This window comes from Myxocyprinus asiaticus, chromosome 4 (genome assembly GCF_019703515.2).
Source record: "Myxocyprinus asiaticus isolate MX2 ecotype Aquarium Trade chromosome 4, UBuf_Myxa_2, whole genome shotgun sequence".
NCBI classification, from domain to species: Eukaryota; Metazoa; Chordata; class Actinopteri; order Cypriniformes; family Catostomidae; genus Myxocyprinus; species Myxocyprinus asiaticus.
In genome coordinates, this window is record NC_059347.1 from 37973891 (window position 1) to 38111450 (window position 137560).

Sequence of the window (137560 nt, forward strand, 5' to 3'; positions counted from 1 at the left end):
ATTAACCCCGCGCACGAAAGCGCCAACCAGCGACAATCCCTCTAAACTCAAAAGGTCCATGAACACCCACGAGCCCCCACGACAACTTTGCTATCGGATTGCTCAATTTTGCCTCACAAATTTGTGAGGCAAAATTACATAACAGAAAATACTTTGTAAAATAAACCCAGTCAATAGGAAGAATGAACACAAAGAATGTGTAGATTCATTCACAGAACTGTCTCAAAGGTGTGATTTTCCACAAAACAAATTCCAGCTGATATAAAACCGTTCAGATTCATCGGACAGACAAACAAATATTCAGTGAGCTGGCTGTTATGAGTTCAACGGATGACGTAATCATTCCAATGTCCCGTAAAAAAACTCAACAAAACAAACAACAGACAGCAGGAGGAATAAGCACAAAGAACGAACAGATTAATCCACAGCTGTTCCAAAGGAGTGTTATTCAATAGAACAAGCTCCAGCCGCTAGGCAGAACCAATACAAAAAGAAACAAAACCGGCATCCCGGTTCCCCGGATGGTCGAGTCAATTCACTCAGAGGCCGCATAAAGGTATATACCATGACTTACACAGTCCGTCAACTTTATAAAAGACATCCTTTGTGTGAGCATGTAGATATTTTGCAGTCATCTGTAGTGTCCATTCTCAAACTGGCCGAGAAATTAATGCAAAAGTAATCTTTCATCAATGCAAAAGTTTCTTTAAGGAAACATGTTATTCACAAAACAAGCTCCAGCTGCACGGCGGAGTCAATACAAAAAACCCAAAATGTCGCCCAGCTTCCTCAAGAGTACGTACTGCGAGTTGACCCACTCACATGAGAAACACCCAATGGTTTACTCACCCATTGATTCTATAAAAGACATTGCCTGATTGGGACATGTAAATACTTTGTGACCGACCTTTGTTTCTATTCTCAGTTTGGCTGGAAACATCAGAGCAAACAAGATCTTTCGCCGATGTAAGAGTTTCTTACATTCCTTGCACCGATCACGTTTCTCTCTTGTCGAGTACGCAAAGTCCGGCAACAAGAAAATATTATGGTTCTTCCAAGAAAGCTGCCCTTTGCTTCTCACCTGGCGCAACACAAGATCTTTATCAGATGATCTCAGAAATCTGGCCAGAATCGGTCGGGGCCTGTCTCCCTCAGCAAATCTGTGAGCTGGGACTCTGTGAGCTCACTCGATTTCCAGCTTGTGGCCTGTAATGTCGAGCAGACTCGGGAAAAGCTTGTCTAGGAATTTCACCATATCTCTGCCCTCCTCATGCTCAGGAATTCCAACAATTCTAACGTTATTCCTGTGGCTTCTATTCTCAAGATCTTCAAGCTTTTCAAGGAGATGTTCCAAATCAACTTTGGTAAAAAAGTAGACTGGCCACTTTATCGGAATTAGGGGTTAAGTAGGCAATGCAAAATGGTTACAGTCATGTAAAGGCATGTCTGCTACAACAATGACATTTTTGTTGGAACTGCATTGCTGCTATGAACGACTGACTTGCCTCTCGAACCCCTTGCTGCTGTTGACTGAAACATATTGACGCCACCTGTGGCAGGACCAACTTTTCATCCTGCTCAATGTGGAGGGAGAGTGGAAAAAGACAGGAAGGGAAGAACATAATAAAGAAAAGAAAGGTAACACAGGTATATTACTGACCCCAACCATACTTTATACATTTTTTTTAACAATTATAATAATTGAGGTAGTTTAACAAATGGACAGTTTAATCTAGTTAAAAAGGAAATCATTTTAACGTACACTTAAGACTTTGTTAACACACCATGTGGCTAATTTCTCCATGAACTCAGGAAAAGTGACTGTCAGCATGGGTTATAGTGATAGTCAATTCCCACCCCGTCTGTTTGGCAGTATGCCCTCACATAATGCATCAGCTTGCCATGGCATAAATAGAAATGCTATGAAAGAAGCACAGGTCAGCTTGTCATGAATTTAACTCAATATGTTTTTGTTTTATGCAAGATATGTCTGTTATGAAAAACAGGAGAATCATAACGAGTATAAGCATACATGTCCTTATTACATTGTATTGTTGTTCAAGTTCCATCTGAAAATGAAAACTTATTCCTGAAACATACAATCCATGGTATTCCTTTATCAATACGCTATAAGAACAATATATATTCAAATGATCCACTGATTATGATTCTATCTGATATATTTAAAACAATTTCTTTACTGCTTTTTCTGGAACTGGTTTCTCATAAGGATGTTATATCCATTCTTGGGATGGACATTCTGTGGAAGGACAGCTTCTATATACAGTAATTTAAACTCTAATGCCTCTCCATATTTAGTACCTGCTTAGTGTGCACGTTTATCTTGATATAAGAGTGGTGGAGGACATGATCAGCCCTATAGGAGACTGGAGTTCCAACTGGTGGTAAGTTGATTTGCAGTGGATGTTGGCAGACACTTAGATCGTTGTTAACCACTTCAAACCTACAGGGGAAGCAAAACAGGATAACTGATCATACAACTAGGTTCCAGTTTAGATTGTAATGAAGCAGTATCAATAAAAAATGCTCTGTGTTCATAAAATTCATCATTTGGATAATCATGGATGTTTAACTCTAATGGAATTATTTTGCAGGGCTGAAAACATTTCATCTGGTCTCAAGAAGAGGGAAGGTAGGCGGATATCCCTATTAATGTAATGAGTGTTGAATAAGTTGGTGTATAGACATCTCTGTGTGTGTGTGTTTATGTAGCTTATTCTATTTTCAGTGAGTCTTTCTTTTTGATCACACGCATGGAGAAATAAAACTATATTTGTGATATGTATATAATTTCTTACATTTGTGGGGCATTAGATATACAAAGATAGAACATCTTGATGTTAGAGTTAATCAGACATTTATCATTACCATCAGACTTTTTTTTTTTTTTTTCCCAGTAAGCCGCCACCATGAGTACGGACGCGGAGATGGCCGTTTATGGCAAGGCTGCCATTTACCTCCGTAAGCCTGAGAAGGAGAGAATTGAGGCTCAGAACAAGCCCTTTGATGCCAAGACTGCTTGCTATGTGGTTGATGCTAAAGAGCTGTACGTCAAAGGAACAATCAAGAGCAGAGATGGTGGCAAAGTCACCGTTATTGTGCTTGACACTAAGGAGGTGAATTTTCCATATTCCTAGTAAACTAAATGCTCAATACATTACTCATTGCATATATTCTCTGGTCTTATATTCTGGATGACTTTTATAGGAGAGAGTTGCTAAGGAGGATGATGTCCACCCAATGAATCCTCCCAAGTTTGACAAGATTGAGGACATGGCCATGATGACCCATCTCAATGAACCCTCTGTGTTGTATAACCTCAAAGAGCGTTATGCAGCATGGATGATTTACGTAAGTTAAGAAGCAAAGAAAAACAGCATTCAAATTGGCTTTGACTGTGCTGCTGTAATCTGACCACTTCTCTGCTCATTTCAGACCTACTCTGGACTGTTCTGTGCTACTGTGAACCCCTACAAGTGGCTCCCAGTGTATGATGCAGAAGTGGTGGCTGCCTACAGAGGCAAAAAGCGTATGGAGGCCCCACCCCACATCTTCTCTGTCTCTGACAATGCCTATCAGTTCATGCTTACTGGTAAGATCTAGATTTAAACAAGGTGGAATTATGGATTTTAGTTTCTATTAAACAATTACTTAAACATTATTACCTTTGAATTTACAGACAGAGAGAACCAGTCTGTCCTGATTACGTATGTATCAATTGTTATGAGATGTTAAGAACAGTTATATTTTCTTCTTATAGAACTTGCACATGTCTGATCATTTTCTGTCTAATTATCTCTCATAAACCAGTGGAGAATCTGGTGCTGGAAAGACTGTGAACACAAAACGTGTCATCCAGTACTTTGCCACAGTTGCAGTGCAGGGTGAGAAGAAGAAAGAGCAAACTCCTGGCAAAATGCAGGTATTAAACTATGTTCATACCTAAGTATGTAAAAAAAATATATATTTTTAATTAGTCTTATATAACATATAATTATTATATTCAACTTTGACAGTTGATTAGTAAAAACCTGATTTGTAAAAAAAAGCTTCCTGACAATGTTTAGACATGAACATTAAATAAATGAAAACCCTTCACACAACACAGGGATCTCTTGAGGACCAGATCATTGCTGCTAACCCTCTGCTAGAGGCTTATGGTAATGCCAAGACTGTGAGAAATGACAACTCTTCTCGTTTTGTAAGTGCATCAGTTTATATTTATACAGTACACTTGGTAAATTGTGCTGGATTATTCTCTTGTGCAGTAACAACACTGTTATTTTGTTTTAAACAGGGTAAATTCATCAGAATTCACTTCGGCACAACTGGAAAACTGGCTAGTGCTGATATTGAGACCTGTAGGTGGACATGCTTTAATTCATCAATCTGCATATTTTTCTATCACTCTTCAGAACATGAATTCATTGCATTCTCTCAACAGATCTGCTGGAGAAGTCTAGAGTGTCTTTTCAGCTTCCAGATGAGAGAGGCTACCACATCTTCTACCAGATGATGACCAATCATAAGCCTGAGCTGATTGGTAGGTGGACACATTTTATTCAAAGGTCTTTTTAAAAGCAAAATAATATTGTAAAATACTCTATCATAAATGCTCTGCGTATTTTACAGAAATGACGCTCATCACCACCAACCCCTATGACTTCCCCATGTGCAGTCAGGGTCAGATCACAGTGGCAAGCATTGATGATAAAGAAGAGCTGGTTGCTACTGACGTGAGTCATTGTTGTTTGATCATTGACATATTCCATGTAAATATGGCAGATGCTGTTGCTCATTTTTATTTTATTTGTAATTTCCAGACTGCTATTGACATTCTGGGCTTCAGTGCTGAGGAGAAGATGGGCATCTACAAGTTCACTGGAGCTGTGCTGCATCATGGTAACATGAAGTTCAAGCAGAAGCAGCGTGAGGAGCAGGCTGAGCCTGATGGCACTGAGGGTGAGATTAAATAGTGTTAATGTGTTATCACATTTAAGAATGTTTTGATCGAGAGATCCCTTTCTATTTGTCAAGAAGAAAGAGTTTTCCCATATTTCAGGGCAAGAAACATTTATTTTTGAATTTTTAACTAAACATTGCAGAGGCTGACAAAGTCGCTTACCTTTTGGGCTTGAACTCTGCTGATATGCTGAAAGCTTTATGCTACCCCAGAGTCAAGGTCGGAAATGAATTTGTGACCAAAGGTCAAACCGTGCCACAGGTATGTAGTAACATACAGTATGTCCCGCTATGTAAATGTTAAACCTAAAAATTATGAGTGAATCTGACTATTATTGCAAAAGCAGTGGAATAAAAATTACAGTGTATTTTATACACAGGTGTACAACTCTGTTAGTGCTTTGGCCAAGTCTATATATGAGAGGATGTTCTTGTGGATGGTCATTCGTATCAACCAGATGTTGGACACAAAACAAGCCAGACAGTTCTTCATTGGTGTGCTGGATATTGCTGGCTTTGAGATCTTTGATGTAAGAGTTATTCTTTTATTTAATCTGAATGCAAGTTGACATAAATTCAGTGTTCAGTGAATGTTTTATTCTCTCCAGTTCAACAGCATGGAGCAGTTGTGCATCAACTTCACGAATGAGAAACTGCAACAGTTCTTCAACCACCACATGTTTGTGCTGGAACAAGAGGAGTACAAGAAGGAGGGCATTGTTTGGGAGTTCATTGACTTCGGCATGGACTTGGCTGCTTGCATTGAGCTCATTGAGAAGGTTTTTACTGGTTTATAAACTTCTTAATTTTCCTTATTTTCCACACATAAAATCTGTGATTTTAAGTAATACTCTTTATTTATTTACAAATAGCCCATGGGTATCTTCTCCATCCTTGAGGAGGAGTGCATGTTCCCCAAGGCTACAGACACTTCCTTCAAGAACAAACTGTATGATCAGCACCTTGGCAAGTGTGCTGCTTTCCAGAAACCAAAGCCTGCCAAAGGCAAAGCTGAGGCCCACTTCTCCCTGGTTCACTATGCTGGGACTGTGGACTATAACATCATTGGCTGGCTGGACAAGAACAAGGATCCACTGAATGAGTCTGTTGTGCAGCTGTACCAGAAATCTTCTGTCAAACTTCTGGCTACTCTCTACCCACCTGTTGTTGAGGGTAAGTGTATTCATTAAAAGTGCATATTTAAAATACCGAAGGATTGAATTAGCTAATTTGAAATGGCAATTTGACTAATTATTTCAATGATTTTGAAGAAACCGGTGGTGGCAAAAAGGGAGGCAAGAAGAAGGGTGGCTCCATGCAGACTGTATCCTCCCAGTTCAGGGTATGTACAGAGGATGTTGAAATTGATACGACAACAATCACTAAGTTTGAAAAAAAAAAAAAGTCAGAACCACTTTTTTTTTTTTTTTTTTCTGCCCCACAGGAGAACTTGGGCAAGCTTATGACCAACTTGAGGAGCACTCATCCTCACTTTGTGCGTTGTCTGATTCCCAATGAGTCCAAGACTCCAGGTAAAGTAATGAAAGACTTACAGATATTCTGACATTATCAAAATAAATGATAATGGGCATGTAAAATGTTCATGTATTGAGCTCAAGATGTTAATTGTTCTTTATAGGTCTCATGGAGAACTTCCTGGTTATTCACCAGCTGAGGTGTAATGGTGTACTGGAGGGCATCAGAATCTGCAGAAAGGGCTTCCCCAGCAGAATCCTCTATGGTGACTTCAAACAGAGGTAAATATGACTAAAATACCATTTCCTCTGAGGCTTCTCTTAAGATATGAAAAGATATGAAGCATTTTGATAATTATTTTCACAGATACAAGGTGTTGAATGCCAGTGTTATCCCTGAGGGACAGTTTATGGACAACAAGAAAGCTTGTGAGAAACTTCTGGGATCCATCGATGTTGATCATGACCAGTATAGATTTGGGCACACAAAGGTTTACACTCTGCATTACAACAATTCAAAAATTCAATAACCATGCTGTGGGTTTTCAGCTATGATTTAAACAAACTCTGCATTATTGTGCATGAATTCAGGTGTTCTTTAAAGCTGGTCTTCTGGGTACTCTTGAGGAGATGCGAGATGAGAAACTGGCTTCTCTGGTTACAATGACTCAGGCTCTCTGCCGTGGTTACCTGATGAGGAGGGAGTTTGTGAAGATGATGGAAAGGAGGTGAGTTATGTAAGGGATAATGTACAGTCAGTCAGTCGTTATCACAAAATAAACAGAGACAGGGTGATAAGGACCCTGATGCAAAGACTTGCATCACCCTGAAGGGGTTTATTATTACATACGATAACTACAGGCTGAATGTACATTATCCCGCTTATTACATGGCTTCCTACCAAATAAATAAATTAACCTTTTCACACGTGAGTTTCTCCTGTACGGACGGACCTCCAGCGTGACTTCTTTAATGCACGCTGTAATTAAAACAAATCTTACCTTACACTTCACAGCGGGTGCACTGAAGGTAAGATTATAAATTATCAAACATATATTGTGGTTTTTAGATGTTTGTAATGATTGATTATGATAGATAAGATGCGATCGCGCTTGCCGGTTATGTGCACCACCATATCTTTTTTGCAATGCAAGATGGGATTCGGAGTTCATCTCGTCACATAAGCATACAAAAGGAGGAGCAAAGAAGGTTCTAAAAACCTAGGCCTTCCATTTTCCCATCCCCGGAAGTAGATGTGACGGACGGAATGGGAAAAGGCTCGAGCAGACTGACTAGTTTATATATTCTTGTATATATTTGTAACATATAAAAATAAAGATACAAATATTTTGATGTTGAAAACACTATTTGAGCGGCTGGTTCATTATGACAACCGCTTCTGTCCCTCTTTTGCTTGTAAACAGCAGCACTGATGCAGATTGCACCATTCATACGTGTCTGAGCCAGCCTAGTGAAATCACACTGGTTTGATTGTACATGCAAAATGGTTAATGGGCATAAAATATTGATTTGAATTGAAACTGTTTTGTGAGAAGAAATAAATTGCAGAGTCTCTGGAAACAGCTTAGTTCCACCTCTGTTTTCCATTGGAGTTCTGTTGGAGTTTATTTTGCAAATATGATAGCAGATTATACCATTTATTACAAGACTAGTTGCCAAATAAATAAATGGACATGAAACATTGATTTAAGTTGAAATTATTTTATTAGCTTACTTGTAGAGATTTTAGAGTGATACGAGATGTAGGAAATATAACTGGCAATACCTGGATGACCGATCACATAATCCCCAGATGTGCGGTCATTATTGAGAAATATCAGACCACTAGATGGCACCATTGACCTATCAGAATAGAGTATTCCAGAGAGCAGTGTTATAAATTATGATATTTATGACATTTAATGACCAATTATTCACAGGGAGTCCATTTACACAATCCAATACAACATTCGCTCATTCATGAATGTCAAACACTGGCCATGGATGAAGGTTTACTACAAGATTAAGCCTCTGCTGAAGAGTGCTGAGACTGAGAAGGAGCTGGCAACCATGAAAGAGGACTTTGCAAAATGCAAAGAAGATCTTGTCAAGGCTGAAGCCAAAAAGAAGGAGCTTGAGGAAAAGATGGTAGCACTGCTGCAAGAGAAGAATGATCTGCAGCTTCAAGTAGCCTCTGTGAGTGTACATTGATGAATTTACTGAAATTTGGTTCCATTTAAAAATGATACATCATTTTAACAATAATATATAAAATCCTTTTCCTATCAGGAAGCTGAGAATCTCTCAGATGCGGAGGAGAGGTGTGAGGGTCTGATCAAGAGCAAAATCCAGCTTGAAGCTAAACTCAAAGAGACAACTGAGAGACTGGAGGATGAGGAAGAAATCAATGCTGAACTCACAGCCAAGAAGAGGAAACTGGAGGATGAGTGCTCTGAGCTGAAGAAAGACATTGATGACCTCGAGCTCACATTGGCTAAAGTAGAAAAGGAGAAACATGCCACTGAAAATAAGGTTTGAGACTGAGTTGGTTTAACATTCAATTGTATTTATGCCTTTTATATGTTCATGTAGAATAAAAATGGAAAAATATAAGATAATTTGGTACCAAAAATCACACAGGTCAAGAACCTGACTGAGGAAATGGCAGCACAGGATGAGAGCATTGCTAAACTTACAAAGGAGAAAAAAGCCCTCCAAGAGGCACATCAGCAGACTCTGGATGATCTCCAGGCAGAGGAGGACAAAGTCAACACCCTGACCAAAGCCAAGACAAAGCTTGAGCAACAAGTTGATGATGTGAGTTACTATTTCAATATGTCTTTAATTCACTAAATGTACATTTTTGCTTTGAACATTTATATATTGTTTTCTCATAGCTTGAGGGTTCACTTGAACAAGAGAAAAAGCTCCGCATGGACCTTGAGAGAGCCAAGAGAAAGCTTGAAGGAGACCTCAAATTGGCCCAGGAGTCTATTATGGACCTAGAGAATGACAAGCAGCAATCAGAGGAGAAACTGAAGAAGTAATTAAAAACATCAAATCTTTAGAACTTCTGTTGTTATGTTTGTGTTATGTTGTTATCTATGTTATTGTTTTACAAACAAGTTATTGTTGAACACCCACAGGAAAGACTTTGAAACAAGCCAGCTTCTCAGCAAGATTGAAGATGAACAATCTCTTGGAGCTCAACTCCAGAAGAAGATCAAGGAGCTTCAGGTATTTGTTAGACTCTTATTTTACATTGTTAATTGTATTTAAAAATCAAGATCAGAAGTTCATTAATTACTTGTCCCTGTAGGCTCGCATTGAGGAACTGGAGGAAGAGATCGAGGCTGAGCGTGCTGCTCGTGCAAAGGTGGAGAAGCAGAGAGCTGATCTCTCCAGGGAACTTGAGGAGATCAGTGAGAGGCTTGAGGAGGCTGGAGGAGCAACTGCTGCTCAGATCGAGATGAATAAGAAGCGTGAGGCTGAATTCCAAAAGCTGCGTCGTGATCTTGAAGAGGCCACCCTCCAGCATGAAGCCACTGCTGCTGCCCTCCGCAAGAAGCAGGCTGACAGTGTGGCTGAGCTGGGAGAGCAAATTGACAACCTCCAGCGCGTCAAGCAGAAGCTTGAGAAGGAGAAGAGCGAATACAAAATGGAGATTGATGATCTATCCAGCAACATGGAGGCCGTTGCCAAAGCAAAGGTTGAGAATTGTATTTCCAAAGAAATATATCCAATGATTGTGTAAGTTGTTTTAAATATCTAACGACTTTGTATTTGCAGGGCAATCTTGAAAAGATGTGCCGCACACTTGAGGACCAACTTAGTGAAATAAAGTCCAAGAATGATGAGAATGTTCGTCAGATAAATGACATCAGTGCTCAAAGAGCAAGACTTCAAACTGAAAATGGTAACAGATTACAATTATTAACATATTAATAGTATGTTGAGAATTATTGAATATAGTATACTAAGATAATTCTGCATTTATTTTCTGACTCTAACAAAGGCTTATTAGAAGAAGCAAACATACTGATTACTAAAAACTTGCCTCCATAGAGTTTGTTAAAAATTAACCGATACAGATTGACTGATATAGATCTGACACAGTGAATCTAAATCTGAAAAGGTGAATTTGGCCGTCAGCTGGAGGAAAAGGAAGCTCTAATTTCTCAGCTCACAAGAGGCAAACAAGCTTTCACTCAACAAATTGAGGAGCTTAAGAGGCAGATTGAAGAGGAAGTGAAGGTAATACAGCATAATCATTGTGACCACATATTTGCCACAGTAGAGTAAAGCTCATAGCATGACTTTGCATCCTAGGCCAAGAATGCTCTGGCCCATGCAGTGCAGTCAGCCCGTCATGACTGTGACCTGCTCCGCGAGCAGTTTGAGGAAGAGCAGGAGGCAAAGGCTGAGCTGCAGCGGGGAATGTCTAAGGCAAACAGTGAGGTTGCTCAGTGGAGGACCAAATATGAAACTGATGCCATCCAGCGCACAGAGGAACTTGAAGAAGCCAAGTATGGACACTCGATCAGAAATACTCTTTATTCTCACAACAGTTATGTTCCAATGAGCGTAAGATAATGTGTGCTCCTTAACAGGAAGAAGCTGGCTCAACGTCTGCAAGAGGCAGAGGAACAAATTGAGGCAGTGAACTCCAAATGTGCCTCTCTGGAGAAGACCAAACAGAGACTCCAGGGTGAAGTGGAGGACCTCATGATTGATGTGGAAAGAGCCAATGCTTTGGCTGCCAACCTTGACAAGAAGCAGAGGAACTTTGACAAGGTTAACAATTTGACTCATTCTGTGTCATGATCATTTCTCTTACAAGCTAAATTGAGTCATAATAGTTTAACATGACCCTGAAATGTCTCTACCCAAGGTTCTGGCAGAATGGAAGCAGAAGTATGAGGAAGGTCAGGCAGAGCTGGAAGGTGCCCAGAAAGAGGCTCGCTCACTCAGCACTGAGCTGTTCAAGATGAAGAACTCTTATGAGGAGACTCTGGATCAGCTGGAGACACTCAAGAGAGAAAACAAGAATCTGCAGCGTAAGCAGGAAATTGTTGAATTAGAAGAACTTCAGTGTTTTATGTTGCTAAATTTTCTAATTCTAATTTAGGAATTATAGAAGTAAACATTTAGCAAGTTTCCATTAAATACTGTATATTGATTTAGTAAATATACATGACTGATGATTTAATGAATGTTCATAATGATACAGATATCATTTCTTTCTTCTGTAGAGGAGATTTCAGATCTGACAGAGCAGTTAGGTGAGACTGGTAAGAGCATTCATGAGCTTGAAAAGGCTAAGAAATCAGTGGAAACAGAGAAGGCTGAGATTCAGACCGCACTGGAGGAGGCTGAGGTAAATGTTAGGAGATCAGTATTATTTGTGGTTATTCTCAATAAAAACCCTTTACTGCAGTGCAGGGCTGCACAATATATCGCATTTATTAAAATATCACAAATGTACATTTCGCCATATACATGACTGCAGGGGTTTGCGATAACTGAATTATTTTAATACTTAAAAAAGTTATGTTAACGCAGACACAGTGAACAGAGAATAGACTTGGTGTGCAATTGTCACTGCGTGCATTATGCATAGATGCCGGTCCCATGAGTGCTCCAGGGTTCGAGCACCTGCGGAAAAGCATGTGATATTCACCATTTATTTTCTCCATTGTCATTTCAGTATTAACATATTGGGTGATTACATGAGAGATGACACATTTTTGGAAGTTGTACTATATTTTTCAATATCACAGTCATGTTTTTTCATGCTATAAGTCCGATTGAATTGTGCCTTGATCCCATGAATGGGCAGCTACCGTGATTTGTAACACACATTAAACAGCATCAAAATAACATTTATTGTTTCAGTTTCATGATGAAATTGACATAAATCGAAAGCTGAGACTAAAACATGTTTTTTTTTAAACTACTTCCGACTCAAATGATGGAGCGTGTGACATTTGTTGATATGTAGCTAATGGTAAAACCGTTTAATTTATACGCAATCTATATGCAGTTTGGGGGAAAAAAAACAATTATGTTTGTTATCTCTGGGACAGACAGTCCTTTTTTCTTTTTTTTTTCAAATAAACTTCTGTGTATTTGGGCGATGGGGATTCCAATCATTATATGATTATCACATTGCATATCACATCATCCAACAATATATCACATATTACATTTTTTCTCCATGTTGTGCAGCTCTACTGCAGTGTCAATTAATTATCTTTTTTTCCCCCAAAATATTGTTTTATATCATCTTCTATAGGGCACCCTGGAACATGAGGAGTCCAAGATTCTTCGTGTCCAGCTTGAGCTAAACCAGGTCAAGGGTGAGATCGACAGGAAGCTTGCAGAGAAGGATGAGGAGATGGAGCAGATCAAGAGAAACAGCCAGAGAGTCATTGAGTCCATGCAGAGCACTCTGGACTCTGAGGTCAGGAGCAGGAATGATGCCCTGAGAATCAAGAAGAAGATGGAGGGAGATCTTAATGAGATGGAGATTCAGCTGAGCCATGCCAATCGCCAGGCTGCTGAATCCCAGAAACAGCTAAGGAATGTTCAGGGACAACTCAAGGTATGTGACCTCTCTCTGTCTTTTAGTCAGGGCCGGATTAAGACTCTGAGTGTCCCTGGACATGAATTATGTAGTCACTCACCTTCATTCAAACTCCATATGACTAATGTGATGCATTACATTTTTTCTAAATTCAAATGGTAGTTTTGTGTGAGGAAATGTTCGAAATTACAAATGTTGTCAGCCACTGAGGGTGTCCTACAAAACACAAATTGTAATTCCTGCAGAGGGTGCTTGACAGCTCAGAAAGCTGAATCCTTCATTCATCTGCATTTAAATCTCAGCACGTTTTATTTCTCATTGGAGAAAATTTTACAATGGATAGTAATTTTTTTTAATAAAAATTGATAATTGCAAGGATCCATACCTGTGAATGTAAATCCGCTTCAGCAGTATCTATAAAAGTTTTAATAATATCCTCACCAGTAATAATAAATGGCTGTGATTAGCCTATTCTATCCACTGAGGAAAGGAACATGTACCACGTGGCAAGTCTATGCTCTATTTTGGTTGTGGTCTGGGCCTCTGGATAATAATTTACACCTGATTAATGATACTGAAAAACTTTATTAACCATTGAAATCAAAACATACCTAAGACAAAAATGCCGTAGAGTGGTGCCCCCCTAGTTGTTGTGCCCCTGGGCACATGCCCAATTGCCCATATGATTAATCCGGCCTTGCTTTCAGTTGTACAAGTATGTAAATAAATGAGAATGCAGAGCAAAATTTTAAGCAAAAAACTAATCAGGGAGCTCTCAAAAAATTGTTGTTTACAGGATGCCCAACTGCACCTTGATGATGCCCTGAGAGGACAGGAAGACATGAAAGAGCAGGTGGCCATGGTGGAGCGCAGAAACACTCTGATGCAGGCTGAGATTGAGGAGCTGAGAGCTGCTCTGGAGCAGACAGAGAGAGGCCGCAAAGTGGCTGAACAAGAGCTGGTGGACGCCAGTGAGCGTGTTGGACTTCTGCACTCTCAAGTAAGAGAATAATGTTGTTGTTTTGTTGTACAATGAAATTAAGGTCATTGGGCCTCATTCATGAAACACGAGCAGAATTAATTTGTCTTCATTGTTCATAAAGCCGGTCTGACGCAATTTTTCGGATTCGAGAAAGTTTTCGGATTTTCAAAATGTTAGTCAGTACGAACAAAATTTACACCTGCTCCCGACCATGTGTAAATTGTGCGCAAGACATCTGAACGTGTTGTGTTCTTTCAGACAAACTGCCATGACTACATTTTGATAGAAGTAAAATTGTAATGAAAAGTAATGAATAAATGTACTAATACTTAAATGAGTGAAATTAAAGAATTAGTTCAACCAAAAATGAAAATTCTCTAATGATTTACTTACCTTTAAGCCAGAAGTGAGGAACGTCAAGCCTCAGTGTCATATAAGGTCCGCGAGACCATTTTACCCGGGCCGCGAGGCCATTTGAGAAAGAAGCTGAAAAGCAAAAAAAGGTTCCCCACCCCTGCTTTAAGCCATCCCATATGTGTATGACTTTCCTTCTTCAGTAGAACTGAAATGAAGAATTTTATTAGCCCATTTCAGCTTTGTTTGTCCATACAATGTAAGTAAGCGACTGCAGGCTGTTTGACCATCCAAAAGGCATATTTAGGCAGCATAAAAGTAATCCACACCACAGTCCATCAATTAATGTCTTCTGAAGCAAATTGATAGGTTTGTGTAAGAAACAAATTGATAATTAAATTTTTTTTAACTTTAAATCGTTGTTTCCGGCCAACGCTGGATTGCTGTTTGAAATTACCTAACTCTCGGGCGATGTTCATTCCTCTGTTCCAACCAAAGCGTATGTTTACGTTTTGTTGCGTGAATGCGCCATTGCGCTTACATCAGGCGACAGTAACGTCATGCGTCGATTGCAGGCAGGAAGTGATATTTTAAAAGTTTATAAAGTTTTAATTATCAATTTAATTTTACACAAACATATCGATTCGGTTCAGAAGACATTAATTGATCAACTGGAGTCATGTGGATTACTTTTATGCTGCCTAAATATGCCTTTTGGACCATAGAGGTACTTGACATGGAGTGTAAGGTTCATGGAAAGATGCAGTTTGCATTTGATTTTCTCAAAAAATAAATAAATAAATAAATAAAGCCCTCTAACATTACTGGCTGGATTTTTTTAATAACCCTTGTCAATTTGATATGAGCTCTATACTTTAGGTTTCATAATTTAGTATAGGAATCGGTAAATCGTGTTCAATTGATAATGTATGGTCAATGATAGCCTAATGCTTGTAAATCCATAAATAAACACATCGCAGGCAGGTGCATACACAATACAACAGAGGGAAAAAAGAGCAAGCCCGCACACTGTTGATAGCTTTACATCTGTAATATCTTACAAAGTTTCGATCAAAGACCTTCTTCAGGCATTCTATCGATATCACTGTTACAATAACCAATGACGCTGATGATGTGCTCAACTGAACCAGAGAAGGTTAATGGTGGTGGACATCCGAACTGAAATTTTTTACACTAAAGCTTCATGTCAAACCATTTTTATTGTCCTCTCGGACTGTTTAATTCACAAAAGAACCTCCGATGACAGCAAAAGCATGCAATGATTGTAAGTTCCTCACTTTTTAGAACAAACATGCAAGTGTTTGCTAAATCAATATTTTATGATGTGAAAGCACTCCATAAAAAATAAAACAACTTTTATTACTGTTCACATAGATGTTAAAACCTTCTTATTCTCATTTACTAGCGAGTCTGAAGCCTTCTTTTTATGGCGTTCTCAGGGGCGTGGATTATGATAATTGTGAATGAAGATGCACGCGTGCTCCATTTAGGGATGTTTGGAATTCACTAACATACACACGTTTTACTAACAAATCTGGGCTCCATTTTATGCATATATTACTCCCAATTTTTTTCATATATTTACATGAATGAGGCCAATTGAGAGCATTTTTCAAAAAAGAAAATCACTGATCTTGTCCATTTTGTAGAACACAAGTCTTCTGAATACCAAAAAGAAGCTTGAGGCTGACCTTGTTCAGATCCAGGGTGAAGTTGATGATATTGTCCAGGAAGCCAGAAATGCAGAGGATAAGGCCAAGAAGGCCATCACTGATGTGAGTAATTGACAACTCAAGAAGCGTCTAAAGAATCTGCACACTTAAATATTTAGACCTAATGCCAATTTATGGAATTTGTGAATTGCAAAAGGCTGCAATGATGGCGGAAGAGCTAAAGAAGGAGCAGGACACCAGTGCTCACCTTGAGAGGATGAAGAAGAACCTGGAAGTCACAGTGAAGGACCTGCAGCACCGTCTTGATGAGGCTGAGAATCTGGCCATGAAGGGAGGAAAGAAACAACTCCAGAAACTGGAGTCCAGAGTGAGTTTGCCTTTATTCGAAGTGTATGTCATACTGTAATACTGACTTTTTATGTTAGACAATGTAAGCCTGTTTTCTTTGAGTGAAATAAGTTTAAATTATATCTATCATTTAGGTCCGTGAGCTTGAGACTGAAGTTGAGGCGGAACAGAGACGTGGATCTGATGCTGTTAAAGGTGTCCGCAAATATGAGAGGAGAGTGAAGGAGCTCACCTACCAGGTAAAGAAATTGGTGTAAAATTTAGAAGAAAAAAATTCTGATTATATTCTAGTCTAATGTATGTGCATTACCTGCAGACTGAGGAGGATAAGAAGAACATCAACAGACTGCAGGATCTGGTTGACAAGCTTCAGCTGAAGGTCAAGGCTTACAAGAGGCAGGCTGAAGAAGCTGTGAGTACCTCATTTGTGAACTATAAACACCTAATTTTAGATACTGTTGTTTTTGCAGTGTATACCTATATATTTGATGTTGCAGGAGGAACAAGCCAACACTCACCTTTCTAAGTTGAGGAAGGCGCAGCATGAGCTGGAGGAGGCTGAGGAGCGTGCTGACATCGCCGAGTCTCAGGTCAACAAGCTAAGAGCCAAGAGCCGTGATGCTGGAAAGGTAATTTATATGAAAATATCAATTCTGATTCTTACTGAAAGGTTTACTTTCTGAGGTACTTCATGTATTTAAAACATACTTGCCACAGCTTTAAAGCTTTAGTTTAATACCTACTCAATTTTAACGTTAATTTTGTCCTAATAATATATTTGTTCTTCTTTTTCCAGAGCAAAGAGTCAGCTGAGTGAAAACCTTTCAAACAAGTCTTTGAAAATGTCAAACTTACATTAAATAAAACTTTAATACAGCAACTTCTTTTGAGCTTCAGTTTCTCTTGACTGATTTGTAGCTGAACACATTACACAATTCCTTCTAATACACATAATATGGACTTTTTTATGACATGAACAGAGGTCTTAATAGGTTACTAGACACTATTAATGCAGGTTTATATTTTTCACTTTAAAAAGTGGTGGCAGCTTGACCAAAGACCCACATTTCCAGTCATACTCCAAGATAGTAGAGAGAGTGCATAGTTTGAGAGGTTATTGTGTTTTGTTGGGGCAGGAAATTCCAAAATGCATCCCATGTTTGCCAGCGATGACGAAGGTCATCATTAAGTACAACGTCTGTGTTGCTTGTGAATGACTGCAGGTAAAGATATTTCCAGATAACTTCTGAAATGTAATCCGGTACTGATTACAAATTGCACAACTTAAATTGTAATCAGTAACAAAATCTTTTAGATTAAACTTTTAGGTCAGATCAGATCTAATCTGATTATTCTTTGATTGCTTTTGGATTACTCATTGCATATTTTGATGAAAATCTTTTAAGTAATTTAAATGTATTAAGTACCAATTAACACCCTTTCATTAAACATTTGTAAGCATAAAATCAAACAGCAATAGCAAAACACAGGTGCTTAAAGAATCATAAAAAAATATGTTCCCCAAGATGAATTGTATCTTGTAATTAAGAACAGAAATATATGTAATTAAGAACATTAACATTTTTCCAAACATTCAGCAGTTGCACATTTATTGCAACTCTCCTCTAATATGTAAAGCAACTAAACGATTTATCCGACAGCCCACCACCTGAAAACGCCAACATGCAATTATACAATGTTGAGCTGCAATTTATAACAAATTAATGTAAATGTACAGTCAGGGTTGGAGAGTAAGAGAATACATGTGACAGGATTAGATATTTAATATATAAAATATTAGTAAATGTATACCACTACGGGAAGCAGACTGTTATTCTATGAACCCTTGCACCATCTCCGTATTTATATAAGCATCTCCCGCTTAATGCGTTTACATGTGCTCTTCCTGCAAACTTTGATGGGAGAATGGACCTAATTCACAGTAATGTAATGTCTTGAATTTTTTTTTTATGAGAATGACACAGAGGCTGTGAGTGATAGACTTAAGGCCAAAGTGAGATAATAAATAGTGATATTTTGGTCTACTCACCGAAAACTGATTGGATCGCTTCAGAAAGCATGGATTAAACTACTGGAGTCAAGTGGCTGACTCATAGAAAAAACTAAATCATCAAGTTTCGTGGTTAACATAATTCAAATGAAAACATTCTGTACTCCTGTGTTCCATGCCACTAAATCCATAATGTTATTTTATAGAAAAATATGTGATATTCAAACACTGAGAAAATGCAATAATCTTAGAAAACATTATAGAGCACTTTTAAGAAAATCATCAGTCTGATGACAGAGACATGTGATCACACTGATAGATGACACTGCAACACCGCACAAACGTAAAAAATTTTTGAAGGTGATTTTTCATATTTTGTAAGTGTGTAATGTTTTCTATGCTTGTTAGCTAAATGATACATTTAGTTAGGTTTATTTTGAAAGAGGACACATTCTAATTGCCTTTGTAGTACAGATATTTACATCCCAGATCACTTGTTGGAGTATGTAAAAACTCAAGCGGGTGCTGGGATTTGTCTTATGTTTGCTGACTAACAAATGAAGTATCAACTAGTCCTACACCAAATTTGTTTATTTGGTGGTAATATGGTTAGCATGGTTCAGCCAAAATTATGTAAAAGTTAACATGCATACTTGGTTTTATAAAGTTGATGGATTGTGTAAGTCATGGTATATACTTTTACGCGGCCTCCGAGTGAATTGACTAGACCATCCGGGGAACCAGAATGCCGGTTTTGTTTCTTTTTGTATTGGTTCCGCCTAGCGGCTGGAACTTGTTCTATTGAATAACACTCCTTTGGAACAGCTGTGGATTAATCTGTTCATTCTTTGTGCTTATTCCTGCTGCTGACTGTAGTTTGTTTTGTTGAGTATTTTTACGGGACATTGGAATGCTTATGTCATCCGCTGAACTCATAACAGCCGGCTCACTGAACATATCTGAACAGTTTTATATCAGCTGGAATTTGTTTTGTGGAAGATCACACCTTTGAGACAGTTCTGTGGATGAATCTACACATTCTTTGTGTTCATTCTTCCAATTTGCTGGGGTTTATTTTACAAAGTATTTTCTGTTATGTAATTTTGTTTGAGGCAAAATTGAGTAATCCGGTGGCAAATTTGTCTTGGGGGCTCGTGGGTGTTCATGGACCTTTTGAGTTTAGAGGGATTGTCGCCGGTTGCTGCTTTCATGTGCGGGGTTAATGCGCATGTTTATCTTTTTTCTGTTTGTTTTGTTTGGGGGGAAGTTCGGGGTTTGATTGTTTCACTAAAGGGAAATGTGGTCTGTATAATTTTGTTTTTGACACACAATTTATTTTTTCTATTATATAAAAATGTCAAATGTTAATATGAGTGGATTGTCTCTCTCCACATGGAATGTAAATGGGTTGGGGCACCCCATAAAAAGAAGGAAGGTTATTACTTTTCTTAAACGTAAGAAACATGATATAGTGTTTCTTCAAGAAACACATCTCTCCCCGCAGGAAGCGGAAAAATTTGGGAAGATACGGGGTGGACATGTTTTTTTTAGTGCTGGCTCAAGTAAGAGCAAGGGAGTCATTATATTGATTAATAAACATCTACAATTCAAATGTCTCAAACACACTAAAGATAAATTAGGGAGAGTCATTATTGTTTTAGCTGAAATTCAAGGGTAAAGGTTGATTTTGTTTAATATTTACGCACCTAACGCTGATGATCAGGGCTTTTTTATAGATCTTGAAGGGATGTTGCAAACCGCTGGCACCCCTCATGGTATAATATTGGGAGGAGACTTTAATCTTTTGATGGACTCAGTCCTTGATCATAGTGAAGCAAAAGTGTGTAAACCCCCTAGAGCAACACTGACGCTTCACAGGATGTGCAAAAATCTTGGTCTTACGGATATTTGGAGACTTTTAAACCTATCTGGTAGGGACTATACATTTTTTTCATCAGTCCATAAGATTTATTCTAGAATAGATTTTTTCTTTTGATATCCAAATCCCTCATTTCATCTTTTGTTGATTGCTCAATTGGAAATATCTTAGTCTCAGATCATGCCCTTGTGAGTTTGGAGGTGTTGCCATATACAGAGAAAAATAAATCATATAGTTGGCGCCGTAATGTGTCCCTTTTGCAAAATCCTGATTTCCAACAAACGTTAAAGACTGAAATCAATGTTTATATGGAGACCAACTGGTCCTCAGTATCCTCTGTGGGCGTGACTTGGAAGGCACTTAAGGCGGTTCTTAGGGGTCGGATCATACAGTATGCCTCATTCATCAAAAAATCCAAAGCACAAGAACTTGTGGAGTTGGAAGGAAATATTAAAAGTGCAGAGGCAGAGCTGAAGCGCTGTATGTCAGCTGATGGCCTCAGAGAATTGACCCGATTGAAATATAGATATAATACTATTTTAGAGTCTCTTTCTATCATTCCCTCAGTGAAATCTGCTGGTGGTGAAATTTTTACCTCAGCCATTGATATTAATAATGCCTTTAAAGAGTTCTATCTTGATCTTTATAGCTCCACGTCTTCATCTACTGATAAAGATATTAGAAACTTTGTGGAACCATTAAATCTTCCTAAACTGACAATTGAGCAAAAAACTTTCTTGATTCTGAGATAAACTTGGAGGAGCTTGACGAGGTAATTAAGTCCCTACCTACTGGCAAGGCTCCGGGGCCAGATGGTTTTGCCGCAGAATTTTTTAGATCTTATGCTACAGAACTAGCTCCACTTTTGTTAGAAGTTTATACTGAATCATTAAAGAATGGAAAGCTTCCTCCAACCATAACACAAGCCCAGATCAGTCTGATTCTTAAAAAGGACAAAGATCCAAGCAAGTGTAAAAGTTACCGTCCAATCTCCCTGATCCAACTAGATGTAAAAATATTGTCAAAAATTTTGGCTAACCAATTAAGTAAGGTTATGACATCTCTTATACATATAGATCAGGTGGAGTTTATTCGGGGCCGTAGCTCTTCTGATAACATCAGGCATCTCATCAATATCATCTGGTCAGTAGCGAATGATCAGTCTCCGGTCGCTGCCATCTCACTTGACGCCGAAAAGGCGTTTGATATGGTAGAATGGTATTATCTTTTTAAGATTTTGGAAATGTATGGGTTCGGGAGTACATTTATTGGTTGGATTAAGTTACTTAATAGACACCCTGTAGCAGCGGTACAAACAAATGGATTAATTTTAGATTATTTTACTCTGGATAGGGCACTCAGCAGGGTTGCCCTCTTTCCCCTTTATTGTTCTGGGGTTGTTCTCTCAGCAGGGTTGCCCTGAACAATTAGCAGCCGCGATAAGGGGGGAGGATGATTTTCCAGGGGTGGTGGCGGGAGGTAAAGCTTCTGCTTTATGCAGATGATATTTTATTATTTGTCTCTGAACCTACTAGATCTATGCTTTGCCTCCACAGAATTATTAATTCCTTTTCCAAGTTCTCAGGATACAAAGTTAATTGGTCTAAATCCGAAGCTTTGGCTCTGACAGCGTACTGTCCAGTAATGGCTTTCCAGCCGGGCGCCTTCCAATGGCCCAAACAGGGAATTAAGTATTTGGGGATTTTATTCCCAGCAAATCTGTCTGATTTAGTTAGTCAATTTTGACCCTTTAATAAAAAGATTTTCGAATGATGTGGGCAGGTGGGCTTCATTACATTTATCGGTGATTGGGAAGGTTAATGTTATTAAAATTAATTGTATTCCAAAATTTAACTACCTGCTACAATCTCTCCCTGTAGATGTCCCCCTCTCTTATTTCAAGCAATTTGATAGCATAGCGAAGTCCTTCATTTGGAATGGTAAACGTCCCAGATTGCGTTTTAATAAGTTACATAGGCCGATTGACAAAGGAGGGCTAGGCCTACCCAAGATTTTGTTTTATTACTATGCGTTCAGTCTCAGACATTTGGCTCATTGGTCACTTCCACCTGAGAGAGCCCCTCCCTGGTTTGTTATTGAACAGGCAGTTCTTGCCCCTATTTTGCCATTACAAAGCATCTCTATCAAACTAATCGGAAAAGTAAAGTTACACCCCGTTATTTCGCATTACACTCGGTATGGACTAAAGTGTCCAGATTGTTTAAATTGGACACTTATATAATGTTGCCTCGAGCATATGGCAGAACCCAAGATTATGTATTGGCAAGTCCCCTTTCTGCTGGCCAGAGTGGATTGTGAGGGGGGTTGCTACATTCTGTGACCTATATGAAAGTGGAGTGTTGAGATCGTTTGAAAACTTGGTCCAACATTTTGGGATCCCCAGACCTCAGTTTTATAGGTATTTACAATTGCGCCACCTACTTTGTACTATTTTTGGGAGTAGCACACAACCTCCTAAGGAGGCAGATGCTTTGGAAGAGGTGATTGCGACTTTTGGAAAAGGTCATGAGGCATCAGTGTACTACTCCCTGTTAATTCAGAGTATGGTGGATGGAGTTTTAACTTCTATTAAGAGATTATGGGAGAAAGATTTGAATTTGGTATTGGAGGATGGAGTGTGGACTAAGATTCTGAAAAATGTCAAGTCTGCATCTAGAGATGCAAGGGTTCGCCTTATGAAATTTATGATTTTACAAAGATTTTATTGGACCCCCTCTAGATTATATAGGCTTGGTCTTAAAGATACTCCCACCTGCTGGCGATGCCAATCAGAAGTTGGAGACACAATCCATGTTTTTTGGGGATGCATTAAGATCCAAAATTTTTGGTTAAAGATTCAGAATTATTTGCGTGACATTTTGGGCACTCAAATTTTACTTTGCCCAAGACTTTGCATATTGGGTGATGGGGAAGTTATAAATTCAGGCGACAAATATATAAAAAATTGGGTTCTGACTGGCGTGATGATGGGTAGACAAATTATTTTAAGGGGATGGAAGTCAGACGGAGCGCCACCATTTCCGGAGTGGTGTGCGGAGGTGGGGAGGGTAGCGGCTTATGAGAAGATGATAGATAGAAGGCTGGGGCTGGAGGACTTATTTTTCAGGAAGTGGGGTAGGTATTTGGCAGTTTTGGAGGACTCTAGGGGAAGGGATGAGGAGGGAGATGTTTCGATTAATTATGCGTGTGGTCACATAAAATAATACACACATAAACAATAAAATAAAATTAAAATAAATAAAAAATAAAATATATAATAAACATGCATAATTAATCTAAACATCTCCCTCCTCATCCCTTCCCCTAGAGTTTGGTGTTTGGGGAGGGATGTTAATGAGGGTTAAAAGTTAAACGTTGATTCAGTGTGTATATGTTGTGTTTTTCTCTGTTGTGTTTTATCTTTGAATCAATAAAAAATGTTAATTACAAAAAAAAATAAGAAATTCGGATGTGGGATCTTCCTACTTGATATCTCCGATGCCTGACCATAAAGGTCCCCAATGCCCAACGCTCGGAAGATGACATACAAGGAAACCAAACATCAACACCTATTAGCTTAGCATGTGTTTGATTATCGACAGAGATGTTTCCTAGGAACCAAAGTGCGGAGGATAAACAATGCAATGCAATACTATCATATGTTCTACAGGTGTACGATTATGTAAGGGATATTGTACAGTACAGTCAGCTGGTTGTTATCATAAAATAAACCTCCAGAGGATGATCGAGCCTTGACTGTACATTATACCACTTATTACATGGCTACTAACCAAATAAATATATAAATGGACATAAAATATAGATTTGCATTGAAATGATGTAATTATGTGAGAAGAAAGAAATCGCTGAACAGCTGAATTCCAACTCCGGTTTGCGTTGGAGTTCTGTTGGTGTTCACTTTGTAAATAATGACCATCTGACTGCTCATTATCCAGCTTAATATAAGACTGCTTGCCAAATAAACAAATAAATGGACATGAAACATTATTTATTTCTTTAAGTTGATTTTAAGTTTAGAATTTCAGATTGTAAAGTGACAGTAGAAGCAGGAAATATTTCTCGCAATACCCGGATAACCAGTTTGATATGTCTTAATACCTGGATGTACGGTTGTTACTCTGAAATATCAGAACGCTAGATGGTGCCACTTACCAATCAGAATAGAGTATTCTTTGTAATAACAAAAAATAGAGTATATTTTAAAATTATTTTACACACCTGTCTCTGCAAATGTTTGATAATCAAGTTTTTAAATAATTACATAATTATTATGTAATGTACGAATTTTGACTGATTTATGCTTTTTATTTGATTAAAAGTGAATGTTTATCATTAACTTTGTAAATTTCCCAAACTATAAATAGCCTATGTTTGTGAAATCACTGAAATCAGACTTGATTTCTGCACGAGTTTCCAAGTTTCCTCCCTTTTTTGAAAAAAGTAATTCTGACTTTTGCTAAATATATATAAGATTTATGTATATAATTTATGTATTTCAATTTAATAACAACATTCCATTAAACTGAATTGAGTAATCTTTGATAAAATAAACTACATAATTTAAGAATTGTTAATTTAAAGGTGCAATATGTAATATATTTACTGTACTGAAGCATACAATTATCATAATATGTTATCAGAGATTTACGAAACATGCTAAATTATACTGGCTTCTCCGAAAACAATGCTACAGCCAGAATATTCTAATTTGAAATGTCCAATCCGGGCCAGAATTTCTGTTTGTGTTTTGGCCTGTGTGGTCCCGCTCACTGCCCATTTCCCAATAGTATTTCGACACCCAGGGTTGCCAGATTTGAAACAAGTTAGCGGGCATACACAGCGCGCTGCAGCCATGGAAGTCAGCAATACATCTAGCTAACATTGAGAAAGTTATTAAAAAAATCCACATGAGATGGTTTATAATTTGCAAACAATAAAAACATTTCAAACGTATACATTAGCCGATCAACTTATAGAGTAAGTCTCGTCGCTTGCCATTGTCATTTTGTTCGTTCCTGTGGCGTGTCCTCAACCTGGCAACCAGTGTGAGCTTCGAGTCTGGGGAAGAGGGGGCGGGGGAGACAACTCTCTCCAATATTTGAATTTGGACTGCAGTGACCATTTTAAACGCTTGATGTCAATGTTACATATTGCTCCTTTAAGGATGTCAAACATTACACAATTTGATTTGATGGAATTTTGTTATGAAATTGAAATGCGTAAATCCTAAAAATAGACAAAAATATTTTTGACTGTTCCTAGCTGCATAGAATGCAACATTAGAACTTGTTTTACAAATGGAAATAGTCACATAAATGTAAAATATTAACAGTTTCAGGGCAAAAACAAATCTCAAGAGCATTAAAAACGAACAGTACAACCAAGCAATTTGCCAAAGCACCTGATGAGTGTTTAATATAAAATCCTGCGTACTTTTGACAAATTGGGTTGTGTAATTTTCCTCTGCAGCTCGATGTGTCACTTTAGCAAAATACATTTTTAACATTTTAAAAATGATTAAATATTAGATCCTCAAAATCAAGCTTTAGACATTACACGCATGATATCACGGATCAGGTATGTTTTGCAGTGCATAGTGGCAAACGTGTTCAGGAAAGTACTGTGGTATTTGTTATTGCTGTTTAGAGGTTTGGGAGTAAATCAAATCAAAAGTGCCTTTTAACCCGGAGGGCCTTGCTCCATTGTACTGTATTTGCAATTAATTAATAACTTAATAAATTATTAAATGCATATTCATTGCGTTATGCTAATCGCGGAATTTAACCATAAATGTTTTAATTTTCATGAATTCGCAATGTGTACATTTTATATGGCTTGTATATAGCTCACGGATCTAACCCATTTTGTAATTGTAACAATTTGTGCAACCTGTAAAAAAGTAGACTGGTCACTTTATCGGAATTAGGGGTTAAGTAGGCAATGCAAAATGGATACAGTCATGTCTGCTACAACAATGACATTTTTGTTGGAACTGCATTGCTGCTATGAACGACTGACTTGCCTCTCGAACCCCTTGCTGCTGTTGACTGAAACATATTGACGCCACCTGTGGCAGGACCAACTTTTCATCCTGCTCAATGTGGAGGGAGAGTGGAAAAAGACAGGTAGGAAAGAACATAATAAAGAAAAGAAAAGTAACACAGGTATATTACTGACCCTAACCGTACTTTATACATTTTTTAACAATTATAATAATTGAGGTAGTTTATCAAATGGACGGTTTAATCTAGTTATAAAGGAAATCATTTTAACGTACACTTAAGACTTTGTTAACACACCATGTGGCTAATTTCTCCATGAACTCAGGAAAAGTGACTGTCAGCATGGGTTATAATGATAGTCAATTCCCACCCCGTCTGTTTGGCAGTATGCCCTCACATAATGCATCAGCTTGCCATGGCATAAATAGAAATGCTATGAAAGAAGCACAGGTCAGCTTGTCATGAATTTAACTCAATATGTTTTTGTTTTATGCAAGATATGTCTGTTATGAAAAACAGGAGAATCATAACGAGTATAAGCATACATGTCCTTATTACATTGTATTGTTGTTCAAGTTCCATCTGAAAAAAACTTATTCCTGAAACATACAATCCATGGTATTCCTTTATCAATACGCTGTAAGAACAATATATATTTAAATGATCCACTGATTATGATTCTATCTGATATATTTAAAACAATTTCTTTACTGCTTTTTCTGGAACTGGTTTCTAATATGGCTGTTATATCCATTCTTGGGATGGACATTCTGTGGAAGGACAGCTTCTATATACAGTAATTTAAACTCTAATGCCTCTCCATATTTAGTACCTGCTAAGTGTGCAAGTTTATCTTGATATAAGAGTGGTGGAGGACATGATCAGCCCTATAGGAGACTGGAGCTCCAGCTGGTGGTAAGTTGATTTGCAGTGGATGTTGGCAGACACTTAGATCGTTGTTAACCACTTCAAACCTACAGGGGAAGCAAAACAAGATAACTGATCATACAACTAGGTTCCAGTTTAGATTGTAATGAAGCAGTATCAATAAAAAATGCTCTGTGTTCATAAAATTCATCATTTGGATAATCATGGATGTTTAACTCTAATGGAATTATTTTGCAGGGCTGAAAACATTTCATCTGGTCTCAAGAAGAGGGAAGGTAGGCGGATATCCCTATTAATGTAATGAGTGTTGAATAAGTTGGTGTATAGACATCTCTGTGTGTGTGTTTATGTAGCTTATTCTATTTTCAGTGAGTCTTTCTTTTTGATCACACGCATGGAGAAATAAAACTATATTTGTGAATTTCTTACAGTTGTGGGGCATTAGATATACAAAGATAGAACATCTTGATGTCAGAGTTAATCAGACATTTATCATTACCATCAGACTTTTTTTTTTTTTTTCCCAGTAAGCCGCCACCATGAGTACGGACGCGGAGATGGCCGTTTATGGCAAGGCTGCCATTTACCTCCGTAAGCCTGAGAAGGAGAGAATTGAGGCTCAGAACAAGCCCTTTGATGCCAAGACTGCTTGCTATGTGGTTGATGCTAAAGAGCTGTACGTCAAAGGAACAATCAAGAGCAGAGATGGTGGCAAAGTCACCGTTATTGTGCTTGACACTAAGGAGGTGAATTTTCCATATTCCTAGTAAACTAAATGCTCAATACATTACTCATTGCATATATTCTCTGGTCTTATATTCTGGATGACTTTTATAGGAGAGAGTTGCTAAGGAGGATGATGTCCACCCAATGAATCCTCCCAAGTTTGACAAGATTGAGGACATGGCCATGATGACCCATCTCAATGAACCCTCTGTGTTGTATAACCTCAAAGAGCGTTATGCAGCATGGATGATTTACGTAAGTTAAGAAGCAAAGAAAAACAGCATTCAAATTGGCTTTGACTGTGCTGCTGTAATCTGACCACTTCTCTGCTCATTTCAGACCTACTCTGGACTGTTCTGTGCTACTGTGAACCCCTACAAGTGGCTCCCAGTGTATGATGCAGAAGTGGTGGCTGCCTACAGAGGCAAAAAGCGTATGGAGGCCCCACCCCACATCTTCTCTGTCTCTGACAATGCCTATCAGTTCATGCTTACTGGTAAGATCTAGATTTAAACAAGGTGGAATTATGGATTTTAGTTTCTATTAAACAATTACTTAAACATTATTACCTTTGAATTTACAGACAGAGAGAACCAGTCTGTCCTGATTACGTATGTATCAATTGTTATGAGATGTTAAGAACAGTTATATTTTCTTCTTATAGAACTTGCACATGTCTGATCATCTTCTGTCTAATTATCTCTCATAAACCAGTGGAGAATCTGGGGCTGGAAAGACTGTGAACACAAAACGTGTCATCCAGTACTTTGCCACAGTTGCAGTGCAGGGTGAGAAGAAGAAAGAGCAAACTCCTGGCAAAATGCAGGTATTAAACTATGTTCATACCTATGTATGTAAAAAATGCTATTTTTAATTAATCTTATATAACATATAATTATTATATTCGACTTTCACAGTTGATTAGTAAAAACCTGATTTGTGAAAAAAAAAAAAAGCTTCCTGACAATATTTAGACATGAACATTAAATAAATGAAAACCCTTCACACAACACAGGGATCTCTTGAGGACCAGATCATTGCTGCTAACCCTCTGCTAGAGGCTTATGGTAATGCCAAGACTGTGAGAAATGACAACTCTTCTCGTTTTGTAAGTGCATCAGTTTATATTTATACAGTACACTTGGTAAATTGTGCTGGATTATTCTTTTGTGCAGTAACAACACTGTTATTTTGTTTTAAACAGGGTAAATTCATCAGAATTCACTTCGGCACAAGTGGAAAACTGGCTAGTGCTGATATTGAGACCTGTAGGTGGACATGCTTTAATTCATCAATCTGCATATTTTTCTATCACTCTTCAGAACATGAATTCATTGCATTCTCTCAACAGATCTGCTGGAGAAGTCTAGAGTGTCTTTTCAGCTTCCAGATGAGAGAGGCTACCACATCTTCTACCAGATGATGACCAATCATAAGCCTGAGCTGATTGGTAGGTGTACACATTTTATTCAAAGGTATTTTTAAAAGCAAAATAATATTGTAAAATCATAAATGCTCTGCGTATTTTACAGAAATGACGCTCATCACCACCAACCCCTATGACTTCCCCATGTGCAGTCAGGGTCAGATCACAGTGGCAAGCATTGATGATAAAGAAGAGCTGGTTGCTACTGACGTGAGTTGTTGTTTGATCATTGACATATTCCATGTAAATATGGCAGATGCTGTTGCTCATTTTTATTTTTTTGTAATTTCCAGACTGCTATTGACATTCTGGGCTTTAGTGCTGAGGAGAAGATGGGCATCTACAAGTTCACTGGAGCTGTGCTGCATCATGGTAACATGAAGTTCAAGCAGAAGCAGCGTGAGGAGCAGGCTGAGCCTGATGGCACTGAGGGTGAGATTAAATAGTGTTAATGTGTTATCACATTTAAGAATGCTTTGATCGAGAGGTCCCTTTCTATTTGTCAAGAAGAAAGAGTTTTCCCATATTGTTCAGGGCAAGAAAAATTAATTTTTGAATTTTTAACAAAAAATTGCAGAGGCTGACAAAGTCGCTTACCTTTTGGGCTTGAACTCTGCTGATATGCTGAAGGCTTTGTGCTACCCCAGAGTCAAGGTCGGAAATGAATTTGTGACCAAAGGTCAAACCGTGCCACAGGTATGTAGTAACATACAGTATGTCCCGCTATGTAAATGTTAAACCTAAAAATTATGAGTGAATCTGACTATTATTGCAAAAGCAGAGGAATAAAAATTACAGTGTATTTTATACACAGGTGTACAACTCTGTTAGTGCTTTGGCCAAGTCTATATATGAGAGGATGTTCTTGTGGATGGTCATTCGTATCAACCAGATGTTGGACACAAAACAAGCCAGACAGTTCTTCATTGGTGTGCTGGATATTGCTGGCTTTGAGATCTTTGATGTAAGAGTTATTCTTTTATCTAATCTGAATGCAAGTTGACATAAATTCAGTGTTCAGTGAATGTTTTATTCTCTCCAGTTCAACAGCATGGAGCAGCTGTGCATCAACTTCACCAATGAGAAACTGCAACAGTTCTTCAACCACCACATGTTTGTGCTGGAACAAGAGGAGTACAAGAAGGAGGGCATTGTTTGGGAGTTCATTGACTTCGGCATGGACTTGGCTGCTTGCATTGAGCTCATTGAGAAGGTTTTTACTAGTTTATAAACTTCTTAATTTTCCCTATTTTCCACACATAAAATCTGTGATTTTAAGTAATACTCTTTATTTATTTACAAATAGCCCATGGGTATCTTCTCCATCCTTGAGGAGGAGTGCATGTTCCCCAAGGCTACAGACACTTCCTTCAAGAACAAACTGTATGATCAGCACCTTGGCAAGTGTGCTGCTTTCCAGAAACCAAAGCCTGCCAAAGGCAAAGCTGAGGCCCACTTCTCCCTGGTTCACTATGCTGGAACCGTGGACTATAACATTGTTGGCTGGTTGGACAAGAACAAGGATCCACTGAATGAGTCTGTTGTGCAACTGTACCAGAAATCTTCTGTCAAACTTCTGGCTACTCTCTACCCACCTGTTGTTGAGGGTAAGTGTATTCAATACAAGTGCATATTTAAAATACAGAAGGATTGATTTAGCTTATTTGAAATGGCAATTTGACTAATTATTTCAATGATTTTGAAGAAACTGGTGGTGGCAAAAAGGGAGGCAAGAAGAAGGGTGGCTCCATGCAGACTGTATCCTCCCAGTTCAGGGTATGTACAGAGGATGTTGAAATTGATACGACAACAATTAATTAGTTTAAAAAAAAAAGAAAGAAAAAAGTCAGAACCGTTTTTTTGTTTTTGTTTTGTTTTGTTTGTTATTTTTCCCCACAGGAGAACTTGGGCAAGCTTATGACCAACTTGAGGAGCACTCATCCTCACTTTGTGCGTTGTCTGATTCCCAATGAGTCCAAGACTCCAGGTAAAGTAATGAAAGACTTACAGATATTCTGACATTATCAAAATAAATGATAATAGACATGTAAAATGCTCATGTATTGAGCTCAAGATGTTAATTGTTCTTTATAGGTCTCATGGAGAACTTCCTGGTTATTCACCAGCTGAGGTGTAATGGTGTACTGGAGGGCATCAGAATCTGCAGAAAGGGCTTCCCCAGCAGAATCCTCTATGGTGACTTCAAACAGAGGTAAATATGACTAAAATACCATTTCCTCTGAGACTTCTCTTAAGATATGAAAAGATATGAAGCATTTTTATATTTTTTTTCACAGATACAAGGTGCTGAATGCCAGTGTTATCCCTGAGGGACAGTTTATGGACAACAAGAAAGCTTGTGAGAAACTCCTGGGATCCATCGATGTTGATCATGACCAGTATAGATTTGGGCACACAAAGGTTTACACTCTGCATTACAACAATTCAAAAATTCAATAACCATGCTGTGGGTTTTCAGCTATGATTTAAACAAACTCTGCATTATTGTGCATGAATTCAGGTGTTCTTTAAAGCTGGTCTTCTGGGTACTCTTGAGGAGATGCGTGATGAGAAACTGGCTTCTCTGGTTACAATGACTCAGGCTCTCTGCCGTGGTTACCTGATGAGGAGGGAGTTTGTGAAGATGATGGAAAGGAGGTGAGTTATGTAAGGGATAATGTACAGTCAGTCAGTCGTTATCACAAAATAGCCTAACCCGATCACATAATCCCCGGATGTGCGGTCATTATTGAGAAATATTACACCACTAGATGGCACTATTGACCTATCAGAATAGAGTATTCCAGAGAGCAGTGTTATAAATTATGATATTTATGACATTTAATGACCAATTATTCACAGGGAGTCCATTTACACAATCCAATACAACATTCGCTCATTCATGAATGTCAAACACTGGCCATGGATGAAGGTTTACTACAAGATTAAGCCTCTGCTAAAGAGTGCTGAGACTGAGAAGGAGCTGGCAACCATGAAAGAGGACTTTGCAAAATGCAAAGAAGATCTTGTCAAGGCTGAAGCCAAAAAGAAGGAGCTTGAGGAAAAGATGGTAGCACTGCTGCAAGAGAAGAATGATCTGCAGCTTCAAGTAGCCTCTGTGAGTGTACATTGATGAATTTACTGAAATTTGGTTCCATTTAAAAATGATACATCATTTTAACAATAATATATAAAATCCTTTTCCTATCAGGAAGCTGAGAATCTCTCAGATGCGGAGGAGAGGTGTGAGGGTCTGATCAAGAGCAAAATCCAGCTTGAAGCTAAACTCAAAGAGACAACTGAGAGACTGGAGGATGAGGAAGAAATCAATGCTGAACTCACAGCCAAGAAGAGGAAACTGGAGGATGAGTGCTCTGAGCTGAAGAAAGACATTGATGACCTCGAGCTCACATTGGCTAAAGTAGAAAAGGAGAAACATGCCACTGAAAATAAGGTTTGAGATTGAGTTGGTTTAACATTCAATTGTATTTATGCCTTTATATTTTCATATAGAATATACATTGAAAAATATAAGATAATTTGGTACCAAAAATCACACAGGTCAAGAACCTGACTGAGGAAATGGCAGCACAGGATGAAAGCATTGCTAAACTTACAAAGGAGAAGAAAGCCCTCCAAGAGGCACATCAGCAGACTCTGGATGATCTCCAGGCAGAGGAGGACAAAGTCAACACCCTGACCAAAGCCAAGACAAAGCTTGAGCAACAAGTTGATGATGTGAGTTACTATTTCAATATGTCTTTAATTCACTAAATGTACATTTTTGCTTTGAACATTTATATATTGTTTTCTCATAGCTTGAGGGTTCACTTGAACAAGAGAAAAAGCTCCGCATGGACCTTGAGAGAGCCAAGAGAAAGCTTGAAGGAGACCTCAAATTGGCCCAGGAGTCTATTATGGACCTGGAGAATGACAAGCAGCAATCAGAGGAGAAACTGAAGAAGTAATTAAAAACATCAAATCTTTAGAACTTCTGTTGTTATGTTTGTGTTATGTTGTTATCTATGTTATTGTTTTACAAACAAGTTATTGTTGAACTCCCACAGGAAAGACTTTGAAACAAGCCAGCTTCTCAGCAAGATTGAAGATGAACAATCTCTTGGAGCTCAACTCCAGAAGAAGATCAAGGAGCTTCAGGTATTTGTTAGACTCTTATTTTACATTGTTAATTGTATTTAAAAATCAAGATCAGAAGTTCATTAATTACTTGTCCCTGTAGGCTCGCATTGAGGAACTGGAGGAAGAGATCGAGGCTGAGCGTGCTGCTCGTGCAAAGGTGGAGAAGCAGAGAGCTGATCTCTCCAGGGAACTTGAGGAGATCAGTGAGAGGCTTGAGGAGGCTGGAGGAGCAACTGCTGCTCAGATCGAGATGAATAAGAAGCGTGAGGCTGAATTCCAAAAGCTGCGTCGTGATCTTGAAGAGGCCACCCTCCAGCATGAAGCCACTGCTGCTGCCCTCCGCAAGAAGCAGGCTGACAGCGTGGCTGAGCTGGGAGAGCAAATTGACAACCTCCAGCGCGTCAAGCAGAAGCTTGAGAAGGAGAAGAGCGAATACAAAATGGAGATTGATGATCTCTCTAGCAACATGGAGGCCGTTGCCAAAGCAAAGGTTGAGAATTGTGTTTCCAAAGAAATATATCCAATGATTGTGTAAGATGTTTTAAATATCTAACGACTTTGTATTTGCAGGGCAATCTTGAGAAGATGTGCCGCACACTTGAGGACCAACTTAGTGAAATAAAGTCCAAGAATGATGAGAATGTTCGTCAGATAAATGACATCAGTGCTCAAAGAGCAAGACTTCAAACTGAAAATGGTAACAGAATATAATTGTTAACATATTAATAGTATGTTGAGAATTATTGAATATAGTATACTAAGATAATTCTGCATTTATTTTCTGACTCTAACAAAGGCTTATTAGAAGAAGCAAACATACTGATTACTAAAAACTTGCCTCCATAGAGTTTGTTAAAAATTAACCGATACAGATTGACTGATATAGATCTGACACAGTGAATCTAAATCTGAAAAGGTGAATTTGGCCGTCAGCTGGAGGAAAAGGAAGCTCTAATTTCTCAGCTCACAAGAGGCAAACAAGCTTTCACTCAACAAATTGAGGAGCTTAAGAGGCAGATTGAAGAGGAAGTGAAGGTAATACAGCATAATCATTGTGACCACATATTTGCCACAGTAGAGTAAAGCTCATAGCATGACTTTGCATCCTAGGCCAAGAATGCTCTGGCCCATGCAGTGCAGTCAGCCCGTCATGACTGTGACCTGCTCCGCGAGCAGTTTGAGGAAGAGCAGGAGGCAAAGGCTGAGCTGCAGCGGGGAATGTCTAAGGCAAACAGTGAGGTTGCTCAGTGGAGGACCAAATATGAAACTGATGCCATCCAGCGCACAGAGGAACTTGAAGAAGCCAAGTATGGACACTCGATCAGAAATACTCTTTATTCTCACAACCATTATGTTCCACCGAGTGTAAGATAATGTGTGCTCCTTAACAGGAAGAAGCTGGCTCAACGTCTGCAAGAGGCAGAGGAACAAATTGAGGCAGTGAACTCCAAATGTGCCTCTCTGGAGAAGACCAAACAGAGACTCCAGGGTGAAGTGGAGGACCTCATGATTGATGTGGAAAGAGCCAATGCTTTGGCTGCCAACCTTGACAAGAAGCAGAGGAACTTTGACAAGGTTATCAATTTGACTCATTCTGTGTCATGATCATTTCTCTTACAAGCTAAATTGAGTCATAATAGTTTAACATGACCCTGAAATGTCTCTACCCAAGGTTCTGGCAGAATGGAAGCAGAAGTATGAGGAAGGTCAGGCAGAGCTGGAAGGTGCCCAGAAAGAGGCTCGCTCACTCAGCACTGAGCTGTTCAAGATGAAGAACTCTTATGAGGAGACTCTGGATCAGCTGGAGACACTCAAGAGAGAAAACAAGAATCTGCAGCGTAAGCAGGAAATTGTTGAATTAGAAGAACTTCAGTGTTTTATGTTGCTAAATTTTCTAATTCTAATTTAGGAATTATAGAAGTAAACATTTAGCAAGTTTCCATTAAATACTGTATATTGATTTAGTAAATACACATGATTGATGCTTTAATGAATGTTCATAATGATACAGATATCATTTCTTTCTTCTGTAGAGGAGATTTCAGATCTGACAGAGCAGTTAGGTGAGACTGGTAAGAGCATTCATGAGCTTGAAAAGGCTAAGAAATCAGTGGAAACAGAGAAGGCTGAGATTCAGACCGCACTGGAGGAGGCTGAGGTAAATGTTAGGAGATCAGTATTATTTGTGGTTATTCTCAATAAAACCCCTTTACTGCAGTGCAGGGCTGCACAATATATTGCATTTATTAAAATATCACAAATGTACATTTCGCCGTATACATGATTGCAGGGGTTTGCGATAACTGAATTATTGTAATACTTAAAAAAATTATGTTAACTTCAGTGTATTTGGGCGATGGGGATTCCAATGTTCTGTGCCGTCATTATATGATTATCACATTGCATATCACATCATCCAATATATCACATATTACATTTTTCCTCCATGTTGTGCAGCTCTACTGCAGTGTCAATTAATTATCTTTTTTTCTTCTAAAATATTGTTTTATATCATCTTCTATAGGGCACCCTGGAACATGAGGAGTCCAAGATTCTTCGTGTCCAGCTTGAGCTAAATCAGGTCAAGGGTGAGATCGACAGGAAGCTTGCAGAGAAGGATGAGGAGATGGAGCAGATCAAGAGGAACAGCCAGAGAGTCATTGAGTCCATGCAGAGCACTCTGGACTCTGAGGTCAGGAGCAGGAATGATGCCCTGAGAATCAAGAAGAAGATGGAGGGAGATCTTAATGAGATGGAGATTCAGCTGAGCCATGCCAATCGCCAGGCTGCTGAATCCCAGAAACAGCTGAGGAATGTTCAGGGACAACTCAAGGTATGTGACCTTTCTCTGTCTTTTAGTCAGGGCTGGATTAAGACTCCTGAGTGTCCCTGGACATGAATTTATGTAGTCATTCACCTTCATTCCATACTCCATATGACTCATGTGATATATTAATTTTTTTTTCTATATTCAAACGGTAGTTTTGTGTGAGGAACAGATCGAAATTACAAATGTTGTCACCCACTGAGGGTGTCCTACGAGACACAACCTTTAATTCCTGCAGAGGGTGCTTGACAGCTCAGAAGGCTGAATCCTCCATTCATCTGCATTTAAATCTCAGCACATTTTATTTCTAACTTGAGACAATTTTACAATGGATAGTCATTTTTTAATAAAAATGATAATTGCAAGGATCCATACCTGTGAATGTAAATCCGCTTCAGCAGTATCTATAAAAGTTTTAATAATATCCTCACCAGTAATAATAAATGGCTGTGATTAGCCTATTCTATCCACTGAGGAAAGGAACATGTACCACGTGGCAAGTCTATGCTCTATTTTGGTTGTGGTCTGGGCCTCTGGATAATAATTTACACCTGATTAATGATACTGAAAAACTTTATTAACCATTGAAATCAAAACATACCTAAGACAAAAATGCCGTAGAGTGGTGCCCCCCTAGTTGTTGTGCCCCTGGGCACATGCCCAATTGCCCATATGATTAATCCGGCCTTGCTTTCAGTTGTACAAGTATGTAAATAAATGAGAATGCAGAGCAAAATTTTAAGCAAAAAACTAATCAGGGAGCTCTCAAAAAATTGTTGTTTACAGGATGCCCAACTGCACCTTGATGATGCCCTGAGAGGACAGGAAGACATGAAAGAGCAGGTGGCCATGGTGGAGCGCAGAAACACTCTGATGCAGGCTGAGATTGAGGAGCTGAGAGCTGCTCTGGAGCAGACAGAGAGAGGCCGCAAAGTGGCTGAACAAGAGCTGGTGGACGCCAGTGAGCGTGTTGGACTTCTGCACTCTCAAGTAAGAGAATAATGTTGTTGTTTTGTTGTACAATGAAATTAAGGTCATTGGGCCTCATTCATGAAACACGAGCAGAATTAATTTGTCTTCATTGTTCATAAAGCTAGTCTGATGCAAGTTTTCGGATTCAAGAAAGTTTTTGGATTTTCAAAACGTTAGTCGGTACGAACAAAATTTACACCTACTCCCGATCATGTGTAAATCGTGCGCAAGACATCTGAACGTGTTGTGTTCCTTCAGACAAACTGCCATGACTACATTTTGATAGAAGTAAAATTAAATAAGTAATGAAAAAATGTACTAATATTTAAATGAGTGAAATTAAAGAATTAGTTCAACCAAAAATGAAAATTCTCTCATGATTTACTTACCTTTAAACCAGGAGTGAGGAACGTGAGGCCTCAGTGTCATATAAGGTCCGCGAGACCATTTTACCCGGGCCGCGAGGCCATTTGAGAAAGAAGTTGAAAAGCAAAAAAAGGTTCCCCACCCCTGCTTTAAGCCATCCTATATGTGTATGACTTTCCTTCTTCAGTAGAACTGAAATGAAGAATTTTATTAGCCCATTTCAGCTTTATTTGTCCATACAATGCAAGCAAATGGGTGCCATCAGGCTGCTGGCTGTTTGATGGTCCAAAAGGCATATTTAGGCAGCATAAAAGTAATTCACACCACAGTCCATCAAATAATGTCTTCTGAAGCAAATTGATAGGTTTGTGTAAGAAACAAATTGATAATTAAAACATTTTTAATTTTAAATCATTGCTTCCGGCCAACGCTGGATTGCTGTTTGAAATTACATAACTCTCGGGCGATGTTCATTCCTCTGTTCTAACCAAAGCGTATGTTTACGTTTTGTTGCGTGAATGCGCCATTGCGCTTACATCACGCGACAGTAACGTCATGCGTCAACTGCAGGCAGGAAGTGATATTTTAAAAGTTTATAAAGTTTTAATTATCAATTTAATTTTACACAAACATATCGATTCGGTTCAGAAGACATTAATTGATCAACTGGAGTCATGTGGATTACTTTTATACTGCCTAAATATGCCTTTTGGACCATAGAGTTACTTGACATGGGGTGTAAGTTTCACGGAAAGATGCAGTTTGCATTTGATTTTCTCAATAAATAAATAAATAAATAAAGCCCTCTAACATTATTGGCTGGATTTTTTTTTAATAACCCTTGTCAATTTGAGATGAACTCTATAATTTAGGTTTCATAATTTAGTGTAGGAATCGGTAAATCGTGTTCAGGTGCATACACAATACAACAAAGGGAAAAAAAGAGCAAGCCCACACACTGTTGTATAGCTTTACATCTGTAATATCTTACAGCGTTTCGGTCAAAGACCTTCTTCAGGCATTCTATCGATTTCTTTAAAGATTTTTCCTGTTGCAAGGGAAGTATATCACTGTTACAATCACCAATGATGATGACGATGTGCTCAACTGAACCAGAGAAGGTTGATGGTGGTGGACATCCAAACCGAAACCGTTTTTATTGACCTCTTGGACTGTTTAATTCACAAAAGAACCTCCGATGACAGCAAAAGCATGCAATGATTGTAAGTTCCTCACTTTTTAGAACAAACATGCAAGTGTTTGCTAAATCAATATTTTATGATGTGAAAGCACTCCATAAAAAATAAAACAACTTTTATTACTGTTCACATAGATGTTAAAACCTTCTTATTCTCATTTACTAGCGAGTCTGAAGCCTTCTTTTTATGGCGTTCTCAGGGGCGTGGATTATGATAATTGTGAATGAAGATGCACGCGTGCTCCATTTAGGGATGTTTGGAATTCACTAACATACACACGTTTTACTAACAAATCTGGGCTCCATTTTATGCATATATTACTCCCAATTTTTTTCATATATTTACATGAATGAGGCCAATTGAGAGCATTTTTCAAAAAAGAAAATCACTGATCTTGTCCATTTTGTAGAACACAAGTCTTCTGAATACCAAAAAGAAGCTTGAGGCTGACCTTGTTCAGATCCAGGGTGAAGTTGATGATATTGTCCAGGAAGCCAGAAATGCAGAGGATAAGGCCAAGAAGGCCATCACTGATGTGAGTAATTGACAACTCAAGAAGCGTCTAAAGAATCTGCACACTTAAATATTTAGACCTAATGCCAATTTATGGAATTTGTGAATTGCAAAAGGCTGCAATGATGGCGGAAGAGCTAAAGAAGGAGCAGGACACCAGTGCTCACCTTGAGAGGATGAAGAAGAACCTGGAAGTCACAGTGAAGGACCTGCAGCACCGTCTTGATGAGGCTGAGAATCTGGCCATGAAGGGAGGAAAGAAACAACTCCAGAAACTGGAGTCCAGAGTAAGCTTGCCTTTATTTGAAGTGTATGTCATACTGTAATACTGACTTTTTTATGTTAGACAACGTAAGCCTGTTTGCTTTGAGTGAAATAAGTTTAAATTATATCTATCATTTAGGTCCGTGAGCTTGAGACTGAAGTTGAGGCGGAACAGAGACGTGGATCTGATGCTGTTAAAGGTGTCCGCAAATATGAGAGGAGAGTGAAGGAGCTCACCTACCAGGTAAAGAAATTGGTGTAAAATTTAGAAGAAAAAAATTCTGATTATATTCTAGTCTAATGTATGTGCATTACCTGCAGACTGAGGAGGAAAAGAAGAACATCAACAGACTGCAGGATCTGGTTGACAAGCTTCAGCTGAAGGTCAAGGCTTACAAGAGGCAGGCTGAAGAAGCTGTGAGTACCTCATTTGAGAACTATAAACACCTAATTTTAGATACTGTTGTTTTTGCAGTGTATACCTATATATTTGATGTTGCAGGAGGAACAAGCCAACACTCATCTTTCTAAGTTGAGGAAGACACAGCATGAGCTGGAGGAGGCTGAGGAGCGTGCTGACATCGCTGAGTCTCAGGTTAACAAGCTAAGAGCCAAGAGCCGTGATGCTGGAAAGGTAATTTAAATGAAAATATCAATTCTGATTCTTACTGAAAGGTTTACTTTCTGTATTTAAAACATACTTGCCACAGCTTTAAAGCTTTAGTTTAATACCTACTCAATTTTAACTTTAATTTTGTCCTAATAATATATTTGTTCTTCTTTTTCCAGAGCAAAGAGTCAGCTGAGTGAAAACCTTTCAAACAAGTCTTTGAAAAATGTCAAACTTACATTAAATAAAACTTTAATACAGCAACTTCTTTTGAGCTTCAGTTTCTCTTGACTGATTTGTAGCTGAACACATTACACAATTCCTTCTAATACACATAATATGGACTTTTTTATGACATGAACAGAGGTCTTAATAGGTTACTAAACACTTTAAAAAGTGGTGGCAACTTGATCAAAGAGCCTCATTTCCAGTCATACTCCAAGATAGTAGAGAGAGTGCATAGTTTGAGAGGCTATTGTGTTTGTTTGGGGCAGGAAATTCCAAAATGCATCCCATGTTTGCCAGCGATGACGAAGGTCATCATTAAGTACAACGTCTGTGTTGCTTGTGAATGACTGCAGATAAAGATATTTCCAGATAACTTCTGAAATGTAATCCGGTACTGATTACAAATTGCACAACTTAAATTGTAATCAGTAACAAAATCTTTTAGATTAAACTTTTAGGTCAGATCAGATCTAATCTGATTATTCTTTGATTGCTTTTGGATTACTCATTGCATATTTTGATGAAAATCTTTTAAGTAATTTAAATGTATTAAGTACCAATTAACACCCTTTCATTAAACATTTGTAAGCATAAAATCAAACAGCAATAGCAAAACACAGGTGCTTAAAGAATCATAAAAAAATATGTTCCCCAAGATGAATTGTATCTTGTAATTAAGAACAGAAATATATGTAATTAAGAACATTAACATTTTTCCAAACATTCAGCAGTTGCACATTTATTGCAACTCTCCTCTATTATGTAAAGCAACTAAACGATTTATCCGACAGCCCACCACCTGAAAACACCAACATGCAATTATACAATGTTGAGCTGCAATTTATAACAAATTAATGTAAATGTACAGTCAGGGTTGGAGAGTAAGAGAATACATGTGACAGGATTAGATATTTAATATATAAAATATTAGTAAATGTATACCACTACAGGAAGCAGACTGTTATTCTATGAACCCTTGCACCATCTCCGTATTTATATAAGCATCTCCCGCTTAACGCATTTACATGTGCTCTTCCTGCAAACTTTGATGGGAGAATGGACCTAATTCACAGTAATGTAATGTCTTGAATTTTTTTTTTATGAGAATGACACAGAGGCTGTGAGTGATAGACTTAAGGCCAAAGTGAGAAAAAAAATAGTGATATTTTGGTCTGTACTTACTGAAAACTGATTGGATCACTTCAGAAGGCATGGATTAAACTACTGGAGTCAAGTGGCTGACTCATCATAGAAAACTCAATCATCAAGTTTCGTGGTTAACATAATTCAAATGAAAACATTCTGTACTCCTGTGTTCCATGCCACTAAATCCATAATGTTATTTTATAGAAAAATATGATATTCAAATACTGAGAAAATGCAATAGGGTGGATTAGGGTAATGTGGGACACCTTTTGCATTTCTGACTTGTGTACCATATTTCCATATGAAGCCAAAACAATATATCAACACCATATATCATTATGAAATCACCAAGATGTTCCCTTATTAAATCAGAAGACAATATTCAGATATTGTCCTCAAAGGTAAAATGGCACATATCTTCGTGTTCCTTGTGCAAAATCATTTAAGAATTTTTGGATTTTCTAATCTGGGACAGCTCGTGCTGAAATCTGGGATGGCACTGTAGTCTGTAATACATTGCATTTAGGAATCGATTTACAGATGGACAAGAAAATCTGTAATCTTTCAATCTGTAATCTTTCAATCTGTAATCTTTCAATCACTTGACACCCCTGCTTGGATTCAACACCAATCATGTTCACTTTAATGTTGTAAAAGAAGAGATAAATGCACTGGAGCTTAGGTGTCCCACATTAGTCAGTGTCCCACATTACCCTAATCCATCCTAATTTTAGAAAACATTATAGAGCACTTTTAAGAAAATCATCAGTCTGATGACAGAGACATGTGATCACATTGATAGATGACACTGCAACACCGCACAAACTTAAAAAATTGTTGAAGGTGATTTTTCATATTTTGTAAGTGTGTAATGTTTTCTATGCTTGTTAGTTAAATGATAAATTTAGTTATAGGTTTATTTTGAAAGAGGACACATTCTAATTGCCTTTGTAGTACAGATATTTACATCCCAGCTCACTTCGTGGAGTATGTAAAAACTCAAGCGGGTGCTGGAATTTGTTTTAAGTTCGCTGGTTAACAAATGAAGTATCAACTGGTCCTACACCAAATTTGTTTATTTGGTGGTAATATGGTTAGCATGGTTCAGTCAACATTATGTAGAAGTTAACATGCATACTTGGTGTGACAACCTTTTGCATTAGAGAGACCAAGCACATTGTCTTACTAGTTAATAGTGCTTACCTAGAGTATAAAATACTTTAAATACGAAATAATAAGATATCAATCGGAAAAGAAAAAAATACGATTGAGAACAACTCAATATACAGCTCTAGATAAAAATCAAGAGACCACTTCAAATGTTTCTTTAATCAGCATCTCTACATGTATGACAGCCATTCCACTCCAGTGTCTGTTGAATTCCTGTTACTATGGCAGGGGTACTCAATAGGCGGGTCCGGTCTGGATCCAGACTGAAGGACATTTCAATCCGGACCAAGCTCTAAATCTTTGTGCTAGTTATCTGACACCTGGCTAAGTAATTGTGTAAGTTTGGAATGCCAGGCAGTTCAAATATACGAAAATGTTAACACATTTTTGGGAGCGTGTTGTCTACATGTTGTTTACATGTTGTTTACGTGTGAAAAGTCACCGTGTAAACAACACGTGATCAAATCAATTTCACATACTTCTGAGCCATTTGCCACTTGTCCAGTTTGAAAAGATGAGTGTTGTAAATTCCCATTGGCTGCTGAGCACTAGGGTTAAACCATTTCTGTAAGCCCAAGGGGTTTCCTACCAACTCATAGACTCTATGCTACCACTATTTAACATGATAAGGATCCTCTTATTTCTTTGTAATTTTTTTTTTTTTTTTTTTTTGTGTAGCCTATGAAAATAAAATATTTGGATTGCAGTTTTATAACTTAAATTATTTTCATTAAGATAAAAGTGCCTCCTTTTCGATTTGAATGAGAGTTTGTAATTAGGTCAGGTAGTAAGTCGATTTGGATTTCCTGACAGCAGATGTAGGCTACTGTGCCAAAGTGCAAGGCCACCTTGAAAGTTCTTGTTAAAACCATTTACCTGAGAAGTAAGTGTTTATCTAATTAGTTAAAACACTTTATAACATTTAAGTAAACACAAAGATACAAAGGAAAGTGGCTTATTGTTTCTTTCTAGAACCACACACATACAGTAGTTTATATCTGCAATACCTGGAAATAGTCATGCAGAAAATAAGGGACATGAACGCTTTCAACTGTGCAGTACGTATGGTTATTGAGTAGCCTATTATACACTTCATAACATCCCAAATTAATTGTATGACTGTTTTTGTGACAGTTTATATAGCCTACTGGTTTAGCAATGTGACGGACTTGAAATGGCTTACTGAGTATGAAAACGGAAACGTCTAACAAAAAAATGAGGCAAATTTGTCCGTAAATATGATATTCAAATGTTAATTCCCAAGTTAAAATACCTCAGTAGATGGGTGCAGAGTATATAATATGTATAATTATATTAATATATAATTAAAATAAAGTATTAGACTAAAAGTACACCTGTAAAATCTATTTTCTTTTCTCTTTACATCATTATAACTCTCCTAAAATGTACCTCATACATTCCCTTCCAGAGGGACTTCTCACTCAAAGCACTAAAGAGTGGCTGCTGTCATAGCAACCATGTTAAGTTTCATTTGTCCTAGGAAGGCCATCTCGTTTAAATGAGACTTGTTTAAAGGAGGCGTATGACGCGTCCTACCTAGCATGCAGCCTTCGAAACGAGACACAGATCGGCCTTCCAAAAAGCCATGCATGGAAGGTGGATTAGTTTTCAAACGCACTTCCACCAGCCGATGTTGTTGCAAAAGTTCTTATTTATTAACGGCAGTGAAAATGATGAATGAATCATAGATTGAAATTAAACTCAAGATAATACAAAACGAAATCTACTTATAAGATTATTATTTTAATACAACAAAATAACGTCAAATGAAGTGTCTGACCCACTCCACGGCTGTGTCTCGTTTGGAAGGATGCGTCCTCCGGAGGTTGCATTGTATACTGCAGCCTTCGAAACGAGCCCACGTCTCCCGACAGATTGCCGGTTTCTTTTTATGACGTATCTACCTTGCACAGGTAGGCTACTACTCCCAACCACGGTCTACTTCCAAATAACAATAAACATAATAAAATAAATATAACACATTCAATTAAACTGAATATTAAAATATTACACCACTGAACTATAGGCCTATGTTTTAAAATAAATCAATAAAAGTAATAATGGCTTCAACACGGTCAGATGGCTCATTAACAGCAGCAGGGTTCTCTCATTATTTAACAATAAAATCATGGGTCTGGCTATCAATCTGTTAACTTCAGTTTAACTTATTAACTTTAAGTTTGTTAAATTTCTCTAAATGACCGCTGCCATTATAGATTTCAAACATCTGTGATTAAAAATTAAATAAGTCAAGAATGGCTGCAGAAACCTTTTTTGTGAATGTTTTATAAAACAACTACAAAGCCTAGTCATGAGCGTTGAGATGACATTTAAGCCACTTTGCGTCTGCTGTCTAGTAATTGACATAGGTGTGTCTAACTGGTTGAGACGCCAGGCAGATATGGCTGTGTCTCGTTTGGAAGGCTGCGTCCTCCGGAGGACGCATTTCTCGGCCGCATACGTCATCGAGGCTGTCTCGTTTCAGAAAAGCGAGATATATCCAGCTGCAGACCCGCAGCACCAAATGTTTCAGAGCAGCAGCGCCAGAACCGCAGCCACAGAACGGAAGTGAGGGGCGGAGCATACGTTCTTAACGGAGTCGCGCCACCTACAGTTTTGGAGCGTAATTTTCTTTTATTACATGCGAAACGTCATACTTTTAAATAAGGCCACTTTTCAGTTCGTACATGTATATGTTATAATGATACAGTAAGGTACAGTACAATAAGCATTTTAAAACATTAATCTTCTGTAATATTATTGTATAATGTTATCCCTTTCATTGTATTATGTGAGTATTATTTCCTGTTCGTGATGTTAGAAATAATGCTTAAAGAAACTTATGGGCATTTAATATGAAATATACTTTAATCACAACATTCAAAATAAACGTTTATTCCAAAGCCAAGAACGTGCAGCATGCACTTTTCTATATGAAAACTAAAACATTTCAATAAAAATATAATTACAATACAACTAGTTATTATTATTAAAAAAATAAAATAAAAAACAAACAAACAGCAACATAATTTTAAAAGAAACAATCAAACTTTATACAACAAATAATTAAATAAAAATTCCTCAAATGTACAATTTGGTCTTAGACCCATTTTGTCATGACATTCCTGCAAAAATAACTCCATGTCATCCCTGAACACAAAATGAAATGTGAAGGGCTCTGTGGAAGCTTCTGATTTGTTCCAGGAGATTGTTGAGGGTCTTTTCCTTGTCCTCTTCATCCATTGTAAGGAAAAGAGGCTCTTCCACTGAGCCCTTGAGCAGATGTCTATTGGAATGGAGCCATTTCACAGGTTCTGTCGTGTCTGATTACAGGGAGCGCCTTCATTAGAGAATGTTAAAGAAAAATGTAATTTTAATATTTATTATAAATGTAATATTTGCAAAGATATATATACACTGATATATTTGTGTGTCTATATTTGAGACATACCTCACTGATGCTAAGCGTAGCTTGTTCTCCACTTGGAAGGGCGTCTTGAAGGGTTTCTCTACTGTAACATACATTTCTTGGTTAATTTAGAATTGGTCGGAAGGGGGTGCAAATGTAATGGTGGGCTGGAGGCAATATCCAGTATCTACCTTTCAGAGAAAACCCCAAAGTTCTCCAGAAGAATAAGAGTCCACCATATCCGTATGTTTGGAAAGTTGCACTGGAAGACAAAAATACTCCACACACTGGGGTGTCTATCACAGGAGAATTTGCTACAGGCACAAGAAAGTCAATCCCGGCTGTAGAACAGGGGAGCTTGGCTACAGGAATTTGCACCGGGAGATAAAGTACTTGTAATACTGACCACATCGAGCTCTAAATTATTCACAAAGTGGCATGGGCCCTTTGAGGTCACACGGCAAGTTGGGGAAGTTGATTATGAGGTAGTGCGTACGGATAGGGGCGGGGCTCGTCAAATTTACCACCTCAACCTACTAAAACCATGGAGAGAGGCGGTCCCAGTATCCTTGGCGACGGTAGTTCCGGAGAGGGAGGAGCTCGGCCCGCAGGTGAGTCTAAAAGCCAATCAGTTCACCCGGTCCCTTGCGGAGACCACCTCTCGCCGTTGCAACGTACGGATGTTGCAAAATAATTTCTTGCCTCTCCAAGGCCGCAATAATCTCATAGAACACCACATCGAGACAACCCCAGGGGTAGTGGTACGTAATCATCCCTACCGCTTACCCGAACACAAGAAACAAGTAGTACAGGAAAAATTAAAGGCCATGCTCGATATGGGCGTAATAGAAGATCCCACAGCGATTGGGCCAGCCCGGTGATTTTGGTACCTAAGAGCAATGGCTCGGTCCGGTTCTGTGTGGATTATAGAAAGGTCAATGCGGTGTTGAAATTTGATGTTTATCCAATGCCTCGTATTGACGAACTGCTCGATCGGTTGGGCTCGGCTCGCTTTTATTCGACACTGGATTTGACAAAGGGATATTGGTAGATCCCCTTAATGCCGATGTCCCGTGAGAAAACGGCCTTCTCCACACTGTTTGGATTACACAAATCTGAGACCCTTCCGTTCGGTTTGTTTGGGGCTCCGGCTACATTTTAGCGTCTTATGGGCCAAGTCCTCAGACCGCACACTGCATATGCCACTGCTTATTTGGATGATATCATTATTTACAGTAATGATTGGCAACAGCATATGCAGCATCTGAAGGCGGTTCTGAGGTCGCGGTGACAAGCGGGGCTCACAGCAAACCCAAAGAAGTGCGCAATTGGATGGGTGGAGGTACGGTATCTGGGGTTCCACTTGGGTCACGGGCAGGTGTGACCCCATATAGATAAAACCGTTTTATTTGAGTGACGCTGAAAAGCCGTCTTGTGTTTTGTGTGAAGCTGTACAGCGATTGCTGTTTATTTGTTAATAAAACGGACTCATGTGAACTGTGGAAATCGCTTCCCGCTTCCTCCTTTATCTGCCCAACCCGAACCTTTGTTACACTCAACTATCTTTAAAGTTAAAAACCATTTGTGCTAGTTGGTGAGATACTTTACAACTCTTCACTTTTTTTACAGAAACACAATTTTGTTAAACAATACACATCTTATTTTACCATTTGGTTTTTCTCAATAATTTCAGTGTCATTTTCTTAATTACATAAGGTTAAATTAAAGACTGTGTGCCTATGTTTTGTCTGAAGAACTCCTTCTATCCATGCCAGAATATAAAACAAATGAATTTTTTCACTTTATAGTAACATTACCCTAATTGTTAAAACAGTATTGTAAACTTTTTATTCATCACACTATACCTAATTTTAAAATGTACACTTAAGAAATCTAACATAGCTCTTTCATGTTTTTGCTTTGGAAACACTATTCCTGTTTATTAAATTTAAAATACGTTTTATGTCTATTTTGTTGTAGCTTGTGCTTGTTAGACAGCTTAAGCAGAAAACAAGTTTTTAAACTTCTATCACAATCAAGATTTTCATACAAACTGCATGTACTGAGAATCTCCTACACAACCTAGTTATATAATATAATATAGGCCTAGTTGCTTTTTTTTTTTTTTTTTAAAAATCATTTTTTAAAACATGTTAAATAAAAATTGCTTTATTTAACTATTTCACACATATAAGTTAAACATTCACTATAAGCAGGGCTTTGGAGGTGGTATAGAGGGTGTGGCTTACACACTAGTTCTGGAATTCAGTGATGTTCATTCTCGCTGTGAATATCTGAGCATGAAGACGTCTCTCATGGAACACACAAAGGTTTAAAACTTTTTGCTAAAAATAATTTGAAACTGTCTTCTGTTTTAGTAGCCTTACCTTGTTCTTGTTCAACAATCTGTATTATCTAAACTGTTTGTATTACACAAACTATATTATGCTAAAAACTGTTTGCTCATCAAGTTTTAAATGAAATTGATACACCCACTCTTTAAAGAATGTGTAACACTTTTGTTAAAACTTGTGTTTTTTAATTTTTGTCACTTTGATTACTTGTTCAACATTTTTAAAGTGAACCACTTTGTTTTTGTGCTAAACTCTCTCTCTCTTGTTCACCATTTAAAGTTGAAGCACTTTGTCTCCCCCAAAACAATACCACATGCCAAACATACCTGGAGGGCCAGGTGCTACATGGCTTGGGGGTCCAGGAGTGGGAGGGGTGGAGTGTGTGTGTGTGTGTGTGTATGTATATATATATATATAGAGAGAGAGAGAGAGAGTGAGAGAGAGAGAGTGAGAGAGACAGAGAGAGAGAGAGAGATTATTCATAAGAATTAATATAAATATTAAGAGTGCGGCCCTCGAGGCTACATAAAACTACATAAAACCATTTTTATAAAAACAAAAATCCAGAATTCCACAAATCAAAATCACCTTGTTTAAATCTAGATCTTACCAGTAAGCATGAACTGATAGGCATTGTCAGAGAGAGAGAAGATGTGGGGTGGGGCCTCCATATGTTTTTTGCCTCTGTAGGCAGCCACCACTTCTGTTTCATAATACTGGGAGCCACTTGTAGGGGTTCACAGTAGCACAGAACAGCCCAGAGTAGGTCTGAAATGAGCAGAGAAGTGGTCAGATTACAGCAGCACAGTCAAAGTCAATTTGAATGCTGTTTTTCTTTGCTTCTTAACTTACGTAAATCATCCATGCTGCATAACGCTCTTTGAGGTTATACAACACAGAGGGTTCATTGAGATGGGTCATCATGGCCATGTCCTCAATCTTGTCAAACTTGGGAGGATTCATTGGGTGGACATCTTCTTCCTTAGCAACTCTCTCCTATAAATGTCATCTAGCAGATTTTAGATTTACCAGAGAAAATGAGTAATGTATTGAGCATTTAGTTTATATGCAATCAGGAAATTTCACCTCCTTAGTGTCAAGCACAGTAACAGTGACTTTGCCACCATCTCTGCTCTTGATTGTTCCTTTAACATACAACTCCTTGGCATCAGCCACATAGCAGGAAGACTTAGCATCAAAGGGCTTGTTCTGATTCTCAATTCTCTCCTTCTCAGGCTTATGTAGATATATGGCAACCTTGTGTGACGCTCCTGTTCTAGCCACTCCGTACTGGACTTGAACCGATGTCTCCGGCATGGGAGGTGGGTGCGCTAACAAGGAGGCTAAAGCCTCTAGCATCAGTTGCTAGTGCACCTCTTGAGGTCAGGAGAGTGAGGTTTATACACATTGCTGTCTATCAGCTGGCCACTGTTACACTTGCCATAAACGGCCATCTCCACATCTGTACTCATGGTGGTGGCTTACTGAAAAATGTAAGGGGAAATTGTATTGTGTTGAAATAATTACCTAAAAATGCACAATGTTCCAACATTACACCAAGCACAACATTAACAAAGTGATTTGCATTTTAATATCAGCTCAAAATCTACTTAAACTTTGTCAAAAACAACATTACATAATGCTAAAATTACAAAAATTCCATTTTGTTTCAAAACAAGTCTGATGGTAATGATAAATGTCTAATTAACTCTGACATCAAGATGTTCTATCTTCTAATGCCTCCACAACTGTAAGAAATTATCTACAGAGCTCAAATAAAGTTATATTTTTCCATGTGTGTGACAGAGTTTCCTGAGCAAACAACACTCAATTTTTACAATGTATCAAAAAGAAAAACTCACTTGACATAGAATAAGCTACATAAATACACAAAGAGATGTCAATACAACAACTCATCCAACACTCATTATGTTAACATAGGGACATCCGCCCACCTTCCCTCTTCTTGAGACCAGATGAAACTTTCCTGCAAAATAAAACAGTTAAACATCCATGATTACCCAAATGATTAATTTTGTAAACTCAAAGCATTTTTAATTGACACTGCTTAATTACAAACTAATCAGGAACCTAGATGTATGAACAGTTTATCCCGTTTTGCTTCCCCAGTAGGTTTGAAGTGGTAATATCAATGTAAGTGTAGCTATGCCAACATCCACTGCAAATCAACTTACCACCAGCTGGAGCTTTTTCAGTCTCCTATTGGGCTGATCATGGCCTCTACTCTTATATTAAGATCAGCTTCCACAATAAGCAGATACTAAATATGGAGAGGCATTAAGAGTTTTAATTACTGTACATAGAAGCTGTCCTTCCACAGAATGTCCATCCCAAGAATGGATGTAACAGCCTTATTAGAAACCAGTTCCATAAAAAGCAGTAAACAAGCTGAATAACATGTAATAGAGATATCAAGTAGAATTATTACACTGTGTAACAAATTTTTTTTTGGGGGGGGGGTTCCTGTGTAGTAAGTGTTATTTTCTAATTGCTTATGCCTCAAAAGTATAGAAAATGGCTATTATTCCCCACAAACTTTGCTTTTGTGACCAGGACAGTGATATTTTGAAATGTACCTATTTTCCAGAACATTCCAGATAGATTCAGTGCTGAGTAAACTTGGAGTAACTTCTAGAACTTTTTCCAGTAATATAAATAGTAGTATAAATACAGAGGCCATAAGCCCACCAGTTCAGTTTAGTTCCAGCTGCCTAAGTGGATACATATCTGCATTTTTCTGAGATGGCATCAAGAGGCTGCAAGCATCTGGCAGGCACATTTTGCTATGTCTGCAGCCAATTTATCAAGACAAGAGCGAAAAAGTACTCCGTGGAAGCATCTGCTAAGATGTGTGAGGCCTACAAGGCATATTTCGGCATGCCTGTTGGGGATCAAGACAAACCCTGGGCACCTCATTTCACCTGTGAGCACTGAAAAAACTCTGGAAGGCAACATGGAAAATTGTTGCTCGGAATTTTGTTATAAAATGTGTTAATTTTTAAAATTGTAAAAGTTTTTAATTTTAAAATGTTTTACAATTTTCAATGTTATTGAAAAAATATATCATATGTGAAAAATGTTGCGAGAATCTCTTGCACATTAGTCATGGGTGAAATAAATGTATTTTTGTAGGATGGTACAGTGGGGAAAAGAGAGCCATGAAGTTTGCTATCCCAAGAATTTGGCAGGAACCCACTGACCACTCAAGCAACTGCTACTTCTGCATGGTGGACTCTTCCAAACATCGGACTGGCAAGAATGCACCTGCTATTATGTATCCGGACCTTCCTTCATCCATTGCCCCGATGCCACACTGCCATGAGCTCCCCGTACCCACTCCTCCGGAGAGAGAGCAGCCGTATTTAGAAGAGAGCAGCAAGTCAGAGAGCGAGGAAGACGTTGTAGATCCAGATGACAATTTCAGAGGTGGAGCTGAGGAGAGAAACCCATACTACCCCAACCAAAAAGACCTCATTGACTTGATTAGAGATCTTGGTTTCACCAAGTCCAATGCCGAGCTTTTGACATCTAGGCTCATGCATGTGCAAGTCGCAGATCAGAGGAAGCGTCACCAACCTTTTTCCAGCTTCTTCACCCGTCAAGATGGGCTCTGCTTCTGCCACAATGTGATCAGTTTGTTTGAGGCAATCGGTATCGCCTAACCAGAATGAGTGGCGCCTCTTCATTGACAGCTCATCCTGGAGCTTCAAAGCTGTGCTGCTCCATAATGGTAACAAGTACCCGTCTCTTCCCCTGGCTCACTCGGTGCACCTCAAAGAGGATTACAACAGCATCAAGACATTGCTGGATGCCTTGAAGTATGATGAGTACGGCTGGGAGGTCATAGGAGACTTCAAAATGGTGGCATTCCTGATGGGTCTCCAAGGCGGTTTTACCAAGTTTCCCTGCTATCTTTGCCTTTGCTTTTGTATTACTTTAGTATAAATACATGTTAATTTGGATTCATATGTTGTTTTTTCAGACTTTGTGAACGAAAAGACACAAATACACCCGTTTTCTCATCGGAAATAGGTACATTTCAAAATATCACTGTCCTGGTCACAAAAGCTTTGTGGGGAATAATAGCCATTTTCTATAGTTTTGAGGCATAAGCAATTAAGAAATAACACTTACTATCCAGGAACAAAAGTTGTGTTACATAGTGTTATCAGTGGATCATTTAAATGGATAATGTTCTTATAATATCTTTATAATGGAATACAATGGATTGTATTCAAGTTTTTTTCTTTTTTTTTTCTGGTGGAACTTAAATACTATGTAAAAGGGGCACATTTACTCGTAATTATTCTCCTATTTTTCATAACAGACACATCTTGCATCATAACAAATACACACTGAGTTAAATTCATGATTCAAGCTGACAAGTGTGTATATGTTTTATAGCATTTCTATTTACACCATGGCAAGCTGATGCATTTAATGAGAGAGGGCAAACTGCCAGACAAATGGTGTGGGACTTGACTCATAATCACTCTATGCTGACTCACTGTGAGTTCATGGAGAAGTTGGCCATATGAGTCAACAAAACAGTCGTGTGTAAACGTTAAAATGATTTTCTTCATAAGTATAGATAAAACTATTTACTATTTGATGAAATATGCAGATGATTTCAGTAGCGTTTTTTAAGCGTTCTTTTTTAATCGCACTTGACAAAATCAGTAAATGACAAAGCAAACTTGCCTCAAATATTATAATTGTTAAAAAATATGAGAAATGTGTAAAGTAGGGTTATGTTCGCGATATACAGGGTCTGTGTGACCCTTTTCTCTTTTTGCGTTTTTCCCCCGTTCTTTTCCCATCTCCCACCACATACTAGAGCAGGGTGAAAAGTTGGTCGTGCCATAGATGGCGCCAAAAATGTCATTTGTTAATAGACCTATTTGGTGTTTGTAAACAGCGATGACGTTTTTTGTGGGCGGAGCCTAACTGGTGGCAGAAAGTGACAGTTCTGCAGTAGCGGCGTCAGATGTGAGCGCCAAAATCCACAGGAATATGGATCATCCGGACACCTTCTCCAGTTATTTTAATGGTTTGCCAGCAGAAGACAGATTGTCTTACACAAATAAGCTAACCCTTAGCAATGGGGTGAGGTTTCCTGACCCGTACTCACTGTTGGGTCAATGGCTCAAGGACCCAACTAAATGGCCAAAGTTACAGTGGCCGGACATCTTCGTATACCTTGTGTAAAAACCCAGCGTCTATACGAAAGAAAAACTCAAGGCATAGAAATCTCTTGACGCATATAATTTTGTACTTTGCGGTCATGTCCAGGACACTGAATACAGATATTTGTCGAACGAATTTTGTGTATTATGGACCAACGTACTGCATGGCCAGTGGCAAGGACAACGCAGCTATACAAGATGTAGGCTATTATAAACAGGTCAAACAACTATATACTGACGGCGAACTGCACTTGCATGGCTGGGTTAGAGTTAACTGTTTTTATTGTAAAACTGCTGCTACTACTATCTAGTCTATGTAAAATGTTATTTCATATAGGACTAAATATTATTTCATGCTGTAACTTTAGGGCTAATACAGTATGCCCTCTATGAATTACATATATGAATATTATCTAGATCTATTGTTTACATCCAATTTTAAAAGCAAAATGCTTATAGTTAATAGTAGAGAATGTCCAATATACTTAATAAGAACTTAGTATATTTTCACCCCAAATGTTGTGTTGATTTGACAAAATGGCTAGTAAAAGCTGAAACATTGATTTCTGTACATTTTAAATGTTTCATAATTTTGTGATGAATGCACATGCAGTTTTGTGACTACTCACAAACTGCGTGTGAAGTAATTAAATTCATTGTTTAAGAAAAACACACTTTCAATACACCCTTGTGAACTTTTATTCTTACTGTTAAAATGAGCATTTGTCACACCATTAGGTACACAGTGGACTTGTATCGACAACAGTAAAACAATATTTAAAGACTAGCACTACGTTCAACTATTACAGCAATGTGGTAATGAGACCAGACACAAGTGCAAGTATAAAAAAAAAATAATTCTTTATATATATTTTCATGAAACTGACAATATTAGAACTTAAAATTCCCTGTAAAATGTAATTGCAGTACTCATTTAATCATTGGTGTCAATATAGAATGTCAATCAAAAGCAATTAAAATAATTCATTCATCAAGGGAAAAAAAAACATCCCACAGTTAACACTGACACACTAGAACAGTGAAACATTAGAAATGTACCATGTGTAGCACCATTTTAGTTCAACCTGTGAGCATTTTGCTTCTTTTTCACATTGTGAATGATTAGCTGCCTTGTTAGTGTGTCTATCATTTAGGCACTACACTTTGGCAAAGATTTGTTAATGCCCCGCACACTACCACCATATCATCCAGGATGTCTGTGTAAGTGGAATTACAGAATTTTGAATTTCTTCCATGGACCAATGACTCTTTCCACGTGTATTCTTACATTTGACAGTCTTCTTGATGTGCCAACTTCATGAGCAGAGAGCTGTTTCTTGCGTTTTGTGAAATGTGTGATATGAAGGGTGGCTCTGTATGCTGCAAGTAGCACTGTCTTTCAGATGAGACGTTCAACCGAGGTCCCGACTCTCTGTGGTAACTAAAAGGGGTCAAATGGAAGGTCACAGTTAACATGAAAACTAGATGAACTATAACACCGGCATAGTTTAAAACCCTTGTTTTAGCGCAGCAGTTGATTGACAGGTAGAAGTTTCACCCTAGAACTCATTGTCAAAGATTTATCATAAAAGCCTATCTGTCATGTTTGTGCCATTATAATTGATGCTATGCCCCTCAATGTCCTAGCACTTATAAAATGAAAACAAGTATGACTGATAAAACAAAATTGATCATAACAGAAATTTTACAGAGTTACGAATAAAGACTTTTTTCTAGCACAACTTCTGAAGATGATATCTCACACACACACTCACACAAACATCCCTAATAATTTCACCTCAGCACAAAACACCACTAAAACCACACACCCACGTCAAAAAGCTCAAGTGACCGTGAAAGTGGACCATAAATACCGAATGAACAGTGTGGCATGCAGGGCTGGGCTGAGTGTCATCTGGGCAGAGTGAGGCCATGAAGATAAGTGGTGAATGAGGTCCACCTGTGTGCCACACTGGTCTCTTGTCCCAGCGAGGGGAGTGGAAGTATTTAAGGAAAGGAGACAGCGGCAGACAAGAGAGAGGGGACGCAAAAATATGTCTGTACGAGTCTGTGTGTCAGTGGGGTGTATGCTGAAAAGCGGTGTCTTATTGTGTGCGGCTGAAAAGTGCAACAATAAATGTCTGCATGTTTTGTCAAGCCAGCCCCAGCGAGTCCTCCGTACCTTAAAAGGTGCTATTTGTAAGATTGACAACAAGCGTTTCAAATGGGTACACTCCAAATTCAAAATATTGAAGAGTTGCCCCACCCCAGGCTCGAAGCTCATGCGGGTTGCCAGAACGCTGACACGCAAATTAGCCAAAGCAGCATCCGTTTTAAAGGATTTCTGGGACATAAGCTGTATCCAGCTTCCAAAGGCATCTCCAATATTTATCCTTGTTTTACTACGCCTCTGGTCATGGTGGTTTAAAGATGGATGGCGAGGCTTTTTAGGTCGGGAGGAATCTGTTGTCTCTGATCCAGTTCGTTTGCTGGATTCCATGGCTGCAGCACGCAGTGTTGTTTGCCTGCAAATTTGTTAAAATCGCGCAACCCGGCGGTGTCGAAATACTATAGGCAGTGGGCGGGATCACACAGGCCAAAACATAAACAGACATTCCGGCCCGGAATGGAAACTTCAACGTAGAATTTATTGGCTGTAGCATTGTTATAAGGGAAACCATTACTTCAACATTTTTATTCTCTAGTGACATAATGGTCATTTTATGTTTTAGTACAGTAAAATGTTATATCACCTTTGTTACAAACAGCATAAATCAAAATGAAAGACTTCCCATATTTAGATTACAATGACTGCTAACACAAACCAATGCATCAACTCCACAACACCTCAGTGCAATGGCGTAAAATTAATTGAAATGATACAGCAGCACATTAGAATAAATTAGCTTTTAAAATTTACAAATGAGATCATGACATTCTCCAGATCTCAGTTTATTAACATTGAGGATGAAGGGCTAACCCCACACATAAATGAAAATGATAAAATGGCTTTTATGCAACAGATCTTAATATAATTTTTCAAATAATAAATACCTTTTTTTCCCCTTGTATAAATGGACATAAAACAAGTTTGTTGCAGAAAATATATTAAAATAAATGTATGATGCCATGCACTTTGCACAACAGCGCCAGCTCTGGTGGGGCTTAGCCCCACTTGCCCCTAATGTAGAGAAGCCTCTGGGTATGACATTGAAAGGATATTTGTCTTGGCGGACTAGATCTGCTATGCTGCTGCAGAGCAAGTATGGAGACTTGCTGTACTGAGTTAAGCATTTGGACATGCTGCTTCTTCTGCACAATTAGACAAAGCTCAAGACATGCTGCACAGAGCATGTATGATATGCTGCTGCACAAATAGACATTAAACAATACCCATGTAGTAGATCTAAACTTGTGGAGGTGGGTTTGTGGAAAAACTCTCGCAGCGCACTGCAGTGAAACTGGCTTACTAGCAAACGGAGTAATTTAAATGTTAGACAAAGAGACACACAAGTTCATTGGCTACACGATTACATGTCAAAGGACCAATCAGCTTACATCATGCAAGCCGATTGGATTAAAAGGAATATTCTGGGTTCAATACAAATTAAGCTCAAGCCACAGCATTTGTGGCAAAATGTTGATTACCACAAATAGACTCCTCAGTCCTTTTATAAAAAAAAAAAAAGCAAAATTCATGGTTAAAGTGAGTCATTTACAATAGTGAATAAACACTCCAAAAATTGGACCAAAGGCAGAAATGTGAAGCTTATATAATTTTATTAAAGCACTTACATTATTTCTTCTGTCAAATCTCATATACTGTATTATTTGAGCTGTAAAGTTGTTTAAATCGTCATTTTGAGGTTTGTTGACATTATCGTCATAGCATTGAAGTTGTAAAATTGGATATAACTTAAAAGGTTAGTAAGCAGTTTTTTTCACACTAGCGTTAACACATTTTCAACTTGTGGCTGTACTTTTGAAAGTGTGTATTTTAACGTTTACGGATTGGCCCAAATTCACTTCCATCGTAAGTGCCTCACTGTAACATCAATTTTTGCTAATTTAAAGAGGGGCATGTCAAAATTGTGGTAATCAATATCATGCCTCAAATGAGTTTTAAGTTATATTGAACCCAAAGTATTCCTTTGACATGTCACATGTGAGGGAGCCAATTGGCAACAGATAACAAGTTCAAAGAACCTATCAGCTTGTGCCGCATGGAGTTTCATGACTGAACTTTGGTCATTCTGCAATAAATGTTATTTTTTGGAAAATATAAACGGTCTCAGAGCTTGTTGACCTGAGGGTCAGTGATGTCAACACAATTCTCAGCCTCCTCCTGTGCATGGTTCCTTCTTAAAATGGACAAGTGAGCCTTGCTCTTCCTGCAAGGCAAGAGCATAGTCATCTGAGACAAACATTTTAATTTACATTTATGCTTATTTGATCTATAAATGAATGTTCTAAATCACACATTTGTCAGCCAGCCTCATTTAAAGTCTTAATTTGTATGCCTTTTGTAAACTTCCAGTTAAAACTCATTTCCAGAGCTTGCAGTCTTTGACTGTTCTAATTTTTTTTTCCCCACATTAAATTAGACAAATGAGCGGACTCATTTTTTTCCCCAATGTAAATGTTATTTTTCAACCAGTCCAGTTGAGTGCTTGTCCATTCATCCCCCTCTCTTGCTCTTTATTTGCTGTCATGGCAGCCTTTTGCATACACTTCTTAAACGACCTGCCATACTAAACCAGTTTGAGAACACAAAATTCAGAGCAAAGTTGTGATTTGACCAACAATTCCATTCCCAGTTCATTCATACATTGCACTGAAACTGCAGTTTAAGTAGCACAGATTCTCAAACATTTAGCTGTAACCAGAGTGTGAGCTCTGATAGACATTTTAACTCAAAGTTCATTTAACTATAATTGTCTGCCATGAATCAAGAAGACTTCATGAACAAGCTCTTACCAACTTTCCTAAGGATGCCATTAACTTGAAACCATACTGCAGAACTCCATTTCTTTACAGCAGTTATGCAGATTCTCAAAATAAATGCTTTAAATGCACTCAAATTCATATACTGATACAGGATGTACAAATTTTCAAAAAGGTAATTCTACAGAACAAACATTCTATGACTTCAGTAGGTGCTATAGTGTTTCACTTTTCAGCCTGAGAAAAAAAGGCATAGGCTTAATACAACTGCACAGCTATATGAATTGGCCTTTTTATTTTCATAGACAAATGTAGAATAAACTGAACTGTAGAAAAATCTACAGAGTACAAACTCTCATATTTCATCAAAATATTATTCAGCTGACCTTTCCAGCATCACAGCTCAATTTTGTTGACCTGAGACTCAGCAATGTCAGCATGCTCCTCAGATTCTCCCAGCTCATGCTGCACCTTCCTCAACTTGGGCAGGGGAGTGTTGGCTTGCTCCTCCTAAAAGGGTTGTTTTTAACATGTTTAAGAACTATGCTAACATTACATTTGTGTTCGCTGCCTACATAACAGTATCAACATTTTCAAATAGATTTTACATACCACCTCAGCCTGCCTCTTGTAGGCCTTGACTTTCAGCTGCAGCTTATCAACCAGATCCTGGAGTCTAGTGATATTCTTCTTGTCCTCAGTCTACAAACAATACATTATGTATTTATTTTAAAAAGTCTTACTATGTTATTCTCAGCTCAATCTTGTGGATACAGAATTAACGTTTGAAAATAATCAGGTATGATCATACCTGGTATGAGTAGCAGACAGATCTCTTGCTTATCGGAAAGGAAGCAGGAACCGGGCCAACAACCAAAAGACTCAAGCACAACATAATACTGCTTTTCAGCATAACAAAAACATTAAAGCACACACACAGCTCTGTGCATGTCTCTCGAACTGGTATCTCCAGCTCCCCTTTCTCATGCTGATTAATGCAACTCGGCACCAGGTGTCCATCCTCATGGCCCGACAATGCCCTCCTCCCATACCAACGCCCGATTCAGGCCAGGGAACCAATCAGCCTGACTTTTGAAATCTTTACTACACTCCAAGAGGTCAAGTTTGATTTTAGTTTAAATGGTTGCAATTCTCTTGAACTAAACTCGGCAAAAAACGCGGAAAAATTGATGCCTCCAAGGCACTTGCAAGTTTCTGGACATTTCGGGGAATTGAGGTCCAGTTATATAAAAAAATAAAATAAAATAAATTAAAAAAATAAATAAATAAAACACTTGGGACACAAGAGACCCTTCTACTGATTCTGCAAAACACCAAAAGAAAGATGCCCAGGGTCCCTTCTCATCTGCGTGAATGTGCCTTAGGCATGCTGCATGGATACTGCAGATGTGGCCAGGGCAGTAAATTGCCATGTCTGTACTGAGAGACGCCTACGACAGCACTACAGGGAGACACCAGCACAGGATCGGTACATCCAAATATCACACCTGTGGAACGGGGCAGGATGGCAACAACAACAACAACAACAGCCTGAGTTACACCAGGAAAGCACAATCCCTCCATCAGTGCTCAGATGGTCTGCAATAGACAGAGAGGCTGGACTGAGGGCTTGTAGGCCTGTTGTAAGGCAGGTCCTTACCAGACATCACCGGCAACAACGTCACCTATGGGCACAAACCCACCTTCGCTGGACCAGACAGGTCTGGGAAAAAAAAAAAAAAAAAAAAAAATTGCTCCTCACTGATGAGTCGTGGTTTTAATCTCACCAGGGGTGATGGTCGGACTTGCATTTAATCGAAGGAATGAGTGTTACACTGAGGCCTGTACTCTGGAGCGGGATTGATTTGGAGGGTCCGTCATGGTCTGGGGCGGTGTGTAACAGCATCATCGGACTGAGCTTGTTGCCTGCAATGACAATCAATGTGTTGCAGGGAAGACATCCTCCTCCATCATGTGGTACCCTTCCATCCTGACATGACCCTCCAGCATGATGATGCCACCAGCCATACTGCTCATTTTGTGTGTGTGATTTCCTGCAAGACAGGAATGTTAGTGTTCTGCCATGGCCAGCAAAGAGCCCGGATCTCAATCCCATTGAGCACGTCTGGGACCTGTTGGATCGGAGGGTGAGGGCTAGGGCCATTCCCCACCAGAAATGTCTGGGAACTCGCAAGTGCCTTGGAAGAGTGGGGTAACATCTCACAGCAAGAACTGGCAAATCTGGTGCAGTCCTTAATGCAGCTGGTGGCTACACCAGATACTGACTGTTACTTTTGATTTTAACCCCCACTCCCCTCATTACTTTGACTTCCTCCTCAATCTGTCTCTTTAACTCTTCAATTTGCTGTGTGAAAGCTTGTTTTCTTCTAGTCAGAAGAGAATCTAGAGCCTCCTCCAGCTGTCGTCCAAACTCACCTGTTTTGAGAATCAGAAATTAAATTTGTGCATAATGTGTAATGTTAGGATTTAAATCAAATCAAATCACTTTATTGTCACACAGTCATATACACAAGTGCAATGGTGTGTGAAATTCTTGGGTGCAGTTCCGATCAACATAGCAGTCGTGACAGTGATGAGACATATACCAATTTACAATAACATCAAATTAACACAACACAATTTAAACATCTGTTATACATAATTACACTCAACAATATACAAATAATAACATACACTGTACAGTATACAATATGTTGTTTTTTTTTTTTTTTTGTTTTTTACTATATAGATACTATATAGATACACATTATTCAATAAAAATTAAAATATATATGAAAAAAGTATATATATAGAATGTACAGTATTGTACTGTATTGACATTCAGGCTGTCGGTTGATAGTCAGTTGTTAAGAGAGACATAATATAATGACAGTAATATAATTTATGACAGTCCGGTGTGAGATAAAAAAAAAAAAAAAAAAAAAAAAAGCATTTAATTTAGAAATGTTTGTCAATTTAGAATGTGAATGGATATGTTTATATATTTCTCATGATTTACCATTCTCAGTCTGAAGGCTTGCTCTCTGGGCACCGAGGTAATTTGCCTCAGTCTTATCATTCTTGGACTTTTTCACTCAGTTGGTCCTCAAGAGTGTGGTACATCTTCAAGATTTGCCTATTTTAGTTAAAGTTAAAATGGTCTTGAGCAGATCATTTATTACTAAAATACACTGGACTATTTAACGGACCTTTTCTTTGGCATCAGCCTCCATGTTGCTGGAGAGATCAATCTCCATTTTGCATTCACTCTTCTCCTTCAAGCTTCTGCTTGACATGTTGGTTGTCGATTTACTCTCCTAGCTCAGCCACGCTGTCGGCCTGCTTCTTGGAGGGCAGCAGTGGTTTCATGCTGGAGGGTGGTCTCTTCAAGATAGACACAGCTTCTGAAATTCAGCCTCATGCTTCTTATTCATCTCGATCGGAGCAGCAGTTGCTCCTCCAGCCTCTCACTTATCTCCAAGTTTCCTGGAGAGAGCTGATCTCTCCACCTTTGCACGAGCAGCACGCTCAGCCTCAATCTCTTCCAGTTCCTCAATGTGAGCCTACAGTGACAATTAATGAACTTCTGATCTTGATTTTTATGTACAATTAACAATGTAAAATAAGAGTCCAACAAATACCTGAAGCTCTTTGATCTTCTTGAGTTGAGCTCCAAGAGACTGTTCATCTTCAGTCTTGTGGAGAAGCTGGCTTGTTTCAAAGTCTTTCCTGTGGGAGTCAAACAATTACTTGTATGTACATTCATAACAATAGTTCAAATGATTTGATGTTTTTATTACTACTTCAGCATCCCCTCAGATTGTTGCTTGTCATTTTCGATGTCCATAATGGACTCCTGGGCCAATTTGAGGTCTTTGCATAGCTTCAAGCTGTGGGAAAACAATATATAAATGTTCAAAGCTGATGTAAATTTGATGAACTAAGGAAATGTTGAAATAGTAACTCATGTCTTCAACTTGTTGCTCAAGCTTTGTCTTGGGTGTTGACTTTGTCCTCCTCTGCCTAGAAGTAATCCAGAGTCAGCTGATGTGCCTCTTGGAGGGCTTTCTTCTCCTTTGTAAGCTTTGCAATGCTCTCATCATGTGCTGCCGTTTCCTCAGTCAGGTTCTTGACCTGTGATGTTGGATACTAAAATTACTTCATTTTGTTTGAATTAATTCTCTAAACAAAATTAGGTGAACAATAGAAATGACATTTTAAACCAACTGTCACAACCTTATTTTCAGTGGCACGTTTTTCCCCTTTTCCTCGGAGCTTGAGGTCAATGTCTTCAGCTCAGAACACTCAACCTCCAGTTTCCTCTTCTTGGCTGCGAGTTCAACATTGATTTCTTCCTCATCCTCCAGTCTCAGAGTTTAGCTTCAAGCTGGATTTTGCTCTTGATCAGAAAAATTTTTTAAAAAAAAATGTGCAAAATAAGTCAGTATACACATTAGCAGCTTGTGCTCATCACCTGTCTGAAGTTTCTACCGAATAATCCAAATGAATGCTTCCCTCATTTCACTTACAGACACCACCTGAAAGTGCAGATCATTCTTCTCTTCCAGCTCCTTTTTAGCCTCAGCCTTTGCAAGATCTGCTTTGCATTTTGCAAAGTCCTCTTCTATGGTTGCCAGCTCCTTCTCAGTCTCAGCACTCTTCAGCAGAGGCTTGATCTTGTAATTAACCTTCATCCATGGCCAGTGTTTGACATTCATGAATGAGCGCATGTTGTGTTGGATGGTGTAAATGGACTCCTTGTGAATTGTCAATTAATGTCATAAATATCATTGACTCTTGTCAGTTATTGTTGCCATCTTTACTGATTTCATAACTCACATCTCCATCTTCACAAACTCCCTCATCAGGTAACCATGGCAGAGAGCCCAACTCATTGTGACCAGAGAAGCCAGTTTCTTATCACACATCTCCTCAAGAGTAGCCAGAAGACCAGCTTTAAGAACACCTGAATTCATGCCTAATAATGCAAAGTTTGATTTTAACATTATGATCTGAAACCATACATCATGATACCTGAATCTTTGAAATGTAATGCAAATAAAAGAACCTTTGTGTGCCCAAATCTATACTGGTCATGATCAATATCGATTGATCCCAGGAGTTTCTCACAGGCTTTCTTGTCCAGAAGCTGTCCCTCAAGGATAACACTGGCATTCAGCACCTTGTATCTGTGGAAGATTAAGTAAAATGCTTCATATTAGTGTTGGGTTAGAGTCCACCTTAGTCCAGTTTGAGTCAAGTCCAAGTCTTTAAACAAAGAGTCAGAGTCCAAAAGGGGCCTAGTCAGACTCAAGCCAGAGTCGAGTCCAAGTGAATCAGTTCAAGAATCTGAATTAAAATTGTAACTAAACTCATATTTTAAGCTTAAACTTCACACTAAGAAAAACAAAATGTCAATATAATATGCAGAAAACAGATCCTGCTGAACAAATTTCAAAGTGGTTTCAGAATGAAAGCATATGCTTTGTGTGAAGACAAAACTATCCTTCAACACACTTATTGCATTGTTTACAGTTATTTATTGCTTTCCCCTCCACTCAAACATTCAAAGAAAGTGAAAGCTGCGTTAGTCATTACAACTAGAGTTATGAATTTTAAATTTAACTTAACTTAAATTTCTACTTCATTTTCAATTTAGTTCTCAAATTATGGGTGAAACATTTAAACACACACACACACACACACACACACCTTTTTCAGGTCTAGGGGAGAAAAAAATAAATAAAAATAAAAAAACCACACCACACCAAACACCAACATGTCTGGGGAAGAGGAAGTATGGTTTACATTGTTTTTCCATTGCATCCCAAATGCCATGGACTCTGCCGGAAGGCTTGAGTCAGAGTAAAAATGCACCAGAGTCCATGACACGTCCATTAAAACTGTACTCATGACTCAGACTCTAGTCTGAACTAGAGTACCCCAACTCGCTTTACATTAAGATAACCCATCAAAAGAAAATAGTATTTTCATGCAGTCCCATTTACCTCTGTTTGAAGTCGCCATAGATGGTTCTGCTGGGGAAGCCATTTCTGCAGATTCTGATACCCTCCAGTACACAGTTACACCTCAGCTGGTGAATAACCAGGAAGGTCTCCATGAGACCTATAAAGAACAATTAACATCTTGAGCATTTTACATGCCCATCATCATTTTGATAGTGTCAGAATATCTGCAAGCCTTTCATTACTTTAACTGGAGTCTTGGACTCATTGGGAATCAGACAATGCACAAAGGGTGCATGCTCCTCAAGTTGGTCATGAGCCTGCCCAAGTTCTCTTGTGGAAAATAAGAATTCTCATTTTATTCTCAAAACACAGCAATATTGTCGTCATCAATTTCAACATCCTCTATACATACCCTGAACTGGGATGACACAGTCTGCATGGAGCCACCCTTCTTGCCTCCCTTGTTGACAGTTTCTACAGACATTGAAATAATGACCCAAACTGTCAACTTAAGCACGGAGTTAGTTCAGGTAGGTCATATCAGTCAATCTATGCAGTCAGCTGAATTATGACATCAAAAATTAGTGTGATTCTTTTTAAGTCCCTCCATTCTTTAGCTGCCTTTCAATTGCATGGCACCAGGTAGCTTTAACAACCTCCTCCATCTGAAGACCCACTTTTTGTCTAATAGCACATTTGTGAAATATTTGTACCAAGTTATGTAGTTCTGTTGAATTGGCTTAGTTACCCCTGGGGAATTTGATTTGCTGCTCTCCCCACTTTCTTCAATCATGGCAGCATGGATCCCCACAAAACAGAACCATACTGCCAACAAAAATAGACTGCTTCCAATTGAAAATTTTTGAAAGTGATCCAGAATAAACTATTTTGAATTACACACTTGTAATTTTGACAGACTTCTGGTACAGCTGCACAACAGACTCATTCAGTGAATCCTTATTCTTGTCCAACCAGCCAACGATGTTTTAGTCCACAGTTCCAACGTAGTGAACCAGGGAGAAGTGGCTCTCATCTTTGCTTTTGTCAGGCTTTGGTTTCTGGAATGCTGCACACTTGCCAAGGTGCTGATTATATGGTGTTCTTGAAGTGTCTGTAGCCTTGGGGAACATGCACTCCTCTTCAAGGATTGCGAAGATACCCATGGGCTATTTGTAAGAGGAAGCATATTACTAAGATACACATTGACAACAGCATTATAAAAAATGTATAATACAGTAAAACCTTTTCAATGAGCTCAATGCAAGCAGCCAAGTCAATGAACTCCCAAACAATGTCCTCCTTGTATTCCTCTTGTTCCAGCACAAACATGTGGTGGCTGAAGAACCATTGCAGTTACTCATCGGTGAAGTTGATGCACAGTTGCTCCATGCTATTGAACTGATGAGAGAGAGACCGAAAATGGGTCAATGCTCATTGAAATCATAAAATAAGTAGTTACAAAGATCTCAAAGCCAGCAATATACAGCACACCAATGAAGAACTGTCAGGCCTGCTTTGTGTCCAACATCTAGTTGATATGAATGACCATCCACAAGAACATCCTCTCATAGATGGACTTGGCCAAAGCGCTAACAGAGTTGTACACCTGTGAATAGAATTCAGTGCAAGTATTACTGAAACTGCTAATTTGTCTTAGCTGGCAACGCTTGTTGCTTGGCATATTACCACATACCTGTGGCATGATTTGACCTTTGGTCAAAAACTCAAACCCAACCTTCACTCTGGGGTTGCACAAAGCCTTCAGCATATCAGCGGAGTTCAAATCCAAAAGGTATGCAACTTGTCGGTCTCTGAAATAAAAATTAAAAAAATTATTGCATTGAAAACACATACATGTATACATATACAGTGTGTGTAACGGAGAAACTCAGAGGCAGAGAGATGGACTCATTCGCGGGGTTTATTAAACAGGGGAATGGATCAGAGATGTAACAAACAGGTGAGGCAATGCAGAAACAGATACGATACTAACAGCAAGTGAATAAAATCCAAACAGGGAAATATGGCGATGTGCAGATGAAAGGTACTCACAACAGTCTTTTGATCTTTGCAGGAATCGTAAACAACATAGGAGAGTCCAATCGCTGGGGAATAAACAGAGGATTAATTAACACAAAACTCAGACGAGGGGAACAAATGTCAAGGTAAGTAATCAACCAGGTAAGTACAGACAAACTAGGGGGTCTGTAGTCTTAGGGAGAACATAGATGAGAACAAACAAAGAGTGAGTGTGAAGGCTGGGTATAAATGAAGTCCTTGATTAGTCTCTGATGATGTGCAGGTGCGAGTGATCAAAACTCAGGGGAGATTGAGCGCTGTGTCTACAGTGAGGGAGAGGGAGCGGAGTGTGGAGTGAGAGAGTGAGTCTGATGGATCCGTGACAAAATATATATATATATATATATATATTTAGGAGGAACACCCCAACACTGACCCCCCTCACCATTCTAAACAGCACTGTGGCAGCAGTGGAGTCATTCAGGTTCCTGGGCACTACCATCTCACAGGACCTGAAGTGGGAGACCCACATTGACTACATTGTGAAAAAGGCCCAGCAGAGGTTGTACTTCCTTTGCCAGCTGAGGAAATTCAACCTGCCACAGGCGCTGCTGATACAGTTCTACTCAGCAGTTATTGAGTCTGTCCTCTGCACTTCAATAACTGTCTGGTTTGGTGCAGCTACGAAATCAGACATCAGAAGACAACAAAGGACAGTTCGGACTGCTGAGAGGATTATTGGTTGTCCCCTGCCCCCCCTTCAAGAACTATACACTTCCAGAGTGAAGAAAAAGGCTGGAAAAATCACTCTGGACCCCACTACCTGCCCACTACCTTTTTTGAACTGTTGCCTTCTGGCTGATGCTTCAGAGCTCTGAGCACCAGAACCGTCAGGCACAGGAACAGTTTTTTCCCTCAGGCCATCCATCACATGGACAGTTAAATTGCCCCATTGAGCAATAACTATGTGCAATAAACAGTTTAGTCTTTCTTATATTTATCCAACACATCCAACCTCTTCTGCCATTTCATTCCTCTGGGGAAAAAATAAATAAAAAATTTACACTGTACACAACAGATTTGTATTTATTATTTTTTATTATTATATATGTCTTGCTGCTGTTTTTTTTATTGTTTTTGTATGGTTGTACACTGGAAGCTCTGGTCACCAAGACAAATTCCTTGTATGTGTAAACATACTTGGCAATAAAGCTCATTCTGATATATATATATATATATATATATATATATATATATATATATATATATATATATATAAACAAAGTTAAAAAAAGAAACGTCCTTTCACTTTCAACTGCTTTTATTTTCAGCAAACTTAACATGTGTAATTATGTGTATGAACATAAAAAATCCAAAAGGTCCCAGACGTGCTCAATGGGATTGTGATCCAGGCTCTTCGCTGGCCATGGCAGAACATTGACATTCCTGTCTTGCAGTATGAGCAGTATGGCTGGTGGCACTGTTATGCTAGAGGGTCATGTCAGGATGAGCTTGCAGGAAGGGTACCACTTGAGGGAGGAGGATGTCTTCCCTGTAATGCACAGCATTGAGATTGCCTGCAATAACAACAAGCTCAGTCCGAAGATGCTGTGACACACCGCCCCAGACCATGATGGACCGTCCACCTCCAAATCGATCCTGCTCCAGAGTACAGGCCTCGGTGTAATGCTCATTCCTTCGATGATAAACGCGAGTCCGACCATCACCCCTGGTGAGACACAACCACGACTCCTCAGTGAAGAGCACTTTTTGCCATGAAGGTGTGTTTGTGCCCATAGGCGACATTGTTGCCAGTGATATCTGGTAAGGACCTGCCTTACAACAGGCCTACAAACCCTCAGTCCAGCCTCTCTCAGCCTATTGTGGACAGTCTGAGCACTGATGGAGGGATTGTGTGTTCCTGGTGTAACTCGGGCAGCTGTTGTTGCCATCTTGTACCTGTCCCACAGGTGTGATATTCGGATGTACCGATCCTGTGCAGGTGTTGTTACATGTGGTCTGCCACTGCAAGGACGATCAGCTGTCCTTCCTGTCTCCCTGTAGCACTGTCTTAGGCATCTCACAGTACGGACATTGCAATTTATTGCCCTGGCCACATCTGGTGTTTTTCAGAATTAGTAGAAAGGTCTCTTTAGTGTCCTAAGTTTTTATAACTGTAACCTTAATTGCCTACCGTCTGTAAGCTGTTAGTGTCTTAATGATCGTTCCACAGATGCATGTTCATTAATTGTTTATGGTTCATTGAATAAGCATGGGAAACATTGTTTAAACCCTTTACAATAAAGATCTGTAAAGTTATTTGGATTTTTACAAAATTATCTTTAAAATACATTGTCCTGAAAAAGGGACGTTTCTTTTTTTTTATATATATATATAAAACCATGCCATATATATATATATATATATATATATATATATATAAAGATCTCTCAAAGCATTCTTGAATGTGATAACACACATTAGAACTATTTAGTCTCACCCTCTGTGCCATCAGGCTCAGCCTGCTCCTCACGCTGCTTCTGCTTGAACTTCATGTTGCCATGATGCAGCACAGCTCCAGTAAACTTGTAGATGCCCATCTTCTCCTCAGCACTAAAGCCCAGAATGTCAATAGCAGTCTGGAAATTGCAATGGAGGTTGAGTACTATCTGAAATTTTTATATAGCATATGTTAGTTATCGTATTAGCAATGACTTATACTGTATCAGTTGCAACCAGCTCCTCTTTATCATCAATGCTTGGCACTGTGATCTGACCTTGACTGCACATGGGGAAGTCATAGGTGTTAGTGGTGATGAGTGTCATTTCTGAAATACACAGAGCATTTATGATAGAGTATTTTACAATATTATTTTGCATTAAAAAGAGATTTGATTGAAATGTGTCAACCTACCAATCAGCTCAGGCTTATGGTTAGTCATCATCTGGCAGAAGATATGGTAGACTCTCTCATCTGGAAGCTGGAAAATCACTCTAGACTTCTCCAGTAGATCTGTTGAGAAATTGTACTTAAATCTTCTGAAGAGTGGTAGATAAAGCATGTCCACCTACATGTCTCAGTATCAGCACTTGTCAGTTTTCCAGTCGTGCCAAAGTTAATTCTGATTAATTTATACTGTTTAAAGCAAAATAACATTTGAGCTGCTATTGTGCAAAAACAGAAGGCTATTTAAATAATACAGTATAATGACTTATCAGGCAAACTGTGTAAACACAAATGCAATAAAACTGACCAATTGTTCAGTATGTAAAATAACAAAACAGGTGAACTTATAAAACAAGATGAGTTGTCATTTCTCACAGTCTTGGCATTACCATAAGCCTCTAGCAGAGGGTTTGCAGCAATGATCTGGTCCTCAAGAGATCCCTGTTTTGAGTGAAGAGTTAAAATTATTTCATGTCTCATATCTAAACATAATTTGCAAATAGTTTGTGGTATTTTTAACATAGATATAAATATATTTTTTTTCTCATACCTGCATTTTGCCTGAACCTTGATCTTTCTTCTTCTCACCCTGCACTGCAACTGTGGCAAAGTACTGGATGACATGTTTGGTGTTCACAGTCTTTCCATCACCAGATTCTCCACTGGTTTATGAGAGATGATAAGACAGAAGATGATCAGACATGTGCAAGTTCTATAAGAAGAAAATATAACTGTTCTCAACATCTCATAACAGTAGATACATACGTAATCAGGACAGATTGGTTCTCTCTGTCTGTAAATTCAAAGGCAATCATTTTTAAGTAATTGTTTTATAAAAAGTCCAAAAAAGCAGACAAAATTTCACAAATCAAGATCTTACCAGTAAGCATGAACTGATAGTATTGTCAGAGACAGAGAAGATATGGGGTGGGGCCTCCATACGCTTTTTGCCTCTGTAGGCAGCCACCACTTCTGCATCATACACTGGGAGCCACTTGTAGGGGTTCACAGTAGCACAGAACAGTCCAGAGTAGGTCTGAAATGAGCAGAGAAGTGGTCAGATTACAGCAGCACAGTCAAAGTTTATTTGAATGCTGTTTTTCTTTGCTTCTTAACTTACATAAATCATCCATGCTGCATAACGCTCTTTGAGGTTATACAGCACAGAGGGTTCATTGAGATGGGTCATCATGGCCATGTCCTCAATCTTGTCAAACTTGGGAGGATTCATTGGGTGGACATCATCCTCCTTAGCAACTCTCTCCTATAAAAGTCATCCAGAATATATTACCAGAGAAAATATGCAATGTGTAATGAACTGAGCATCTAGTTTATATGGAAAATTCACCTCTTTAGTGTCAAGCACAAGAATGGTGACTTTGCCACCATCTCTGCTCTTGATTGTTCCTTTGACGTACAGCTTTTTATCATCAACCACAAAGCAGGCAGTCTTAGCAACAAAGGGCTTGTTCTGAGCCTCAATCCTCTCCTTCTCAGGCTTATGTAGTTAAATGGCAGCCTTGCCATAAATGGCCATCTCCGCGTCCATACTCATGGTGGCAGCTTACAAAAAATGGGGAAAGAAACACTGTAGTAGTCAAATATACAATTCATACCCACATTCACTGAGAGTAACACTTTTTAAATCTGTTTATTTCACTAAATTGTAAAAAAAAAAAAAAAAAAATATGTGAAAACACTTGTTCTGGAGTCTCTGATTAAATAAACACAATTCACAGAAGAAAATCATTTAAAATGATCATTTTAAATCCATATTATCTCTTTTTTCTCCAGACAGTTCTGAATACCACAGATTTAGATTTTATACGTGTGTGAGAAAATTTCAGGAGTCCAACGTGAAATCTGGTCACAGAAAAACATAAACCTCAGTTATCAAAACATCTACACACTTGACATTTGATAAACAGTCACCATAAACATACATTCATACATTTGCCAACAGACTGCTAATTTCCATCTGCATATTTAATGCAGCAAGGTATGGGCCACCTACAGGTGCATTCCTTCTCCTCGAGACCAGATGAAACTTTTACAGTCCTGTCAATAAACACAATTACACCAACAACATTTAGTCATAGGATGTATCTCTGCATGTAAATGTAATATATGTATATTGTAAACACCAGTCCATTTTAATTGAATTTATACTGTATTATAATAACAAATTTGATTTCAAGTTTATAATATGTTATCAAAAAGTTTATTCTGTATCGTGGCTGGAATGTTTTTTCCTTTTTCCTTTTTTACAATCTAAGTCAAGGCAAGTATCAATTGCAAAGTGCTTGAGCATCTTACCACAAGCTGGAAACTCTCTAGTCTCCTCTGAGGCTGGTTGTGCTCACCTACACACTTATATTAAGGTCAGCTTGCATGCACACTTAGCACTTGCTATATATGCTATATATACATGCTATATATGGACAAGCGTCTTAATGTATGGTAAGATGCTGCGCATTCACAGTCAGAAACAGATATGATTACCTTACAGTATGACATTTGGGGTATGATAAAGGTACAACATTAATTTGACAACTTGGTGTTAATATCTGCACAAAAGCAAAAGTTCAATAAAGTCACCACTTTCAGATTAAATAACAAATGATAGATTAAGTCATAATCACTTTATAAAATCTATTAACATTTATACTCTTTATTATCAAATTGACTACCAAGAAAAGCAATTTCAATTTACAAAACCTAGATGGGGGTATATAGATTTCATATAGCATGTCTTTATGAGAAACAAAAATGACACATTTAAGATCTCACTATTTTTATCACAAGCATGGGCACTTTTAACAGGCAAGCTGTAATTAAGTATGTAAAATGATTGACATTCTATATACAGTTGTGCTCAAAAGTTTGCATACCCTTGGAGAATTGGTAATACATGTACCATTTTTCAAGAAAACATGAGTGAGCAGGCAAAACACATTTATTTTATTTCTTATGGGATTCATATTCAACTGTAGGTTATAACAGAATGGCACAATCATAAAACAAAACATGGCAACAAAGAAAAAAATGAAATGACCCATGTTCAAAAGTCTGCATACCCTTAGTTCTTAATACTGTGTATTGCCCCCTTTAGCATCAATGACAGCAAGCAGTCTTTTGTAATAGTTGTCTATGAGGCCCCAAATTCTTGCAGGTGGTATAGCTGCCCATTTGTCTTGGCAAAATGCCTCCAGGTCATGCAAAGTCTTTGGTCATCTTGCATGAACCACACATTTGAGATCTCCCCAGAGTGGCTCGATGATATTAAGATCAGGAGACTGTGATGGCCACTCCAGAACCTTCACCTTCTTCTGCTGTAACCACTGGAGGGTCAACTTGTCCTTGTGCTTAGGGTCACTGTCGTGCTGGAAGGTCCAAGAGCGTCCCATGCGCAGCTTTCGTGCAGAAGAATACAAATTGTCTGCCAGTATTTTCTGATAACATGCTGCATTCATCTTGCCATCAATTTTCACAAGATTCCCCGTGCCTTTAGAGCTCACACCCCCCAAAACATCAGTGAGCCACCACCATGCTTCACAGTGGGGATGGTATTCTTTTCACTATGGGCCTTGTTGACCCCTCTCCAAACATAGTGCTTATGGTTGTGACCATAAAGCTCTATTTTGGTCTCGTCACTCCAAATTACAGTATGCTAGAAGCTGTGAGGCGTGCCAAGGTGTTGTCTGGCTTTTTTGTGACATTGGCGCAGTAAAGGCTTCTTTCTGGCAACTCGAACATGCAGCTCATTTTTGTTCAAGTATCGTTGTATTGTGCTCCTTGATACAACCACACCGTCTTTTTCCAGAGCAGCCTGTATTTCTCCTGAGGTTACCTGTGGGTTTTTCTTTGTATCCTGAACAATTCTTCTGGCAGTTGTGGCTGAAATCTTTCTTGGTCTACCTGACTTTGGCTTGGTATCAAGAGATCCCCGAATTTTCCACTTCTTAATAAGTGATTGAACAGTACTGACTGGCATTTTCAAGGCTTTGGATATCCATTTCCATCTTTATAAAGTTCCATTACCTTGTTATACAGGTCTTTTGACAGTTCTTTTCTGCTCCCCATGACTCAGTATCTAGCCTGCTCAGTGCATCCACGTAAGAGCTAACAAACTCATTGACTATTTATACACAGACACTAATTGCAATTTAAAAAGCCACAGGTGTGGGAAATTAACCTTTAATTGCCATTTAAACCTGTGTGTGTCACCTTGTGTGTCTGTAACAAGGCCAAACATTCAATATTTGTTAAATATGTTCATCTTTGAATTATTTATTTATTTATTAATTTTTTCAAACTTAAAGACTTGGTTTAAAATTAAAAAATGCTGTTGAATTAAATAATGCAGTTCTAGGTTTTAGTTGATGTAATTATTAGCCTAAATTACATTACTTGTTGAACAGCAGGGAATCATTTTCTTCTTTCAAGATGACTGTTAATCACAGTCAGTAAGGCTAGAAGTAGCCAATGGGTAGTTTCTAATATATCTTTCATGCTTGCGATGGGTTAGCAAAATACTGTAAATCATAAGACAAAAAAATAAGCTCTGACTAAGAATGAGGTGGGCATCTAGACTTAATTAGGGCTAATTAGAGATGTTCCATAAATGTGTTATTAGATGATTGCAGTAGCCTATGTCTCACTGTTTTAACATTTGTGAAAAATACAAGAATGTTGAAGTGTGTAGTGCACTCAGTTTAAATGAGGTTTATCCAATCAGTAATTTAAAGCTTACACAGTACATTCAGTGTGAGATAAAAAAATAACAAAAATAATATTGTATTGTTGCAATTAGTCATCAAACATGTCATTTTCCAAACAGATTTCCTTGGATTACAATGCTTCAGTAAAGATTCTCAAATGAATCATAAGATATGTTAATGTTGTGTCAGTATGAGCAACCTCATTAACAAGACATACGCAGAATCTATTTTTAGAGCCTCTCTTTCAATCTTTATGTCTCATATCACAATGATACAACCAATCAATATATAATATGTGATATATATACTGTATACAAAATGTTAATGCGTTGTGACAGTGTACTATGTTGTAAAATAACAGAAAAGTAAGGTAAATGCTGATAATGTTCAGATTCACTTTACAAGGACAAGGAGGGTAATTATTACAATATAAGATGTTTTAAAAGACTCAATCTTTTTTTAATTTTTAATTTTTATTTTGTTTGGCCTTGGAAATAAGGAAGAGGCAAATTACACTTATGTGAAGCCAAGTATCTGCCTATGAGGAGACTTGGTATTCTATTGACACAGCAATGTAGATTAGATTAGATTATTGCAAAGTAGATCACTGACTGAAATTGCTCAAGAATGAATGCTAATATCTATTCAGAGTGCAAATTGACTCTATGAAGATGACATAAACACTACCATTTTTTAAAGGAACCTTTTAACCTTTATGGAACTTTCAAGAGTTTTTGTTTCTCACCACAAATTTTGATTGTTACTTGATAATTAAGTAGATGCAATACACACAAAATGGCCAGTATAATGCGATCTGCATGATGTAAATATAAAAGTTTTGATTTAATAATAAAAATGTCAGGTTTTTGTATCGTGATAGTGCACTTGCTATAAAATCACACAAAGGCGAGTTAAATGATGATATGTACAGGTTTATTTCACAAAGGAGAGAGAGGTAGTTCTACAAAACAATCATATTATATGACTTCAGTAGATGCTCGTTTTAAGCTTTATGGATTCACTCTTCTTTGCCCTGGGAGAGAAGAAAGAGGTAAATTCAACATAAGCCTTTTTTTTTTGTTTACAAAAAAATACTGTGCTTCATATACAGTGTCAGTATCACAGATGTGTAAATGTCATACAGTATATATGACATAAGTAAAATGCTGTTACCATAATTCTACTGCTGCTGCTAAGAAGTATCATTATAATTGGAGAATGTTTGTTAGATAATTGTATTTGGATAAAGAAGCTGAATTATTCATGCAAGAACCTATCTACTCAGTCTGACCTTTCCAGCATCTCGGCTCTTGGCTCTGAGTTTGTTGACCTGAGACTCAGCGATGTCAGCACGCTCCTCAGCCTCTTCCAGCTCATGCTGCGCCTTCCTCAACTTAGACAAGTGAGTGTTGGCTTGCTCCTCCTAAATGTTTTTTGTGACATGTTTATTAACTTGGCTTTAGTTATAAACACAACCAGTGATATAAAAAAATTTGCAATGCAATTCATAATAGATTTTACATACCGCCTCCTCAGCCTGCCTCTTGTAGACCTTGACCTTCAACTGCAGCTTATCAACCAGATCCTGGAGTCTGGTGATGTTCTTCTTATCCTCCTCAGTCTGCAACAATACAAATACTAGATTTATTCTTTATTCTTTACTACAAATAGGTATTTCCAGTATGTGCACTATTATGCAAAATCTTCTATAAGAAAGAACCTATGAACCTATGATCATACCTGGTAGGTGAGCTCCTTCACTCTCCTCTCATATTTGCGGACACCTTTAACAGCATCAGCCCCACGTCTCTGTTCTGCCTCAACTTCAGTCTCAAGCTCACGGACCTACACAATACATATCGCAAATTCATTTTATCCAAACAAAATACAATATATCATGACATAACATATATTTCACACTACCCACATCAAGACTGTAAACATGGAAACAAAGGAAATCTCACCCTGGACTCCAGTTTCTGGAGTTGTTTCTTTCCTCCCTTCATGGCCAGATTCTCAGCCTCATCAAGACGGTGCTGCAGGTCCTTCACTGTGACTTCCAGGTTCTTCTTCATCCTCTCAAGGTGAGCACTGGTGTCCTGCTCTTTTTTTAGCTCTTCTGACATCATTGCAGCCTAATTGGCATTAAAAAAAAAAATCTGTGAGAATCTTTGCTACACTCCATGAGGTCAGTTTTGATTTTTAAAATGTTGTATTTTTTTTAACTTAAAAACTAACATCAGTGATGGCCTTCTTAGCCTTCTCCTCTGCATTTCTTGCTTCCTGGATGATATCATCAACTTCACCCTGAATTTGGACAAGGTCAGCCTCAAGCTTTTTCTTGGTGTTCAGAAGACTTGTGTTCTGAAACGGAGAAATATATAAAGTGATTATCTTTCATCTGCATTTGTGATTGGGTCACAAAAGAGATCTTTTGTAATGATTACCTGAGAGTGCAGCAGTCCAACTCGCTCACTGGCGTCCACCAGCTCTTGTTCAGCCACTTTGCGACCTCTCTCTGTCTGCTCCAGAGCAGCTCTCAGCTCCTCAATCTCAGCCTGCATCAGAGTGTTTCTGCGCTCCACCATGGCCACCTGCTCTTTCATGTCTTCCTGTCCTCTCAGGGCATCATCAAGGTGCAGTTGGGCATCCTAAAAATGTATTACAGGGGCTAACCAATGTGGTCCTATGGTTCTATATATATTAAAGATCATTTTGTAAAAATCCAAATAACTTTACAGATCTTTATTGTAAAGTGTTTAAATAATTTTTTCCATGCTTGTTCAATGAACCATAAACAATTAATGAACATGCACCTGTGGAACGGTCATTAAGACACTAACAGCTTACAGATGGTAGGCAATTAAGGTCACAGTTATAAAAACTTAGGACACTAAAGAGACCTTTCTACTGACTCTGAAAAACACCAAAAGAATGATGCCCAGGGTCCCTGCTCATCTGCTTGAACGTGCCTTAGGCATGCTGCATGGAGGCATGAGGACTGCAGATGTGGCCAGGGCAATAAATTGCAATTTCCATACTGTGAGATGCCTAAGACAGCGCTACAGGGAGACAGGAAAGACAGCTGATCATCCTCGCAGTGGCAGACCACGTGTAACAACACCTGCACAGGATCTGTACATCCAAATATCACACCTGTGGGACAGGTACAGGATGGCAACAACAACTGCCCGAGTTACACCAGGAATGCACAATCCCTCAATCAGTGCTCAGACTGTCCGCAATAGGCTGAGAGAGGCTGGACTGAGGTCTTGTAGGCTTGTTGTAAGGCAGGTCCTTACCAGACATCACCAGCGCCTATGGGCATAAATCCACCTTCGCTGGACCAGACAGGACTGGCAAAAAGTGCTCTTCACTGACGAGTCGCGGTTTTGTCTCACCAGGGGTGATGGTTGGACTTGCGTTTATTGTCGAAGGAATGAGCATTACACCGAGGCCTATACTCTGGAGCAGGATCGATTTGGAAGTGGAGGGTCCGTCATGGTCTGAAGCAGTGTGTCACAGCATCATCGGACTGAGCTTGTTGTCATTGCAGGCAATATCAATGATGTGCGTTACAGGGAAGATATTCTCCTCCCTTATGTGGTACCCTTCCATTCTGACATGACCCTCCAGCATGACAGTGCCACCAGCCATACTGCTCGTTCCGCGCATGATTTCCTGCAAGACAGGAATGTCAGTGTTCTGCCATGGCCAGCAAAGAGCCTGGATCTCAATCCCATTGATCACATCTGAGACCTGTTGGATCGGAGGTGAGGGCTAGGGCCATTCCCCCCAGAAATGTCCGGGAACTTGCAAGTGCCTTGGTGGAAGAGTGGGGTAACATGTCACAGCAAGAACTGGCAAATCCGGTGCAGTCCATGAAGAGGAGATGCACTGCAGTACTTAATGCAGCTGGTGGCCACACCAGATACTGACTGTTACTTTTGATTTTGACCCCCCCTTTATTCAGGGACACATTATTCCATTTCTGTTAGTCACATATCTGTGAAACTTGTTCAGTTTATGTCTTAGTTGTTGAATCTTTTAATGTTCATACAAATATTTACACATGTTAAGTTTGCTGAAAAGCAGTTGAAAGTGAGAGGACGTTTCTTTTTTTGCTGAGATATAGATATATATATATATATATATCTATATATATATATATATATATATATATTAGCCTTATTTTAAAAAAAGGCTTTTAAATATTATGCCCCACATAAGTGCTTTAATTTTTATTGTGTTCTCCCATATAGTTCAGCATTAGACTGTGTACACATGATAATTAAACTCCAAAAAGCTAGAGCAAGTCACATACCTTGAGTTGTCCCTGAACATTCCTCAGTTGTTTCTGGGATTCAGAAGCCTGTCGATTGGCATGGCTCAGCTGAACCTCCATCTCATTAAGATCTCCCTCCATCTTCTTCTTGATTCTGAGGGCATCATTCCTGCTCCTGACCTCAGAGTCCAGAGTGCTCTGCATGGACTCAATGACTCTCTGGCTGTTCCTCTTGATCTGCTCCATCTCCTCATCCTTCTCTGCAAGCTTCCTGTCGATCTCACCCTTGACCTGGTTTAGCTCAAGCTGGACACGAAGAATCTTGGACTCCTCATGCTCCAGGGTGCCCTGTGAAAAATATAATATTAAATATTACCAACAATAGATTAAAACAATATCTTAGCACTAAAAAGCATTTATTACCACTGTAATATGTTGTTTTAACAGGAATTTCAGTAAGAAATCCTAATCTTGATATACTCACTTCAGCCTCCTCCAGTGCGGTCTGAATCTCAGACTTCTCTGTCTCCACTGCCTTCTTGGCCTTTTCCAGCTCATGAATGCTCTTACCAGTCTCACCTAACTGTTCTGTCAGATCTGAAATCTCCTCTATAGTTGAAAAAGGAAATATCATTATAAATGATGTGAATTACAACAGAATGTATAACAGAAAAGTACTGAATAAATGAATAAATCTAAATCTCACGCTGCAGATTCTTGTTTTCTCTCTTGAGTGTCTCCAGCTGATCCAGAGTCTCCTCATAAGAGTTCTTCATCTTGAACAGCTCAGTGCTGAGTGAGCGAGACTCTTTCTGGGCACCTTCCAGCTCTGCCTGACCTTCCTCATACTTCTGCTTCCATTCTGCCAGGACCTAGAGTAGAGATATTTCAGGGTCAGGTTAAACTATTATTTAACTTGCAATTTATAAAAAGAGCCTAATGTAAAAGAGACTATATCACATACTGCAGAAAGACTTAAGAATAATTTACCTTGTCGAAGTTTCTCTGCTTCTTGTCAAGGTTGGCAGCCAAAGCATTGGCTCTTTCCACATCAATCATGAGGTCCTCCACTTCACCCTGGAGTCTCTGTTTGGTCTTCTCCAGAGAGGCACATTTGGAGTTCACTGCCTCAATTTGTTCCTCTGCTTCTTGCAGACGTTGAGCCAGCTTCTTCCTATTTAGGAGCACACGTTATCTTACACTAAGTGGACCATAATTGCTGTGAGAATAAAGAGTATTTCTGATCAGAGTGTACATACTTGGCCTCTTCAAGTTCCTCTGTGCGCTGGATGGCATCAGTTTCATATTTGCTTCTCCACTGAGCAACCTCACTGTTGGCCTTAGACATGCCCCGCTGCAGCTCAGCCTTTGCCTCCTGCTCTTCCTCAAACTGCTCGCGGAGCAGGTCACAGTCATGACGGGCTGACTGCACAGCATGGGCCAGAGCATTCTTGGCCTAAAAAAGACAGTATATGTTCAATGCATTTTCAAAGTCACTGATTCACTGATTCCTCAGATTACTTTTCAGATTACAGAAAAAAAGTTCATTAAATATTATTTTTTTTACCTTCACTTCCTCCTCTATATGTCTTTTTAACTCCTCAATTTGCTGAGTGAACGCTTGTTTGCCTCTGGTGAGCTGAGAAACTAGAGCCTCCTTCTCCTCCAGCTGACGGCCAAATTCACCTGTTGAGATTTTGATTCACTGTCTCAGATCTAAATCAGTCAATCTATATCAGTTATTTAGACTTTATAAAGTTTTTTTAATAATGAGTATGTTTGTTTCTTCTAATAAGCCTTTGTTATAGTCAGAAATTCAATGCAGAATTATCTTAATACACTATTTAATGTTTCTCAACATACTATCAATTTGTTCAATGTTGTTATCTGTTACCATTTTCAGTTTGAAGTCTTGCTCTTTGTGCACTGATGTCATTTATCTGACGAACATTCTCATCATTCTTGGACTTTATTTCACTAAGTTGGTCCTCAAGTGTGCGGCACATCTTCTCAAGATTGCCCTGCAAATACAAAGTCGTTAGATATTTAAAACATCTTACACAATCATTGTAGATATTTCTTTGGAAACACAATTCTCAACCTTTGCTTTGGCAACAGCCTCCATGTTGCTGGATAGATCATCAATCTCCATTTTGTATTCGCTCTTCTCCTTCTCAAGCTTCTGCTTGACGCGCTGGAGGTTGTCGATTTGCTCTCCCAGGTCAGCCACGCTGTCAGCCTGCTTCTTGCGGAGGGCAGCAGCAGTGGCTTCATGCTGGAGGGTGGACTCTTCAAGATCACGACGCAGCTTCTGGAATTCAGCCTCACGCCTCTTATTCATCTCGATCTGAGCAGCAGTTGCTCCTCCAGCCTCCTCAAGCCTCTCACTGATCTCCTCAAGTTCCCTGGAGAGATCAGCTCTCTGCTTCTCCACCTTTGCACGAGCAGCACGCTCAGCCTCGATCTCTTCCTCCAGTTCCTCAATACGAGCCTATAGAGGCAATTAGTGACACTTTATAGATCTTGATTTTACCATTTTTAACAATGTTACAGAAGAGTTCAATTAAATACCTGCAGCTCTTTTATCTTCTTCTGGAGTTGAGCTCCAAGAGATTGTTCATCTTCAATCTTGCTGAGCAGCTGGCTTGTTTCAAAGTCTTTTCTGTGTGTAAAAACAGAAATCAAATGAATCAATTGAAATAAACTATAACTTCACTATTTTTGTGATCAGTTAGAAAGAATTCTCACTTCTTTATTTTCTCCTCAGATTGCTGCTTGTCATTCTCCAGGTCCATGATAGATTCTAGGGCAAGTTTCAGGTCCCCTTCAAGCTTCCTCTTGGTTCTCTCAAGGTCCATGCGGAGCTTCTTCTCTTGTTCAAGGGAACCCTCAAGCTGTGCAAAACATTATTATTAATTTGAATAACATGTGTTAATTTTTATCATCATTATTAGTTGCTGGTTTACTAGTAATACACATTCCTGCATTTTTACTTTTATTTACCTTTACATACCACCACTAGAAGAAATTACTCTGTGACAAACCAAAATATTCAAAGTATTACCTAATCATATCTCTGTACTACAACTCACATCATCAACTTGCTGCTCAAGCTTTGTCTTGGCTTTGGTCAGGGTGTTGACTTTGTCCTCCTCTGCCTGGAGATCATCCAGAGTCTGCTGATGTGCTTCTTGAAGGGCTTTCTTCTCCTTTGTAAGTTTGGCAATGCTCTCATCCTGTGCTGCCATTTCCTCAGTTAGGTTCTTGACCTGTGTAATGTTTGTTACTAAATTACATTTACATTACTGTAAGGAGGAGGCAAGAAGCAGCTTTCCTGGTTCAGGTAAGGATTTATTTCCTCTCTATGCAGCACAATTACAGTCTCACAGTCTTTGCGTTATGCACTAAGTTAATCTACAATCACACACCGCTTCACAAAATAAACTCTCATCACTTGTAATAAAAACTCTTTGCTTTTTGTTCGGGTCTGTCGTGCCCAGGCTCTCTCTCCTTTCTATTTGCGGTGTGTCTCTATTTGTGCTGCTCTCCCTGTGCTCACTGAAATTAGAGACAGGTGTTAGAAATAATTTAGCTCAGGTGTAAGCGCCCTTACTGCTTTCTCTCTCTCCGGAGAGATGCTTGACCACGCCCCCGCTGCCACATATCCCCACCGCCCGACTCAGGCCGGGGCGGCATCCGGCCCGCCTACCACTTCCCCCCCATTCCTGGAAAGGAAGTCGGCGACAGCCATCTGCGCCCCCAGTCTGTGGACCACCTTGAACTTAAACGGCTGAAGAGCCAGGTACCAATGGGTGATCCGGGCATTGGTATCTTTCATTCGGTGGAGCCACTGGAGTGGGGCGTGATCGGAACAGAGGGTGAAGGCCCGCCCCAACAGGTAGTATCGGAGAGTGAGGACAGCCCACTTGATGGCGAGACACTCCTTTTCTATGGTGCTGTACTTAGTTTCCCTCAAGGAGAGCTCACGGCTAATGTACAACACCAGGCGCTCCTCCCCCTCCACCACCTGCGAGAGTACGGCCCCCAGCCCCCTGTCTGAAGCATCTGTCTGTAAGTAATGCTTGACTATGCCCCTGCTGCCACAATTACATTTACATTTATGCATTTGGCAGATGCTTTTATTCAAAGCGACTACAGTGCCCTTATAACAGGGACAATCCCCCTGGAGCAACCTGGAGTTAAGTGCCTTGCTCAAGGACACAATGGTGGTGGCTGTGGGGATTGAACCAATAACCTTTTGCTTACCAGTTTAGTGCTTTTAGTCCACTACGCCACCACCACAAATTAATTTTGTTCAGCCATTTTCATATTCTTCAACATCGTATAAAGAGTTGAAATAAATCCAACACACAGACCTTATTTTCAGTGGCATGTTTCTCCTTTTCTACTTTAGCCAATGTAAGCTCGAGGTCATCAATGTCTTTCTTCAGCTCAGAGCACTCATCCTCCAGTTTCCTCTTCTTGGCTGTGAGTTCAGCATTGATTTCTTCCTCATCCTCCAGTCTCTCAGTTGTCTCTTTGAGTTTAGCTTCAAGCTGAATTTTGCTCTTGATCAGACCCTCACACCTCTCCTCAGCATCTGAGAGATTCTCAGTTTCCTGACAGGAAAAAGGATTTTATATATTATTGTTAAAATTATGTTTCATTTTTAAATGGAACCAAATTTCAGTAAATTAATTAATGCATACTCACAGAGGCTACTTGAAGCTGCAGATCATTCTTCTCTTGTAGCAGTGCTACCATCTTCTCTTCCAGCTCCTTCTTTTTTGCTTCTGCCTTGGCCAAAGCCTCTTTACATTTTGCAAAGTCCTCTTTCATGGTTGCCAGTTCCTTTTCAGTCTCAGCACTCTTCAGCAGAGGCTTAATCTTGTAGTAAACCTTCATCCATGGCCAGTGTTTGACATTCATGAATGAACGGATGTTGTATTGGATGGTGTAAATGGACTCCCTGTAAATAATTTGTCATGAATTACTCTTGTCACAGTCATTATTGTAGCCATATTTATAAATGTTATAACTAACCTCCTCTCCATCATCTTCACAAACTCCCTCCTCATCAGGAAACCACGGCAGAGAGCCTGAGTCATTGTGACCAGAGCAGCCAGTTTCTCATCACGCATCTCCTCAAGAGTACCCAGAAGACCAGCTTTGAAGAATACCTGAATTTGTGTGTAATAAAGAAGTTTGTTTCCAGTTTTATTGCCTAAAATCATAACTCATGAATATGGAATCTTTAAAGTGTAATTCAGAATATTAACCTTTGTGTGCCCAAATCTGTACTGGTCATGATCAATATCGATGGATCCCAAGAGTTTCTCACAGGCCTTCTTGTTGTCAATAAACTGTCCCTCAGGGATAACACTGGCATTCAGCACCTTGTATCTGGGGAAGATTTGTCAAAATGCTTCCTATGTTTTCATGAAGATAATCCCCAGACCAGAAACTGTATATTCATGTGGGCCCATTTACCTTTGTTTGAAGTCACCATAGAGGATTCTGCTGGGGAAGCCCTTTCTGCAGATTCTGATACCCTCCAGTACACCATTACACCTCAGCTGGTGGATAACCAGGTGGTTCTCCATTAGACCTATAGAGAACAATTTACATCTTCAGCTCAGTGCATGAACACTTTACATGACCATTATCATTTATTTTGATATTGTCAGAATATCTGTAAGCCCTTCATTACTTTACCTGGAGTCTTGGACTCATTGGGAATCAGACAACGCACAAAATGTGGATGAGTACTCCTCAAGTTGGTCATAAGCTTGCCCAAGTTCTCCTGTGGAGAATAAAAAGAGTTCTCTCGTTTTTTTAAATTCCAAATACAGCAATATTGTTGTCATATCAACTTCAACATCCTCTGTACATACCCTGAACTGGGAGGACACAGTTTGCATGGAGCCACCCTTCTTCTTGCCTCCCTTCTTGCCAGTTTCTTTACAAACATTGAAATAATGAGCCAAATTCCAGTTCAAATGAGCTAATTCAATCCTTCTGTAATTTAAATATGCTTATATATATATATAATAAATTATAATTAAATATAAATTAATTAAATTACCCTCAACAACTGGTGGGTAGATAGTAGCCAGAAGTTTGACAGAAGACTTCTGGTACAGCTGCACAACAGACTCATTCAGTGGATCCTTGTTCTTGTCCAACCAGCCAGCGATGTTGTAGTCCACAGTTCCAGCATAGTGAACCAGGGAGAAATGGGCCTCAGCTTTGCCTTTGGCAGGCTTTGGCTTCTGGAAAGCAGCACACTTGCCAAGGTGCTGATCATAAAGCTTGTTCTTGAAGGAAGTGTCTGTAGCCTTGGGGAACATGCACTCCTCTTCAAGGATGGAGAAGATACCCATGGGCTATTTGTAAATGAAGGAAGAGTATTACTAAAAGTTACACACTCTGACAACAGTAAATTATAGAATTATAGAAATTATAAAATTATGTCTAATTTAGAAGACAGTAAAACCTTTTCAATGAGCTCAATGCAAGCAGCCAAGTCCATGCCAAAGTCAATGAACTCCCAAACAATGCCCTCCTTCTTGTACTCCTCTTGTTCCAGCACAAACATGTGGTGGTTGAAGAACTGTTGTAGTTTCTCATTGGTGAAGTTGATGCACAGCTGCTCCATGCTGTTGAACTGGAGAGAAAGAGAGAGAGAGAGAGAGAGAGAGAGAGAGAGAGAGAGAGAAAAACCTTTACTGAATATGAATCAGTTAACTTGCAATAAAAAGAGAATCAGAAAACAGAATAATTCTTACATCAAAGATCTCAAATCCAGCAATATCCAGCACACCAATAAAAAACTGTCTAGCTTGTTTTGTGTCCAACATCTGGTTGATACGAATGACCATCCACAAGAACATCCTCTCATAGATAGACTTGGCCAAAGCGCTAACAGAGTTGTACACCTGTGAGTAGAATACAGAAAATGTTATTCAAACTTGCTCTGATTTTGCCAACATTTTTCTTAGCTGGACATACTGCATACCTGTGGCACGGTTTGACCTTTGGTCACAAACTCATTTCCGACCTTCACTCTGGGATAGCACAAAGCCTTCAGCATATCAGCAGAGTTCAAGCCCAGAAGGTAAGCAATTTTGTCAGCATCTAATAAATACATTTTAAAATAAATTGTTCTTCATTTATTTATTCATTCATTCTTCATTATATTTATAATATAAGCATAGCAAGGACACTCTGAATAAATGCACCACATTCAAAGGTACTGATTCCTTCCAATAATTCCCTTCCATACTCAGTTTTTCACACTATTTCAGTATCTCATTAGCCAAATGAGATTTAACATAATATTTTAAAGCCCAAACTAAAAACAGAAGCAATGCGAAAGGTCTCAAGCACACATTATAAAATAAAAGCTCTTCACCCAGTCACAAGTCTCACCCTCTGTGCCATCAGGCTCTGCCTGCTCCTCACGCTGCTTCTGCTTGAACTTCAAGTTACCATGATGCAGCACAGCTCCAGTAAACTTGTAGATGCCCATCTTCTCCTCGGCACTAAAGCCCAGAATGTCAATAGCAGTCTAAAAAGTATATATTAATTTCAGTTTATTATTATTTCAGAAGAAATTAGAATATATATATATATATTCAGTTGATTTTAAAACTCACATCAGTAGCAACCAGCTCTTCTTTATCATCAATGCTTGCCACTATGATCTGACCCTGACTGCACATGGGGAAGTCATAGGGGTTGGTGGTGATGAGTGTCATTTCTGTAAAATATGCAGAGCATTTATAATAGAGTATTTTACAATATTATTTTCCATTTAAAAACAGCTCTGACTGAAATGTGTCCACCTACCAATCAGCTCAGGCTTATGATTGGTCATCATCTGGTAGAAGATGTGGTAGCCTCTCTCATCTGGAAGCTGGAATGTCACTCTAGACTTCTCCAGCAGATCTGGTCAAGTAATTAAGTATAAAAGATCTGAACATATCACCAATATCAGAATGGAACATAGAATGTTTAATACACATCAACTTACATGTCTCAATATCAGCACTGGCCAGTTTGCCGCTTGTTCCAAAGTGAATTCTAATGAATTTACCCTGTATTATGCAAAATAATTGCTTTTGTTACTGGATATTTCAATTTGTTAATTTGTTTGAATTTGACCAAAGCCACAATGCCCATATTGTAAAATGTAAAAACACAGCTGATTATAATTTTATTTACATTTTGATGAGATCAAACTTACAAAACGAGAAGAGTTGTCATTTCTCACAGTCTTGGCATTACCATAAGCCTCTAGCAGAGGGTTGGCAGCAATGATCTGGTCCTCAAGAGATCCCTGTTTTGAGTGAAGGGTTAAACTCATTTCATGTCACATATCTAAACATAATTTGCAAATAGTTTGTGGTATAAATAACATAGATATAAATATAATTTTGTATCTCATACCTGCATTTTGCCGGAACCTTGATCTTTCTTCTTGTCACCCTGCACTGCAACTGTGGCAAAGTACTGGATGACACGTTTGGTGTTCACAGTCTTTCCAGCACCAGATTCTCCACTGGTTTATGAGAGATAATTAGACAGAAGATGATCAGACATGTGCAAGTTCTATAAGAAGAAACTATAACTGTTCTCCACATCTCATAACAGTATGTACTTACGTAATCAGGACAGATTGGTTCTCTCTGTCTGTAAATTCAAGGGCAATAATTTTTGATAATTGCTTTAAAAAACTAAAAACCAGTATTCCACAAAATCAGAATCACCTTGTTTAAATCAAGATCTTACCAGTAAGCATGAACTGATAGGCATTGTCAGAGACAGAGAAGATGTGGGGTGGGGCCTCCATACGTTTTTTGCCTCTGTAGGCAGCCACCACTTCTGCATCATACACTGGGAGCCACTTGTAGGGGTTCACAGTAGCACAGAACAGTCCAGAGTAGGTCTGAAATGAGCAGAGAAGTGGTCAGATTACAGCAGCAAAGTCAAAGTCAATTTGAATGCTGTTTTTCTTTGCTTCTTAACTTACGTAAATCATCCATGCTGCATAACGCTCTTTGAGGTTATACAGCACAGAGGGTTCATTGAGATGGGTCATCATGGCCATGTCCTCAATCTTGTCAAACTTGGGAGGATTCATTGGGTGGACATCATCCTCTTTAACTGTTTTCTCCTATACATATCATCCAGCAGATATTATATTTATTAAGACTATTTAATTTATTTGTATGAGATGAGCACCTAGTTTTCATGAAATGTGGAAAATTCACCTCCTGAGTGTCATTCACAACAACAGTGACTTTGCCACCATCTTTGCTCTTGATTGTTCCTTTAACATACAACTCCTTGGGATCAATCACATAGCAGGCAGACTTGGCATCAAAGGCCTTGCTCTGAGCCTCAATTCTCTCCTTCTCAGGCTTTCGGAGGTAAATGGCAGCCTTGCCATAAATGGCCATCTCCGCGTCCGTACTCATGGTGGCGACTTACTAAAGAGACATGATAAGAGATAATTACAGTGTCCATTTAAAATATCAAAAGCATTGCATGCATAAATAAAGACAAGTCTCTCCTCTGGAGTTGCAGAAATTGTGTTCATGCAGGAGGCATATGCATATGTTTAGGTCAACACGTACAAGCACACATTATGGAGACTTGTAAAATCTCAGGACAAAATCCATTTTGTTTTTAGAACTGTTTTAAATAAACTTCATTTTAAATGCAAACTTTTCTCTTTTTCAAAGTGTTTTAAAGTAAATAGCGTAAATACATTTTAAATGTACACTTTTCTGTTTTTCCAAAGTATTTTAAAGTTGAAACATCGCAAATGTACACTTTCTGCTGCTTTGTTTAAATCAACTTCATTTTGAAATGTACACTTTTCTGTGTTTTTTATTTATTTATTTTTTTTAAAGTAAATAAATACATCACAAATGAACAATTTTCCAAAGTATTTTAAAATAAATACATTACAAAATTACACGTTTCTCTTTTTCCAGCGTTTTAAAGTAAATTAATGATACATGTATTCTTTTCTGTTTTCAAAGTGTTTAAAAGTAAATAAACACATTACAAATGTACATCTTTCTGTTTTTCCTAAATGTTTTTAAGTAAATAAATTATAAATGTACACTTTTCTGTTTTTCGCTTTTTATGTTTTAACAGCTTATTCGTAACTTGATGCTGAAAAGTCAACAAGCCAGTTGTCTCCTTTAATTCTCACTCCAACAAATGTTTTCCTCTGATCTCATGCTCACACAATGACACTGAATCCTCAACTCACTCACCGTTTGTTCTATGAGGCCAGATGAAACTTACACTAATCTTCAATGAAAAATAACCACAATTACTTTAAGCACAAATTAATAACTGATGATTAGAATACAACACAGGCAGCACAGGCAGCACAGGCTCTTACCACTGGCAGTAACTTCCCAGGTCTCCTCTGCAGCTCCTCTGGGTTCCACACTTGGCTTTTATTGAAGTAAACTTGCATACTAAGCAGAATCCATACATGGGCAAGCCCATACATTCTGATTTATGTGTAGGTTTCCCAAGCATCCACAGTCATAAACTGAAATGGCATGCTTTTTTGGTGTGAACGCAATGTCATTTTTTTATTTAAACTTACATATGAGCATTCTTATCAATTCAATTATGCTACTGTATTTTATGTCAACCCATTTTATGAGTGGGTTATATATAGACTCACAAACCTTTAATCATTCTAATTACTAAGGTCACAACTTACATGTCACACTTTCATTTACATTTAATCATTTAACAGACTCGTACACTTCTGTAGTCAAATTTGTAGTCTTAACATTATTATTTTAACAGAGCATTTATTTTAAAAGTGCAAAATTGCAGCTGACAATTACCATACACAAATGTCATAGTAGATGTCAAAAAATACTTTTAATTTAAAGTCTATTAATATCTTACTTGAACATATGACTGAAGCCACTGAGTCCTTTTTTTGGAGGAGGTAGTAAAAAATGTAATGGGCACATTCTGAAGTCAAAAGTACTGGCAGATTCATTGCTGTTATGTATTAGGCATTAACGTAAATGTTGTGCCTGGCTCTTCAGAAGTGCTAAATTCAACCTTACAGTGTTAAAGGTAAGCGACTCTTTAAGTTCCATGCTTGACAGTTTTAGTTGAATCGTGTTTTATTCTAGAAAATAATAAATTTTTATTCTGTTTTATTTGAATCCGAACACAGGTCAGGCTTTGCATCCGATCATTTCAGCACTATTGTTTCAACACAAACAGTGTTTCAAAAAGTAAACATGATAGAAACTGGGGAGAGAAACTGAGCATAACATTACAGGCATCATGGGACTCTGTTTACCTTAGCTTTCCCTTCTTTCCAGACATAACAAACAGCACATTTTTGGGTGCCAGTCGCAACAAATACCTTAAGAAAAACTTTTGTGATAATTCCCTTAAAATTATAACTAAAAGTTGTTGTTTTTTAACTTGCAACTGGGCCCAGGCCTACTTCATGTCAGAGACATTGATTATTGAGACACCTGTTTTATGCCATTCAAAACTACCAAGCATCAGAGGATAACAACATCCCTGTTCTTACTGGCAACAGTTCTCATCTTCCTTGGTGTCTGTTTAATAATGTCTTAATGACACAGAAATAAGTATAATCATCTCTCTATCTTGCTCAAGTCCTTCCTAAACCCTCAGTTCACAAAATATATGGTCCTATGGTCTTAAATTGCATCCATTTAAGTCAATCTTTAACATGGACTTGGTTTCTTGATCCACATAACTGCTGGAATGGCATCTAATCATTTACCATTCATATTATTTTAATTTTATATTTATTAAATGCATGTAACCTATCAATAATGTTGAAATCAAGGAGCATAGGGCTGTGAGGATCTAAGTGTAGCTTTTAATTTTACATGTGAAATACAAATATTGACAAGAACCCAAGGAACAAAGCTCACCAGCATCACAGACTAACAAGGCAAATAGGGGGACTTAAGGTCACAAGAACAAATGGGTCAGAAAGACTAATTAACAAAACAAACCAGAGAACAATCAAGGGTGAGATACTTTACATGAACTGGGCACTGTCTTTAAAAGAAACAGTGTTTGTAATTATCTTTCGTCCCTTATGTGCATGAAAGAGAAACAGTTCTGGAATCTTTTTAATTATTAGACTTGTTAGAAGATTAAAAAGAGCCTTTCATTTTATTTATTTGATCATTTATGCATGGTCTCTTTCACTGTACTTTTTTAACATCTACAACGGAGATGCACGACGGCATGTTATACAGCAATGTTGAAAAATACCGGCTACACTTTAATGTGTGACCTCGTAATTTGTCACATGTAATTGAGTCTTCTGTGTCCCTATGTTTAGTGTATGAATGCCCTTGCTAGAGCCTGAATTAATGCTCGTTTTCTGAATGATTCACAAAGCGGGATATGCCCTCCTTTACATGATCCTGTTGGCAAGCTTCCCTCATCCTCCTCAATATTCTTTTCCTTTAAAAAATTTAATCCAGTGAGCATATATCTCACTTACTATTTATTAGCACACTATTGAATGCATATTTGAGATTTAATACCAGAATGTTTCAAACTTATTCCAGCCAGCAAGACACAAATAGTCCTGTCAGTGCCTTCTGTTCTCAAGAGAGAGATTATCTCAGTCTTAACATTTGTTATCAGCTGTTTGCCCCTGACATGTGTAAGTAATATTTACTAAAGGTTATTTCTTTTTTTACACCCCAGTGTTTTTATTTCAATAATCTTATGTTGAATGTCAGTTTCTCATAACTGTTTAGGGGGGACTTGTGTAATGAGTTTTATTAGGGAAGGATTAATGAGCAAGAAAGAGTGATGATTAAACTCACCTAAGCATTATATAAGACACCAAAGAGTTGGAGTTTTTGTTTCTCATGGTCTTTTCTCTTTTTGGTAGTTCTTTTAAGGGAAAAGTATATTTGTCTTTCATGCGTGTCACAGTCACAAATTGAGGTTGTTGTTGTTGTTTGGAGCTTCTGCTGAATGATTGTTGCAGAAATTATTACTAATCATTGTTGTGAAAGGTCGTCACTTTAGATTATTCTGTTATGTTTGGTCTCATTCAACAGTTAATTATACAAATAGAAAATTATTGAGCTCAGTGAAGGTGTCCGAGCATCTTCATTTGGTTGTAATCTATGCCTCCATCCGTAGGCGTAGATTTAGGTAGGGATGATAGGGAAATGTCCCTATCAACTTTCAAAAAATCCCAAATGTCCTGACCAACATTTGGGCAATTTCACTTTTTAGTATGTTTTTTTTTTTTTTTCTCTCCAAGAGTACTAAAATTTCACAGTATTATTATTCATGTGTAAATTATTGTCCGACATCTTCTGAAGCGGCGCATAAAAGGTGTTGTCACACGGCACCTGTTACTTTTCTCTGTGCTATTTCACCAATCACAGTCATTGTTGTTATTACTGTATAAGGGCATTTTTAATCATTCTCTGAAGATTACACAGGTGGATTTCCAGTTTTATCTTAGGTCCAATCCTTAATCAATTTAAACAAGCATACTTTTCATGTACAAATGTTTCCTATCTAAGACTAAGTCAAAAAACCTCCTGAGTTTTGTAGGCGGCCCAATGGAACATTCTGCTTTTACAGCCATTAAGCAACCTCTTGAGGAGGACACCTTTGAATTTGAGCAACTGTGCCAGGTAAGGGAGTGGATTAGAGGTGCAGGATTTTAAAATGCTAGTTTTGCACAGACAACTGACTGCCATCCCAAATTAAGGACTTAGTCGTCGCCAGTGAGGCTGCATGATATATAATTTTTTTCGGAATACAAATAAACTTGCGCTACGATTTTTATGAATTAACCCAGTTAATCAAATTTAGGCAGATGCTATTGGCACTCTGGTGCAAATAATGGTTTATGCTATTTACACCCTAGTCCAAATAGTGGCAGATATTATGTGCACCCCAACCCTGGTGCAAATAATGGTACTAATTGCACCCTGGTGTAAATAGTGTCAGATACTATTTGCACCCATATTTAAATACTAGCATATGCAGTGTGTTTATTGTGTTTATTTAGAGTCCCACAGACACGCTACATTAACCTGTACCCCTAAACCCAACCTTAGAAAAAAAATAATATTGGCTTTACTACAGTAACATGGTTTCACCATGAAATTTTTTGTAAATGTACAGTAACCACAAAATTAACCATGGTTAATATATTACAACCATATTACTGTAATAACACCATGGTTAATTGCATTAAAAGTATGGTTTCTGCCAAAAAAAAGAAAAGAAAAAAAAAACATTATTGCAACAATATTAGTAATACAGTGATGCAATCTATACACAATTGATGCCGAGCTGCGGTAACAAGTACAGATTGACAGACCTCACCTTTGCATCAAACCCTTCTCTGCACTCCTCGATATTCACAGTGACCAAATCACTGCGACAAAATCAACATTTATATAAATGTTTTATCTATTATTTTAAGTAATATTAAAGTAAATATTAAGAGTAGAAACAGGAAATCAGATGGGGAAAAGAGCGGACAATACAGAACCCTTCTAATAAGGGAGCCTACAAGCTTAGCCTGAAATAGCATAAACCACGTGCTTCCATAGACATTGTATGGTGGTACACTGGCGAGGAGACAAGAGACTGTTCTTTTTGAATGGATGTCTATAGAGGAGATGCTTCAGTATGCTGAATAAACTGCTTTTGAGAGGAAACAGCTCATAATTTAATGATATAACCGCCTTTCAAAATTTTTACAATAAACAGCCTTTTTGGAATGAACTATATGTGGAGTTCACTATGATAAAATTGCTGTTTTATAAGAGAAGCCACAGACAATTTTGCGACAGGTAGGTGTCACTTTACGGCTCTACCCATTCATTTGTATGACTAATTTATCTTAATATATAAAAGTTACATTTTAAAAAGTATATTGTTCTTAAGGGTGCATCTTACCCTACAAGTTTTATTTTGCACACTGAAGAAGAACATCGGGGTACTCTTCAATTGTGTCTTTATTGAGATTAAATACACAGAGAACTAATGATGAAACGAGGGACAATGAACAAAGACCATGAAAAAGAACTACAAACCCTATAAACAAACGAAAGACACGAAATGAACAATAAACATACATAGCGACCCCTGGTGGTCGCCTGGGTAATCCTTACAGTACCATGCATGACTATAAGCAACTTAGACTTGCACATGCTTAACAATGAAATTATAATTAAAATGCAAATCATTCTGAATGGGGAAAGTAAAGTGCATTGACTTGATGGGGGAAAATGTGATATGCAAGAAAACCACAAAGTGCTAAAAAAATCATTGGCTCAAAGTTTCAAAGGAGAACCATTGAAATCCAGACTATACAAGAGTATATACATTAGATTAATCTTGCTGGATTTGTTAAGATAGCAGCATCATTTTTCAGCTCTGATGAAGCTTTCCTGCCTATGATAGTGAAAATAATCAAGTAAATTGAAGGTCATGTAAAAAAAAAAAAAAAGTGTGCAATAGTCAAGTAATTTTTATTTGTATAGCAATTTTTACAACACAGATCATTTTCAGCTTTACAAAAAAACAATGCTGTAACTGAAAATTAGGCTGTGATATCTGTAATGTCTTAAAGTCTTCATGGTGTTATTGAAATAAACAAAGTGATTGTAGATTATGCCTTAAAAAAAACAACAATTGTCTTTAGGCCCCCAGTGAGCAAGCCAAAGGCGACTGTGGCAAGGAACACAAAACTCCATAAGATGTTAGAGAATGTAGAAAAATAACCTTTGGGGAAACTAAAGTCACCAGGGGAACCAGATCTATACTGATAATGAATGCAAATTTTGCTTATGATGCATTGAACCTGTGATTAAAATTGCAATAAACCAACCCTGGTTACCTTAACATTTGTTTTCAAAGCACTAAATGTAAATGTAGATGGTGATGCGACGATGTGATTTGATTTCATTTAAAAGGGGAGAAACATTTCAAGTTAACTTTTCTAGCATAGAGTGGGATGGTGAAGTTTTCATCAGCAAGGTCTGTGTAAGCTTTATAATAATAAACACAAAGTTAATGTTGAGAGTTTGATTATGTGCTCTCAAAGAAACCTCAAAGATGTGCTGAAAGTAAAGCTGTACCAGTGTTGCATGGGCGTAGTGCAGACTTTCAGAAGATAGTCAGCTGTTGTGAGAAATTCCCTTGAGGTTCAAACGGAAGTGAAAAAAACTTTCACTAAACAGGTGCAGACTCAATGAGGTGCTCTAAAGAACAACATACTCCTATTTATATTATTAATGAGAAACTGTAATCTCTGTGGACGTTTTATTTTATTATTATTATTATTAAAAAAGAGGGAAGATGATAAAGATAATAAAGTTTTAATTAAATATTATAGTAGCTAAAGCAACAAACAGCAAGTCCATGTCTGGACATGGATGAAGTGTGACTGTGGAATGTAATCCTCAAATTAGGAATACTCAGGGGAACTTAGACTTGCATGTAATGTTAGAAAATGAGGTAATCTACTTGAAAGTTGTACTCTGCAAGTGTACCAAGACATTGCCTTGTAGAGTTTTGCTCTAAGGGTGAAATAAAGATTTATCTAGTTCCTTAACATTTAGTCTTCAGCTGTTGGAAACTTACCCAGGCAGTTTTATGAGCCAACGCAAGGGGTACATGCTAGACATAGGGATGCAAAATACCAGCTCATGTCCTGCTCCAACAAAATGACGTGCTTGGAAAAAAACTTACAAACAGATACAAACAGAGGTACACTCACATCTGTATTTCTTATTCCTGATACCTTGTGTTTGTGGATTTGTAAGATTCAAGAAAATAAAAATACTTCTTCTTTGATCCGTGATATTTGACTTGGCACAGGTATTACGCCGGATGCCCTTCCTGACACAATCCCCAGTGGCTGGGGGACTCTCACTCAGACCTATGTGGCCATTTAGAGTATCCAATCCACTTAACCTGCATGTTTTTGGACATGTGGGGGATAACGGAGCACCCGGAGGAAACCCACATGAACACGGGGAGAACATGCAAACTACACAGAAAGGCCCAGTTGAGCCAAGACAAAGTAAAAATACTAATTTCAGTAAATTATTGAATTCTTTAGCTTATACAGCTTACTGTATAAAATAATGTTTACTTTATTCAGTGCCAAGTACACATAATGTATTGTTCCTGCAATTATTGATTTAGTGAATATTTAAAACAGAAAAAAAGGAAGAACCCCTAAAGGGCACACACACTTGGCAAAGATCCAGCTTTTCATGCCCCCCTGCTGATTTCACTGGGCACTGCAGACTTAGATCACATCCTCTACTGATTTTCTGTCTGCGGCATTGGCAGGGACAGATCACATATGATTCTTCTGTGCTCAGTAAACTGTCTGTAAGTCAGATAGATATGAAAATTGCTTATATATTTTGAGATCAATTAATAGTTGTAAAGTTGAAAATAATGATAAAAGATTAAAGCGTCTGTCAAATATAGTTTGGAAGTGTTAGAGTAGGTTAAGCAGCAAAAGTTAAAGGTAGCAATAAGAAATTCAATACACATATGTATGAATGAGAGGTGAATCTTGAAAAGTTAGAAGAGGTTTTGCATGCATTTAAGTAATAAACACATGCATATACTGTAAATTATGTGGGGAGAACAGGGCTAGTTGTCACAAGGGCTATATGTCAGAAACTAGGCTATATGTTTATGAATCAAATGCTTGTTTTGTTCTTACAGTGGTTATGTTGGTTTTGAATACCTAGACAAAGTCCCTTTCAAGATAAGTCAGTCCACTCTACAACCATCCTAGGGACGCTCCCAGGCAGCTATTTTCTATGGATACAAGCGACATAAAAGTACAGCTCCCATCTACTTGAATGGGGAAAATCTCCAAAAAGGTTGGTCAAGATTACAATCAAATAACTTATTTAACATCAGCAGTAAAATATGACTGGTCTAGCTAATGCATGTTCTCTAGTTGACTGACAAGCAATGTTTGTGTCTAAAAGGTGATTGGCTCTTTTACCCATAAGGCAGGGCTTCTTTTTCTACATCTGTCATATTGTGTGCTCCAATTTCTCCCATTCATTTTAATACAAGTGCTCCGTCTTTGGCTAAATAGTCTCTGAACCAGTTCAAAACCTAGTCTTACATTTATTATAGCCTTACATTTTTGTGAATTCCATTCTCAAAACAAACATTAAAATATTACCTATAAGGGAGAACGGGGCTAGATGTAAAACTTATGTAGGTTTATTTTGGGGAGAAGAAAAAAAAAAAAGCTTTTCAGGGTAGAATTCAATAAGAGGCTTTTGAACTAGGTGTTTAAATCCACCGTTCATTTGCGCAATTGTACTTTTGACGTCATACATAAAGGTAAGGCTCATCTATATTATGAAAGTAGATTTTAACTGAAATGTTGAACAGTGTTCTCAGGACAAGGGTATTTTTCACAAATGTGAATATCATCCAAGTTGTTACATTTATTTACCATTCATACTTATCATTTGTTGCTGTTTTACATGTTGTCATTTTATTCAATTCTTTAATTACAATATCTGTAGTCCAAAACAATGATTTGATATTTAAGTTGTGCATGCTCAGGCATACTAGGGTTTGTTTGTTTTTGTTTCCTAAATAAATCTCCTACAAGAAAATACTCTAGACCTGAGCCATACTCTGGCTGAATATATCATAGAGATTTGGGGGTGGGCTGTTTTAACTTTAGCCAGTACACCCTAGCAGCTCCCCCCCCCAAAAAAAATATTACTTTAGATATTTTATATAAAAATTGATATTTTTTCCTCCAATCAGTGACAATAAACAGCAGGTTCAACTTACCCCATACAGTTAATATGGGGCATGATGTCACAAAAGATCACCATGTGCTAAATGAACTGTATCTTTCTTCCTAGGCAATGAAATGTTCAACAACTTTTTTTGTCGTCAAGACTTAGGTATGTGTCTATACAGAAACCGACTTTCAAAAACAAACCTACCCTAAGAAATATCGACTGGAGTAAAAAGTGTAATAACTTTCCCTTGTCTTCCCATATTTTCATGAGATGCAGTTACAGAATATTTTCAATTGTGCCTGTTAACTGCCAATACAATCAAATCCAAATAAAATAAAAGTATATTTTTAATGATATTATTTCTCACACATGCAATCCTAATATAATGGGTTCCAATTAGAATACAATAATCAAATTTGTCATAAATGCAAAAGCTGAATAGATGTTATTGAAGAAATTAAAACTCCCATGCATTAAGCTCTTAACCTCATTCAAAGCAAAACAGAAAAATACACAAAACTCGCTTGGCATCCTATTTGCACCTTCCTGCAAATGTTGCCAACCTTTGTTGGATCATAACTGCTGGGTACTTTCTTGTACCCTGTAGCTCATTCATGTCCGAGCCAAACAGTCTACAGAAACATACAGTATTTATATACATACTCTCAGGCCTGTATCTCTTACAGGATCTCCATTTAAAATATGTCTACATGATGCAAGTGTCTCAAAAGGGTGGGAGGGTGGGGTGAATCCTTGTCGATTTAATATCAATAGGCTTACAACCATAAAATAGTTCTGACCCACTGATACACATATTTTGTACAGATTTGTGTACTAAAGAACTGAATATTTTTATTTATGAAAGTAGAGCCCTTGTTATCAACTTGACCACTATTTTGAATATTGGTTACTGCCCTATCTGAAACTAAATCAAAAATGTATTTAATGGGAACTTTGCTATTCTTTGTTTGAGGCTAAAAATTAAGTAAAGAGGTCTAAAAGCAATTTTACCTAGTGACTAGATTTCTGTGACAGTACACTGAGACTTGATTAAAATACAAACATTTTAATGCCCTCATTTGTGTACACAAAATCTACTGTAATGAACCCTGTGTATGAAAGCAATGTCAGTAAATCTCCAGCTGAGATCTTTGACAAATTCACACCTACTATGTTTATCACTGCTTTGGAATAGCTTTAATTCTGTAAATACTTAGAGATCCGCAGCTCTTCAGGGCTTCCTCACAGCAATAATTTATAGCCACAAACCAGCCACCAGCTTCTTATCAATCACTGTAATAAATACTATCAGGGGGATTTTGTACTTGGCTCAGACAGCCCTTAAACATGAACAGCTTATTATTTAAATTATAATTTCTACATAGCAAAAATAAACATAAAATAAATGTTTTGGACTTTTAATCATTTTCATTGAAATGTTTAAACCAAGAAGTTAAATTATGTAACTGCCCTGATTTCGAGTTGGTATATACTGCATAAACATTGCCATGTTCATGTTAAATTTTATGTAAATGTTAAACATTTTCTACAAGTTTAGATGTTTAATTTTTTTGTTTATTTTATTCTGTTGCATGTTTGAAGGCAGAGGTCTAATATATTTTTATTCAACATGTCAAGATGTCCAGGGCTTGCATTTATTGGTCATTTTCCATACAAGGTCTTGAAATTATGACACTAGGGTGAAGTGAACCTCAATCAAAAACCTCCTGACAAATGAAGAAGCCTCTGAACCTGACACCCAACATTGCCTATCACATTTTCGCTGTCAAAGCTACATTTATTTCTGACTGTGCCAACTGCTAACATCCAAAACAACCATAAAGAGTCTGTACAAACAGCTGCAACCTTAGCTCAGCATCAACTAATTGCCATTCATGGGTATGGCATAATTTAGTTATCTGCAGTATTGAATGGTCTATATTTAGCTAATCTTTAAAATAAATTATTAAATGCTGCACATTATGACATGATTACTTTTCTCATGCCTTCACAAATTCAAGTTCTTGATATTCAATCTAAAATTATAGTTTAATTAAATGGTAGATCTAAATAATTAGTTTCAGAACTGCAAACTTAGATTTCAAAGACCATTACTTCAATACTTTCTAGAGTGGACTGCTGCAGTGCAAATGAGATTACCTTATGATGGCTCATGAATCATTTTATATTTTCTATAACAAGAATGTATAAATTCCTGACTCATACTGGAAATTAAATTATTTTTTATTTAATTGCAGAATATTATTTCCTTAATGAATAATATAGAACAACCATGTTATAAAAATTAAACATTCAACAAAATTGATAAATCTAAGGGAATCAGAAAAATCATAAAAAAAAATTGTCATCTTGATCATTGACCAGATTATGATAGCATAGTAGCCGAGAAGTATGCATTGAATTTAATCACAGTTTATATAAATTGCAGAAATGAAAGGAGTTAAGAACTTTTGGCTTGCTTTTTTTAAACCATGCCCATGTGCTAACACAATTACACATGCAGTGCACCTACATATTCAGTGATTTATGCATGACAGGGGCCTCAAGAGAGTGTCTCTTATAGACTGCTGTTTGATAAAGTTCAGCATTTAGTAACTGGTAAGAGCTCAGGCCCACAAGGAGAATGTTATTCAATAACTTTACCAACACTAACTGTTCCTAGATAAGTTTCCATTTGAGTTTTCATTCTTATTTTAATTTTATTTTTCTTTATTTGATCTTCAAAGTAGCCCCTCTTTGCCTTGGTAGTACTCTTTGCATTCTATCATCCAATTTCATGAGATAGCTGTCTTGAAGAAATCCTTATATATGCTGGGAATTTGTTGGTGGCTTTTATAAATATATATAGGTCTACAGTGTGTCTATATACAGTTTAAGTCAGAAGTTTACATACACCTTAGCCAGATATATTTAAACTCAGTTTTTCACAATTTCTGACATTTAATCACAGGCCTGGCTCCAGCTCTAAGATGTAAGGTGGGCCATAGGACCCGCCGGGTGGGCCGAACAGTTGGAGGGCTGGGTGTAGATGTAATTCTCAAGGTGGACCAAGTTCATGATTGGGTGGGCCAGGCCCACCCAGGCCCCCCTGTGGAGCCGGGCCTGTTTAATCGTAGAAAACATTCCCTGTCTTAGGTCAGTTAGGATCACTACTTTATTTTAAGAATGTGAAATTTCAGAATAATAGTAGAGAGAATAATTTATTTCAGCTTTGATTTCTTTCATCACATTCCCAATGGGTCAGAAGTTTACATACACTTTGTTAGTATTTGGTAGCATTGCCTTTAAATTGTTTAACTTGGGACAAACATTTTAGGTAGCCTTCCACAAGCTTCTCACAATAAGTTGCTGGAATTTTGGCCCATTCCTCCACACAGAACTGGTGTAACGGAGTCAGGTTTGTAGGCCTCCTTGCTCGTACATGCTTTTTCAGTTCTGCCACAAATTTTCTATTAGACTGAGGTCAGGGCTTTGTGATGGTCACTCCAGTACCTTGACTTTGCTGTCCTTAAGCCATTTTGCCACAACTTTGGAGGTATGCTTGGGGTCATTGTCCATTTGGAAGACCCATTTGTGACCGAGCTTTAACTTCCTGGCTGATGTCTTGAGATGTTGCTTCAATATATCCACATAATTTTCCTTCCTCATGACGCCATCTATTTTGTGAAGTGCACCAGTCCCTCCTGCAGCAAAGCACCCCCACAACATGATGCTGCCACCCCCATGCTTCACGGTTGGGATGGTGTTCTTCGGCTTGCAAGCCTAACCCTTTTTCCTCCAAACATAACAATGGTCATTATGGCCAAACAGTTCAATTTGTGATTCATTTTTGTGACCAGAAAACATTTCTCCAAAAAGTAAGCTCTTTGTCCTAATGTGCACTTGCAAACTGTAGTCTGGCTTTTTTTATGGCAGTTTTGGAGCAGTGGTTACTATATTAGGTACACCTGTACATCTACTTATTCATGTGATTATCTAATCAGCCAATCGTGTGGCAGCAGTGTAATGTATAAAATCATGCAGATATGGGTCAGGAGCTTAAAGGGGACCTATTATGCAAAATTCACTTTTAAATGGTGTTTGAACATAAATGTGAGTCGGCAGTGTGTGTACACAACCACCCTACAATGTTAAAAGTCCACCCACTCCTCTTTCTTATATTTCTATTAATCAAAAACAGTGTCTCAAAATGACTGGTTTTGGTATCCGCTCTAAAGTGATGTCACTTTAGAGCAGGCCACGCCCATGACTGGTGACTGACTCCACCCTATTATCATAGATCCCCCCCCTGAGTGATCAACACACAGTCCGCCATTTTTTCCATGCTGGAGCAGCTACAGTGAGAAGAATAATGTCTCGGCTTCATAAGTGTCATCCGTGTTCTGTTGTAGAGTCTTCATGTACTCCCGGCATCAGAGCTACTGAAGACACAGTGGACAAGTTTTGTTTTCGAAGAAAATGTTCCCCAAAACATACCAAAATTTGTGTATGTTTGAGCAAATCGTTTTACACCGGACTGCTTTGTGAATGAGGGTCAATATAAAGCAGGATTTTCAAAAAATTTGACTCTCAAGCATGGATCAGTACCAACTGTTCATATTCCAGCTTTATATTCTGAAGACGTAAGTATCGCACTTTATATTTTGTGAATATTTGCAAATCGCATGATGCAAGACAACCCCCTAAAATGTCATGTCTCTTTATAGCGCGTAGCTAACGTCATTACAGTATATTTTTGTGTTGCTCATCCATCGTTGCTAAATGGCTGAAAAACACTCCGGTATTTACGGTGTCAGTCATATTGGTTCTGATTTGTTGTTGCTATAGTATCCGAAGCACGAGCTGTAAAGGCACAGCCCTGTTCCGGAAAGGGGCGGGAAGCAGCAGCTCATTTGCATTTAAAGAGACGCACAAAAACAGCGTGTTTTTGATTCTACCCAAAAAGAGGCATTTACAACATGGTATAATAAATGATCCGTGGGGTATTTTGAGCTGAAACTTCAGACACATTCTAGGGACACCTGAGACTTATATTACATCTTGTAAAAAGGGGCATAATAGGTCTTCTTTAAGTTAATGTTCACATCAACCATCAGAATGGGGAAAAAACTCAGTGTGATCTCAGTGATTTCAACCGTGGCATGATTGTTGGTGTCAGACAGGCTGGACTGAGTATTTCTGTAACTGCTGATCTCCTGGGATTTTCACACTCAACAGTCTCTAGAGTGTAAAGAGAATGGTGCGAAAAACAAAAAACATCCAGCGAGTGGCAGTTCTGTGGGTGAAAACGGCTTGTTAAAGACAGAGGTCAGAGGAGAATGGCCAGACTGGTTCAAGCTGACAAGGTGACAGTAACCAAAATAAACACGAGTTACAACAATGCTATGCAGAAAAGCATTTCTGAATGTACAACATGTCAAACATTGAGGCAAACGGGCTACAGCAGCAGAAGACCCCTCCAAATACCACTACTGTCAGCTTAGAATGGGAAACTTAGGCTGCAGTAGGCACAAGCTCACCAAAACTGGACAGTAGACGATTGGAAAAGCATTGCCTGGTCTGACTAATCTGGATTTTTGCTGAGGTACACAAATGGAAGGCCCACTGCAGCCTCAGATTTCTGTTCTTGGCTGACAGAAATGGAACCTGACATGGTCTTCTGCTGTTGTAGCCCATCCACCTCAAGGTTTGACATTTTGTGCATTCTGAGATGCTATTCTGCTCACTACAATTGTACATATGTGTTATATGAGTTACCATAGCCTTTCTGTCTGCTCGAACCAGTCTGGCCATTCTCCATTGACCTCTGTCATCAACAATGTGTTTTCATCCACAGAACTGCTGCTCATTGTTTGTTTTTTGTACCATTCTCTATACACTTTAGAGACTGTTGCACGTGAAAATCCCATCAGCAGTTACAGAAATACTCAAACCAGCCTGTCTGACACCAGCAATCATGCCACTGTCTAAATCACTGAGATCACATTTTTTCCCCATTCTGATGGTTGATGTGAACATTAACTGAAACTCCTGACCCATATCTGCCTGATTTTATACATTACACTGCTGCCACATGATTGGTTGATTAGATAATCGCATGAATAAGTAGATGTACAGATGTACTTAAAGTGGCAGATAAGTGTCTATACATTATTATTAAAAAATTAAAACAAACAAAAAAAAAACTAACTTTTGTTTAGCAAATTAAGGGCTTTAAGCATAAGCCTTCAAATAAAAACATTTTGATGATCACATGAAAAATTCAGGGGTGTCCAAACTTTATACTGGTACTGTACAGCATATAGTCCAAAAGTACATTCAAATAAGCTGGAGATATATATATATATATATATTTTCTTCTTCTTCTTCTTCTTCTTCTTAATTCATGCATTGTTTGTTTGAACAGCTTAACCTGCTCCCTCGTGTGAGCGATAAGTGTAACTGCATGAGAACTCAGACTGCGTTCCAAACGCCATAAATCACCATCCGAAGGGCACTTTCAAGGAAGAACAATCATGATCGTCATGCTGTAAGATCGCTTCAAACTGAATTTCCAATAAAAATGACTTAAAAAGGAGTTCCGAATGAACCTTACACCTTACATGAGCCCCACACCTTTTAGCATTTCAAAGCTCTCAGACTGGATGGTAAAGTCTTTGAAGGGTATAGGGTATAGGGTATAGGGATAATCACTTCGGAGTGGCACGCACCTTGATTGTATCAGGAAGGGTCTGTCTCATTGGGTGGCAAATAAGTTATTAGCAGTATTCTTCCATGGCACACCTGGGGGCTCCGAAAACCGAATTCTCCGATGTTTTTGTGATGTGATTAAAAAAATAAATAAAATAAAAATTGATGCCCAGTCTGACCAACCTTCAGAAAAGTACAGGGTAAGATGTGTCCACAGCTGCAGCCGAAAGCGTAGGCAGCTGCCTTGCTGCTTAATCAGTTAATGGTTTAACTGACAGCTGTTTTGAATGAATGGAACTCTTAAGGAAACTGATCTCCGAACAGTTTGAAAACCACCTTATTTACATCCTGCCTCTGTATACAGCCCCCAAAGGCAGCATTTTTCTAGTTTCGGACGCAGCCTGCCCCTCGAGTCCGATGTGCCTACTTCCCTTCAATAAAAACTGCCAAAATAAGTTTTCAAACTTTCAAGATATGCGCCTCCCTCCATTTGTCTTCTGTGGGACATTCCACCCTAAAATCCATTGCGAAAGAAACACCAAAACCCTTGGCTTACTAACCCTAACCTAACATAAGCAATCTTATACACACTTACATAAAATAAATAGACCTTAGCTTCCAGTATATTTAGACGGTTCAGTAGATGCCGACCTACTGGACTGGCAAGCCAGGCAATTACCTGGGGCCCCAAGCTGGGGTACCCCCGTGGGCGGCAATAACAGTAGTTCACTGCAACGACACTTGAAACCAATGACTGACAATGCTTAGCAGACTAGGATGACATTTTATACGGAAGCCCTGAACCTCAAGGTGGAGAAAAAAAAAGAAAAAAAAATGTGTGTTTCAGTTACTTCCTGAGCCTAAGTCTTACATTTTTTTCTCTCTTCCTAAATGTTTTTTCTCTCTCTTCAAAAATCTTTTTTTCTCTCTTCAAAGAGAGAGAAATATTATATCTTAATAAATATCCAAATATTGTTGATCTGTCTAAACATGAGCTAGACAGTTACGCCAATGTAAAATGCTCATCTCAAACATATTGGTGAGGGGTGAGGAATCACCTATAGTATCGCTCCCCGGGTTCCGCGGAGGGAAGAATAGTAGGCTACACATACCTGTTTTGTATTAGCAGTATGGGCGTGAAGCTATAAAAGTATAATAATTTCTGTTGTTAGGAGGGGTTTTTTGTACTGCTAATTTTTTGCCGGAGCTGCCGTGCCGGGACGTGGGCTGGCTGTTATTGCGAAAACGCCGTGAGTAAATTGGGAGGGGTTTTTCCCCATGTTTCCCGTTTTCCTCAATACATTCCTTCGCTTCCACCATGTAACACTGAGCAAACGGCATAGATGGTTTAGAAAGACCAACAATTTAAAAAAAAAAAAAAACTCCAGTTGTTACACGACAGCGAATGCCATATCAAACATATGTAACCTGATTTTGTCTTGATTAAGGTTTGCAAACCCTTAAATAAATAATAAATGTATTATTCGGCTATATAGCAACAGAGAAAGCATTAAAAGCATAAGATTACATGTTTACTGATAGTAGCACCTGGTGGCCAAGGTTGGTACCGCATGCATTTTTTTGAAGAGAGACAAAAAAAAACAATTTTGGAAGAGAGAAAAAAAATTGAAGAGAGAAAAAAAATGTTTTGAAGAGAGAAAAAAAAATTTAGGAAGAGAGAAAAAATTTTTAAGACTTAGGCTCAGGAAGGAACTGAGACACTATTTTATTTTATTTTTTCACCATTATTTTTATTTTTTTCCACCTTGTGGTTCAGGGCTTCCGTAAATTCTACATACAATTCTTATTTAATCGCAACAAACTATATATCATTGCAAATGTGTAGTCTCCAGATTTTATATTTCACCACTGTTTTATGATATACATTTTACAGTAAGAGTAATTCCTTAAGTTATATAAAGAGTACACATCTGACATGCAAAATCAAAACGAGAGTTACGGACATAAACATGTAATAAAGACACACATGTCCATTAAAGCAAGCAAACTCTCGTCTATTTGTCATTGCGAGGCTTCAGTAAACAACGTCCATTACAAGTTGTAGTCCAAATATGAGTGCATTTAGAGACAAATTTATGGATTCTCATATGTTTACTTCACATTTCTTTAGAAAAGATTGGATTGCCATTCAGTTTTCCTCTAAATTATGTGACATGGTAAACATGGTGTGTGTTACATATGTACAGAAAAAGAGGGGCACATATAGAAGAGAGTTATTACATCATCACAGCTAGTTTATATTTCTATTGAGTTTAGTTAAGCAACTTCTATGGATTAGATCATTTATTTTTCATGAAAAGAGTGGTTATGAGATGGCATTGCCAGCTTTTAAACCTATACTGTATGTTACAAAAATGAATGCTTGTTAGTGAAAGATAGTAGCTTAAATGCTCTATGCTTTCTTTTCTCTCTCTAAGAGCTTCACTGAAGTTTTTACAACACCCCAGACAAGCACATATTGAATGTGAATTCATTGTATCACAATGTGGTATTATTGATGTCGATATGGCCTTCTCTCAAAAATTATTTGACCAAATTCTGTGTGTTACAATGAGAATATTCATGCTGAATGAAAATATTCAAGCTATAGTTATCTGAATGTCTGAATTTATATAATTATTTACTTTAATTATTTAGCAGTTCCATGGACTTCCAGTGCAGCCTCCTGCTCTGCTCATGATGTAGAGGATCTTCACACATCCAGCAGTCCCATCAGCAGTACCACAACAGCAGGTACTTCCATCACATCAACACCTCATAAAGTAGAGGCCACACCACTCCTTAGTGGCATCACCACAACAACAGAAGGCAGTCAGATCTCTTTAATAATACCAGATGACCCGTCCTACAGCTAAGTGTCAAGTGATGCTGTGTGCTGTGAAATAGTGAAAAAGGAGTCCTGAGTGCACTTTGAATGTATTTATTTATTTTTGTATTTTTGTATTTTTGTATTACAACGTGCACTTTCAAAATGTTTCTATTATTGCATGAATTTAATATACGTGCATTCAAAATAGCTTACTGTAAATGTTCTGCTTGATTTGGGGGGGGGGGGGGGGGGGGTTAGCAGGTGCATTCAGAAAGGCCCATATTTTCTTTTTTTTTTTTTTTTTGCCTAGGGCCCCCAGAGTCCCTAGGATCGTCCCTGTGGTTCAGGCTGTCTCTGACTCTTTACTGCTGAGATAGCCAGGCCCCCCATGGTTCGTTATTTAACATCCCTATTTTATGTACCATTCTTCAAACTTAAGTCGTTTTGTTTTTTGTTTTTTTTGTTTTTTTTTCCAGACTTTTTCACTTCACTTGAGTGCTTGTCTAAACCAGTAGCAGTGTTTTTATGTGGTTTCTGTTTGTAAAAAAATCAGTTGGATCATTGATTAATAATGACTTACGTAACACATAAAAACATATTTGCCAGTTACAGTTGGGGGAGGAGTTGAAAAGAGAGCCGTCAAGCCGGACACTTTGCACTTCCAGTCGCATGCTGAACCCACGCCAGTCACGAAAGATTGTGCAATGTTTGTTTTCTTTATTGCAGACGTGGAATTCAGATGGACAGATGTTTGAATTTTACATAAAATAACCAGACAATAACCAAACAATTTCAAGTTTATGTGCTGCTTAATACAGTGCCTGTTGTGTGTACAAGAAGAAAGTCCGATAAAAGCCTGTATTATTTTAATACCAATAAAGGAGTCAGTATTTTTAATCATTTTGAATTATTTTTATGAATAAACATGATATGACTATGACAAACATACTATAGCATGATATAAACATGATGTACGGCTATAAAAACACGGAGTTTTCGCTGAACTGGAGGTGTCAGAATAGACATCATATGGCATACTACCACGCTACTCTTATTTCTGCCATAGACTGACAAAACAGAAGTAGTAAAAGTAGTATTTGAAGTATGCAATTGCGAACGCAGCCCATGAAACACATGTAACCATTGTTACGTTGTGAGTCTGGCCAATTGTGAATAAGCTGTGTCATCATCAGAGCTTGTGCAGCTACTCTGGAGCAACTTCAGCAGCTGTGCTGCACTCGCAGTACTTTTATGGTATACATAACTGTGACACGGTGGTGGTGACGGTGTCGTGAGAAATCGGAAAAAATTTCTAACCGACATGCACTGCTTCAAGTTCAGCTCCGATCAGTCTGCGCAGCGCTGCAAGAAGTTGAACACACCTACAGATAGGGTTGGGAGGGTTACTTTTGAAATGTATTCCACTACAGATTACAGACTACATGCTGTAAAATGTAATTTGTAATGTATTTCATTAGATTACTCAACATCAGTAACGTATTCTAAATACTTTGGATTACTTCTTCAGCACTGGTAGATTTTTTCACTTGTTTTGACTATAACAACTCTGCCAGAACAGTAAGACAAAATACACATGTTAAAAATACATTCTCTGAAAAACCTAAATATCTTATGCAGTGTTGTTTCTAAAACAAGATAAATCAAACTGATCTTGTTTTAAGGATTTTTAGATATTTTTACAGGAAAACAATACAAAAATGATTATCAAGAATATGATTTTTGCCCTAATATCAAAGGTCTTACCAGAAAAGAAGAAATTATGACCCAACTTGAATTTTCTTGATAAAAAAATATGATCGTGCCTGGTAACATGTGCATGTAAAATGTCTAGAAATAACATTTTAGCTTAGCATAAAGCTGACAATTTATACAAGGTTTATTTCTATTTCTTCTGCTCCAAACTTACTTCAAACTTACTTCTCTGTCTGCTCGTATGAATGTAACACATTATAAGAAAGTGTTTCACCGCTGTTCAAATGCACTTTGGATCGCATCATTTATATGCAGGGTTGGGGAGTAGAAATACATGTAACGGGATTACGTATTTAAAATACAAAATATAAGTAACTGTATTCCACTACATTTACAATTTAAATCATTGGTAATTAGAATAAAGTTACATTCAAAAAGTATTTTGATTACTGAACAGATTACTTTGCATTTTATTGTCATTTGTTTCATTTAATATTTAGTCCTTTCAGATGGAAAACATTTATACATATAAATGATGCGATCCAAAGTGAATTTCAATAGCGGTGAAACACTTTCTTATGATGTGTTACATTCATACGAGCAGACAGAGAAATACATTTGAAGTAAGTTTGGAGCAGAAGAAATAGAAATAAACCTTGTGTAAATTGTCAGCTTTACGCTAAGCTAAAATGTTTTTTCTAGCCATTTTACATGCACATGTTACCAGGCGTGATCATACTTTTTTTATCAAGAAAATTCACGTTGGATCATAATTTCTTTTTTTCTAGTAAGACCTTTGATATTAGGGCAAAAATGTTATTCTTGATAATAATTTTGGTATTGTTTTCCTGTAAAAATATCTTAAAGTCTTTTAAACGAGATCAATTTTATTTATCTTGTTGTAGAAACAACAAAAATTATGTCACTTGATGCATGCCCTTATACTTGAAAACCATGAACAAAACTATGAAACATAAAAGGAAATGCAACCCAGGATACATTAAATACAGGTTATGTTTTTATTATAGTGGGTCACTACTTGGCTTCCAATGTAAAATCTGGGTCCCGAAGCAAAACCAGTTGAGAATCACTGATGTAGAGGAAGTAGTTACACAAAGTAGCTCTGATCTGACCTGTGGATATTTCTCTAAGCAATGTCACAATCTTGTGGTCAGTGGAGGGATTGCACATCAGATTATTTGTTTTATATTGGGAAAATATCCAAACAGTTATGCAGTAATAGGGTAAAATTGATTTGTAAATTAATTCATTTAAAATAAATAAATAAAGTAAGCCCACGGTCAAAACTTCTTATATATATGGGTCATGGGTTAAAAAGTTAAAGTGGCTGTATCTGTATCAAGTAAAAACTAATGTCCTCACTTAAGGCTTACCAATGCCTTAGCAGTAAAGGCTGTATCAACACACCAAAGAACATTTCATTGTCTTAATTTTCGAAAACACAAATAAGCTTTCATAGCAACCACAATAAATAAAGAAATCCTTGCCATCAATCTATTTTAAGAAAACTGATGAATAGTTTCCAGCATGCCATTAGCCAATCAAAACTTCATTGTTTATTTGTTAAAAGATCACTTCATTTGTGCAACGGCAGTTTTAATAATGGCTTTGTTTGAAAGGAGGCCCTAAATGACAGTAACAGGAAATCTCTTTGCATTCTCATCCTGATTTTCACTGATAAAACATTTTGAGACACTTGTGAATAGTGAAGGTAAGGGTCATGGTTTATAAAAGATAGTAGCTGGTCAGGCCCAAATAATCTTTTATTACACACCACAAATCTGCCTATAAAGTACATGTTTTTTTAATTAAGAAACAACTGCTAGTTGCTGGAGTGGTGTCTTTCTTCAATAAAAGCAAGCCATGAACTCTGTTATACAAAGGTGTCCGCATTAAAGCTCCACCAGACATGTTGGCTGTCACATGATGCATGAGAATATAAGTTAAACCTTCTATTCTTTCTAATTTACTTACAAAAATAAGCATTCCTCTGCCTTCACTGAATAAGAGTTCCATAGATTTTTGTTGGTAATGATCAACCAATACATATGTAAACCCTATTTAGGTTATCATATACAAATATTTATATAAAACTTTTTACAACACAAATTGCAACATTTTCCCTGTACAAGAGCAGTGATAAGTCCACATCGAATGAATCACAATTCAACAAATTGTGCAAAATAAGGAAAACAAAAACATTCATCAACATAACTTAAAGGCATTTGGCAATTTGGCGGGTATTTATATCAAAGATAAAGCTTATGTTCAGTATCAATAGCCATGAAAACAAAACTGCTATGACCACTTTTATTTTTACACGGCTAAAATCTCTTGACAGATTCATGCTCCACTTCACAACCTGAATTTGTCTTTTAAAGTGCATGCAATAATACCAGTAACTCTGACAGAACTGATTCAATGTAATAAATCCACATCCTGATAAAACTAATGCCAATTAATTTCGGATACTGAACAATGAATACATTTTTTGTTGTTGTTTTTTTTCTAAGTAAAAAAGAAATAAAGCGTGGGTTCCACAATATGAAATTAATTCAATCCTCTCAATGTATTGACCATGTTTTAAAATCAGACACTGCTTTAAAATCTGCTTCTGCATAAAGATTTCATCAACAGTTTTCACATTCTCTGTGACACATACAAAACAGCTAATAGCCACGGTGAAGACACAGGACACATTCTACAGTCACAATGTCCTTTGAAGACACCAAAGGCATTTCACACTTCATATCCACCTTACATGATGGGATCATACTTAACTTATCAAAGTGCTTACTTGTACTAAAATATCCTGAATTACTAATTTAATACCAAAAGTTGGACAATGGCATGGAGAAAAGGTCTATTTGTCTAGATATTTCCTCTTGGTTCATGAACTCCGTAATGCACCACTAAAGCACTTTGTGTCTGTGGCTGTTTAGTTTCTCCTCTCAGTATTTCAGTGAAGTTCTCTCAGCCGATATGAGTTAAAAGATATTGATCCAGCATGGCCACTGTTGTGTGGTCATGGTAAATCCAACAATCAGGGACAGTGCAGGCACAATGTGTCCAAAGACATCAGTGTAATACGGTCCCTTTAACATCTTTTGGATCATCTGGCCTCTTCGTTGGGAAAGTCAAACGAGGCTAAGCTTCCGAATCCTAGCCGTGCACTCTCTGAATCAAACATCTCCAATTCTCGCTCTTGACGCTCAAATAAATGCTTGATTTTTTCAGTCCGTTCCTTATGAAGTGAGGCCATCTCTTCTTCAATCTGTAAACAAAATAGAGACATTCATAGGACTGTACCTACAGCCAGAGATTTGGATAGATAGTTCGCTAAGTTTTCAACAGCTAGTTTGCTCTTGTTTCAACAATTTTCAACAGCTAGTTGCGCTACCATGTTGGTATACCAAGCTTGCAGGACCAGTACATGGGCCTATATATCTAACCTATGAATTATATAGGTTAATCTAAAAAAACAACCCACTTTCTGTTCCAAGTGAGCCCGGCGCAAGGACACCTTCTGTTCCAACTTTTGCACCTCACACTCGTGTTGGGCCTCCATCTGCGCCTTAGTTTTGTTCTGGTAGGCATCCAGGAGCTCCATCTCCTGATGCAGCTGCTGCCTTAAAGCCTGGCATTCGGACTCCTGCTCTTGATCTAAATGTAACTGAAAGAGTTGCATGTTGCAATTACTACCCAAAACACTGAGGATGTTTACTATACTGTAGATAATACTGAACAATGTTTTCTCTCCTGTATAAAAACAAGGAATCATATACAGTTTAAGTAGTCATTTAAGATTTGTATTTGGATTAATAATAATGCCACAGGTAACCAAAATGTTTTTTGATGAGGGGACAGTGTGAGTAAAACGTTTATACTTTATATCCATTAAAAACATCTACTAAAAAAGCAGAAATTTTGTCTGGTTGTTTGAGAAGAAAAATTAAACGGTATCCCAGACCAACATAATTGCCTTTCTTCGTAGCTTATTTACAGCACTCCACTTCTATTTAGACAGGAACAGCAAACTCCAATTCCAGAGAACTTACATGATTGAATATCCTTGCACCAACTTTAAACTAACAAACCTAATTAAACTGTGAAACTCAGAGTTACAACACATTTATCAGGGCAAGGTCTAGGAGTTGAGTTTATGATTACTAACCTAGCATATGAACTGACCCACTCTGAGCACAAATTTTGTGGTTTTCCAACAAAGAGGAGCTGTTTTGTTTCTGGTGCGTGTGTAGAAGCCCCTTACCGATTGAGAGGCCATCATCTCATGAATGCTCTGCTCGTATTGTTCTGCCAGCTGTGCGAGCTTGTGGGTCTGCTCCTCCTTCAGAGACTTTAGGATGGCTTTGTGGTCACTCTTTGGGGAGACCTCCAACTGATGGTTCCTCAGAGCTTTGTACTGCTTGTTTTGCACCTTACAGGTGTCTTGGAATTGCTTTTTGATCTGCATCTCCAATGACTTTAAGAAGAGGAGATTAATAAGAATCATTTATAATGTATCATGCAATGGTTGGGTAGGGCATGAAAGACTTCACATGATTTTTTTTTTTCAAATTGTGCTTTTAATCTATTTAATACTTTGGCCTATTTGGTGTACTTTGATTGTTGCACACAGAGACATTTTGGGAGGAATTTGTGAAGTTTACATTCAAAACTCTGCATTGCTTTCAGTTGTATAAGAACTAACCAAACAATTATCTCTAGGTTGGTTCTACCTCTAGTTACAAGTGTGTGCTGTTTACTTTAAGGCTCCTGGGCTGCTGTCGGCGTTCAAGAGCATGCTTCCTGTGTAGCTCCCTCTGCCGTCGATTGTTGTACTCCTCCTGGTTCTCCAACTCTGTTTGGTGCTGGTGGCGCATCAGCTCAAAGCGTAGCCTTTGTAAGACCTGTAGTTGCCGCCGCTCCAGCTCCTGGGTGGACTCATCCTGCCTGATCATCAAGGCATGCTCCATTTCTTTTTGTGTCTTCTTCTTGTTAAGCTCCTTTTTAACAGAGAGAGCAGTACATATATGAGAAATATTTCAATAGTTTGTGTGACATTAACAGCAGTTTCACTGTGTCTAAATAGGATATGTGTAAATTACAGTATTATGAAAACTCATAAGTGACTTCGCAAATTTTTGAAGATTTTTATAACACACAGGACGTGATGGACTCCAGACTTCAGAGGCATTACCACAATAGTGTGTGTCCTCTAAATTGTCTACACCTGTTACACTACATTCTTTGTGTGTAGGTTTCTTCTTTCATTTTGTTCCATTTATTTATTAGTTTTTTATTTATTGGAAACCACTGTGATCCAATGTCTAAATAAAACCCCCAAATTCCCAAGAACAAAACAATGTGCTTGAGACATTCACATTGTGGTGACTAATGTTATTTCTTGCCTCCCGAATTTGCTCTTGTTCAAATTCGTGCTTCTTGATCAGGCTTCTCCTTTTCAGAGCACGGCAGCTCCTTTCGTAAACCAGTCTTTGCTGGTTCAACAGCTGGGCCTCCTCCTCTGCCTGGGAGCGCTGCATTGTTTCCTTATGCCGTGACAAGCACTCCTGTTTCTCCTCTTTTGGTGTGTCAGAGTCTTCATTCATTTCCTAATGTATATAGAGCAACATGAAAAAACACTCACACACAATGAATTGAGAAAACCAAAATATGTAAATCTAATATAGTCAGTTAGCATCATAAGTTAGTAAGTAATGCTTTTATCCAAACGGTTTACAGTACACCTATTACAGGGATAATCATCCCTGGAGCAACCTGGGGTAAAGTGTCTTGTTTAAGGGCACAATGGTGATAGTTCATAGCTTGCTCTTTGTGGGTGTTGAACCAGCAACGACAGCAGTGCCGGCCCTGCCTATTAAGCGACATATGCTTACACCTTTTGTGTTCATTTTTAAATAAAAATGAACACAAAAGGTGTAAATAAAATGTCTAAGGGGAGTGTGATATCACTAAAAGTAAACGTGGTGTTCTTGTCATGATCGGGGGGCCCACTAATGGTTGGGCAGTGCAGAGAAGGCAGTGGACGGGCGCATGCATGCCTTCCCGGTCTGGAAAGTGTGGTTGGCGGCTTTTGCTAGCATATTTTTTTTTAGCGGGCCAGAAAGCGAGGGCTGCGGTAACCCGTTTCCTGGGCCTGAAGACACCACTCTCTCTAAAGCTGCACTCTGCATTTACAGTAAAGACAGCAGTGACGAGGAACAATTATTACATGACGCATCAGGTGCGTTTCGTCCCGCTGCCAATGATTTAGTTAAGTTCCATCACAATACTATTAGATTAAATACTGTTTTATTATACACCAGGGTGCAAATAGCATATGCCACTATTTACAGTAAATGCAAATATTATCTACCGTACCATACATTAATTTGGTAATTGAATTCTTTCTTATTCATTTGCACAATTTAAACTTGCTTATTTATTAATATTGGGTGTGTTTGGATAAGTGTACTTGTAGGTAGGGGTGCTGCTTAGGGCCCACAAAATGCTAGGGCTGGAGCTGAACCAAAGGCCACCACCTATTACAGGTAATATGAAAGACTTATCTTGACTGAGTCCCACCTCTTTCATCCTTTCTCTACATAGTCTGTACTGCTTTTTCTGTGTGTCCAAGAAGGTGGTCAGCTCCTTCTTCTGCTGGACCAACATTTGTTGTTGGATTCGCTTCTCCTCTGCTGCCGAGGCCCTTATCTTTTGAGAGACAAAATAGAAATTGGTTTACCAAAATATTTACCAGAAATGTTAATCATCTAGACCAAGGGAAGGAAGAGTATCACAAAAAGTTCAATGTGGTTAGTAGTTAGTAAACTAACACAAACAATATTTTGTCATCAGGGAATTGTTTTTTTCTTCATGTTAAATGAAGTTATCTTATTTTTTTAAATCTACATTTTGCACAAACGTATTTTTACACTCCATTGTATGTAAAGCACAGGAAGCGTATTTTACACAGTGAAGTGTGTATGCTGGGGAGGGGCAGTTTGAGAACAATAAAAAGGTAGCCATTACAGACTCTCTATTTTAATGTATAATGACCACGATTGTTTTACATTTCAATGACTTTGCAGATTAAAGAAAATAGGACCAATCTATCATTGGAATTCATTGGCTATTTACTCTATTCTGTATGCTTTAACTGTGTTTTACCTGTAAATATAGAACACTGTTCATCATCCTTTCCTCTTGAGCTATGGCTCTACCTTGGTTTATTAAAAATTGTATGCACTTTTGGGAGTGAGAGTGAAAATCTGGGAGGGTAATGCCCAATCTAGTCACCCCATAGTGCCAGCACTGGTGGAAAGTAGGACCACACACCTCCTTGTCCAGTTGTGCAGTTTGCTTCTTGGCCAGCCGCTCCAGTTCAATGTAGGTGTTATTGGCCTGTGTCTCCACTTCCTTCTGCAGCCGGAGCTTGTGCTCATCCATCTCGGCCTTTAGCCTGTTCTCCAGGGCGATCAGCTGCTTCTGGTGCTGCCGCCGCATGCGCTTGTACCCTGACATCTGCTCGCGCCACACAGCTTCCTGCTCATGCTCCTGGATCTGCCCACTGACCTGCAGACACACAGTGTTTTGGGGGTCAGAGATTAGGTAAGCCAAGTAACAGACTAAACAAATACAATGTATAATTATTTCTGTTTTTTTCCCACTAAACCACAGTCCAAGAGATCGTTGTAGGGGTACTTTTAGATGTATAATAAATCTAAATTCAGAAATGTGCAAAGCTTCTATTAGATATCAAATTTAAGCTGTAAGATATGCATTGTTTTTAGTTATCATTAACATTACTGAGATGCACAGCAAAACCAAAACTGTAAAGTGACTTCTGTAACTTATTTAATATTAATGATTAATATATAAAACTTTACTTTAGAATATGTGTATTTTATATAGTTCTAGTATAATGGTGGTATAATTTGGGCCTAGCCACTAATATGGACATATAGCAATAATAAGTGTATACTATAGGAGCATTCTGGCATATATGATCTGGGCTGTTTGATATCTACAGTATAAGCCCTTTGCTTGAATAAATTTGTTATTCTATGAATTGTTTTAAAGTTTGTCTACTTGTCCACAACTCACATGTTTTATAGTGAGTCACTTACAAAATGAAAAAACATTTCTGAAACACCCATTGGGGAAAACAAATACCCTTAAACTGCAAGCTACAGATTACATACAATATGATGGCTTACACATGACATTAAAACAACACAGGAGCAATCAAACGCAGGACCACATATACATCTGTGCCGTAAAAGGACCCCATAAATGTAGCCATGGACATCAGTTTACTCTTCTCACTTTAGTATTACTATTTAGCATGCTTCACATCCCTTTTCATTGAAGAGAAATTCAGAGCTGGTTAGCTGTTATGGTGAATATACTGTGCTTCATCAACATACATTATAGGCTGTTCTATTTTGACTAAAGTGTTGAAGACTTAATATGCATTATTAAGGATAATCTGTTCTTTTGATGATGTACTAGGTTGCATTAAAACGGATTGACATAGCTTGCATTCTAAAAAAGGAAATTATATATTAGGCTATATTAAAAAACGTACATCATGTACAGTTCTTGAAAATACCTCACAGGAAACAACAAAAGGAATGCTTTTACTGCAATGAAGCGATATCTCAGTTATGTTCACATTAGTAGAAGATGGGTGGGGGGGGGGGGGGGGGGGGAGAAAAGCGCTTATTAACAGGATGTGGTTGCCATGGCTACTGATGTGGGGTTGAGTGGATGACCATAGCAGGCCTGCATTTCTTATGCAAAAACGGAGAGGAGAAGCGGAGAGATAGGCTGCCTACCAAAGATGCTGGTGTGATGATGGCAAAGCGTTGGCGGATGCTGCTGCTGCGATGGTGGCGAGCCCGGCTCTTGTGAAAAGAAGAAGGCCGCAGCTCTGGCCTGATGTCCCTGTCTCCAGCCTCATCCCTCACGCAAGCATGCTTCTGCAGGGGGGAGGAAAAGACGAAGTGAGTGGGGGTGGGCGCTAACCGAGCGCCCTGCTGCTGCTGAGGATGAGGATGATGCCGCTGCGTCTCCCTGCTGCCCGCACAAAGCCGCCTGCTTCCAGCGCATCGTTTATGCCGTTCATCTGTTACTGGCGTATGATGCTCACAGGTCCCTGCACGAATGGACAGGGCATCGCGATGGATGACGCGGAGAGCGGGAGTCAGGAGGCTCTCTTCAGACTACTAGCGCCTGCACTTCCTCAGAAGGAAGAGGAGGAGGAGGAAGCAAACAGATCCGGTTGGATAGAGTGAGTTACGCAATGCCTACCGACTGTGTGTGTGTGTGTGCTCGCGCGCGCGGGTTTGGGCGGTTTACGAGGACATTTTTTAGGTTTCAAACTGGTAATTACAAGAGTATTATGCTATATGAGGACATTTCCAGTGTCCCCATTATTCAAATCGCTTAAAAAATCGCTTTTTATTTTTTATTTATTTATTTATTTATTTATTTATTTTTTTGAGGGTTAGGTTTAGGGGATAGAATCTATAGTTTGTACAGTATAAAAATCATTATGTCTATGGAGAGTCATAATGATAAATGCACCAACGCGCGCGCGCGTGTGTGTGTGTGAAAATAAGGGGCCGTTCACACCGAACGCGTTTGCGTACGTCCGCGCCCTTTTCACTTTTGACCACTTTTTAATACAATTCAAAAAAATAAAAAAAAAAAAAAAAAAAACGATTGCATTTACGGTCAAATACCGTGGCAGCTGTGACTGCCATAAATATAGGCCTACCGTAAAAAAAAATAATACGGTGACCATGTTTCAGGCTTTACAGGATGTAATTTTGATGCCTCTATATATCACTGTTCAGTAGCATTTATATTATTAAATTATATTGATATAGTAAACGTGTGGAACTATAATAGTCTGGTTTTCACTTTAAAATGTATTGTTAATCACTGCAGTTACTACAAAAGGCCACATGATGACTTAAAATTCATAAAGAGCCTTCCTGGATCAGTAATAAATACACGGAGAGACAATGCACAGTGTCACTCACCCAAGCACACAAAAAACATCAGGGTAACACATCATGTGACACTAAAATAATGCAATAAACATTAACTAAACGAAAATATTTCACAGAACACCCCATGTACATATTAAAATAAGAAGAAACGTACTATTCCCATAAAATATAGCCTAATGAAATGTGATGGGTCAAGCAGAGACTTCTGGAAACGTGCGATTGTTTTTAATTTACAATAAAAAGTACATATATTCTCTTGTTATACATAATAAACATTTTAACCATACATTTTCAGGAAAATCATACTTTATACATAAAAAACTGAATTTTTGCAACATTTTGCAGTAAAATTACATGTATATTGACTTATTTTATAGAGAGAGAGAGAGAGTTTTTTATTTTTTTTACATTTTTTTTACTATACATGTTAAGATAACTACTCTTTAACCAATTCACTTTTTATACTGTAGCATTTTTACATTCTTTTACCTTTAAAATTACGGATATTTTTACAGTGCACGTCTCGTTGGTTTTCATCGTCTTGCGCTGGAGCGCCGCATTTTTAGGTGGCGTGTCAAGTTAAAAAGAACTTCAGCTGTTACAAACGCGTCTCGAGAATGTTCTGTTTCATTCGTTCCGCTGAGTCTAGCTTTTTTTTTTACGCGCAGGAATTCTGAACGGCCCCTTATTTTTCTACACCTCTTAGAACTCGAACCAGGGCCGGAGCGGGATTCATATTCAGCCCGGGATGTCATGTCCAAGTCAGTCCACACCCAAAAGCGGGGTTGGAGGTGAAGATGATAACAATAAAACAAGATCACAGCAAAAATATGCAATATATGTAATTACTTGAAAGTTATTTAAGCTCTCCATGTCATTAAACCACATACGGCATTCACTAAGATTTTCACTTTGTCATAAGACATCATTGTATGTGTTGTAAAAATAAGTGAATGTTAAAGGGATATTTGATCATTTCCTCACCCTCATGCCATCCCAGATGTGTATGACTTTCTTTTGCAGAACATGAATGAAGATGTTTAGAAGAACTGTTGGTCCAATCAATGCAAGTAAATGAGAAGCGGTGAGAAACAGATAAATAATTAAGTCATTTTTTACTATAAATCTCCATTTTCACTTTCATAAGCACTCTTCTCTCTTAAGAGTTCTTCTTCTGTTTTTGGTGATTTACATAAGCATATCGCCCCCTACTGGGCAGGGAGGAGAATTTATAGTAAAAAAAAATATATAAAAAAAAACTTAAATATTGATCTGTTTCTCACCCACACCTATCATATCGCTTCTGAAGACATAGATTAAACCACTGGAGTTGTATGGATTACTTTTATGCTGCATTTTTGTACCTTCTGAGTTCTGTTCACCATTCACTTGCATTGAAAGGACCAACAGAACTGAGAAATTCTTCTAAAAAGCTTAATTTGTGTTCAGCAGAAGACAGAAAGTCATACACATCTGGGATGGCATGAGGGTGTGTAAATGATGAGAGAAATTTCATTTTTGGGTAAAATAAGTTTATTTTAAAGACTATCTAGGCACATAATAACACTATAGAACTGTAAATGTTTATAACTCTTTCAAGATGTACAGGCTCACACTTTAAATGGTCAGTGCTTTGTATTTTAGATAATTAAAATAGCAACAGATCCAGTGAAACAATTAAAGTTGAGTGATTGTTTTAAATTTTTACATGCCATTCAAAAACGTGCCATTTTACAATGATAAGAGTGAAATAAAAGACTAAAAATAACACATTTGTACTTTTCTTTTACTTGGAATGTAAATGTTCAGGACAAAGGCAAAATGGATACTGTCTCTTTAAGAGGGTTTTATCGCATTATACAGCATTGAAGGCACTCTGTGCAGTTTGTTTCGTTGAGTTTATTCTTTTGAGAGCTGTAAAGTCCCGTTATTTTCGTACCGTGTCGTGCTGTTGCATCTGTATTCATTTACTTTAAGTATTCTGTTATTTTGTGACAAAAAATAATTTTGCTATTATCATTCTGCACTGCTAGGGAAGTGGATTTCAGAGATTAATTGAGATTGTGAGATTGCAGTCAGTATTAAACTTGTGATGATCTTGTACCTGAAGCACGTTCATCCATTCAGATATTAGTAGCCTATCTGTTCTCGATGGATCTTCCGTGATCCTTCCCGCGCTGTCAAGTGAAGCACATCAGTTTCGTCTCTCACATGCTACTCTCTCATGCTACTCTCTCATGCTACTCTCTCATTTGTTTGGGTGTGAGATGATAAAATACAGACTGCGTCCACTATAATACGGAACGCAATTCTGATCCTTTAAGTACCGGATGTTACGGACTGTTGGCAATTGTTATGCGACATATGATGAAAGTTTGTCAATCAACATGCGGACCTAACCTGCCCAATTTTTGACCGGCCCAGCGGGAATTGTTCCCTATTGCCACTCCGGCCCTGACTCGAACTGTCTGTAGTACCTTTTTTTAGTTCCTAAACATTATCAAAATATTTCACTTATGGAATTATGATATGATGGTCCAACAATACATAAGCTTTTGTGTTTCTCTGTTCACGTGGCAATTGTCTTCATTCTTTGCTCACTTTCAACAGTATCAGATTCCACGTGAATTTTGAGGTGATTTAAGACCAAGACTTCTAAAGAGCTATATTCATAATTATGAGAAATACATAAAGAAGACTGGGGGATTTCCTTAGACTTCCAAGTAAAGCATTTCATTTGTGGTTTAGAGGTTAAGAAAAGGTGTCTTTGATCTTTTTGCCCCAGATATAAAAGATAAAGACCTGTCTGATGTGTGAAAGCACGAATGCTGCTGAATTAGCACAGACACAGTTCCTAAGACTTGATTGATAAACAAGTAAAGGGAATTTCTTGGCATAAGATGCCTCTTTATGCTGTTCTTGTTCTGGGCTGTCACAGGCTCAGCCACATCTTGGCCTCATCTTAAAACAAAAATACAGATAAAGGAGAAAATGACCACAGTCAGCTTGAAAGGGCAACTGCACTGCTCCCAGTTTATCCTCATTCCCTCATATCTGAAAAGCATGCATTTGGTAAGAATTTTGGAAAGTACCAGGTACTGAACTGCTGTTACCTGTGTTTTGCTGAGAAGACACTGATTTAAACTACCTTTGCTCATGTCAGCATCAAGCTGCTTAAACAGACAGGATGCATGCCATGACATAAAATTACATTTATTTGTCTAAGCCTGTTAATGTATTTTTACAGATGTGGCTGTGAAATCAGCTGTGCCTTCAGTTGGGGGACTATATTATTAAGTTTGTGCATGTTCTAAAATTTTAGCTTGGGGATTTCCCTTGTGGGTCAGGGTCATAAGAGGGTGAGATAAAGCTTAGCTCATGGTTAACATCATAGGCATGTTTTGGTCCACTTAAGTCATCATCCTGCATGTATAGCAATAAAGATACAATTTCATCACACAAAAGTTGAATGAAAGTGCATCAAAATCAAAACACAGCAAACTCTGTCATCTTCCTTCCTTGTTTGAGGGTGACAGGCAAGAAACATTTCCAAGTTTGTGCTTTTGCATCAAAAAGATCTGAATGTATCAGTGAAAATCTAATGTTGAGATACTGACTTCCTATTACAAGGCAGCTTCCTGTTGAACCAAGTGGCACAGTGTTCAGAGTTTGAGTGGAAGGGTGCTGTGCTGGATTGCGGTTCCCTTTCTAATATCCCAAGCTTCTTCTTTTTATTATTATTATTCATGATTTAAGCATGGCATTGTCGACCTTTGAGCAATATGACTGCCTGAACAGGACAGTGATTGTAACAGTGTAAAACATGTCATAAAAAGGGTGATCTCAAAATGGGCTGCTACAGATACACTTGCATATAAATTCTTACAAGTTATTGTCAAATACAAGTAATCTACTGTACATTTTAAAAAGTCTGCACATATAGATATATGGATAACATTGTTGATTCATGTGGCAGTGTGCAATATAAAAATATATGTTTATTTATGCTAAGAGAGGCAACAGTACAATCTTTTGGCACTGATATTCATAAACTTATTTGAAAGGAGATGTAATGAACATGCAAACATGCTCAATCTAAGCAGACCCTGCTTCGCCAGAGGACTGGCATGCATCTACTGTAAATTAAGATTGGGTGGCAACTACAGAAGGAAGGAACATTGCACATAGTACATGTGATTTGAAGACGCAAAACGAAAAAATTAATTCTGGGAAATATTGTTGCTACAGAAAGCCACGTCATTTCCTTTGGTGACAAATGTGTGGTTTCAGTCTTTAAAAATGTATTTCAGAGTTGTGATCATGACTAGTTTGAAATTTTGTGAACGGAGAATGAATTGTCATGTTAGGAACATGATTTGGCTATCTCAGAGATCACAAGCAAAATGCAGTAAGTACTACAACCACACTGCACACATAACCTTACAGTCATGTTTAATGGTCAAAAATGGAATTTTGTTAATGTTGTGATTCAATTAGTGACCCAATTACAATGCACCTACAAGAAATGCACATATTTGTGAATGTATGTTGCACATAATTGATCTACATGTACTCACATGAGTGCACTCAAAAGACTGTTCTGTCACTGGGACTGCACCTGGTCAACATGGCCCCAGTGAATTTTAGACAATCAGAGTGTGGAAATATAGACATGGCTATAGACTATCTGTGATCTGAGTTTTTTCTCATATAATTAAGTTATGCTTGTTGTGATTGTGAAACTGACCTCAGCTTGGTTGATTTGCAGAAAGCGGCTTTAATTTCAATGTAATTGTTTTGTTTGCTTGTTTGTTTGCTCTTTCAGGAATATTCCTTCTTATCCTCTTCGTAATTGCCATTGAGTTAATGCAGCCAACAATATCATGCAAGAACCAAAATTGCAGCCATCTTCTTCACAGAAGTCTGAAGCTCACCAGGTTTATGAACTGGAGCACCTCAGAACTCTTAAAAACATATGTAAGTACACTCTTGGTAGTTACCTTTTTTGGATGAATTGAAAAGTTTACCACGCAGATGACATCTAAAGTCAGTGATTCTATTGCTAAGTTTAGTTGTGATTGGAACATGAAAAGAGATGCTCTGACAAGGTATGCCTAATGTGGTCAACTGTTGCTTTGGTGGCTTCCACATTCAATGTGGTGATTCCTCCCATTGACAAAACTGATGTGGGTGGGTGTCTGTGGGTATGTGGGAACTGTAAATTTAGCTCTGTGACAGTGTATACTGTACATGAACAGAAATAAAATGTGGAAATGAGTATACTTTGTTTTTCATAAAAATATCTAATTTTAGATATGTGCCAGATGAATTTAGACTTAAAGAACATTTGATAAAACACATATCAGCTGATACCTGGTCTCATAGTGAAAACATGACTCTATATACATTTTTGCAAAACTTGTTATATATGTCTCCAGGTACAATTCCCTGCAGTTTCCAGGTGAAATGAACACTAGAGGCGCTACAACCACTGTGTGATTTATTTACTTTCACTCAAATCATGACTTTAATGGCTGATTATGACTTCATAAGTACTTATTGTTCTCTCTATTACTCAGACCCTGCTATTTTATGATATCGACACACTTCTACTCTAACGCATCTTTTGAAAAACGATACATTTTAAGACCCATCTACATATTTAAACCTATTCCAATGTGATTAGCTTGTGCAGTAGCTCACCTGATAGGGTGCTGAACTTAGAATTGAAGGAATGTGGTTCAAGTCCAGCCATGAACTCAAGCTGACATATAACAAATAATGTCATAGAAGTAGCACAAAATGATGTGGTTGGTTTACAAAATGTGCTTTTTCATTTTGCTTCAGCATTTTAAAACACTAATGGTTAGGTTTAGGCGTTGATTTGGTAAGGATGTCTTTTTTAATGTCTCATTTATATTTTAAAACACTATTGGTTAGGTTCAGGCAAAAGTTTATGTTAGGGAGGTATGTTTTAAAAACATCCATCTAAATTAACCTTAAAACCTTGTCTGAACACGACACCATTTTACTCACTTTTGGCGCCCCCAGCTGGACATTTCACTAGAAAACTGCAGCTAAACGTGTTATACAGCAGGTAAATTTTTTAATTGCAAAAATGTTGTCTTGTTCACATACAGGCTGTTATAAATATGTATTTAATTGTATGTACCCTTATGCAAAACATCAATTAATTACAAAGCAACAGAAACCCTTTCTTTTAATGAAAGCACCCAGAATTACATTAGACAGTGGCAACTCCAATTGCATGTTGTCACCCTACATGGGGTTAGATGTCACTAATAGGCTATTTATTATATTTTTATGAAAATGTTAAACAGTTTAACAATTATGAAGCACAAAACAATTTATGAATCATCAAAAATGTCAAAAGTAACATACAAAAATATAAAACCATTGTTTTGGCATAGAGATATTTTAATTAATAATTTGTTTAAAATTATAAAATTGTCCCCAATGTAAATGCGACAACCTGCAATGCATTCGTCTAATTGGACTTTTGACCCAACACTTTATAGTTACTGAGATACAGACATTGTGACAGATTCCCCGAAAAATTGCCATGGCCTCCTATACAATAAAGAGTTTTATGGGCAACTATCTACCATTATCTTATGATGGACATTTAATTCACGGAAAAGTACATTGTCCAATGTTGTCCAAAATTTGTTTATGACATAGCCCCCAATGCATGTTAACAAGGACAGTACAATAAAGGTCAAAGTTCAGGACAATACCATTATTTTTGTCTTAGTTTTGTCTTAAAAAAAAACTTTTTTTTTTTTTTCTGAAAGAGCTGAGGCACAGAAAGCGATTTGAACAGCATATCTAATAAACAATTAAAGAAACAATTGCAAATTATTTGCAACAAAATCATTTTAGTTAATTGTGGCTGCAAGGTTGTGAGAAGTGAAGAACTTTGCTTTTTTATCATTTTTACATGGTTTATGCCTTGATTCATGTCTCCTCTCATTCAGAAAGCCAGTCAAGGGGACTCCACAGACCTGATCTGTGAGATGCAAATGGACAATGTTCCAGTATCAACAATCTCTGGCCAGAGAATACCCGAACGCATCTTGAGCGTTTATACCCACCTGAAAGAATTTCTTCCGTACCTAAGAACAGTGATGGAGCAACAGAAAGACTTAGAACCTCCAACCAATCCTGTGGCTGAGGGGCTTAACAGTATGATTAAACATGTCCGCCACTTTGCTCTGATGGTGAACTGTATCTTACAAATGCTGCAGCCAAATATACCTATTCCTGAACCAGCTGAAAGGCCAACAGGAATTCCCCCTGCACAAAATATTTTCCAGCAGAAGGCCTATGGATGCATTGTCTTGTCTCGGCTTCAGGAGCTCCTTAGTCAAGCAGTTCATGAACAGAAGTCTATTAGGAGTACAATCTGCAGAAAAGGACAAAAAACATTCTTGGACTAAAAAGAGTTCAGTGAAAATTTGACACAAAATGATGTGTATATAATTTATTACTATTTATTTTTGTACATATTTTACTGCAGAAAAGATGTCCAGATTATTATGTTTTGTGTGGATATATTTATTAATGTAATTTATTTCTGTTTTTACCTAATTATTTTATCTCTACAGAATATGTAGAAAAAAGTGTTACAAAATGATTTGTGCTATACCCATTTGGGACTACTTTGGATAATCTCATTTGACTGTCATTGACTGCTGTAGATCTTTTTATTAATTAGACTGTAAAAACACTTTTTATTATGAAGCATCAGCTGCAATCAAAACTGTACCTGATTACATATGGTGCCTTTTGACTTCCTAGAAAGAAGGTGCAAAGCCACTTTAGTTACTCCAAATTTCTTAACAGTACTCTATGAGGTTATGTATGTCATCACAGGCAATTGTTTTGATAACACAGACATTTGCAGTGATCTACTGTGATGTTACACATTAGCCATATTGGCATTTGTGGTCAATGCTATAACATATGGCAGGACCGGAATAACCTAGTAAAATTTATGTACTGTCTGAGACATAGCCTTGCGCATTTTAGAAGACAGGAAGTGCAAGAGAATGTGATATCAGCCCATAATGACGCATTCATATCACCACATCAGAAAGGAGGGAAAAAACTGACTAGCCGTCTCCCTTGTCACAAGGTATGAGTCTGTGTTTGTGTCCATGTGTGCATGTGAGTGAATCTCAAGCTGTTCTTTTGTTAATTAATCGACTATGGCTTGTTATTTTCACTCAGCACAACTTTGAAAGGTTCACATTTAATTTCTGAATGTATGTATATATTTAGGTATTTCTATGAAAACTGTATGTACAGGTGCATCTCAATAAATTAGAATGTCCTGGAAAAGTTCATTTATTTCAGTAATTCAACTCAAATTGTGAAACTCGTGTATTAAATAAATTCAGTGCACACAGACTGAAGTAGTTTAAGTCTTTGGTTCTTTTAATTGTGATGATTTTGGCTCACATTTAACAAAAACCCACCAATTCACTATCTCAAAAAATTAGAATATGGTGACATGCCGATCAGCTAATCAACTCAAAACACCTGCAAAGGTTTCCTGAGCCTTCAAAATGGTCTCTCAGTTTGGTTCACTAGGCTACACAATCATGGGGAAGACTGCTGATCTGACAGTTGTCCAGAAGACAATCATTGACACCCTTCACAAGGAGGGTAAGCCACAAACATTCATTGCCAAAGAAGCTGGCTGTTCACAGAGTGCTGTATCCAAGCATGTTAACAGAAAGTTGAGTGGAAGGAAAAAGTGTGGAAGAAAAAGATGCACAACCAACCGAGAGAACCGCAGCCTTATGATTGTCAAGCAAAATCGATTCAAGAATTTGGGTGAACTTCACAAGGAATGGACTGAGGCTGGGGTCAAGGCATCAAGAGCCACCACACACAGACATGTCAAGGAATTTGGCTACAGTTGTCGTATTCCTCTTGTCAAGCCACTCCTGAACCACAGACAACGTCAGAGGCATCTTACCTGGGCTAAGGAGAAGAAGAACTGGACTGTTGCCCAGTGTTCCAAAGTCCTCTTTTCAGATGAGAGCAAGTTTTGTATTTCATTTGGAAACCAAGGTCCTAGAGTCTGGAGGAAGGGTAGAGAAGCTCATAGCCCAAGTTGCTTGAAGTCCAGTGTTAAGTTTCCACAGTCTGTGATGATTTGGGGTGCAATGTCATCTGCTGGTGTTGGTCCATTGTGTTTTTTGAAAACCAAAGTCACTGCACCTGTTTACCAAGAAATTTTGGAGCACTTCAGGCTTCCTTCTGCTGACCAGCTTTTCAAAGATGCTGATTTCATTTTCCAGCAGGATTTGGCACCTGCCCACACTGCCAAAAGCACCAAAAGTTGGTTAAATGACCATGGTGTTGGTGTGCTTGACTGGCCAGCAAACTCACCAGACCTGAACCCCATAGAGAATCTATGGGGTATTGTCAAGAGGAAAATGAGAAACAAGAGACCAAAAAATGCAGATGAGCTGAAGGCCACTGTCAAAGAAACCTGGGCTTCCATACCACCTCAGCAGTGCCACAAACTAATCACCTCCATGCCACGCCGAATTGAGGCAGTAATTAAAGCAAAAAGAGCCCCTACCAAGTATTGAGTACATATACAGTAAATGAACATACTTTCCAGAAGGCAAACAATTCACTAAAAATGTTTTTTTTTATTGGTCTTATGATGTATTCTAATTTTTTGAGATAGTGAATTGGTGGGTTTTTGTTAAATGTGAGCCAAAATCATCACAATTAAAAGAACCAAAGACTTAAACCACTTCAGTCTGTGTGCATTGAATTTATTTAATACACAAGTTTCACAATTTGAGTTGAATTACTGAAATAAATGAACTTTTCCACGACATTCTAATTTATTGAGATGCACCTGTACATGTCATCATGTAATCACATTGCATTCCATCATATCATCATCAGATTACAAAATAAATTGAACAGAAAGAAACTTTAGTTCTTGTCCTCACATTGTGTAGGAATGTTGCAAACCTGGACATACAGTACTGTATTTAATTAAAAAGGGTTATTTCTATGTCCATTTAGCATAAGCCTATTGCTAACACTTTGAACCAAGCTGCTTAGTGGATTACAGTTATTATAAAATCAAACACAGACAGTAATATTTAATATTTTAATCTGATGTTTTGATTATTTTGTGAATGGATGACAGCACAAAAAAAAAAAAAAAAATCCCAGCTCATGCTCTTTGCCCTAGTTGAATGCTTCTGTGGAAATGGAAGTAGAGAGGTTCTTTGTCGGTCAAATGAGTCCTTCCATGTTTATCAGGAAAAACAGGGACATGATAGAAGCATCGTTATCAGCATTTTTTTTATTTAAAAATTTTTATTTTTATTTTTGTTAAACAAGTTAACCTTGTAGCAAATACTAAGCTTGAAAAGGAAAGCAAGTCATCTGAAAATTTAGTAGAAAAGTAAAACCATCGAATGCAGTCGCTTTAACAGTGCTGTCATTGTTATCCTGGTGAATCATCAATGGTGAATCATCAAATTTTCAATTTCCAGGCTGAAAGTTTCCTATATGCCAGTATTTTGAACCATTAACGACTTCTCTTTTTTTGCCAACTAGTGCCCAAATCCCAGCTGAAGAGAATCACCAACATGTTTTCCTGTTGGAATCATATTCTTTGGAGAGTAAGATGTATTGTTCTTTCAACCTGTCTAGTAGAGGTTAATTGTGTTTGTTTAATCTGATCCAAAGTTGCTTTCAAGGCAAGTCAGTCCACTCGGCGACCATCTTGGAAACACTACCGGGCTGCTATTTTCTATGGATACAAGTGGCATACAGTACAAGTACAACTCCTATCTACTTCTATCTAATCTCCAAAATGTTTGGTTAAGATTACGATCAAATAACATTTTTCAAATCAGCAGTAACATCTTACAATAATTTATAAATTGTATCTTTAGCTCAGATCACACACACACACACACACACACACACACACACACACAAAAAAACTGTAATTTTTTTCAGGCTGATCCAGCGAATGTGCATGAATGTTCTACAGTACATCCGCCATATTGGGTGTTCCAATTCTCCATTCATTTAAATACAAGTGCATCTTCTCGGGCTAAATAGTTTCTGATCTGATCATAGTACTTTTTCCACTTGGCCACAGAATGTTTTATAGCCCCCCAAGGATTTGATGTGGCCTCCCATATACAGCCAGCTTTGTGGAGCATTTGTGATACTGTTGTCAAATGCACACAAGTCTTTGTTGCGAAAGCTTGTATATCTTTGTATCTAAATGTCTTACTTTCTGGGATAGTTTACCCCAAAATTACTCACCCTCATGTCATTTCAAACCTATTTTACTAACTTTCTTCTGTAGAAGACAAAAGGAAATGTTAGGCAAAATGTCGTCTGTCATTTTCATTATGTGGAAAAAGGGATGCAGTGAAAGTGAATGGTGACTGAGGCTAACATTCTGCCTAACATCACCATTTATGTTCCACAAAAGAAAAAAAAGTAATACAGGTTTGGAACAAGTGGGCTATTAAACTATCCCTTTAATCAATTAAAGGGGTTATGTCATTAGGAATAAGATTTTCCTTGACATTTTGACATATAAGATGTCATTCTACTATAAAAACATACTGTAAATTTTAGAACTCAAAACTTTATCCCAAAAAAAAACAAAAAAAAAATTATTGAGCCAAGCTGCAAAAATGCCTAATTCTCTACTTCCGTGACTTCCCTACGTCACTTGGGGGCCCATTAATTCATGACCGCCTCTACTGCAACTACAACAACACCACTTTACATCATCACACCCTTGGTCCCACCCACTTGTGCTTCAGTTAATGAACAGAGAGTAAGAGCAGGACAAACAGGCCTAGTGTGGCCTAACTATTCCTGAACACTAAAGGGAACCCATCTGGACCGTTTTGAATTATTTTTGTATATAAACATCCACTAGACAGATGTCTTAGACCATTGTCATGTATCTCGCGCCGCTTTTAAAAGATGCAGTGTCAAGTTACAACTCTGAATGGAGACTCCATTCTATTTCATTCAGCTGCTCTGCTCTTGCTGTTTTGAGCACAAACATAACCTGGATGACTTCTTGCAACTTTTACTATTTTTAATTGCTGGTGTATGGGAACATGTACTAGATGGATGACTTTGACCATTTCTGTTTCCGGCATAGGTGAATTGGGCCAGTGCCCAGGGTCCCTTGACTACCAGGGGGCCCGGGGGGCCCTGGGCAGCAAGTTCTCACAGCCCATCAACTTTGAAAACATATTTTTGTATATGCTTAAATATGTGGGCCCCACAGCTTAAACAAGGCCCCCGCAACAGGGCCCTGTGACTATGAGGGCCCCCAGGCTTATTATAGGACCCTTTAGACTTCCTGATTCTAATTACATTTTTTGAGCCGCTCTTTAATCTTATAATGCTGCCTGGTGAAAGTTTCCACGCTCTTCTGGAAGTACAAGACCTTGTAAAATAATTTCCAAAATAGCTACCTTCATATTTTGATCCACTGTGAAATCCAGCTGATTTGGTAAAGTAAAATTAACAATAAAGTTTATATTGTTACTGATATTTCAAAATGAGAATTTACTGAATGCAAGCAACGTGCTTAAAATTTCATTATTTTATAGAAAAATAGTATAATTTTATGACTATTATTTCATTTAGACTTTATATGGTTAAGCTTTATTCTTTGTATAAAATAAAATTGGCCCCAGGGCCCTTGCTAGTCATAATCTGCCCCTGGTTTCCGCTGATGTTCGCCTTGTTCACAGTGCTTTAGACTATGGCTGTTTTTTTTTTCTGCTCATACCAGCGTGGATTGCTTGTGAACCAGTCACAATATGGTTCAAGGTTTGCAAAGGAACTGTTATTGAAGGATGGGGCAGTTATGAATACTTGGACCCGATCTCAAAACCATAAGTTAACCGTTTCATTCATGAATATTTCATATGTCATTAATGTTTGATGATTAGATGAACAAGATCCTCCCCAACGTTTATTTAAAAATCAATCTATATTGTTGACAACGTAATCACAAGTACAGCCCCAATTCTAAAAAACTTGGGAAAGTATGGAAAATGCTAATATAAACAAAAAGTAGTAAATTCTATTCACCATGTGCTATACTGAAAGCACTACAACAACACATTATTTGAGGTTTTACTTAGTGAATTTTACTGTTTTGTTGTTGTTTTAAAATATACACTCATTTCAAATCAGATGATTGCAACAAACACCAAAAAAGTTAAGACAGGAGCAATTTAGGATTAATAACAATTTGATGAGTTGAAATAACAGAGTGAAGTGAACAGGAGATGTTTAACAGGTGATGCAATCGTGTCATTGTATATAAGGAGCCTCCAAAAAGAGCCAAGTCCATTAAGAGCAAAGACGGGTCAAGGCTCCCCAATTTGCCAACTGATGCATCAGCAAATAATCCAGAACTTTGACAACAATGTTCCCCAAAGACAAATTAGAAAATCTGGGGCATTTCACCCTCTACAGTGCACAATACAGTTAAAAGATTCAAGGAATCTGGTAAAATCTTGGTGCGTAAAGGGCAAGGCCGAAAACCACTTCTGAATGCGTGTGATGTCTGATCCCTCAGACCTCACTGTCTTAAAAACCGTCATGCGTCTGTAATGGATATCATGACATGGGCTTGGGAATACTTCTGCAAACTTTTGTCAGTCATTACCATTTGCCGCTGCATCCATAGGTGCAAGTTAAGACTTTACTATGCAAAGCAGTAGACATACATCAACACTGTTCAGAAGCGCTACCGACATCTCTGGGCTTAGTCTCATCTGAGATTGAAAGTAGAACAGTGGAATCGTGTTTTGTGGTCTGAGTCCAAATTTCAGTAAGTTTTTGGAAAAAATATCCATTGTGTTCTCCGGCCAAAGAGGAAAAGGACCATCCAAGCTGTTATCAGTGTCTGGTCCAAAACCAGTGTCTTTCATGCCATGGTATGGGTGTGCGTAAGTGCCCATGGCATGGGTTACTTGCACATCTGTGAGGGCACCTTAGACCTCGTGCGACCCCATGTCCATCTGCGCGGACATTGTGTTTTGTATTTGCTATACGCTATGCATAATTGAATTTCATTTAAACCGACTGTTATCAGTTCAGGACACGCTGGGCTGTCATTGAAGGATTAAACTTTTGACGCAATGAGTCATGTGACAAAACAACATGGTGCCGATCTCAGTGAAATTTGTCATTGGGAGAAACGCCAACAAACCTATATCTGGTAAGAAACCTAATTAGGTTTTTTCATTGAAGACTGTTTGAGTCAAAAGATTAGAATCTCTTGTTTAACCAGATATAACACTTTGAAAATTTGAGCAATTTAATGTGAAACGGCACGTTGTGAAACACAATGACTACTATAGTGGATTATAGTGCTAATTTTCCTTAGACATACTATACTGTATTTACTGTGCAATATCACACTGAGAATCAATGGGTTCACCCAAATGCTGAAAAATTTTGCTTTCAGAGGCTTTATATTAAGTTATGAAAATAAAATGCATTTCAAACAGTTCTGAGACCAGTGCAGACAGACAGCACACTGGAGATTAAGTCATTCACTAAATAGGGAGCAAGGAAGTATCCAATAGCTTTCTCATGCAGGCAAGAGCATTCACTACTAAAATCCAACCAAAAGTTCAGTTTCAGGCTGCAGATGATGTTTGGACTACTCAACATGGTAGGCAGACATGGGACAATGGTAATCAGTACACACTGTAGATTCAGAATTTATTATGTATCATTTTTATTTTAGTATGGTTGGCAGTGATTGGATGATGCTGGCCATTACTTGTATCAGAATTAATTATGATAAATTCTGATTGATAAAATGCTTCAGCACTGGCTATCAATTGTTTGTTTGACAGTACAAAGAGAGAACATTTAGACTTTGCTGCCATAGCAGAAAAAAAAACTTGGTAACATTAAAGTAAAATCAAGTAAAATCATTTTTATTTGTATAGTTTTTTATTTGTGCTTTTCCCAATACACACTGTTCCAAAGCAACTTTACAGAAAATCAGCTGTAATGTCTGTAACATCAGTATATAACCAACACTCCTGGAAACATTATAAAGAATTTGATTAAAAAAAAATAAATAAATAAAAATTTAAACAAAATGCTTTCTATAGCTTGGAATTATGTAAAATTTCACTACTTAGTCCCGATGTCCCCATATGAGGACAAGAATTTTAGGAAAACTTCTTGCTCTTCAAATGATGATTATTATTATTATTATTATTATTTTTATTTTTATTTTTATTGCATGTTTATTAGTTGCTACTAGTAATAAATCTTAAAGTGAAATGTAAAAGGCACACAGCAGTCATGATCGTGTCTCAGGAGTTTAATGCAGAAGAACATTTAGAGCAACATATGCTGCCATCCAGATGCCATCTTTTCCAGGGACTTCCCAGTATTTTCCAGCAGGACAACACCATCCACATACTGCCCCGGATTACAAGTGCATGGCTGCATAAGCAGAGAGTGTGGGTGCTTGATTGGCTTCCCTGCAGTCCTGACCTGTCTCCAAATGAGAATGTGTGTTGCATTATGAAGCGCTCAATACAGCAACGAAGGCCCCGTACAATTGCAAAGCTGATGACCTGCATAATGGATGAATGGGGGGAAATTCTGCTAGCTAAACGTAACTTGTCTTCAGTGCCCATGTACTTAATACGTTTTATTACAAGAAATGGTGATAGAGTTACAGAGTGGTAAACACTTGACTGTCCCAACTTTTTGGGAAAAAAAAGGTAAAACATCAAATAACGTGTTGTTGTAGTGCTTTCAATATAGCATGGGGTGAATAGAATTTTCCAATCATTCCTTGGTTTTTTGTTTTGTTTTTTTTACACTTTCTATACTGTCCCAACATTTTTGTAATAGGGATTGTAGATGTGGAAAATTTCTCTCAGTTCACAAACTCTCAGTAGTAATTAATACAGAACTGATCAAAACTAGAAAGAGTAAGAATAATGTCCTTATCAATGCTACTTTCTTCAATTCCCATATCTAATCTTAAATCATAAAAAGACTCATGGCTGTAATTGCTGCTAAAGAACTTACACATGTAAATGAAAAAAAAAAAAATAATAATAATAATAATAATGTAATTCTTCTATACAGACTGCGTTTTCCTGGGATCCACCAAACTTAAACATCATACTGCCAAATGGTTAAAAATAAATAAATACATAAATAAATCATCCAGAGAGCATTTTTCTGCTGTTCCAGAATTAATGGCAGGGGGCTTTACACCTCTCCAACCAACACAAGACATTGCACATGGCGATCTTTTCATTTTGGGACAAATACCATAGAAAATAGGTGCAACTGTTTTTTTGTTTGTTTGTTTTTTACAGCAAACTTGTTTGCAGCAGTTAATATATTATTACTACACAGATTATATATATTATTATTTAATAATAACTTAATAATATATATATATATATATATATATATATATATATATATATATATATATATATATATATATATATATATATTATTAAGTTTATATGTAATTGTGAATGTGTGCCAACTGTTTAACTGTTTTTAGACTTGGCTTGGCCAAACTTAAAATCAATGTAAAAGCAGCATTTTTACCTCTATGGTTAAAACAAAACATTTCCAGAAAAACCCAATGATATTTGAAATGAGGCTTTGCATCAAACTTGCTGATATCTGAAAAGTTGCTTGATTTATTTCTGTAGAAACACAGATGGGGAATTTGAAGCGGTGCACTGCTTACAAGCAGAAGGGAGTGGCATATTTTATTGTGAAATAAAAAAAAGCTTGTGGTGGGGAAGACCCCCTAATCACATTACATATGTGCAATCAAAGTCTGTGTGTTTGTGTGAGAACTTCTTTCCTGTCTTGTGTGGCAACCTCACATGGCACTCTCACACAAAATATGAAAGTGATTACTTTCTTTTTCTCGTCAAATTGTGAAGAGATCTAAGAAGTGCTCTGAATTCTTTCAAGAAAAAAAAAAGAAAAAAACACCAGTGCATTACAAGAACTTTTTTTATTGCGGTATATGCAGCTTACAAGTTCAATACAGTGGATGCATGTGCAGTCTTTTTTAAGGATAACAGTAGAAACTTTCATTCATTTTTTTTTTTTTTTGGGGGACATATTTGGCCCCTTTACAGAGGACATACTACAGGTGGGTTAATTTTTGCAAGTAAAACAGCTCTTAATGCTCTATGCAAAGCATATTCCTCCCCTTCAATAAAGTACACTGATTCTATTATAGTGCCTGTACAATACAAGTACAATTCATAACTGCTGACACAACTTGAACCCCAAATGTGAGCTCTGTGTATCAACATATAAAATCTGTTATTACTTAATTATGCATGACATTATATGGTCTTCGATGTTGTTCCACTAGCAATTACAGATTATCATTGTGTATCATATGGTTATCATTGTTATACTAATTCACTCTGTCTTAGTCATAGAATACCTTTGTATTGTTTTAATGTAATGTTTGTTGATACATTTATTTACAGCTGCCCTTTAAAGCTGCTGAAATCTGCTTATAAATTGTAGAGTATATTTCTACCCACAGACAAAACCATGGTATTAGTGATATCTGCTGGTTGGTAGAAGTAACTGCAGTTCTTTATTTGTGAATATGGTTTCAAGTACTGTTTATTTTATTAGCATTACAGTGCTGGGTAGATTACTTGTGAATTGTAATCAGGTACTGATGACAAATTACATGACAAAAAAATGCAATCAGTAATGTAATCTTGTAGATTAAATTTTTGGAGTAATCATTAAGATTACTTTTGGATTACTTTTAACCGAATTCTGCATGGTTTAATCGTTTGGGTGGTGCTAATGTCCACAAATTCAGATTAATGATTGCAAATGTAAAAATATGAAGGAAGTTTTCATATTTTCCCCTATGATGCTGATAGCGGTCTAGGCCCTCCGTCAATGACAGACACAAATACGTTTGCGTTTAACAGGCATTTTCTTATTGGAGTTTCTAAAATTATGGACATGTTCCCAAGGCACGTTAACACAAATGTGGTCGTGCAATTTTGCCATTATACAAACGCCGTTCACGTGTGGTTAGAGATCAAACCTGTCGGCATCACAAAAACGTCTCAAAGTTATCACTATACCAAAAGTGCATTCATATACATTTTTAAAGCTGACTACACAAGCAATTTAAGAAACTAAAAGTAATTTTATGGTGCTAATCCAATTGAATATGAAATGACGTATATTTGTGCATTTTGATGCGTTTGATGGACAAAACCATTCCAAAGACATTGCAACATGGTTATATTACACACAGAGTGATCATTCAAATAATAATTGAAAAAATATTTGCGATGCAAAGTTTCCAAATGCTTCTTCAGATTTTACATAGAATTCTTCACAGTTGACAATATATTAACTTCTGGAAGCAAGAGTTTACATTGCACAGTGATGTTTTTGCATCGTGTCTTCTTAAAAATGAAATGATCTCTATAGATCCAGTGGTTAAATGCTGAGGTAGACCGCTCCATCACCACCTGAATGGCTATTAGTAAGTATCAGTTCTGAGTGCAATACCCCCCCCCCCACACTTCCAAAAACACGCAAAGATTTACCAAACGTATATCAGCGGTGTGCTGATTTAGAATGAAAAAT

The 137560-nt window shown here is 38.0% G+C and overlaps 7 protein-coding genes, 1 long non-coding RNA gene and 1 pseudogene across 10 annotated transcripts in view; 4 read left to right on the forward strand and 5 right to left on the reverse strand.

The window, feature by feature from the left end:
- The first annotated feature begins 2614 nt into the window (after positions 1-2614).
- On the forward strand, positions 2615-17303 carry LOC127440169 (myosin heavy chain, fast skeletal muscle-like). Of its 2 annotated transcripts, XM_051696621.1 has the most exons (40): positions 2615-2653; positions 2919-3137; positions 3229-3372; positions 3457-3613; positions 3701-3728; positions 3832-3943; positions 4130-4222; positions 4319-4382; positions 4466-4564; positions 4654-4757; positions 4845-4983; positions 5127-5245; positions 5364-5513; positions 5592-5762; positions 5856-6156; positions 6255-6325; positions 6428-6515; positions 6623-6740; positions 6826-6949; positions 7050-7186; positions 8399-8654; positions 8748-8990; positions 9099-9275; positions 9356-9501; positions 9605-9695; positions 9778-10167; positions 10248-10374; positions 10594-10712; positions 10788-10984; positions 11069-11252; positions 11350-11515; positions 11711-11835; positions 12754-13062; positions 13841-14044; positions 16051-16176; positions 16271-16441; positions 16557-16661; positions 16739-16834; positions 16920-17051; positions 17219-17303. In XM_051696621.1, the coding sequence occupies exons 2-40, from the start codon at positions 2931-2933 to the stop codon at positions 17237-17239; spliced, it is 5811 nt and encodes a 1936-aa protein (XP_051552581.1). In that variant the 5' UTR covers positions 2615-2653; positions 2919-2930; the 3' UTR covers positions 17240-17303. The 2 variants fall into 2 exon arrangements, with proteins under 2 accessions (XP_051552581.1, XP_051552580.1); XM_051696620.1 differs by having other exon boundaries at positions 4654-4983.
- A 9934-nt stretch (positions 17304-27237) lies between these two features.
- On the forward strand, positions 27238-40531 carry LOC127440171 (myosin heavy chain, fast skeletal muscle-like). Its single transcript, XM_051696622.1, has 41 exons — positions 27238-27250; positions 27461-27498; positions 27751-27969; positions 28061-28204; positions 28289-28445; positions 28533-28560; positions 28664-28775; positions 28965-29057; positions 29154-29217; positions 29301-29399; positions 29482-29585; positions 29669-29807; positions 29953-30071; positions 30190-30339; positions 30418-30588; positions 30682-30982; positions 31081-31151; positions 31275-31362; positions 31470-31587; positions 31673-31796; positions 31897-32033; positions 32238-32493; positions 32587-32829; positions 32937-33113; positions 33194-33339; positions 33443-33533; positions 33616-34005; positions 34086-34212; positions 34432-34550; positions 34626-34822; positions 34907-35090; positions 35188-35353; positions 35549-35673; positions 36040-36348; positions 37129-37332; positions 39289-39414; positions 39509-39679; positions 39796-39900; positions 39978-40073; positions 40159-40290; positions 40446-40531. Exons 3-41 carry the CDS (start codon positions 27763-27765, stop codon positions 40464-40466), a joined length of 5811 nt encoding a protein of 1936 aa, XP_051552582.1. The 5' UTR covers positions 27238-27250; positions 27461-27498; positions 27751-27762; the 3' UTR covers positions 40467-40531.
- A 14271-nt stretch (positions 40532-54802) lies between these two features.
- On the reverse strand, positions 54803-60448 carry LOC127438118 (myosin-7-like). The gene is made up of 4 exons (XM_051693402.1): positions 59557-60448; positions 59358-59447; positions 59132-59255; positions 54803-55242 (listed from the first exon to the last, which is right to left on the reverse strand). The coding sequence occupies exons 1-3, from the start codon at positions 59656-59658 to the stop codon at positions 59142-59144; spliced, it is 306 nt and encodes a 101-aa protein (XP_051549362.1). The 5' UTR covers positions 59659-60448; the 3' UTR covers positions 54803-55242; positions 59132-59141.
- LOC127438110 (myosin heavy chain, fast skeletal muscle-like) lies at positions 60447-71235 on the reverse strand (annotated as a pseudogene).
- Positions 71236-75320: 4085 nt separating this feature from the next.
- On the reverse strand, positions 75321-93238 carry LOC127438105 (myosin heavy chain, fast skeletal muscle-like). The gene is made up of 40 exons (XM_051693379.1): positions 93105-93238; positions 87962-88180; positions 87721-87864; positions 87480-87636; positions 87353-87380; positions 87138-87249; positions 86935-87027; positions 86722-86785; positions 86538-86636; positions 86345-86448; positions 86118-86256; positions 85705-85823; positions 85475-85624; positions 85183-85353; positions 84772-85072; positions 84581-84645; positions 84402-84489; positions 84177-84294; positions 83966-84089; positions 83730-83866; positions 83400-83655; positions 83063-83305; positions 81779-81955; positions 81435-81580; positions 81258-81348; positions 80788-81177; positions 80581-80707; positions 80254-80372; positions 79946-80142; positions 79677-79860; positions 79393-79558; positions 79171-79295; positions 78726-79034; positions 76849-77052; positions 76640-76765; positions 76366-76536; positions 76142-76246; positions 75927-76022; positions 75693-75824; positions 75321-75434 (listed from the first exon to the last, which is right to left on the reverse strand). Exons 2-40 carry the CDS (start codon positions 88166-88168, stop codon positions 75420-75422), a joined length of 5799 nt encoding a protein of 1932 aa, XP_051549339.1. The 5' UTR covers positions 88169-88180; positions 93105-93238; the 3' UTR covers positions 75321-75419.
- A 2838-nt stretch (positions 93239-96076) lies between these two features.
- LOC127439980 (uncharacterized) lies at positions 96077-107953 on the forward strand. The gene is made up of 4 exons (XR_007897031.1): positions 96077-96131; positions 96477-96637; positions 106904-106999; positions 107386-107953. It is a non-coding gene; the product is annotated as an uncharacterized LOC127439980 (long non-coding RNA).
- A 1848-nt stretch (positions 107954-109801) lies between these two features.
- LOC127439978 (serine/threonine-protein kinase TAO3-like) lies at positions 109802-121060 on the reverse strand. Its single transcript, XM_051696306.1, has 9 exons — positions 120939-121060; positions 117653-117796; positions 116151-116387; positions 115398-115526; positions 114221-114424; positions 113576-113815; positions 113080-113292; positions 112300-112482; positions 109802-112083 (listed from the first exon to the last, which is right to left on the reverse strand). Exons 1-9 carry the CDS (start codon positions 120951-120953, stop codon positions 111922-111924), a joined length of 1527 nt encoding a protein of 508 aa, XP_051552266.1. The 5' UTR covers positions 120954-121060; the 3' UTR covers positions 109802-111921.
- Positions 121061-122604: 1544 nt separating this feature from the next.
- LOC127439979 (uncharacterized) lies at positions 122605-127256 on the forward strand. Its single transcript, XM_051696307.1, has 3 exons — positions 122605-123242; positions 123660-123811; positions 125833-127256. The coding sequence occupies exons 1-3, from the start codon at positions 123134-123136 to the stop codon at positions 126292-126294; spliced, it is 723 nt and encodes a 240-aa protein (XP_051552267.1). The 5' UTR covers positions 122605-123133; the 3' UTR covers positions 126295-127256.
- An 8661-nt stretch (positions 127257-135917) lies between these two features.
- tescb (tescalcin b) overlaps positions 135918-137560 on the reverse strand; it is a 5289-nt gene continuing 3646 nt past the window's right edge. For both annotated transcript variants that reach the window (XM_051696516.1, XM_051696517.1), the window contains exon 8: positions 135918-137560. This exon is cut by the window's right edge and continues 783 nt beyond it. The gene's annotated coding sequence lies outside the window, so the exon portion shown is untranslated.

Excerpts from the sequence above, each read along its gene's own strand:
- LOC127440169 (XM_051696620.1), top strand. The coding sequence starts at position 2,931 with ATGAGTACGGACGCGGAGATGGCCGTTTATGGCAAGGCTGCCATTTAC. Across the intron at positions 3,614-3,700 it reads CTATCAGTTCATGCTTACTG|ACAGAGAGAACCAGTCTGTC; the intron begins GTAAGATCTAGA and ends TTGAATTTACAG. Across the intron at positions 5,514-5,591 it reads CTGGCTTTGAGATCTTTGAT|TTCAACAGCATGGAGCAGTT; the intron begins GTAAGAGTTATT and ends TATTCTCTCCAG.
- LOC127439978 (XM_051696306.1), bottom strand. Across the intron at positions 116,388-117,652 it reads TCATCACACCAGCATCTTTG|GTCAGTGGGCAGATCCAGGA; the intron begins GTAGGCAGCCTA and ends GTGTGTCTGCAG. Across the intron at positions 113,293-113,575 it reads AGCAGCCCAGGAGCCTTAAA|TCATTGGAGATGCAGATCAA; the intron begins GTAAACAGCACA and ends CTCTTCTTAAAG.
- LOC127439979 (XM_051696307.1), top strand. The coding sequence starts at position 123,134 with ATGTATTTCAGAGTTGTGATCATGACTAGTTTGAAATTTTGTGAACGG. Across the intron at positions 123,243-123,659 it reads GAGATCACAAGCAAAATGCA|GAATATTCCTTCTTATCCTC; the intron begins GTAAGTACTACA and ends TTGCTCTTTCAG. Across the intron at positions 123,812-125,832 it reads CAGAACTCTTAAAAACATAT|AAAGCCAGTCAAGGGGACTC; the intron begins GTAAGTACACTC and ends CCTCTCATTCAG.
- LOC127438118 (XM_051693402.1), bottom strand. The coding sequence starts at position 59,658 with ATGCTGAAAAGCAGTATTATGTTGTGCTTGAGTCTTTTGGTTGTTGGC. Across the intron at positions 59,448-59,556 it reads CTGTCTGCTACTCATACCAG|ACTGAGGACAAGAAGAATAT; the intron begins GTATGATCATAC and ends TATTGTTTGTAG. Across the intron at positions 59,256-59,357 it reads ACAAGAGGCAGGCTGAGGTG|GAGGAGCAAGCCAACACTCC; the intron begins GTATGTAAAATC and ends CAACCCTTTTAG.
- LOC127440171 (XM_051696622.1), top strand. The coding sequence starts at position 27,763 with ATGAGTACGGACGCGGAGATGGCCGTTTATGGCAAGGCTGCCATTTAC. Across the intron at positions 27,970-28,060 it reads TTGTGCTTGACACTAAGGAG|GAGAGAGTTGCTAAGGAGGA; the intron begins GTGAATTTTCCA and ends TGACTTTTATAG. Across the intron at positions 28,446-28,532 it reads CTATCAGTTCATGCTTACTG|ACAGAGAGAACCAGTCTGTC; the intron begins GTAAGATCTAGA and ends TTGAATTTACAG.
- LOC127438105 (XM_051693379.1), bottom strand. The coding sequence starts at position 88,168 with ATGAGTACGGACGCGGAGATGGCCATTTATGGCAAGGCTGCCATTTAC. Across the intron at positions 80,708-80,787 it reads AGGCTGTTGCCAAAGCAAAG|GGCAATCTTGAGAAGATGTG; the intron begins GTTGAGAATTGT and ends TTGTATTTGCAG. Across the intron at positions 79,296-79,392 it reads AGAAAACAAGAATCTGCAGC|AGGAGATTTCAGATCTGACA; the intron begins GTGAGATTTAGA and ends TTTCAACTATAG.